This window comes from Eupeodes corollae, chromosome 2, assembly GCF_945859685.1.
Source record: "Eupeodes corollae chromosome 2, idEupCoro1.1, whole genome shotgun sequence".
Classification (NCBI taxonomy): Eukaryota; Metazoa; Arthropoda; class Insecta; order Diptera; family Syrphidae; genus Eupeodes; species Eupeodes corollae.
Window position 1 is genome coordinate 82,775,404 of NC_079148.1, and position 144,179 is coordinate 82,919,582.

General features: G+C 36.7%; 5 protein-coding genes, 6 long non-coding RNA genes and 1 pseudogene across 30 annotated transcripts; 6 read left to right on the forward strand and 6 right to left on the reverse strand.

Moving 5' to 3' along the window:
- Positions 1 to 3,176: 3,176 nt before the first annotated feature.
- On the forward strand, positions 3,177 to 19,936 carry LOC129945083 (putative mediator of RNA polymerase II transcription subunit 17). The gene is made up of 3 exons (XM_056054744.1): positions 3,177 to 3,494; positions 7,667 to 7,902; positions 19,714 to 19,936. Exons 1-3 carry the CDS (start codon positions 3,177 to 3,179, stop codon positions 19,934 to 19,936), a joined length of 777 nt encoding a protein of 258 aa, XP_055910719.1.
- A 23,067-nt stretch (positions 19,937 to 43,003) lies between these two features.
- On the forward strand, positions 43,004 to 51,646 carry LOC129946442 (uncharacterized). Its single transcript, XR_008781600.1, has 3 exons — positions 43,004 to 43,729; positions 43,806 to 43,905; positions 51,314 to 51,646. It is a non-coding gene; the product is annotated as an uncharacterized LOC129946442 (long non-coding RNA).
- On the reverse strand, positions 49,666 to 51,106 carry LOC129946440 (uncharacterized). Of its 4 annotated transcripts, none has more exons than XR_008781597.1 (5): positions 51,052 to 51,106; positions 50,662 to 50,968; positions 50,362 to 50,609; positions 50,185 to 50,292; positions 49,666 to 50,132 (listed from the first exon to the last, which is right to left on the reverse strand). It is a non-coding gene; the product is annotated as an uncharacterized LOC129946440 (long non-coding RNA). The 4 variants fall into 4 exon arrangements; XR_008781596.1 differs by having other exon boundaries at positions 50,662 to 50,743; positions 50,806 to 51,100; XR_008781595.1 differs by having other exon boundaries at positions 50,362 to 50,432; positions 50,512 to 50,609; positions 50,662 to 51,100.
- Positions 51,647 to 55,362: 3,716 nt separating the features above from the next.
- LOC129946434 (vacuolar protein sorting-associated protein 37A) lies at positions 55,363 to 57,353 on the reverse strand. Of its 4 annotated transcripts, none has more exons than XM_056056620.1 (5): positions 57,023 to 57,353; positions 56,746 to 56,983; positions 55,908 to 56,232; positions 55,696 to 55,847; positions 55,363 to 55,636 (listed from the first exon to the last, which is right to left on the reverse strand). In XM_056056620.1, exons 1-5 carry the CDS (start codon positions 57,100 to 57,102, stop codon positions 55,442 to 55,444), a joined length of 990 nt encoding a protein of 329 aa, XP_055912595.1. In that variant the 5' UTR covers positions 57,103 to 57,353; the 3' UTR covers positions 55,363 to 55,441. The 4 variants fall into 4 exon arrangements, with proteins under 4 accessions (XP_055912595.1, XP_055912596.1, XP_055912598.1 ...); XM_056056621.1 differs by having other exon boundaries at positions 56,746 to 56,971; positions 57,023 to 57,352; XM_056056623.1 differs by having other exon boundaries at positions 56,746 to 56,888; positions 57,023 to 57,349.
- A 154-nt stretch (positions 57,354 to 57,507) lies between these two features.
- LOC129946436 (viral IAP-associated factor homolog) lies at positions 57,508 to 69,847 on the forward strand (annotated as a pseudogene).
- An 834-nt stretch (positions 69,848 to 70,681) lies between these two features.
- Positions 70,682 to 72,801, forward strand: LOC129946443 (uncharacterized). Its single transcript, XR_008781601.1, has 2 exons — positions 70,682 to 70,962; positions 71,019 to 72,801. It is a non-coding gene; the product is annotated as an uncharacterized LOC129946443 (long non-coding RNA).
- A 1,271-nt stretch (positions 72,802 to 74,072) lies between these two features.
- LOC129946437 (uncharacterized) lies at positions 74,073 to 78,605 on the forward strand. 2 transcript variants are annotated; one of them, XM_056056626.1, is made up of 4 exons: positions 74,073 to 74,109; positions 78,119 to 78,212; positions 78,269 to 78,353; positions 78,420 to 78,605. In XM_056056626.1, exons 2-4 carry the CDS (start codon positions 78,172 to 78,174, stop codon positions 78,603 to 78,605), a joined length of 312 nt encoding a protein of 103 aa, XP_055912601.1. In that variant the 5' UTR covers positions 74,073 to 74,109; positions 78,119 to 78,171. The 2 variants fall into 2 exon arrangements, with proteins under 2 accessions (XP_055912601.1, XP_055912600.1); XM_056056625.1 differs by lacking the exon at positions 74,073 to 74,109 and having other exon boundaries at positions 76,709 to 78,212.
- Positions 78,606 to 78,958: 353 nt separating this feature from the next.
- Positions 78,959 to 80,777, reverse strand: LOC129946435 (uncharacterized). Of its 2 annotated transcripts, XR_008781587.1 has the most exons (4): positions 80,664 to 80,777; positions 79,450 to 80,601; positions 79,147 to 79,392; positions 78,959 to 79,076 (listed from the first exon to the last, which is right to left on the reverse strand). XR_008781587.1 is itself a non-coding variant. In XM_056056624.1 (2 exons), the coding sequence occupies exons 1-2, from the start codon at positions 79,879 to 79,881 to the stop codon at positions 79,147 to 79,149; spliced, it is 678 nt and encodes a 225-aa protein (XP_055912599.1). In that variant the 5' UTR covers positions 79,882 to 80,433; the 3' UTR covers positions 79,029 to 79,146. The 2 variants fall into 2 exon arrangements, 1 of the variants encoding a protein (XP_055912599.1); XM_056056624.1 differs by lacking the exon at positions 80,664 to 80,777 and having other exon boundaries at positions 79,029 to 79,392; positions 79,450 to 80,433.
- Positions 80,675 to 81,511, forward strand: LOC129946441 (uncharacterized). 2 transcript variants are annotated; one of them, XR_008781599.1, is made up of 4 exons: positions 80,675 to 80,810; positions 80,871 to 81,032; positions 81,087 to 81,255; positions 81,375 to 81,511. It is a non-coding gene; the product is annotated as an uncharacterized LOC129946441 (long non-coding RNA). The 2 variants fall into 2 exon arrangements; XR_008781598.1 differs by having other exon boundaries at positions 81,087 to 81,471.
- Positions 81,512 to 81,693: 182 nt separating this feature from the next.
- LOC129946439 (uncharacterized) lies at positions 81,694 to 83,598 on the reverse strand. The gene is made up of 3 exons (XR_008781593.1): positions 82,720 to 83,598; positions 82,439 to 82,652; positions 81,694 to 82,376 (listed from the first exon to the last, which is right to left on the reverse strand). It is a non-coding gene; the product is annotated as an uncharacterized LOC129946439 (long non-coding RNA).
- Positions 83,599 to 85,093: 1,495 nt separating this feature from the next.
- On the reverse strand, positions 85,094 to 87,926 carry LOC129946438 (uncharacterized). 5 transcript variants are annotated; one of them, XR_008781591.1, is made up of 5 exons: positions 86,799 to 87,926; positions 86,147 to 86,731; positions 85,837 to 86,076; positions 85,609 to 85,780; positions 85,094 to 85,547 (listed from the first exon to the last, which is right to left on the reverse strand). It is a non-coding gene; the product is annotated as an uncharacterized LOC129946438 (long non-coding RNA). The 5 variants fall into 5 exon arrangements; XR_008781592.1 differs by having other exon boundaries at positions 85,106 to 85,547; positions 85,837 to 86,094; positions 86,147 to 86,202; positions 86,254 to 87,926; XR_008781590.1 differs by having other exon boundaries at positions 85,112 to 85,547; positions 86,147 to 86,202; positions 86,254 to 87,926.
- A 1,616-nt stretch (positions 87,927 to 89,542) lies between these two features.
- Positions 89,543 to 99,501, reverse strand: LOC129946433 (uncharacterized). 7 transcript variants are annotated; one of them, XM_056056616.1, is made up of 7 exons: positions 99,196 to 99,499; positions 99,030 to 99,131; positions 98,572 to 98,972; positions 93,224 to 94,754; positions 93,070 to 93,163; positions 89,997 to 90,202; positions 89,543 to 89,936 (listed from the first exon to the last, which is right to left on the reverse strand). In XM_056056616.1, the coding sequence occupies exons 1-7, from the start codon at positions 99,295 to 99,297 to the stop codon at positions 89,874 to 89,876; spliced, it is 2,499 nt and encodes an 832-aa protein (XP_055912591.1). In that variant the 5' UTR covers positions 99,298 to 99,499; the 3' UTR covers positions 89,543 to 89,873. The 7 variants fall into 7 exon arrangements, 4 of the variants coding, with proteins under 4 accessions (XP_055912591.1, XP_055912592.1, XP_055912593.1 ...); XM_056056617.1 differs by having other exon boundaries at positions 93,070 to 93,144; positions 93,220 to 94,754; positions 99,196 to 99,497; XM_056056618.1 differs by having other exon boundaries at positions 89,997 to 90,181; positions 99,196 to 99,496.
- Positions 99,502 to 144,179: the final 44,678 nt, after the last annotated feature.

Consider the following 144,179-nt stretch of genomic DNA (forward strand, 5'->3'; position numbering starts at 1 on the left):
AATTGACGCACTACGCAGGCACAAGAGTGGCTTACTGACAAGACTCAAAAACTTGCACAGACGACTTACAGACCCACGCGACTTGGAGGTAAGGACACTGAAATCGTCAATAAAAAATGTCAATCTGTTGATTAAGGAGAACTACAGGCTATCAATTAACAAGTACTGGGACCGCAAGATCCGGTCAGTTAATTCGAGTGACCCTAGTATGTTCCCCAAAATCAACAAGATATTCAGGAAAAAAAACGATAATGGCCTTCCGTGTCTTAAACTCCAAAGAACTGAAGAGAACAGAGACGTACTCAGGACAGCGCAAATAGATCCAGAGGAAGCCATCTTTGACGATGACTTTTACATAATTGAAGATCCGAAGGAAAAAGTGGAGGCGGTGGGAGCTGCTTTCCAGCAAGTGTACTAGGTGAATGTTAGCATTCGCCCCAACCACGACCTGGAAAACAGAGCCCTACTTAATCACTTCCGTAATGATATCACACATTGGCGATCTGAGAACCGTGGTTTCATGCGGTTCAATGACGATTCCTTGGCAAATGCCATAATCGCCGAGCAAACGGGACCAAGTCCCTTGTTAGTGACGAAGGTTGAGCTTCAGCTCATCTTCAACTCAATAAAAAACAAAAAGTCAGCAGGTGTCGATGGTATATCCAACGTTGTACTAAGACATTTACCGACGGAAGCAATTGACATTTACACCACACTCTTCAACAATGCACTGAATAATGCATATTATCCAGTGCATTGGAAGACTGCTGTGGTTCATCCTCTCCCGAAAAACGGAAAGGACAACTCCAACCCGTCAAATCTTCGGTCGATAAGTCTTCTTCCGAGCATCAGCAAAGTTTTCGAAAAGATCATTAATAGGGCTCTGACTAAGTGGGCTGCGGACAACAAAATAATTCCGGATAAACAGTTCGGGTTCAAGGCGGGTCATGACACAATTCATGCTGCGTCTAAACTCGTTTCTGATATCCAATGGAATAAATCAAAACAACAATGCAATGGTGCTGTTCTGGTTGATTTAGAAAAGGCCTATGACACCGTATGGTTAGAGGGTCTTTACCTAAAACTGAGCAGGCTTGGCATAAGCAAGCCATTGTTGTATATACTTTATGATATGCTTAACGGTAGAAAGTTTGTTGTCAAAAGTGGCAATGTAACTTCTACCACAACATTCTCAATTAAAAATGGTCTTCAACAGGAAGCGGTGAATTCGCCGATTCTCTTCAGCATTTACACCAGCGATCTGATAGGTAGTTTTACAAAGGCAACGATCTAATTGCGTACAGAACGGCCCGAAAGGTTGAGGTTATTAGAATTCTCTTGCAGCGTGATTTCGACAAGATTCAGCGATATTGCGACGACTGGAAACTGAAAATAAATGTCCAGAAGTCAGAGACAATTTTGTTCCGGACTCCGTTGGCTAGGGCCACGAGGGATACGTGCAAGAATTGGCGCAAGATTGTCATCGTTGATCTTCATGGGCAGCCATTAGCGAGCAAAAGTGTAGTGAAGTACCTCGGTATCTGGTTAGATCAGTATTTATATTTCGACAGACATATAAATGCTGCTCTGACCAGGGCCAGAGGAGCCTTCGCTCTGACGAAACGGCTGTTTTTTAGCAGTCGGCTTGACCCCAGAGTGAAGGTAATTTGCTACATGGCCCTCATACGGCCAATGATCGTTTATGGTTGTCCTGTGTGGTTCAACGTTGCCCCTTCCCAGATGGAGAAAATTCGGGTGTTCGAGCGGCAGTGTTTAAGACGCTGTACCGGCTTATATCGAACAGCCGAGTCTTCCTATGTGCATTATTTTTCCAACGAGGTCCTATACAGCGAGGCTCGAATCAACAGAATTGACAATTTCGTGATAAAACTCGTTCGAGGTCACATTGCAAGAGCTATGTGTTCGACCAACAATTTAATTTTCGGGGCGTTCTATCCGAACGACGAGTATTTTGAAAGTGCACGCTTGAGCGGGTTCATTCCACCAGAGGCATTCCTCTTTTTAGACAAATGCGGTCTGATACAGGATAGATTGGCAGTTCCGTTAATCTACCACGTCAGACGAAGAACCGTGGATAGGCGACTCCCGTACAGTCGGGACGTCATGGCACAAGGCGGAGCAGAGCTCCTTCGGTTCAGTAGGGCTGTGTCCGAACGGGACCGAACTGATAGGGTGAAGCAGGAGAACCAGTTTTGGTGGCTTCAATCGGCACTTGATATTGGGTAGTCGGGATGGGGTTTTAAGCCTTGGCCGGCTTACATAGTTGTTTTATAGTTTTAGGGTTTAGTTTTAAGTAGAATAGGCATTGTGGCACAAAAAGAAATAGAAAATAAAAATTAAAAAAATACAAAAAAAAAAAAAAATTAAAAAAAAGAACATTAAAATAAAAAAAAAGAAACATGGAATATAAAAAAAAAAAGACAACAAAATATAAAAATAATGTTAGATAGTTAGATTTGCTGCTGTGGTTGTTCTAGATTTAAGTAGTTTATAGGTAGAATAGGTAGTTTAAGTTAGTTTTAAGTTTTATTTTAGGAGTTATTTTAAGTAGTTTGTAAGTAAAAATAAAAAAGGATATTGACATTAGTTTTTTTTTCAACTTTTCTAATAAATACAAAAATAAATAAAATTTAAATGAAGTAAAATAGATCTTAGGGCCGAAAGGCATTAGTTTTAAGTGTTATAGTTTAACTTAGAGTGTCCGTATGGGACCATTAAGTTAGTTGTAAGTTATGGATAATTAGGCTAGTTTTATGAATTTTTGTCTAGCTTTAAGATAGGTTTAAGAATGAATTAATAAAAAATGAATTATAAAAAAAAAAAAAACTGGCATCCGAACACAACTCCAAGGGTCGTGGGTTTGAATCCCGTGCGGAGTTCACTAGAAATCTTGAAGCATTTTTTTCACAATCGTTAAATCGTAGATTTTATAGATTGGGAAAAAAAGCAAATGGAGAAGGAGAGGAAAGCAGGGGTATCGAAAGATACCTCTGCCAATACATCAGGCCACATTACTGTGGTGGAAGCGGTACAAAAAATCACCGAAACAACATCTGACCATTCAACGGACCAGTGGGCCATTGTTAAGAGAAAAAGGAAATCTCCAAATTTGGTAAAGCGAACAAATCCAGCCAAGCGGAACGCTAATAAAAAAAATGGAAGAAAAGACGAAAGGTGTGACGTCAGAGCTCGAAACATCGGAGAGTGACGACTCTGGGAGCCCAGATTACGTCTCAGACTATGAAGAAGGGCAGTTTAGGTCTCCGAAATATAGGAACAAGATCCTATCGGAGCCAGAACAGCCAACAAATAAATCGTTGGAAGGGGAGGTGGACCAAATCCTCCAAGAAGAGAAGCAACTGATGGAGGCACTGCAAACTAAACAGGCCGCCATCAATAAATTTGAAGACAGCCTGAAAAAACTAAAGGAGGAAATAGAGCCACTCCTCAGTCAACTCAAGCTTAAGCAGAAAGTGCGCCGGCAGCAAGTGGCAGCGCAACGCCAACTGCAACAAAAACAACTTCAGCAAAAACAACAACCACAGCAGCAAAAACAACCACAACCCAAGCCCGCTCCCAAAAACACAAGAGCGGAGCAAAATAAAAAGAAGCCAGCAGCAGTGACAGGCCCAATTGCTGATGGCCCATCGACCTCGGCTAAGGCCAAGCCGCAGCAACAACAACAGCAGCAGAAACAGCAGCAGCAGCAACCGAAACAGCAGCAGCCGAAACAGCAGCAGCGAAAACAGCAGCAGCAACATCAGAATCAACCACAGCCCAAGGAGAAGGTGCCACCAATTAGAACCTATCAGGTTGACCTGCAGGACTTGAAACAGGTATGTAAGTCGGATACTAAGGGGAATTTTTTACTTAATATTTTGAACGAAAAAGAAAAGCGGTATTCGGTGCAGCGCTTCTCACTGGCCGAATACAAGCTAGTGAAAGAATTATTAAAAGAGGCCACAGCTGAGTTCTTCAGCTACACGCCCAAATGTGAGAAATTTAAGACGGTCCTTCTGAAGGGCATAAGTTCCTGCACGGAACCGGAGGAGCTCTTAGCTGAGCTCCGCCAAAAAGCTATTGACGATCTCAATTTTATCGGGGTCAAGCCTTTCACTACTATAGGCTGCCAATGTTTCTCGTAACATTATCGCCCCAAAGCAGTTTTAATAGTGTCAAGGGCATCAAATCTCTCGACAATCAAGCTGTACGCTGGGCGACATTAAAAAGGCACGACGACATTCTACAATGTACGAAGTGCCAGAGGTTTGGCCATGCCCATGCCAACTGCAATATGCAGTTGCGTTATGTCAGGTGCGGAGAAACCCACAAAGAAGGAGAATGTAAGCTGGGGAATGAGCGGGTTGAGGATTTGACCCTGCTCAAGTGTGTCCTTTGTGGAAACCAAGGGTAAACGGCTAGTTATAGGGGTTGCCCTAAGGTCCAAGAAATTAAACAAAAACAGGCCAGTCAAAAAGCCGAAAGAAGTCGAACAGTTCGACAGGCTCCAATACAAAAATTCGTGGATCCCAAATTCTCTTACGCCCAAATGGTGTCAGGGAGTGGGAACACGAGACAGGCTCCACCAACGGTTGCTCCAAAGGCCCCTGTACCTAAGGCACCAGAGGTGCAGCCTGACATTGAAGCCTTGTTGTTGAGCATTCAAGGTCAACTAACAGGACTGCAAAGTCAGATAAAGGAGCAAGGCAAAAGGGTAGATCATCTCTACTCTTTGTTGCCTGGCCTGGTGCAATTTAGACAATAATGGGCGCGCTGCCGGAGACGCGCCTTAAAGTCCTTGCTGTGAATGTAAATGTACTGATTATGATTGAACGAAGAGCCAATATGTTCCAATTGTTGACAGACTACAGTCCCGATGTGTTTATGGCTAGCGAAACTAAGCTAAACCACAAACACAAATTGACTCAAAAAAATTACAATATCGTAAGAAGAGACCGGCCCGACTCCACTCAAGGGGGCGGTGTCGCTCTCTTTATACGAAAAGGCATTAATTATAAAGTCATATACAACAATGAATTGCGAAAGCTCAAGACGCTAGAAGTTTGCGTTGTATGCATCTCTCTCACTCAAGGGAAGCGGATGTATATGATTGCGGCTGGAGTTCCGCAGGTTACTTACTGTGCGTCAGAACTCGAGATTCTTTTTAGGGAACTGAAACTGAGCTTGGAAGAAAACTATTTCATCTTGGCCGGTGATTTGAACGCAAAACATGAAGATTGGGGAAATCAACATAGTAATCCCAGAGGTAATCATCTTTTTAATTTGATGAATCTTTACAGCGTTGAATATGGCGTCGACATGCTGGCTACCGAAAAGCCATCGTATCCAAGAAGCGGCTCCTTTCTGGATCTTTTGCTGTACGATACTAGACTGACAGTAACAGACAGAGTGGGTAATCACCCGCGAAACTGCTTACAGACAGTCGAGTACGACAGTGATCACTGCGGACTGGCTGCTGTAATGCAGATTCCGAACGAACGCGTGGAGATGGAGGAATACGTTGCAACGCACTCTTACAATTACAGTAAGATGCGTTGGCCTCGTTTCACCAACGCCTTAGCGAGAGAACTTCGTTCGAGTGACATAGCCCCAGCAAACAACAGAAACCTGACAAACACAGAAATTGACCAACACTTACAACAGATGGACGAAACAATAAAACGAACGATGGAACGGACAATCCCAAAGTACAAAGAACGGGACCAAATGGACGCTTACAGAAACGCGACAATTGACGCACTACGCAGGCACAAGAGTGGCTTACTGACAAGACTCAAAAACTTGCACAGACGACTTACAGATCCACGCGACTTGGAGGTTAGGACACTGAAATCGTCAATAAAAAATGTCAATCTGTTGATTAAGGAGAACTACAGGTTATCAATTAACAAGTACTGGGACCGCAAGATCCGGTCAGTTAATTCGAGTGACCCTAGTATGTTTCCAAAAATCAACAAAAAACGATAATGACCTTCCGTGTCTTAAACTCCAAAGAACTGAAGAGAACAGAGACGTACTCATGACTGCGCAAATAGATCCAGAGTAATTTGAGATCAAACCCACATCCTGAAAAAAAATCACCTACCAATTGATAACTTATCTACAAAAAAACTTTAAAGGTCAAACAAATCTAATCTTCAAATATTGCAGAAAAACTTAATGCCAAATAAAAGCAAAATACCTACCAGCCAAAATATACATACGTCACTCTCAAAATTGAGCGTACACTTACAAGAAATCGAGTTATATGGTTTTTTAAGTGATTAAAATGCAACATTTTTGGTAACTTTTTTTAAATTTCTTTTATTTAATATATTTACTTACATAAACAAAAGAAAAATTATGAAAAACAATAAACAAAACATAATAACAATTCTAAAACTTAAAAATGGTTAAAATTCATGACACAAAATTGAGCGTACATTTGAAGACATATGTGGAAAAAAAAGTTATAAGGTGGTAAAAATAAAAAATTAATATTTTGTAGGACCACCTTTAGCCTCTATCACAGCTTGTAGGCGCCGCTGCATCGATTCCACAAGTTTTGTTGTGAAAGAAGAGGGGATATTCTCCCAAATTTTTGTAATCTTCGCCTTCAATTCGTTTTTGTTGCTTGGATTGAAATTCTTGAGCCTTCGCTTGATTTCTTCCCACAAGTGCTCAATCGGATTGAGGTCCGGTGACTGAGGTGGGGTCTTCAGCTGGTTTCTGGCATTATACAGCAACCATTCCTTCACAACAAACGACGTGTGTTTCGGGTCGTTATCCTTTTGGAAGTAAAATTCAGCTGATAAATTTAGTTTTTCCGCATGTTTCTTTTGAGAATATCCAGAAATTTAAACTTGTCCATAATTGTGTCAATGAACTCACTACATTAAATTTGATTGTAGTTACTGTCGAGATTTCAAGAGTCGCAAAAATTCACTCCTTTTAAAGTTTTTTTGTAAAATGGCAGATAAAAGAAAAGAAACCGACATTTCTACAAGGCAGCTAATTTTAAAATTACATTTAAAAGGAAAATCTTTGCGGGAAATTGGTGATATTGTCGGGCGAACTCATTCCACGGTGCAAAAAATTATAAACAAATTTCGTTACGAAGGTACGATCTTTAACAAAGCTGGAAGGGGACGAAAAAAATGTTGTCTCAACAAGATGAGAGAGTAATTTTGCGATAAGTTAAAGAAAAACCAAAAATAAGTCTACCCAAGCTGGCAGCGAAGATGGCGGCTGTTATTCAGAGACCAGTATCTACCGAAACTGTTCGTCGTGTCCTTCGGAGGAACAATGTTAATGGGAGAGTTGCTAGGAAAAAACCCTTCACTTCGAAGATGAATAGGCGAAAGCGCCTTGAGTTCGCTAGGGAGCACCTCAACAAGCCTCAAAGTTTCTGGGACAACGTTTTGTTCTCAGACGAAACTAAGGTCAACTTATTTGGTTCTGACGGAAGACAAATCGTTTGGAGAAAGCCAAATACTGAGTTTAAAAAAGAGAATTCGAGTCCCACTGTGAAACATGGTGGAGGTAGTGTCATGTTATGGGGGTCTATGGCTGCAAGTGGAACGGGAAGATTTGAGTTCATTGACACAATTATGGACAAGTTTAAATTTCTGGATATTCTCAAAAGAAACATGCGGAAAAACTAAATTTATCAGCTGAATTTTACTTCCAACAGGATAACGACCCGAAACACACGTCGTTTGTTGTGAAGGAATGGTTGCTGTATAATGCCAGAAACCAGCTGAAGACCCCACCTCAGTCACCGGACCTCAATCCGATTGAGCACTTGTGGGAAGAAATCAAGCGAAGGCTCAAGAATTTCAATCCAAGCAACAAAAACGAATTGAAGGCGAAGATTACAAAGTTTGGGAGAATATCCCCTCTTCTTTCACAACAAAACTTGTGGAATCGATGCAGCGGCGCCTACAAGCTGTGATAGAGGCTAAAGGTGGTCCTACAAAATATTAATTTTTTATTTTTACCACCTTATAACTTTTTTTTCCACATATTTCTTCAAATGTACGCTCAATTTTGTGTCATGAATTTTAACCATTTTTAAGTTTTAGAATTGTTATTCTGTTTTGTTTATTGTTTTTCATAATTTTTCTTTTGTTTATGTAAGTAAATATATTAAATAAAAGAAATTTAAAAAAAGTTACCAAAAATGTTGCATTTTAATCACTTAAAAAACCATATAACTCGATTTCTTGTAAGTGTACGCTCAATTTTGAGAGTGACTGTAACTATATACAAACGTATAACTACCCCCATATTCTTCTTCTTTACAAAGATCTGCAATACAAAAATCGAATCGTAGCTTTGCATTCATAATACAAACCTTTGTGCATAGATATATGTATAAAGATCGTACACAAAGAGAAGCAGCCTTATGAATGTAAATAAAAACAAAAATCGGTAAAAGATCCTTAACAGGTGATGTAAGCATTCAAAATTTCATTCATTCCCTTATTGGACACAATGTTCAGCCATTTTTTTTTTTCATATAAAAGTGCATTCATATAAAGAAAAAACAAAAACAAATTTATTGGCCTTCATATGGTAGCTTTGTATATGAAAACATTTACAAGGATAGACTAAAATAGAATGAAGGAAATTGTGTAGATATTTTGGGTGGATAAATAATTATCTCCCTTATTCTGCTGGCTGCTTATGGAAAAAGAAATAATATTTTTCTCTCGCTTCTACTAGCGCCAATAGCTCGGCAATCTGTTGCCCTAAAAAATTTTGCTCATGAGAGTACTATAGTTTTAATATACAAAGCCACCATAATATTTCCTTTATCCTATATCCACACCAAAATATTTCCTTTCATTTTATATCCCCACCAAATTATTTCCTATAATTTTATATCTACCCCAAATTATTTCATATAATTTTTTTTTCTCGAATTACTTCCCACTTTTTCCCTTTCCTCTTTTATTTTCTAACCACACTTTCACCACACAACACAAGCACTATTTATTTCTTCCGTTATATTTATCCTTTTGGTTTGTTTTAATTCACTCACCTTTTTTATCCGCCATTCCTGTTTTGTTTTTTCCTTGTAATCACCAATTGTTTATAGCTTTAATCTTCAATTATTTTCCTGTTTTGATTTTTCACTTTTAATTTTTGATTATTTTTCCTTTAAATTATTTGTTCTTTAAATTATTTTCCTTTATTTTACTACTTGTTTAATTCTTAGCTCACTTCTCGACTTCTCGTATGCAACTGACTACCTAGAGGAAAAATTTGCACCGAGCGACGCCGTCGCTGCTGCCGTTCTCGTTTGACGTGATATTTTTCTCTCCCTCTCTCTAGTGCGATGGATGGCTGATTCGATGGTGGTGGTTTGTGTTAGTATTTTATATACTAAGTCGAAGCATTGACGCTCGACAGGTTTTGTGTTGTTGGTGGTGGTGATCTGGTAGTTGAAATTTGTTTTCCCCCACCTATTTCTGTGATGTGTCGTTGAGTTTCTTGTTTAATGCAAGCTACCGACGCAGCCCAAACAAGTCTGACCACGCACACAAAGAAACGTGGGTATTTCCCCGTGATGTATGTTATACATACTTCGTCACCCATGCCAGATGCACAAAGGCAATAATTCAAAATAAAATAATATTTAGCGCAAATAACGCAAGAACGCAAAAAAGATATTATTTCGACCAATCTGTGTGGTTGTAAGGCACACAGACGGACAAAATAGCCGCAAATAACGCAAAAATTATATTTTGACAAATCTGCGTGGTTGTAAGGCACACAGACTGACAAAATAGACGCAAATAAACGCAATGAAAGTAGTACTTTGACCAATCTGTGTGGTTGTAAGGCACACAGAGGGACAAAATAGCCGAAAAACGCAAAAAAAAAATATATTTTGACAAATCTGTGTGGTTGTAAGGCACACAGACTGACAAAATAAACGCAATAAAAGTAATATTTTGCCCAATCTGTGTGGTTGTAAGGCACACAGACGGACAAAATAGACGCAAATAACTCCAAAACATAACTGAATTTCCCAATTCATGCGTTATGTATGATATATAGATTCATATTTTCTTCATGATCAAACTGTACATTTTCCAGTTGTACAGCCGACCATGTTACCTTAAATTTACACGCTCCTGCTTCCTCCTTGCTCCTCCTGGGCTGCTTTTTCCTTGACTTTATGTTCTCCTAGACGGATCCCTTCTGCTAGATCCTCTTGTTCCTGGTCTGTCTCCTTTTTTTTTACTACCGCGTTCCTCGCACTGTTTTTTTTTTTTCATTTTTTCACTCCCGTGTATTGAATCCATACGTCGCTTTTCTTTTTTTTTTTTAATCGTGGCTCGATTGACCATAATGTTCGCACCATTATAAAGTCCGAACGAAAAAAAAACTCGGTAACTTTTTCTGTGGGAAAAAGTATATAAAAAAACCACTTTTATTCTCCTGAATTGGTGTAGAACTTATTATTCGTGTATAAATATATTGGTAACAAAGACTATACGTATGGCCAGAGTTGCCATACGTAACAATATTTATAAAACCGAAACGTATTTTAACCGAAGTGTCCGAAATTTTGGACGAATTTTTGACGAACGACATCCAGTGCTTCAATAATAACTGTTCAAATTTGAGAAATGATGGATGATTTAGACATGCGCCCATTAAAACTAGGCAATGCAAACTATCTCGACAAAAATTACGTTACGTTTTGTTTATTTTTTTTACACATACCATCAATGTCATTTCAATATGCTACAATTTTGACAGTAAATGTATTAGATATTGTAATAGAAGGCTAATAAGTAGCAGACTTTTTTTATTTTGGTTATTAGCATAAATGTACTTACCAAGAGAACCGACCGGTACCCGCCTTGTCAGAAAAAACACCCTCAAATTCCATTTTAGGTCACCTGTCTCAAATTCCGTATTGGTGAATACATGTGAATACAATCAATGGCTACATTCCATTTTATGAAGTAAACGATATACGAGAAACCAGCAGTGTGATGTATGCATTTGGCAACACCATACATCTTCCATTATTAAATACATTCCACAATGAGTTTTGGATATCAGCTCTTTTGTTACAATGAATTATCCACTTCTCATCTAGACGTCAAAAAAAACTTCTTCTTCTAAGAGTTAAAATTATATATTTTAAACTTAAAATATCTTATAATATTGTTGTAATTGAGCCAGAAATACTGGTTACGGTAACCCAATCGTTGGAAGAGATTTTCTCAAAGTTTTTCAAATTAAACAAATACAAATAAATAGATGACGAAATTTTAAAAACGATTTTAAAAAATACAATTCACTTTTTTCTGACGTTTATGGTAAATTAAAAAATTGCAAAGTTAGCCTTGAAGTTGAGAGTAACGTGGAACCAATTTTCGTTAAAGTCGAAAGTCAAATACATGATTAAGTCAACCGCAGAGTTACTTAAACTTCTTTATAGATAATCTACCTTTGGTATAAAGCAAAAGTTTTACGTGGTATCGAGGGAGTAGATGATAGAATTAAGATTAAAAGATTAGACAATTCGGTACTGAAATTAAATAAAACTAAATGAGTGTTCGTGAAAGAAGAAATTTATTATTTGGTGTATCTAATTTCGAGTAAAGGTCTGATAAAAGTCAATCGATTGATGTTCAAATGGTAGACATGTGCATTCAAGAGGACATAAGCGTCCACAGGTTTTTCTTCAAACCAACCTCTGTTTATCAACTCCTAATCTCACCTCCCCGTGGTGAACATCGGGTGCCTAGTACCTTAACTGAAGATTGGGTTCCAACAACAGTGGAAAGTTGTTGGGGGCAGCAAACGAGAGAGGTTGGGGGAGGTGTTTCCACTAAGGCACCTCTCCTTATCCAGACGGCAGCGGAGAAATTCCCGAGATGGAATCAAAAGTGGCGTCTACAGTTCCAGTAAGGTTGAACTACTTAGTGAACACCTTATAGGAGCGGTTTTATTCGGCTCCCCATCCTTGGAGTTATACTTAGGATCTGGCCTTCCAGGTTGGGGGTTGTGCGTCGGGGTGACTTCCTGGCCACGTAAAAGCTTTCATAGTTGCGAAGCACCAACAAGCCTAGGATACGGACGGATTTACTGTTGACAACCAACGCAAACGAATAAAGGACAACGAACTTCGGATATGCACATGGAATGTTAGGTCCCTTAACAGACCACGTGCGGCCGAAGAATTAGCGGAGGCCCTAGACCGCTATAAAGCAGATATCATCGCCATCCAGGAAATACGATGGGATAGGCCGGGCAAAAAGAGGATGAAAAACTGCCATATTTACTATGGTGACTGCTACCACGAAAACCAACAGTGCTTATTTGGATGCGACTTCGTCATTGGAGCCAGACTTAGTCAAGAAGTCTTGAGCTATAGGTGCATCAATGAGCGCCTCATGACCATACGCATTAAGGCTAAATTCGGCAACATTAGCGTGACATGCGCGCACGCCCCCACAGAAGAGAAAGACGACAACACCAAAGATATGTTCTTTGAGCCAAAGATGACAACACCAAAGATATGTTCTTTGAGCTCCTAGACAAAACGTATGAGCAGTGCCCTAGCTACGATATTAAAATAGTCCTGGGCGATTTTAATGCCAAGCTAGGAAGGGAAGGCATCTTTGGTGGAATAATCGGGAAAACAGCCTACACGACAACACTTCCGACAATGGATTCAGGTTATAGATTTTGCTGCGGGGCGAAACGTCATGGTAGCTAGTACGCGTTTACCACATCTCAACATCCACAAAGGAACTTGGACTTCTCCAGATCAATCTACCGTCAACCAGATTGACTATATTGCGATCGACGCCAGACACGCTTCCAGCTTCCAGAGAAGATACAACGTCGAACGGCTACAATCGCCAGAGATCGCCAAATCCTTTTCCGACCAAGTTACAAGTAACCTCTCTTGAAGTTCTCTGCCGCCAACACAATGTATCGAAAACCAGTTTCAAACAGCCACCAACAAGGAATCCCTGGTTTGATGAGGAATGTCGGCAGGCAAATGCAGCCAAACAACAGGCACGCAAAGTGAGCTCTATGAGCAGAAGAGGCGAGAGGAACGCCGACTTCTCAGAAAGAAAAGGAGAGGGCATGAGGAGCGTGCGGTGAAAGATGTTGAGAGGTATAAAAGCAGGAATGAGGTTCGAATGTGTTATGAACAGGTGAAACAAAATTCACAGGTACATAAACCTAGAACCGAAGGCTGCAAAGACGAAAGTGGAAACATCATAGTGGAACCTCAGTCAATGCTGAGGATATGGAAAGACCACTTCTGCAGACTGTATAACGGCGACGAAGAACTGAATTCCGCTATCAGGCAGGATGATCCATTCAATATAGACGACGAAAGCCAACAATCCTATCCTCCCGACTTAGACGAAGTAAAGATTGCCATATCTAAGTTGAAGTCTAATAAAGCCGCTGCGCTGGAGCGGAAGGCTTGAATGCCGAGCTCTTTAAAGCAGCTGGAGATAAGTTGGTTAGGAGCATGCACCAACTTATCTGTTAGATATGATCGGAAGAAAGCCCGATGAATTGAACCTCAGTATTTTTTGCCCGATTCTGAAAAAAGGAGACCCTCTAAACTGCACCAACTATAGAGGAATCAGTCTACTTAACATCGCCTATAAAATCTTCTCTGCCGTAATATGTGAACGTCTAAAGCCCATCGTCAACAACCTGATAGGTCCTTATCAGTGTGGTTTTAGACCAGGAAAGTCCACAGTTGATCAAATATTCACATTACGGCAGATCCTGGAAAAAACTCAAGAACACCCAATCGACACCCACCATCTTTTCATCGATTTCAAGGCCGCATATGACAGCATCTACAGGGACGAGCTGTATAGAGCCATGTCTAGTTTTGGCATCCCTGCCAAACTCGTCCGTTTGTGCAGGATGACCATGGAGAATTCACGCTGCTCCATAAAGGTTGGAAACAACTCAACAGAATCTTTCGATGTTAAAAAAGGTTTAAGACAAGGTGATGCGCTGTCATGCGATTTTTTTAACATCGTGCTTGAAAGAATAGTACAGAGCTCACACGTGAACACTAGAGGCACTATCTTTCAAAAGTCTGTCCAATAACTGGCATGTGCTGATCACATTGACATAATCGGAAGAACTCAGCGTGATGTCTATGGGGCTTTTGTGAGTATTGAGGCAGAGGCGGCAAAAATGGGTTTAACGGTTAATGAGGGCAAAACAAAGTACATGCTGTCGTCTAGAAAGGACATACAACACCGACGTTTTGGTCAAAACGTCACAATCGACAGACAAAACTTTGAGGTAGTCAAGGACTTCGTCTACCTAGGCTCCGCTGTAAACGCAGAAAACAACACCAGCGCTGAGATAAAACGCAGAATAACTCTTGCTAACCGCTGTTTCTTTGGACTAAGAAAGCAAGTGAGTGTTAAATTCCTCTCTCGAGGGACCAAAGTGTTGCTATATAAGACCCTTATCATCCCCGTCCTGCTATACGGTGCAGAAGCATGGACCATGACAAAAGCCGATAAAAGCACCTTGAGTCGCTTCGAGAGAAAAGTTCTTCGTGTGATGTACGGTCCCATATGCATCGAAGGGGAGTGGAGGAGAAGATGGAACGACGAACTGTACGGGCTGTACACCGACGCAGACTTAGAAGAAGTGTAAAAGTCAAACGACAAAGTCTTTGAATCCGCACCCACAGGACAGCGCAGTAGAGGAAGACCGCGGATCAGGTGGCGCGCACAAGTGGAAGATGACCTCACCCAACATCTAGCGCGAAACTGGAGACATCTGGCTAGGGACCGAGCTAGATGGAGAAGTTTGTTGGGTGAGGCCCTAGTTCACACAGGACTGTAGCGCCACCTTAAGTAAGTGAGTAAGTAAAAGTCAATCGCGATAAAACTATAACGAATTTTCCTGTTCCAAATCTTTTTGTAGCTTCGAGCAGAATTACTAGCCATTGTTAATGCTACAAGAAAATTCTTTCAGTATTTCATCGGAAGGTTTTTTGATTAAGTAACGGATCACAAACCTCTTATCGCAATTTTTGGGAATAAGAAAGGTATTACACAAATGTCCGCCAGTAGATGGGATTTTCGTCTTTCAGCTTTTCAGTGTTAAATACGATACTTTAAATCGGAGGAAAATGTGGCCGATGCAATATCTCGCTTTTCTAATCGTACGAATAACGACGACGATTTCAAAGGTGGCGAAAAAAACACCGTAACGTATTTAAACCGTATTTAAAAGAATCGAGTAGTTTAATTTTCATTTTATTTCATTTTGTTTTTATTCATTCATATAAATTACTTAAAGCTAGATACAATTATACTAATTAAATTAAATTGAATGAAGTAAAAAATAGTAATCATTCTTTAACTTATTAAGTTAGTGTTGAATGACACGTTTCAATAAATAATTTCAATAAAGGTCTGATGTGGGGTGACAATCAGTACAAAGTAAATTCGTTATTATAATTATAATAAATGAACACAATATTTTAATCATTATACAATTATTTAATTTAAGATACAAAAGTAGAATTAAAAGATAAAAATGAAGAAGAAAGATAAAAATGAAGAAAAAATCAAAAAACGTAGGAAGAAATAGTAAAAAATTAACTTAACAATTTCAAAATGTAAATTAATTATTGTTATTTTGTGCTGATAATTAATTTGGGGTAGTACCCGTGGCATGATGGTTAGTGCGTTGGGCTGTCATGCTAGAGGTCTAGGGTTCGATCCCTGCCTATGCCATCTAAAGTCTTTTCACGGGTACTGCCTCTTGCGAGGAATTGACAAATTCTCCAAGAGTAACTCTTGTCATGAAAAAGTGCTTTCTCAAATTAGCCGTTCGGATTCGGCATATAAACTGTAGGTCCCCTCCATTCCTGACAACATTACTCACACACAGGAATGGTTGAGAGTTGTAAGTCACTAGGCCCTAGTTCTTCATGGACTGTTGCGCCACCCAATTTATTTTTTTTTTTAATTATTTTGGGGTTCTTAAAATGGATTTAATATGCTCAGTTTCAACAGTGAATAGCCAGTCCTTGACTTTTTTCAAAAAAGAACTCAACCGGGTAGTGTTTCTGATAAAAACAGGCAGTTTATTGAAAAATTTAGGTGCTGTAGCGATGTAAAAAAGTGAAAAATGTGTTCTACGAGTGAAAGGTTCATTCATAAGGTGCAAGCTGTTTGTGCGTAGATCATAAATTTCTGAGTTTCTACTGGGGATGTTGCCACTTTGTTTAAAAAATTCTTTGAGTACTTTAAAAACATAGAGATGTCTCATTGGTAGAATTTGCAATTCCTTGTATAGGGGCCAACTTGAAGCTAATCGATTTTTGTTAGAAATAATTCTTATCAAGTGTTTTTGTGCTATCAATAGAGGTCTAAAATTATTAGCATAGCACCCACCCCAACTGGTTATACCATATTGAAGTTTTGACTGTGCAAGACCGTTATAAATACATTTTAATACTTTTTTTGAGCAAAATGGTTTTATAAGATAAATTTTCCGAGAAACCAACATCAAATGCGATTTTAAAGTGGGAGTATGTTCCTTCCAGTTCAAATTTGAATCAATTAAAACCCCTAAATATTTAAAATGCAATACTGATTCGATTTTAAAACAACTATTGGAGCATTGAAATCTAGGATTAAAATTGCTCCTACCACACTTGTGAATAGGTAGACAAATTTTTTTGCAGTTATGGGCATGAAAGTATAGGTTGTAATCAGGAAGACTATTTCCAGATACTTTGAAGGTCACCAGTTTTGTTTTTTCGCTGATGATAAGCTTATGAGCAGTAAACCATGTCCTTAGTGTTTCTAGATCTTCTTCAATTTTTGTTATACAATCAAATAACGTGCTAAATTGATAAGTGAAGGCTATATCATCTGCAAAAGCAGAAGATGATCCATTAAGTTTTAACTCGAATATTGAGTTTATATAAAATAGGAAAAATAACGGACCAAGGACAGATCCTTGTGGAACACCATTTTTTAAATAACGGGAATCGCTATAGGTCCCATTTACAACAACTTTTTGTTCCCTTTCTATCAAATAGGATTGAAGCCATTCAAAAGTTTTTCCTCTAAAACCTGCACTGTAAAGTTTATCGAGAAGAATGCTGTGTTCAACCATATCTAATGCTTTTGTCATGTCAACAAAAAGTGCAATGGTGGACTTATTTGCATTAAGGCTGCCATATAATTCACTACATAATCGTAGAATAGCATCTTCTGTAGACATGTTTTGTCTAAAACCAAATTGGTTTTTACTAAAAAAGTTATTTTTATCCAAAAACGACATGATTCGCACCTTCATAAGTTTTTCGAAAACTTTGGAGATAGTTGGAAGCAAAGAAATCGGTCTATAGTTTGATATATTATTTTTTTTACCTTTTTTAAACAGCGGAATAACTTCGGCTCTTTTTAAATTTTTAGGAAAACAACCGCTTTCAACACTTGCATTAAATAAGTACATCAAAACATCCACAACATAAAATGCAATTTTTTTAAGAAGAGTACTAGAAATTCCATCAGAAGTACTTGAATTTTAGTTTTTAAGCGATAGAATAACTTTTAATATTTCTTGTGATGTTATAGAATTATAGACAAAACTATTACATTGTATACCAGACATTAAAATTGAACTCATCGAGCAATCACAACTACAGTAAGAATCAACTCTAGGCTTAATTTTATCAGATATTTCAGTGAAGTATTCATTAATTTAATTAGAAATTGAACTTGGATCAGTAAAGGAAACACCATCAACTTCTAAATTTTTTATTTCAATTGGTTGCCTTTCTTTACCTAAAATGTTATCAACAACTCTCCATACCTCTTTGACATTTCCTCTAGCTTTTAAAAACGCATCCGTATAGAAATTATTCCGAGCTACCTCAATATGTTTCTTAACAGTTTTACAGAGAGAAATATAGTGATTTCTAAGACTTTCATTAAGCGGATGTTTTTTACATTTTTTACTAAAAGCTTCTTCCTATTTATGAGTTTGAGGAGCCCTTTATTCATCCAAGGCTTTAAATGCTTCAACCTTGAACTTTTGGTTGACGAAGATGTACAAGATTTGATATGCTTTTCTAAGATTGAAAAGAATACATCAAAAGCTTCAGAAGGGTCACTTTCTAAAAACACTGGATCCCAGAATTCATATTTTAAGCACTGATTTAGTAAAAAGTAATCAATATAATTAATGGTTTTTTTGACATTTTTTTGACGTGCCGTTAAGTTCGAATTCAAAAAATTAGTCATCGCTATCATTCTGTGGTCTGTTATCATTAGATCATACACTTTTCCATTTGAAGATTTCTTGTAATTATTAAACCTATCAAATATGTGGTCTATACAAGTACTAGAAGAGTCTGTCACACGAGTTACTTCGTTTATGTAACTTTTAAGACCATTAGCTGCCATAAGTAGTAAATAATTTTCAGAATCTTTATCCGTTTCATTTAAAATGTCAATATTTATGTCACCTAATAAGATTAAGTTCTTGGCCTTAGTTATACTCAAGACATTGCTCAATTCATCAATGAAAATACTTTTACAAAAACTATGCAGCCTATATATACAATACATGACATAGCTATCATTTTTATAACAAAATGATAACTTCAATACATCCGCACTTGTAATTTCAACTTTTGAGCTTTCACAAAAAATATCATCTCTTACATAAGCAGCTATACCACCTGAGGCATATACTTCATTGCAATTAGCAAACATTGAATAACCTTGAATATTATATAAACTTAATTCATTTTCGTAGATCGAAATCTCACTCAAAACAACAACAACAGGTAAGCAATTAAACGTTTCAATATGCGCTAAAAAAGATGAAATTTTTTTTCTTAAACTACGAATATTTTGATGTAAACAAAAACAATTATCAACAAAATTAGATGCAATGACTGGATAAACACATATTTCAGGGACTGAAGGAGGGACAGAAATAGAACTATTAATATTCATATTTTATCAAAATCAGCAGCACAAAATATTCTTACTGGTTTGTCACCCTCACTCCTACGCATATAAACTCTCCCATTCTTAGTCCAAACATATTTAAATCCCATCACAGTTTTCAGTGATAATGCCTTGTTAAGCAATTGGCGAGTCTCATATGTTAAGCAATCGTTCACAAAAATATTTTCTGATTTTCTTTTCGCATCAAACAGATTAGTTGTAAGCAGATCTCTTCTTTCTCTTTTTGTTTTCATGATCTTTTCCTTCATCAGTTGTGAAACCAATTTTACACGAAGAATGTTGGTGTTGGTGCTCTTTACATTTTTGTTAGAAGCATTAGCATTAGAAGATGGTTTTGTTGTTATTTTTTTCATATAACATTGATCAATGTCTGCTTTGTTTATGTTTACGTTTAAACCATCGCACAAGACTTTGAGAGCGATATCAACGTTCGTTAAGGTGTTGTTGTTATTTGGAACGTTATAAATTTCAATGCAGTTCGCAAGAAGCTGTTGCTCTAGGTTGTTGACCTTTTCTTCTAGTGCAAGTATTTTTTTATCACTTTCAATGTTTTTGGCGACAAGTGCATCGATTTGTGTCTTGTGATATTGTTTCATCAAGACAACTTCAGAATAAATCATTTCTAAGGTCACAGCTTTTATTTCTTCTTCAGGCAATGGTGTGGTGATGAACTAGGTATTGGCGGGGGTTGCGGTGTTGGCTGTGTTGGCGGGGTTGGCGGTCTTGGTGATGTTGGTGATGTTGGCGGTGTTGGCGGTGTTGGCGGGGTTGGCGGTGTTGGGGGGGTTGGCGGTGTTGGTGGTGTTGGCGGGGTTGGCGGTGTTATTGGTGTTAGTAGTGGTGCTGGTAGCAGTAGCTGTGGTAGTAATGGTTGATGATGAACCAGATTGTTGTGTTGAAGCAGAATTTGCAATAACAGTGGTAGACAAGGTGGAAGGTGGAGAGTGCTGAGTACATGGCAGAGGTGACTCACATGACATAGAAGCTCGACGCTGTTTGCAGCAGGAAGGGCACCTATATGCTATTTTTTCTTTTGTCAGAAAGTCAATTTCGTTGGCTGTTAATTTAACGCATTTTGCATGAAAAAACTTTTGACATTCGGTGCACTCCACTTTCACTTCAGAACCACTGGTTTTTTTGCGGCAAATTCGGCACGACATTTTTGTTTAATTAAGGTTTAGTTTTTTCTTCTACTCTGAACGTCGAACTTGTCGAGTTGTAGAAGCTGAGTAAGGTCAATGATTCTCGAGAATTTTCTCAAGATAAGTCCTGAAACTAAAGGACGTTCTTATCCCTCTACCTTCCCAAAATCTTCATCCATTCCCACATAAACAAGGCATACCGGCCTACGCTTATGTCACCAACTCTTATCCCACCTCCCACGTTTGTAATGGCGAAAAAGCTAGCAACGGTCCTATCTCCTATACTCCTTCTCACTCTAGGAAACCTAGTTGAATTGCTGTTACCGAATCCCAATCTTTTCCTTACAAGTCAGAATGATGAATTAACGTCAACTGACTCCTCACCCTTTCTCTTCCTCCCCACCACCTCTCATCATTATTGGGCTGGATCTAAGGTGTTAAACGACCCGTGCCGATGATCAGCCTGGCTGGGGGCCCAATTCAAAAATAGCCCAGTCTCTAACGGAGTATCCGGATACCTGGCGACCTCCGGATTAACTAGCCTTATCTGTACATGCGAATCTCTGTGCAGATGGACCTTTTTTCTTCGCGTCTCGTGGGACCAAAATGTACAAAACAAACAACAAAAACAAAAACACATGTGAGACCGGTATCACTTCAGGACCGGGCGGCAGCTTGGTGTCAAAGCCTGCTGTCGTATCTCTTGCGGCCAACACAGAGAAGGGAGTAGTGGCTAACCACGGACCCTCCTCTGCTGTTGTAGCAACGAGAATAAAAAGGTAGCGATACCTATTTTCAGTAGTGGCAGGGTTGTGAAAAATGGCCCTACCACTACTACTGAGAACACTTCCAGAAATGGAAAAATCTCTAAAGGTCTTTATCGACAAAGGCGGCATGCGGCGAGAATCTTGAAGGCCTCTGGTGCATCATCGGGGGCTGAAAAGACACCGCAGCAAACCGCTAGCGTCGAATGGGCCAAAAGCATAATTGCTACAACTAGATCCAATAAGGACTCTACGTCCAAAAGAGAAAGATCTCTTGAGGGGCCCGCACCGACACCAAAACGGCCTCGGGTGCATAACACGAGCAACCCCCTAAATCCCATCAGGAAACAATCTAGTTTCAGTGACGTCGCGAAGGGCAAAGTCGTGGTTGCGGTCATTGACAGGAGCGATGATGATGGCACAATATCGGCTGATCGTTGGCAGTTGGTCAAGGTTAAGCTCTCGGGTGGCTTTTTGAGCATTTTGAGAGAGCTTCCAGGACCACTTCCTTCCATAAGCGATGGGAGTTGGCATCAAGGCCATGTCAAACTCATGGTTTGTGGCGACCAGAGATCTTGTGACCTTTACAAGCTTGCTGTAAGCCGGTTAGGTGAAGTTTGGCCAGGTGCGAAGCTCGAGGTTGTCGCTGTGGAAGACATTCCCAGCAGACCTAGAGCCCGTATCTGGATACCGATTGAACCTGCTGGTATCGAGGACATTTTCGAGATGGTCAAAGTGTGTAACCCGTCCCTTCCGACGCATAACTGGAAAATAGCCAAGCTAGAGGAGGTGAAGGGTCTTTATAGGAGCGCCATTGTGGTACTCAATAAAGAATCCTTGGCTCCTCTAGCCCTAAACGAGGGCTCCATAAACTATGGTTTCGAAACCATTAAAATTCGAATATATAAAAAAGATGAGGTTAACGCGGAAAGCGGGCCTCCAAAAACTACCGAAGGTGAACTAGCGGTTGGTGAACTGGGACGTCGTCTTCTCTCCTAACAGAGGGTGACGATGCACCCTTGTCCTCTTCAATCGCGAATGCACCCTCTACAAAAGTCGTGGACAGTCCATCCTTAATAGAGACTGAGGACGACCTTAACATGATCCTTCTGAATGAGGACGAACTCTTGGGTTCATCCTCAGACACAGAGGATCAAAACAAAACCGTGGTGGAGGTTGATCTGCCTAATTGTAGCCAACCTTCATAACTAAAACTCGACAAGAAGTCTTAGACATAACTCTTGTCTCAGATAGTATACACCATATGATCTTGGACTGGAAAGTATCCAAAGAACACTCGTTCTCTGATCATAGATATATCCAGTTCAATATAAATGTGGATGATAACCCGAGTCCATTGACTTTTCGAAACTATCGGAAAACTGACTGGGCTTTATACAGGAACTTATTACAGAGTTTACTAGAACCTGGACTATCTAGTCCTTCCTCTAACGCTAACGAACTTGACAACAAAGTCAATGACCTTACCTCAGCTATGAACAGATCGCTAGAAATTTCTTGTCCACTTATACACATAAGAGGAAAGAGGAAACCACAATGGTGGGCCTCAGAGCTTGACTCGCTCAGGAAGGAATGCAGGAAACTTTTCAACCGGGCCAAAGCTGCAAGACTAGCCTCTCATTGGGACTCCTACAAAGAATCCCTAAGAATCTACAAGAAGGCACTAAGGAAATCCAAGCGATCTTCTTGGCGATCCTTCTGTGGCATGATAGAAGAAACTTCTGAAGCCTCTAGGTTACGGAAAATTCTTTCAACTAATCCAGCTATGCCAAGCTGCTTGAAAAATGCAGGGGGCTCCTTGACTAATTCAAGTAATGAATCACTGAATCTACTATTGGACACTCACTTTCCTGGCAGTTCTCTTACCGAAACTTGCAACAGCTTTGCACGTTCAAGTTCAAATACAACATATCCACAAGGTCCGATCACAAAGGATAAGTTACAATGGGCTCTCAACAGCTTCAAACCATTTAAAGCTGCAGGACCAGATGGAATAATACCAGCAGAATTACAAAAAGCCTCTGATATAATTGCACCAATCCTTGAAGCAATTTTTACCAGCTGTCTTTACCTGGTCCATGTTCCCTCGGCATGGAGAGAAGTTAAAGTTGTCTTTATACCTAAAGCAGGTAAATGCTCCCAAGTTAATCCTAAAGATTTACGACCTATAAGTCTATCATCATTCCTTCTTAAGACCCTGGAAAGATTGATTGATATCCATTTAAGGGCACGTATCGATACAAGACTTCTGTCTTCGTCTCAACATGCCTACTGTAAGGGTAAATCGGTGGAAACAGCGTTACACACTTTAGTACGCACCATCGAATATTCCCTCCATCATAAAGAGTTCACTATGGTTGCTTTCCTTGACATCGAAGGTGCCTTTAACAACGTGGACACATCTGCAATCACTTCTGCACTGACATCTGTAAATGTAGAGAGTTCGCTTCGGGAGTTAATTCATTTAATGCTTACTAGCAGAATAATTAATTCAAAACTGGGCAACTCTTCTAGCAGACGATTCGTTAGTAGAGGGACACCGCAAGGTGGTGTTCTATCCCCTCTCCTCTGGAACCTAGTGGTGAATGAAATCCTAACTAGTCTGGATGCGGAGGGTTTCAGAGTGATAGCCTATGCGGATGACGTTGCTATAGCAGTTTCAGGAAAGCATCTTAATATCCTAAAAGAACTCTTACAAAATGCCTTGGACAGACTAATACTCTGGGCTGATCGGTGTGGACTGGGTGTTAACCCACACAAAACCGATCTGGTCTTATTTTCGAGGAGATACAAAATTCCATTTGTCAACCCTCCTTACATTAAAGGACTGATTTTAACGTACGGTGTAGCAGTATGGTGGACGGCTTTAGAGAAAGGTATAAACAGGGATAAGTTAAATAAAGTTCAACGTTCAGCCTGCCTATGTATAAGCGGATCGCTTCGCACGACCCCGTCTGCGGCACTGGACACCTTGCTCTACCTTACACCTCTTGACATATTTAGTAAACAAATAGCTGCAAGCTCTGCTATCCGCCTCAATGCTTCGTCGCAGTGGACTAACAACAACATTGGCCACTCCGTAATTCTAAGGTACTTAGAATCAATTCCAAAGCACACAGACTACAATATCCCCCAACTACAATTCGATAGGAATTTCCAGATTTCTATACCTACCAGATCTTTTTGGGAGGAAAGGACATTCTTAGAGGATGAGTCAATCCACTTTTACACAGATGGGTCAAAGACCAAAGAAGGGGTTGGTGGTGGTACTCTGAACGACTGAAATTAAGTCTCTCATTCCGCCTTCCCAATCATTGTAGCGTGTTCCAGGCGGAACTTTTGGCGATTAAGGAAGTCTTGTCTTGGCTCAAAGAAAGCGTGATATCAACATTTGATATCCGTATTTTCTCCGACAGCCAGGCCGCTATCAAATCTCTGGACTCAGTCTCTACAAACTCTATAACAGTCCATAACTGTCGATCATCTCTAATGGAGATGGCGCAACAGTTTAATATTCACCTTTGCTGGGTGCCGGGCCATAGAGACATTCCAGGTAACTGTAAGGCAGATGAACTCGCCAGGAACGGTACAGTACAACCCATCCTACCACGTTTAGCAAGTACTGGCATACCAATCGCTACTTGTAAACTGCTACTAATGCAAGACGCTGTGAGGAGGGCAGGCACCAGGTGGACCAACATCACCACGTGTCAAGCCACAAAAAACATCTGGCCAACACTGGATTTAAAACGTTCAAGGTGCTTGCTCTCTCTTAGCAGATCGCATATAAGCTCGATAATAGGTGTCATAACCGGACACTGTCTAATAGGAAAGCACGCCATGAGACTAGGCATATTCTCAAATGACTTTTGCAGAAGCTGTATGGACGAGGAAGAGGAAGAAACGGTTCTTCATCTTCTCTGCACATGCCCTGCTCTAGCTCGAAAACGCAAGAATTACCTAGGAGAATTCTTCTTTAACGATCTAAACGATCTAAATCATATCGGTATAATCAGCCTCTCACGTTTCGTAAGGGACTCAAGCTGGTTCCATTGAGCTTAGGAGGAAGCCTCAAGATTCATGTGGTATAACAATGGTTCATTAAACTGGCCTAAGTGTGTCCGTTCCATCTTGGACAGCCACTATAACCTAACCTAACCTAAGGTTTAGTTTATTTTTATAATTATAGTTGCTTAGATAAAGAATAATTACAAAGTACTAATGAAAAGCTCTCGACATGAGTGTACCCCACAACGTCACGTTTCAAACTTGACACTGAATTAATAATAAAAGAAACAATAGCGGAAGAAATCAACCATCAACAAATGCACTTAAAACAGTATATTATTCAAAACTTCAAGGTATGGAAGCATTTGCACCTTTTTTAAAACAAACTTTTAGTGAAAAATGATGTATTGATGTGGGGTCATAAAGTGGTAATTCTATGTTGCTTACGAAAACGAAACGGGGAACTATTGAAGTCCAGTGGCCTTTGTGGGAAATACCTTCAACCCTCTTGTGCTGGCTTGGCCAGAAAGACGAGTGTATACTTTAGAGACTATCTAAGTAATTTTGCGTTTTATTGCGATGTATGCAATAAAATTTCCGTGTCGGATATTATGATTGCAATTCAATGTCTTAAGGAATCCTTGTCTAATGAACAATCCGTTTGCCAAGATCAAATTCCTAATCTCTCCAAGAAATTTGATCACGTTTGCAATAGTGTTGAGGACTTGAACATCCAATCTCAACAAACGTCCAAACAGTGCCTTTCCACGATACGTTCGTGTTACAAACGTTAGATTCATTACCGAATTTGAAAACATTAATTGTATTCTTTCTCGGGTTTCAAGCGCACTCATGCCTATTGTTTACGATGTAAGTACTCAAGAACAAAAATATGCGAGTGTTCATCGCGAACTTGAAAGTAAGTGTTAAATCGCAGAAAAATGAATCGCTTCTCTATGAAGTCATTAAACAACCCGGCATACCGTCGTGTGATATCGCGAGCGTATCCATTCGTAATGAAATTCATGCGGCAAACCCGGCTACTGACCCTCTGCAACAAACCACATCAGTAAATAAGATTGCGGAAGATGAAGTATTAAAAAAATGTGGCCATTCCTGTAAGTTATCCGATTGGAATTTAAGAATTAGCAGGCTTGAATCTGCTAACAACACATGGTTCGTGCTGAATAATTGTCCCGGATATGCTGAAGCTGTGGTAAGTTCATTACTCCGTGGAATAGTGGTTAGTGCGTTGGACTGTCATGCCAGAGGACTTGGGTTTGATCCCCTGCCTATGCCATCTAGCCTTTTTCACGTGTACTGCCCCTTGCGAGGAATTGACTAAAAAAACTTCGGATTTGGCTTAAAAAACTGTATGGCCCCTCCATTTCTGACAACAGTACTCGCACAAAGGAATGGTTGAGAGTTGTAAGTCACTAGGCCCTAGTTCTCAACGGACTATTGCGCCTCCAAATTTATTTTGTATGCTGATTCGAATACGGCGTTCCAGAATGAGGGGCAATGATGATATCATTAAGAATAACAAACAAAAACCTTATCGCAAGAACAATATTGATGGTTAATCCTCCTGTCAAAACATCCACGTATCCAAATTTTATCTATTCTCTCACCCTTAACCTTAAATTACTTTAATGATTTTCGTAGGGCTGATTTCTCCAAACTCAATAATCTTCTTACCTCAGCCGACTTTGAATTAAGTTCCCTTCACTTAACAGTAGAATCCTTTACAAATTGGTTTTATTTGATTCTCTCGTATTGTATTGAAGAATCAGTACCATTCATCAGAAACAAACAACAGAGAGCTCCGTAGCCTAAGAAATACCCGTAACAAGCTTTAAAAAAAAACAAAAACTATCTTCTCGGCTATAATTCTTTCTCTTAATTAAGGGAATGCCTTTATAACTAATACTTAAACAAAATGAAAAATAAATTTCTTTCTGATCCAAGAGAATTTTTCAAGTTTATAAACGATAATCGAATGGGTTTCGACTTTGAATGAGTTTCTCCAACATAATCTCCTCAGATCCAAAAACTATAACAAATCTAATTAACAATAATAAAAAAACTCAAAATTTCATCAACGTTATAATAACTTCAATTTATTGTACTTTAACAAAACTATTTCTATTATAGATCGAGACAAAATTTACTTTCAATAGCTAATACATATGAATTACAAAATGTGTGTGAAGAAGATGAGCTGTTAACTCGCGAAACAAGTGCACTCGATGCATCACAGATTTTTCCAACTATACAAAATTCTATGTATAAAAAATTAACCTTGGAAATATAGCCAGTGTAAGAAGTCTATACATACAAAATATTACATGCAATCATAAGAGGTGTGAAGATTAAAAGATTAAGTTGTTTGTTTTGTTGCGAACGCCTGGACATCCTCAGGTCCTTAGAGTTGTAATTTCTGAAAAAAAGGAAAGGAAAATAAACAAAATATGAAATAAAAACAAGAATACAAAAAAAGGGAAAAGTAAACATGAACTTACTATAGGAAACCACACTGCGCAGCCGTATTTTGCTTGCTCAGAATGGTGTCGGTGACTGACAGCTCTCCAATCTCTACACGGATGCGAAGTAATAGGTGTGTTTCAAGGGCGAGTTGGGTTGCGTGTTAGATTAGTTAAGTTGCGTGTGACCTGAATTCTTACGATACTAGTTTTGTCTTATGTTCGTATTCAGACTTCGAGAACAACCATTTTTTTGTATGTTATTGTTTGTTATGGATTATATGTTTTGGTTATTATTCAATATTTATGTTTTGTGATGTTTGTAATGTTCTGGTCTCATGTGGTTCTGTGTTACAGGTCTCCCGAATTTTTGACTTACGAACACACCTCGGGGATAATAATACCCCTATTTCGTTAGAGGAGTACTAACACCAGCATGGCCTCCCACTATTTGGGTTTGATGATGTGAGTGGAGCAATACACTAGGTGAAGGTGGGTATGCGATCGGATGATATTCCTGTTAGAGACACATCGTCTGAATATGCTTTTGCCGGTGTGGGTTGTTATTTTAGCATACCCTCATTAAGCCGACTATCGCACAGAGGCGTGTAAAGGTGTAAAGACAGTGATTATTCGAATTCAAATTCAAATATTATAAACAAAATATAAGCAACAGTTGAACCAGCAAAAGACAATTTCTGGTATTTTTTCTTAAATTTAAAAGGTGTTGAATAATAAAAAATGATTTTTTTGATATAGTGGAAAGATAGTTTAATTTGTGGTTCAGCCAATAACTCTTTGAGAAAAATAAAGAAGGGAAGTGAAGAACAAAAGAAAGGTGGTGAGTCCAGTGAATTTTCATAGTATAGGAAGTTAATTATAGTTATTTTTTTTATACAGTTTTATTTTCGGCGGCCCGAACTCATTTGCGGAAAGCTGGGCCGCCGCCGCCAAAATAAAAAAAGGAAACTTTTTATTGATAAGAAGAAAATTCAAAGAAGAAAACAAAGGTTGAATTCAAAGAAGAAAATTAAACAAATACGAAAGAGGATAGCTTAAAAATCCCTATGTCCATAAAAAGAAAGGAATTCATAAATTTAAAAAACGTGAAAATTCCATCGATATAGCGATCAATAATAGATACGCGCAATCAGTTAGATTCAGCTATATACTATATACCTACGTATACTTACCCCATGGATTTTTATGTGTTGTGATTGTCCTATAATTAAGTTGTTTTGCTATGTTTAAAGATTTGTACGTGTACAAAAATATTTATACTTGTACAATTAGTAGCGGCGTGGAAGTTACTTTTTTTAGTTCTCAATTTATTTAATTTTTCTGGTTTCTTGTTATTTATTTTACAAATATATTCTTGTGAGGTACCGAAAATCGGTGAGCGGTTGGATCGCGTCCCGTCACTGGGTTGTTTTTCTTTTAGTCTTAGCCGACACCTCCACAGAGCTCTATAGTGGTAGGGAACTAGGGCATCATCGTTACTTCTTTCCTAGAAAAAAAGAGGATCGAAAGATACTACAAAGGGTATCAAAATTTAATATTGAAACACGGCTTTTCAGTACCAATTTCTTTTTTTCTCATTTGTTTAAAAGTTTAATGATTGTAAGCAATAATTGTAATTAAACATAATTATGCGAATAAACTTCCAAAACGCCTACTAAAGGGATGAAAATAGTTTTTTTGTTGTTGCTGTTTCGCCAAAGCGAAGCAATGTTGTGCTGAGTTCTTTTTTCTCAGGGGTGTCGAGGGTAGCGGAGTGGACATGGACCTAAGATGCCCTAAACCCGATCATCGACCACTACTTTGGGGGTATCCAAAACTGGCCGCGGATACCTAAAGGCAGGGTATGTAATAGCCTCACTGAACAACATCCGCAGTGCCCTGATGTGCCAATAGTCTGTCCGTTTATGTTTCCTCCCTTTTCCTCATTCCTTGGCCTGATTTATGTTTTTGTCTGCAGGCGAGGTTGGGTTTTGGGGGCAAGATTTCCCCCCCGTCTGACGAGCTGCCGCCGTGCATCGCAAGCAGGTCGCGTCCCCCGGATCTTAACAATCCCACCTAACCTATTCCAAATCTTCCTATCTCTTTTTCCTAACTCATCCTTATCCTACCCTTCCACTTCACCCACCTCCACACCTTCTCTTGCCTCGCAACAAAATGGCGCCCAACGTCATTAAAGGGTGTTCCAACCTAGTTGGAACATTTTTTTGGCGAATTAGTTTATGTTGTACAAGTTTCAGTTTTTTTATGTTGTATTGTCTTAACCAAACTTACTGTGGATTTTTAGACCTCGTATGTCTGCGTCAGAAAGGCCACAGGCATACCTAGTCATATCGCGACGAGCGTTTGAAAATTCACAGTGACTGCGGTTAATGAATGTAATGTTTTTTTTTTTGAAATTACTGAAGTTTTTGCATAGGACGTATGTCTGCACCAGGAAGGCCACAGGCGAACCTAGGTGTATCGCGACGTTCCTTTGCGAAAGCTTGAGTGAGGTCAGTCAGTACATTTTTCGTTTTGTCTTTTACCTATTCCCATCCTATCTTTTTTTCTTTTCTTTCTTTCTAATTTTTCAATTTTCTATTCCTAGTCTTGTTTTCTACTTGGACGATTAAGTGTGCGAGACGTGAAGTCCGACATCATCGTTCCAATCTGTTTTTGTAAGTTTTACCCTGCCGTTTCATGTCTTCAAGCAAAGTCCCTTGAGACTGTCTAGGATCGCGGGAACGGTAGGGGAAAACTTTGTAATGTAAATCGTTTGTGTTTCTAGTAGTTTTCCTATCCCATTATAGTCACATCAGAGGAAGTTTAATCTGTCCGTCTGATGTCTTTTTTTTGCAGAGATATCGTTAGTAGGGTCGTACCATGTCGCTCATAAGCTACCTAAAGCACCCCGTATGTTTATGGAAACCGAGAAATTAACTTTTCATTTGTGAGTAACGAAATCGCTTACATATATTCTTTTGTTTTAATTACTAGCTTTATTACTTATTTTTCTTTGATATATTTTTTTTTGGTACATTGGTGAGTTATTTTTCAAAGTTATTCTGATATTTTTTTGATTTGATTTTTCGTAAATATTTTTTGTGTGTTATTTATTACAAAATTATTGAAATTTTACATTTTTCTTAATTTTTTTCTTTTGTTTTCTTAGTTTGTTAAGTTTATTTTTGATAATTTTTCTTACTTTATAGAGTTAATTTGTTTTCATAATAGAAGACTAATTTAATTTTGGTAAAATAATTATTTTATTTATAATTTTGTTATTTATATGTATATCTTTTTGTTCCAGTTTTAAGTTTTGTTTAGTTCAAGTTTACAGTTTACAGTTTTTCTATCTTATTTATTTATTTTTTGTGTACAGTTTTTGATAAATTTACATTTTGTTTTTTTTTTTTTTTTGATTACTTTATATTTTTTTTAATTAAGTTTTTTCAATTTATCTTTTTTCATTTTTTTCTTATTCAGTTACGTTGAGTTTACATTTTGTTTCATCGTTATATTTTTTTTTTACATGTTTTTTGTTTTGGTAAGGTTAGTTGTTTACATTTTTGTTATACATAGGTGTTTTTGTAAATAGCTGAATTTTTTGGTACTAGTGAGGAAATAAGGTTTATAAGCTAAAATAATAATATATATTTTTGACAAACTCACCACTTTTTTTTGTTGTTTCCATTTTTCTATATTCTTTGTTGATTGTTGAACAAACAAACGATGGCTTATTCCAGTAAAGAAGAGGAAGATCGCATAAATCGCCTTATAAGAAATGCTGAAATAAATCAACCAAGATTAACCAGGTCGGCAAGTCAAGGGTTAGACCATACCTCTAGACAGCAGATGATGTATTCTCCTCTTATTTCTGATAGGCAAATCCGAGCTGAATCCAACCAACCAGCTAGAGCTAGTATTCCTCTCAATGACCGTGAACCTATAGCACTGTGGATTCCGTATGTCCTCCCCCGTTTAGTCAACTTAGTGGGATGAGAGAATAGAATGTGCACGATAGGAGAGCATCGGATCGATGAACGATACTGTGCGAGCAGCGACAGGTTTTGTGCCTAGTAATAGACCAATATCAGTGAAGGCAGTTGGCTCAGGTAGTTCCAGGGACATCTTAGAGAGCCTAGCTCAAAGACCACCTCCTTCTGTAATAAAACCAAAAGAAAAAAGAGTACTACCAGAAGACATAAAAGCGTACATTAACTTGGCAATGGAAGAAGGTTTGTCTACTACCTGCCAAGTAATGCAAAGGGAAATGACCAATACCTTAAAGAGTGAAATCCAAAATCAACTTGGTGAATTCCTTAGGAATTTAAATATAGGGCTAAACAATCATTCGTCTACCGATCAGATGCATAGACCATTGCCGGCGACCCAGCCACCAATGCAGCAGTATCCTCCAATTGATCCAGGTGGAAGCGCTTTTGTACCGGTTAATCAACCGAGTCGCCGAATACATGACCCGGCGAGAAGACCTCAAGATAGAGGTAATCTTCCCGCTGGGTATGAGGAAATCCCGTCAGATCCTTATGTCAACTTTTAGATGGGGCTTGAAGTTCGATGGCCAACCAACGACTATGGCCTCTGAGGATTTTGTTCTTTGGGTTGAGATCCAGCGGAACAAGCATAGATGTGCATGGGCAGAGGTGTTAAGGGATTTTCATCTACTTCTCTCAGGAAATGCTACCGAGTGGTACTGGCAGTTTCAGCGAACAAATTACCGTCATGACTGGCCAGCTTTGAAGGATGCCTTGCTGCGTCAGTATAGGAATACTCGCTCGGACTTCGAGATAATCCGAGACATCATGGATTCCAAGCAGCATTCCTTGATTTAATTTTTTTATTTTATTCTTTATTTAGCTTCTGCTATTAATTTACAAAATTTAGTTTTTTTTTTAAATTAATAAAAAGAAAAAACTTAATAAAAAGTTAGCAGCTTTTATTTGATCAACATATTTCTTTAATTGGAATATAATATTCATTTTTATCATTAACAGTGATATACCTCTATTTTGGTTTCAATTAATAAAAGTTATTTTAGAATAAGGGTATTTAAATTAATAATATCACATTATTTTCTGATTTTAAATCGTTTGGTAAATTATTGAATAATCTGAAACCTTTGTGGAACAATATATTTTGAGATCTATTTGTTGATAAAAAAGGTAGTCTAAAATCACCCCTGTTTCTTAACGGATATGGTTGTACATCTGATACATATACTATTTGATTAAATAAATAATTAGGTAACATATTTTTTTTTAATTTTAAATATAAAAATAAGCACATTCATAATTGTTCTTTGATTTATAGTAAGCCATTTTAAAATATTTAGCATTATATGAATAGGAGTTAACATATTGCACATTAAAATACACCTCATACCTCTATTTTGCAATTTCTGTAATCGTGTAGTCGTTTGATTAGTTCCTAAAAAAAGTATTGTTGAACAGTATTCGAAGTGAAAGATTTTTATTGCACAGCTTTTTTAAATCCGTATTTAGACGATTGATGCACTCCTCCGCAGAACTTCCAGTCACATATATTAAAGTATCATCTGCAAACAGTCTAGCCTTAGCATAATATAGGACGTTCTCCAGATCATTTATGTAAACAATGAAGAGGAGTGTTCCCAATACCGCTCCCTGTGGAACACCTAGACCCACCTCCATAACATCAAATAATACATTCGACACTTTTGTTCGCTAAGTTCGTTTTGTTAGATAACTTCTAAACCATTCGAGTTCTACTCCTTCTACACCATATTTGTTTAGCTTCTGTAATAGTATATCACGATCGATGGTCTCAAATGCTCTTTGTAGATCCAAAAACACTCCAACTATAACTATTTTTTCGTGAACTTCCGTTTTCCATTGTGTAACGACCAAATTTAAAAGTGATTCACATCTGGGTTGTTGTCGGAAACCTGATTGGTAGTCACCTAAATAGGAGTTAGTTTCCATATAACTTTGAAGTTGCTTATGTACAACCTTTTCCAGAATTTTGCTCTCCGTCATAAGCATATTTACGGGGCGGAACTCTGCTATGTTTACCGTCTTCTTAACTTTTTCAATTGGGACTACCATAGATTCCTTCCAGTGATCAGAAAAAATGCCCGTATTTAATGAATTATGTATAATGCTTAAAAAACAAGGTCCTATAATGTCAAAAGCACACAATAACATTTTAGTTGACACCCCGTTGAAGTCTTTTTTACAGTTCATGCTTTCCATTGTAGATTTCAATTCACTGATGCCTTTTAATGCAAATTTAAAAGTATTTTCACTATTTATATTCACTGAATTTACATACTGCTCAAATGGAATTTTATCATTCAGCTCCTCGACACTTTTCACAAAAAACCTATTTAATTTATCCGCTATCTCTTTCTTATTTGTTATGGTTCTATTTTCACATTCAATTTGTTCTATTTCACTTTTGTCTTCTTTAAGATTTAGATATTTTATCGTTCTCCACATTGTTTTTTGGTCCGTAGATTGGTCAATTTTTTTTGCGATGTAATTATTTTTGCCAACTGTAGATCTTTTACATACCTATTTCTACATAACCTATACCTATTCCAGTCAGAATTGCTTTTTGTCCAAACCACTCTTTGATGTAGTTGAATTTTTGTTAATTTCAAATTAAATAAGTACTGATTAAACCACCCAATATTACTACCATTTGTTCCACTAATTGTTCTAGAGATTATCATTTTATTCATAGTTTCGTTTAACTTTACACTGAATGCCTTTGATGATTCATTTACACTATTTACATCTATATTTGTTAGCTCATTATTTATCAGTTCACGTCGAAAAACTTCCTCATTAAATGATAATGTTTTAATAGTTTGTTTAGTGCATCTTTTATTCACAGGATTCGTTTCAATATTTATTTCTAAAGTTTCGTGATCACTGATTTTAAATTCCTTTATTACTTTGGGTTTTATATTGGTATAGTTTGTTATCAGGTAATCTATTAATGTAGACGAACTTTCATTTATTCTTGTAGGTTCTATCACTATTTGTTTAAAAGATATATCAGAAATGCTTTCACTTATTCGTCTTTTAAAAGTACTGTTTGAAAACCAATCTATATTAAAATCACCCATTATGATCACATCATCCGCATAATTACAACAAAGATCTTCAATTCGATCTCTAAAAAAATCACAAAAAATTTGCCCTGGTGAATTTATTCTGTGTGGCGATCTATAAACAGCAACTAAATTTATACTAATATTGTTTTTACACACTTTTATTACTAACCACCAAATCATTTTACCCATGTCTATTTTTGCGATTTCTTCAACACGCCATTCTGGTTTAATAAAAAAAAAGTACTCCTCCAGTATGAGAGGATATACTGTCACATCTTAACACTTTATAGTTTTTTAGTTTTACTTCAGAGTCCTCAATGTTCGATGTTAAATGAGTTTCAGTAGCACAAATAAAATCGAAATCATTTTTTGAAACTATGACTTCTAATTGCGCTAAATTTTTTCTAAAACCCCCAATATTTAAGCAAATGCACTTTATCGTTGATGTTAATTGCTAATATATTATTTTTTCATTTTCAAGTTTTAGTTTACGTTGAAGTGTACGACAGCAATTATCTCTGCAATCGTGATTTATATAAATATCATCTAAGTTAAGTCTTTCTTTAGCTTTCTTACAATTAACACATTTAATACTTGCGTTGGTACAATCTTTGTATGTATGCCCTTCTTCTCCACATTTTGCACATACCTGGCAACTCTGCTTACAATGAGTAGAAGTATGGTTGAATCCCCGACATTTAAAACATCTTAATACATTTAAACTTTCATATACCGGACATCTATCCCATTCAATGTTTAATTTCTTTAAATTCATGACACTCTCCAAACCTTTTCCATCTATTTCAACCAATGCATTATAAACACTTTGATTTTTGTATGATTTATACACCCAAATACACTTAATTTCATCGCACTGAATATTGTTTTGTTTTTTTATTGCCTGGATAATTATATCCCCTTTTAAAGCTTCACTCAAACCAGTAATTAAAATTTTAGGGCAACGCATCTTCGGCAAATGCACATCGTATTTTTCACTCATTTTCTCTTTGATTTCATTAGCCAATTTTGATCTGGCTTCATATTGTTCTCACATCTAATAGCAACCGCGCCGTCTTGCATTTTTTTTTCTTTAAATTCATTTTTATTAATTCATTCTTAACCTATCTTAAAGCTAGACAAAAATTCATAAAACTAGCCTAATTATCCATAACTTACAACTAACTTAATGGTCCCATACGGACACTCTAAGTTAAACTATAACACTAACTACTAATGCCTTTCGGCCCTAAGATCTATTTTAACTTCAATTCAATTTTATTTATTATTGTATTAATTAGAAAATTTACTAAAAACTAATATCAATATCCTTTTTATTTTTGCTTAAAAATTGCTTAAATAAAGTCCCTAATATAAAACTTAAAACTAACTTAAGCTTCTTATTCTACCTATAAACTACTTAAAACTAGAACAACCACAGCAGCAAATCTAACGTTTTTTGTTTTTTATATTTTACTGTCTTTTTTTGTATGTTTTTCTTCTTTTTTTTTATATTCCATATATTTTTTTTTCAATTTTTTTTTGTTTTTTTTTTAATTTTTTAATTTTTTTTGTATTTTTTTTTGCCACCATGCCTATTCTACTTAAAACTAAACCCTTAAACTATAAAACAAGTATGTAAGCCGGCCAAGGCTTAAAACCCCATCCCGACTACCCAATATCAAGTGCCGATTGAAGCCACCAAAACTGGTTCTCCTGCTTCACCCTATCAGTTCGGTCCCACTCGGACACAGCCCTACTGAACCGAAGGAGCTCTGCTCCACCTTGTGCCATGACGTCCCGATTGTACAGGAGGCGAATATCCACGGTTCTTCGTCTGACGTGGTAGATTAACGGAACTGCCAATCTATCCTGTATCAGACCGCATTTGTCTAAAAAGAGGAATGCCTCTGGTGGAATAAAGCCGCTCAAGCGTGCACTTTCAAAATACTCGTCGTTCGGATAGAACGCCCCGAAAATTAAATTGTTGGTCGAAGACATAGCTCTTGCAATGTGACCTCGTACGAGTTTTATCACGAAATTGTCAATTCTATTGATTCGAGCCCAGTTGTATAGGACCTCGTTGGAAAAATAATGCACATAAGAAGACTCGGCTGTTCGATATAAGCCGGTACAGCGTCGTAAACACTGCCGCTCGAACACCCGAAACTTCTCCATCTGGGAAGGAGCAACGCTGAACCACACAGGACAACCATAAACGATCATTGGCCGTATGAGGGCCATGTAGCAAATTACCTTCACTCTGGGGTCAAGTCGAAATATAAATACTGATCTAACCAGATACCGAGGTACTTCACTACACTTTTGCTCGCTAATGGCTGACCGTGAAGATCAACGATGACCATCTTGCGCCAATTCTTACACGTATCCCTCGTGGCCCTAGCCAACGGAGTCCGGAACAGAATTGTCTCTGACTTCTGATTGAACAACTTGGTTGTCCTATTACACCCTTCAGTTCAGGAGTTAGGACCGCTGACGGAAAAAGACAATCAATTGTTACACATAAGGATAAAGAAGAGATGGTGACTTTCTTCCTCGTTCCCAGCTTGGACCAGGAGATCTATCTTGGAGTTGACTTTTGGAGAGTGTTCCAGTTAGCTCCGGGAATTATAAGTAGTATCTCGGTTGACAAACAATCGGATTCTCCAAATGCTCACCAGTTAACCTCGGATCAACAGGCCAGGCTGGATGCTGTCAAAGATAAATTTTTAAGTTTCGAGCGCGATGGTCTTGGAAAGACTACCATGATGGAGCATGTCATCGATACAGGAGATGCTCTCCTTGTGAAACAGCGTCACTACCCTGTCTCTCCAGCGATACAAACACTGTTGTACGATGAGTTGGATCGGATGCTGGAACTCGGTGTGATTGAGAAGAGTGAAAGTCCGTGGTGTTCGCCAGTGGTTCTCTTACGGAAACCCGACAAAAACCGACTCTGTTTGGATTCCCGTAAGGTGAACGCACTGACGAAGAAAAATGACAACCCACTTCCTCACATTGAAGAACTCACCAGCCGATTTCCCGAAGCGATTTATATGAGTATCATCGAGAAACAGAGTAGAGAGAAGACTGCCTTTGCGGTACCGGGAAGACCCTTGTACCAGTTCACAGTGATGCCGTTTGGGTTGTGCAATGCAGCTTAACGGTTGAGCCAGTTGATGGACAAGGTGATTCCTGCACGACTTAGGGAGCGCGTTTTTGTGTACCTCGATGACTTGCTTATCATGGCACCGGATTTTGATACCCATATCAGCCTGCTAAGCGAAGTAGCCGAATGCTTACGTAAAGCCAATCTCACCATCAACATGAAGAAATCAAGGTTTTGCTTCAAAGAGTTAAAATACTTGGGCTTCATAGTTGGTGGCGGGAAATTTAAAACGGATCCGGCGAAAGTAGAGGTGATCGTAGATTTCCCGGTCCCGAAAACCCCTAGGCAGATCCGTAGGCTGCCGTGTAGTTGAACGAATAGGAAATCAAATGTATGAGTTAGAAAATTTAACCGGAAAAAGACTTGGAATATATCACGCAAAAGATTTAAAACAATAAGTATAATGCCTAAAAAACACGTTTGTTTGTTTGTTTTAAATACAAGCCGTTTTTCATAGTTATCATTGTTGCTATTCGTATCGTTTCTGTTTGTTATTTGTTAATTTATTAAATTATTCGTGAGTATAACTTATTATATTTATTAAGCAACAGTTCGAAAAAGAAAAAACCGAAACACTCTATAACAAAAACCAGAACTACCTGGAAATGTGTATAAACACGGATATTTTAAGTATGTACTCGTATATATATTTATTAAATTCATTGCATGCTTTATGTTCTAAATGTCACTTCATGTTAAATGTTCTTATTTATTTATTTATTAATATCATAACTTATTTTTCTTTATCTGTGGTAAAATGGTTTAACCATCCCATCTGTGATACTTTTACTTACTTTATTAATCCTACTAAAACTGATATCTTTAAATTTATTATCTGAGATATTTATATTTTCTTATAATTTAGCTTAAGTTACTTAAATGTCTTATGTGTTACAGGTCATCCCAATTTTTGACCTACGAACACACCTCGGGGATAATAATACCCCTATTTCGTTAGAGGAGTACTAACAATAGCATGGCATCCCACTATTTGGGTTTGATGATGTGAGTGGAGCAATACACTAGGTGAAGGTGGGTATGCATTCGGATGATATTCCAGTTAGAGATACATCGTCTGAATATACTTTTGCCGGTGTGGGTTGTTATTTTAGCATACCCTCATTAAGCCGACTATCACACAGAGGCGTGTAAAGGTGTAAAGACAGTGATTATTCGAATTCAAATTCAAATATTATAAACAAAATATAAGCAACAGTTGAACCAGCAAACGACGATTTCTGGTATTTTTTTTTTAATTTAAAAGGTGTTGAATAATAAAAAATGATTTTTGAATTAATTCTTTATAGTAAAGTGTCAATTGTCGATTGTCTATAGTGGAAAGATAGTTTAATTTGTGGTTCAGCCAATAACTCTGGGAGAAAAATTAGGAAGGGAAGTGAAGAACAAAAGAAAAGTGGTGAGTCCAGTGAATTTTCATAGTATAGGAAGTTAATTATAGTTATTTTTTTTATATACCAGTTTTATTTTCGGCGGCCCGAACTCATTTGCGGAAAGCTGGGCCGCCGCCGCCAAAATAAAAAAAGGAAACTTTTTATTGATAAGAAGAAAATTCAAAGAAGAAAACAAAGGTTGAATTCAAAGAAGAAAATTAAACAAATACGAAAGAGGATAGCTTAAAAATCCCTATGTCCATAAAAAGAAAGGAATTCATAAATTTAAAAAAAGTGAAAATTCCATCGATATAGCGATCAATAATAGATACGCGCAATCAGTTAGATTCAGCTATATACTATATACCTACCTATACTTACTCCGTGGATTTTTATGTGTTGTGATTGTCCTATAATTAAGTTGTTTTGCTATGTTTAAAGATTTGTACGTGTACAAAAATATTTATACTTGTACAATTAGTAGCGGCGTGGAAGTTACTTTTTTTTAGTTCTCAATTTATTTAATTTTTCTGGTTTCTTGTTATTTATTTTACAAATATATTCTTGTGAGGTACCGAAAATCGGTGAGCGGTTGGATCGCGTTCCGTCGCTGGGTTGTTTTTTTTTTAGTCTTAGCCGACACCTCCACAGAGCTCTATAGTGGTAGGGAGCTAGGGCATCGTCGTTACTTCTTTCCTAGAAAAAAAGAGGATCGAAAGATACTACAAAGGGTATCAAAATTTAATATTGAAACACGGCTTTTCAGTACCAATTTCTTTTTTTCTCATTTGTTTAAAAGTTTAATGATTGTGAGCAATAATTGTAATTAAACATAATTATGCGAATAAACTTCCAAAACGCCTACTAAAGGGATGAAAATAGTTTTTTTGTTGTTGCTGTTTCGCCAAAGCGAAGCAATGTTGTGCTGAGTTCTTTTTTCTCAGGGGTGTCGAGGGTAGCGGAGTGGACATGGACCTAAGATGCCCTAAACCCGATCATCGACCACTACTTTGGGGGTATCCAAAACTGGCCGCGGATACCTAAAGGCAGGGTATGTAATAGCCTCACTGAACAACATCCGCAGTGCCCTGATGTGCCAATAGTCTGTCCGTTTATGTTTCCTCCCTTTTCCTCATTCCTTGGCCTGATTTATGTTTTTGTCTGCAGGCGAGGTTGGGTTTTGGGGGCAAGATTTCCCCCCCGTCTGACGAGCTGCCGCCGTGCATCGCAAGCAGGTCGCGTCCCCCGGATCTTAACAATCCCACCTAACCTATTCCAAATCTTCCTATCTCTTTTTCCTAACTCATCCTTATCCTACCCTTCCACTTCACCCACCTCCACACCTTCTCTTGCCTCGCAACAAAATGGCGCCCAACGTCATTAAAGGGTGTTCCAACCTAGTTGGAACATTTTTTTGGCGAATTAGTTTATGTTGTACAAGTTTCAGTTTTTTTATGTTGTATTGTCTTAACCAAACTTACTGTGGATTTTTAGACCTCGTATGTCTGCGTCAGGAAGGCCACAGGCGTACCTAGTCGTATCGTGACTAGCGTTTGAAAATTCACAGTGACTGCGGTTAATGAATGTAATGTTTTTTTTTTGAAATTACTGAAGTTTTTGCATAGGACGTATGTCTGCACCAGGAAGGCCACAGGCGAACCTAGGTGTATCGCGACGTTCCTTTGCGAAAGCTTGAGTGAGGTCAGTCAGTACATTTTTCGTTTTGTCTTTTACCTATTCCCATCCTATCTTTTTTTCTTTTCTTTCTTTCTAATTTTTCAATTTTCTATTCCTAGTCTTGTTTTCTACTTGGACGATTAAGTGTGCGAGACGTGAAGTCCGACATCATCGTTCCAATCTGTTTTTGTAAGTTTTACCCTGCCGTTTCATGTCTTCAAGCAAAGTCCCTTGAGACTGTCTAGGATCGCGGGAACGGTAGGGGAAAACTTTGTAATGTAAATCGTTTGTGTTTCTAGTAGTTTTCCTATCCCATTATAGTCACATCAGAGGAAGTTTAATCTGTCCGTCTGATGTCTTTTTTTTGCAGCGATATCGTTAGTAGGGTCGTACCATGTCGCTCATAAGCTACCTAAAGCACCCCGTATGTTTATGGAAACCGAGAAATTAACTTTTCATTTGTGAGTAACGAAATCGCTTACATATATTCTTTTGTTTTAATTACTAGCTTTATTACTTATTTTTCTTTGATATATTTTTTTTTGGTACATTGGTGAGTTATTTTTCAAAGTTATTCTGATATTTTTTTGATTTGATTTTTCGTAAATATTTTTTGTGTGTTATTTATTACAAAATTATTGAAATTTTACATTTTTCTTAATTTTTTTTCTTTTGTTTTCTTAGTTTGTTAAGTTTATTTTTGATAATTTTTCTTACTTTATAGAGTTAATTTGTTTAGAAGACTAATTTAATTTTGGTAAAATAATAAAATTTAAAGATACCATTACAAAGTTTTTCTAAAATAGTTTTTTTTTAGAATTACATTTGTTAAAAGGTTATCTATTGTTTTTCGTTATTTATTTTTCTATTAGTATTATTAGTTTTTCTAATCGTTTCTTAGTATTTTTCGTGAGAAATTTAATTAACAAGTTTTTATTGAGTTTCTTATTTATTTACAGTTATATAGTTATAGTTTTTTTTGTAAGTTTAAGTACAGGTTTTGAAAAATTAGTTATTCATTAACAATATTTTTCTTAAAATTTAGTTTACATTATTTATTTACTAGTTTTCGTTATGTATTAAAAATTTCTTTAGTTATTTATTATTTTTGTGTGGTTATTTATTAAACTTTTTGTTATTTACACTGCATCAAAAAATTGCACGTACATCAATCGAATTGAAATAAATGTATTATATTTAATGTACTTATAACCTAATCCACGTACCGTTTGACTTTTTTTGAACAAAAAATGATACATAGATGTAAGTACAGTATTAACAGGTAATACAAATTTCGACCTTTCTTCTTATAACTTTTTTTTCATAGACATATGTTTCTATGAGTATAAAAAAATTGCACGTACACCAAACAAATGTACGTACACGGTTGTTTTTTTGTACAAAAATGAAATAACGGTTCTTTTCCAAGCCAAAAACTCGTACGATCATGAGATTAAATCTCTTACTCAGTCTGTTATGTTAAATTGATCTGACTAAAAGTGTTTTTTTTTTGCGATTACAAAAATTTTTTTAATTATGGAATCATCACATAAAAAAGTTCCTATTGAAATAAAAAAACAAATTGTGGATCTCAAAAAGGATGGAAAAAGTTATTCTGAAATATCATCCATTGTTAAGAGATCAAAATCAACTATTCAATGCGTGATAAAAAATTATGAAAAAAACAAAAGCTTCGAAATGGCCCCTCACTATCACTATCACTATCACTATCACTATCACTATCACTATCACTATCACTATCACTATCACTATCACTATCACTATCACTATCACTATCACTATCACTATCACTATCACTATGAATCACTTATGAATCCCTTTTTTTGTTATGGACATAGGGATTTTTACACTATCCTCTTTTGTATTTGTTTAACTTTGTGCTTTGAATTCCACTTTTTTTTTTTCATTAAGAGATTTCCTTTTTTTTTGGCGGCGGCGGCCCAGCTTTCCGCAAATGAGTTCGGGCCGCCGAAAATAAAACTGGTATATAAAAATAATAACTTTAATTAACTTCCTAAACTATGAAAATTCACTGGACTCACCACCTTTCTTTTGTTCTTCGCTTCTCTTCTTTTTTCAGAGTTATTGGCTGAATCACAAATTAAATTATATTTCCACTTTAGGCAATCGGCAATTAACACTTTCTTTGCTCTAAGGAATCAAATCAAAAAAAAAAACATTTTTTTTTTTTATTATTGAACGCCGTTTAACTTTAAGAAAAAAATACCAGAAATCGTCGTTTTTATTTTTACAATATTTGAATTTGAATTCGAATTCACTTTCTTTACACGCCTCTGTGTGCTAGTCGGCTAAATGAAGGTATGCTAAAATAACAACCCACACCGGCAAAGGTATATTCAGACGATGTATCACTAACAGCAATATCATCCGATCGCATACCCACCTTCACATATTGTATTCCTCCACTCACATCATCAAACCCAAAATAGTGGGAGGCCATGCTGGTGTTAGTACTCCTCTAACAAAATAGGGGTATTATTATCCCCGAGGTGTGTTCGTAGGTCAAAAATTGGGGAGACCTGTAACACAGATTCACCTGAGACCAGAACACTACAAACATCACATTACATAATAACGAAATAATAACATTAATAATAATAAAACATTTAATCCATAACAAACAATAACATGCAAAAAATGGTTGTTTACGAAGTCTAAATACGAACCTAAAACAAAACTAGTATCGTAAGAATTCAGGTCACACGCAACTTAACTAATCTAACACGCAACCCAACTCGCCCTTGGAACACACCTATTATTTTGCATCCGTGTAGAGATTGGAGAACTGTCAGTCACCGATACCATTATTACTTATGAGCAAGCAGAACACGGCTGCGCAGTGTGCTTTCCTCTGGTAAGTTCATGTTTACTTTTCCCTTTTTTTCTTTTTATTTTATATTTTGTTTATTTTCATTTCTTTTTTTTTTCAGAAATTACAACCCTAAGGACCTGAGGATGTTCAGGCGCCCGCAACAAACATGGTCAAGGCTCGTACCAGAACAAGGCCTAGTCACTTCGTTTACGAAAGATGTAAGTCCATTTTCGGCTATGAGAACTTTATAAAGATCAGAAACAGAACTACTTACTAGATCATCTATGTATAAATCACCTATAATAATAAGATTCTTCGATCGTTTAAGACTAAAAAAATTTCACATTTCATTTATAAAATAGAGGGCAGATGAAGCGTGTAATCTATAAATGCAAACAAAAGTAAATAATTCGTCATATATGTTACAACACACTTCGATAATATCTGCACTTTTTAGATTAAAAACTTTTATTTCATATTCATACACTGCGCGTACAAAAACTCCTACGCCACCACCAGAATAAGTATCATTTGCACTTGCGTGAAAATTATAACCAGATATGTTATAATTTTCTGTTTCATCAGAATAAATCCAAATCTCTGATACAAAAATTAATTCAGGTAAATAGAAAAAAGCTTCAAGATTTCCGACCAATAAATCGAAATTTCGACGCAAGCTGCGAATATTTTGATTAATAATAAAAAATTATTTGTTTCCCGAATTACATTTTAAAATATTATCATAAATACATCTAATGGTTCTAGTAGTGAGGTAGTGAGGTTATCATGCATAAGATCAAGATAGCCAGTCATAATACTGCTTGTTAAGGACTTTTAAATAATGTGAAATTTAATGTGGATATAATCTAAACAAATTGTTTTTATTCATATACTCATCCTTGCCAACAAAAGGAGACATTTTACATTTTTAACGGATCGATTTCAAGTCGATATGTACATATGCTTTACACCAGGCATTCGGATACTCTGAACAAAAGAAAAAATAAGAAATTAGTAACTATAAAATCATAATAGTTACTTCTAAGCCCAAAGTTAAGCTATTATGTATTTCTTCTTAGCTACATGTTCTCAAAATGAGAAATAAAAATAAATATATTATAAGAACTTGGTGTTATAATCTTAAGACTACAAATTCATAACAGGAAATAATAAACATTTGTAAACGGAATATTGAAAAAAGATATTGTAGATTTGGAACATCATCACATTTTTTGAAAAAAAAAATAATTTATAAATTTAGAGAGCCACTAAAGCGTTATATGTACACTGCATCAAAAAATTGCACGTACATCAATCGAATTGAAATAAATTTATTATATTTAATGTACTTATAACCTAATCCACGTACCGTTTAACTTTTTTTGAACAAAAAATGATACATAGATGTAAGTACAGTATTAACAGGTAATACAAATTTCGACCTTTCTTCTTATAACTTTTTTTTCATAGACATACAGCTACGAGCAACTAATTAGAAACGATAGTAATCCTCTACAAATTTTATATTTTTCGTAATTTTGTATTTACTTTAACAATTTGTATATATTTATTTTTGTATGTTGACTATTATTCTTTACAAATATTTAAGGTCGAAATCAAAAAACAAAAAAAAATCGAAGTTATAATTTTATTTTTAAATTAAAGACACAATTTCAGGAGAGCAACAAATTAGAAACGACAATGAAAGTAAACAAATAATAATAATAAAAAAAAAAAACAAAACTTAAAATTCTTAAAAAAATGGAGTTTGGTTAGTACTTTGTTGGAAAACCTTTTTGCATCAAAACTGCCTTGCAGCGATTTGGCATGGACGATATTAACGCCCTACACCTTTCAACTGGTATAGAGAACCACGATTTTTTTACTTCTTCAAATAACGCATCCATATATGAAATTTTAAGTGCACTTATTGAGTTCTTGACATCCCCCCATAGGTGTTCTATGGGATTGAGGTCAGCACTGGAGGATGCCCAGTCTAGAACATTGATGGAATTATCTTCAAAGAACTTCTTGGTATACTTGGCACTGTGTTTTGGATCATTATCCTGCTGAAACTTCCAAATCACAGGTAAATTTTCCTCTGCCCATGGTAACATCACATCCCGCAATATGTCCACGTATTTTTCTTTTGTGAGGATGCCATCAATTCGATGGATTGGCCCAACGCCATTCCATGAGAAGCATCCCCATACTTTGATAGATCCTCCACCATGTTTCACAACCGCGGATGTGTACTTTGGATCGAATTCTCTTCGTTTTGGCCGCCGCACAAATCTTCTGCCATCGGGACCGATTCTATTTATTTTGGTTTCGTCGGACCAGAGGATGAATTTCCATTGTTCTTTTGGATACCATAAGTGATATCGAGCAAACTCAAGCCGCTTTTGCCTTTGCCTTTTGGTAACCATTGGTTTCTTGCGTGCAACTCGACCATGCAAGCCAGCTTCGACCAATCGCCTTCTTATGGTCCAGACTGAAACTGGTGAATCTATTTCATCACAAACTTCGCGCTGGATAACTCTTGCACTTTTTTTGGGGTCAGCTTTTGAAAGTCTGATGATTTTTTTATCATCACGAACTGAAGTTTTTCGTGGTCTTGTCTTTCGTGGCACATTTTCGCAGGTGTTATGCATTTCAAAATGTTTCAAGGCATTAAAAACTTTCTTTTTGGAACAGTTCAATCTATCAGAAATTTGTTTGTATGACAAATTTAACTTTCTTAGCTCCAAAATAGCTTTCCGAGTCGCTGTTTTTCCCATTTCTAACGGTGAATTTAAAGTTCTATTTTCGATTACATATTATTTATTAATTGATACCTACCAAAATTTGATGTTTATATATTAAAACAAATACCAATTTCTAAGAATAAAGCTTTGCTGCAAGATGTTTCTAATTAGCTACTCTCTGCAATTTAGGAAAAAAATTACAATTTTGTTGTTTTCTTTCGTATAAGTACCAATATCGCACAACCTATCACTCTAGAAGTCAACAGCTAAGTATACAAGAAACTAACATTGAAATAATTTAAAGAAAAAAAAACAGTTAGATTTTACAGGTGCATTTTCATTCATTGGGATTTCGTTTCTAATTAGTTGCTCGTAGCTGTATGTTTCTATGAGTATAAAAAAATTGCACGTACACCAAACAAATGTACGTACACGGTTGTTTTTTTCTACAAAAATGAAATAACGGATCTTTTCCAAGCCAAAAACTCGTACGATCATGAGATTAAATCTCTTACTCAGTCTATGTTAAATTGATCTGGCTAAAAGTGTTTTTTTTTTGCGATTAAATTTTTTTTTTTAATTATGGAATCATCACATAAAAAAGTTCCTATTGAAATAAAAAAACAAATTGTGGATCTCAAAAAGGATGGAAAAAGTTATTCTGAAATATCATCCATTGTTAAGAGATCAAAATCAACTATTCAATGCGTGATAAAAAATTATGAAAAAAAACAAAAGCTTCGAAATGGCCCCAGGAAGAGGTCGGAAAAAAAAATTTTAAATGACAAAATGGAACGCAAAATCGTAAGAATGGTGAAGGTTGACCCAAAAATACGTGCTCCTTAGATAGCTGCAGAAATCACAGTAAGTCATGGAATATCACTAAACCCACAAACAGTCCGGAACGTATTACATTCAAATGGTTATCAAGGACGTGCAATAAGAAAAAAGCCTTATATTTCGAAGACAAACGTGCAAAAGCGTTTGGACTATGCAAATGCGTATGTTTCGAAGCCAGATGATTTCTGGAAGAACGTGATATTCCTTGACGAGAGTAAGTTCAAAATTTTTGGGTCGGATGGAAGAAGGTTTGTGTGGCGGCAACCAAACACGGCCTTGGAGACAAGAAATATGCAGCCAACAGTGAAGCATGGAGGCGGAAATGTCATGGTCTGGGGAGTGATGGGGGCTAGCAGGGTGCGAAATTTAGTATTTGTTGAGTCGACGATGGATAAAATGGTTTATCTGCAAATACTAAAAGACAACTTAAAAGCCAGCGCCAATTAAATGGGCTTAAGCGAGGACTTTGCATTAGTGCAAGACAACGACCCTTAGCATTCCTCAAGGCTTGTGAAAGAATGGCTGTTGTATAATGTGAAATCGCAGTTGCCTCATCCTCCTTAATCCCCAGATCTAAATCCCATCGAACATCTTTGGGATTATTTGGAAAAGAAAATCCGAGAATCGGAAATAAGAAACAAAAATCAACTGAAAGCCGTTTTAATTGAAGAATGGAACAAAATTCCACCGGAAGTGACTTCAAAACTAGTCCTGTCCATGCAAACCCCTTTAAAGAATGTTATTAAGGCAAAAGGTTACCATACTAGGTACTAAACGAAGCAATTAACTATTAAACTTTAAAGTGTATGTGCAATTTTGTATGTTAATTTTAGTTTCATCCCTTTTTGTTATTGTTTTTTTATTCCTATGAAGTCTATGTAACAGAATTTTATTTTGTTTTTACTTCTATCATTATAAAGAAAATAATTAATGAAAAAATAAATATATAATAAGTATTTTTGATAAAGTATGTGCATTTTCAATCTAAACAGTCAAATGTACGTGCAATTTTTTGATGCAGTGTATATGTATATCTTTTTGTTCCAATTTTAAGTTTTGTTTAGTTCAAGTTTACAGATTACAGTTTTTCTATCTTATTTATTTATTTTTTGTGTACAGTTTTTGATAAATTTACATTTTGTTTTTTTTTTGATTACTTTATATTTTTTTAATTAATGGAAATGTGTATAAACTCGGATATTTTAAGTATATACTCGTATATATATTTATTATATTCATTGCATGCTTTATGTTCTAAATGTTACTTAATGTTAAATGTTCTTATTTATTTATTTATTAATATCATAACTTATTTTATTAAACATCTATGATAAAATGGTTTAACCATCCCATCTGTGATATTTTTACTTACTTTATTAATTTTACTAAGCCTAATAGCGTTTAAATTTTTCTTTATCTGTGATAAAATGGTTTAACCATCCCATCTGTGATACTTTTACTAACTTTATTAATCCTACTAAGACTGATAGCTTTAAATTTATTATCTGTGATATTTATATTTTCTTATAATTTAGCTTAAGTTACTTAACTTGTGATACTTAATTTACTAATTTTACCAACTTAAATACTATCCACAATGATTGAAAACTACGATCTGTGATATTTACAAAAGTTACTGATTTTAATAATTGATCTACTATTTATTTATTTATTAACTTATTTATTAATTTATTAACTTCCTATAGGAAGTTATTGTAATGGGTCCGATTTGTTAAATTGAAAATTTTGACATTTCTCGACGTTTCAAGGTCCCTAGAGTCGAAATAAAAGATTTTTAGAAAGATGTCTTTGCGTGCGTGTGTACGTACGTTTGTACGTCCGTACGTCCGTACGCCCGTACGTCCGTACGTTCGCGACGTTTTTTTCGTCGTCCATAGCTCAAGAACCAGAAGAGATATCGACTTCAAATAAATTTTGTTATACAGATAATAAGGCAGAAAGATGCAGAAAGGGCTCTCAAGAAAATTGCGTGGGTGGTTTTTTTACCATAGCAGTTTGAAAAAAAGGTGGAAATTTTGGTTAACCCTAAATATCTTACGAACCAAAAACGCTAGAGACTTGAATTAAATTTTATATAATATATTGTAACGTGACACAAAACAGTTATATTTTTTGAAAAAAATCAATATAACGGTTTTTTTATAAATCAATAAAAGTGAAAAAAAAAATTGTCACCTCCAAAATTGTACGACTAAAATATGATTTCATCTTTAAAACAATTTTGTGCAACGAAAAATAATGTTTTTGATATCTGATAAAATTTTGAGAAAAATCTAATCGACAGTTTTCAACAGTTTGTTTTCAACATAAGGCAAATTTTGAGAAAAATCGAATTGACAGTTTTTTTACAAAAAATAAAAACCTGAAAAAAATGTATAAAAGTTGGTAAAAATTGATTTTCGACTCAAATATCTCTTCAAAAATTTTAAATATTGGCTTCAAACTAATTTTATCTTATAAGAAATATTGTTTTCGACAGTTGGTACAATTTTTAAAAAATTCGAATTGACAGTTTTTTTACAAAAAATAAAACTCTAAAAAAAAATACTAAAACTTGGTAAAAATTTACTTTCGGCTCAAATAGCTTTTCAAAAATTAAAAATATTGGCTTCAAACATATTTTATTTCGGAGAAAATATTGTTTTCAATATTCAGTAATTTGTATATAAAAATCCAACAGTCCGTTTTTTCATAAAAAATAAAATCTACAAAAAATAGTGCGGAAATTTGGTAAAAATACATAAAGACAAACTTTTAAGCAAGACAAATCGATAGACGGGATGGGAAGTTATCAGTGTGGGTCGCATCCCAGCCTCTTTTTAATTTTTTTTGTTTAACTATAATTTAATCAATCAAAATAAGGTTATATATAAAAAAAAGATCACTCACCAACAATCACTTGAATGGTGTATGGGTGCTGTAACGTAGAAGTTCGTAGTGGTGGCAGATAGAGATGAAGCGAAAGTACAAATCGTTAACTGGTTGATTTTACAATTTCTGAAAGAAAAAATGCAAACAAATTAGTGGATATTAGGTACAAAGTAAATACAGTTTTAAAATTGGTACCTCCCAGCATCCCAAACTTTGGTCACCATGTCTCTCCAGCAGGTAGGGTCCCAACAGTCAAAAAAAAATACCTGGAAATGCATGTTGATGGTTAGATGTATAGATATTTATGTATGTATACGTAATTTCACTTGTCTAATGGATAATTACCATTTATATTGAAAACAAATCGCACCTAAAATCACTAAGGTTGATATAGGTCGGAAATCAAGATGTAGTTTTCTTTTGGTCCAGGTCTAGAGGTACAGCTGAGAAAAAAAAAATTGTTAGGTGAGGCATAATCATTTTGAAAAGGTCTACCTTAAATTAAACGTTGCACCAAAGGGATTGCCCGGCTTTTAACGTGGGTTTTTCCCCACAGTCAGTTAATCGGCCAAGATATCTAAAATGAAAAGGGATAAATAAGTTGTACCTATAAAGTAAAATAAATAGAAATTAATAAACTTATTTCAGCGTCCATTGAGTGTCCCGTTATCGTCTTCGCTTGGATTCTTTTCACAGGCGGCCGAAAATGTCTGTTTTTGCTACTTATTGAGAATATATCTCAATAAGCAACAAATTTTGTTGCGGACGCCTGGACATATTCAGGTATTTAAAGTTGTAATTTCTGAAAAAAAAGAAATGAAAATAAACAAAATATGAAATAAAAACAAGAATACAAAAAAAAGGGAAAAGTAAACATGAACTTACTAGAGGAAAGCACACTGCGCAGCCGTGTTTTGCTTGCTCACAATGGTGCCGGATGAGTTGGGTTGCGTGTTAGATTAGTTAAGTTGCGTGTGACCTGAATTCTTACGATACTAGTTTTGTCTTATGTTCGTATTCAGACTTCGTGAACAACCATTTTTTTGCATGTTATTGTTTGTTATGGATTATATGTTTTGGTTATTATTTCATAATTATGTGATGTGATGTTTGTAGTGTTCTGGTCTCATGTGGTTCTGTGTTACAGGTCTCCCCAATTTTTGACCTACGAACACACCTCGGGGATAATAATACCCCTATATCTTTAGAGGAGTACTAACACCAGCATGGCCTCCCACTATTTGGGTTTGATGATGTGAGTGGAGCAATACACTAGGTGAAGGTGGGTATGCGATCGGATGATATTCCAGTTAGAGATACATCGTCTGAATATACTTTTGCCGGTGTGGGTTCTTATTTAAGCATACCCTCATTTAGCCGACTATCACACAGAGGCGTGAAAAAGGTGTAAAGACAGTGATTATTCGAATTCAAATATTATAAACAAAATATAAGCAACAGTTGAACCAGTAAACGACGATTTCTGGTGTTTTTTTTTAAATTTAAAAGGTGTTTAATAATAAAAAATGATTTTTGAATTAATTCATTATAGTAAAGTGTCAATTGTAGATTGTCTATAGTGGAAAGATAGTTTAATTTGTGGTTCAGCCAATAACTCTGGGAGAAAAATTAGGAAGGGAAGTGAAGAACAAAAGAAAAGTGGTGAGTCCAGTGAATTTTCATAGTATAGGAAGTTAATTATAGTTATTTTTTTTATATACCAGTTTTATTTTCGGCGGCCCGAACTCATTTGCGGAAAGCTGGGCCGCCGCCGCCAAAATAAAAAAAGGAAACTTTTTATTGATAAGAAGAAAATTCAAAGAAGAAAACAAAGGTTGAATTCAAAGAAGAAAATTAAACAAATACGAAAGAGGATAGCTTAAAAATCCCTATGTCCATAAAAAGAAAGGAATTCATAAATTTAAAAAAGTGAAAATTCCATCCATATAGCGATCAATAATAGATACGCGCAATCAGTTAGATTCAGCTATATACTATATACCTACCTATACTTACCTCGTGGATTTTTTGTGTTGTGATTGTCCTATAATTAAGTTGTTTTGCTATGTTTAAAGATTTGTACGTGTACAAAAATATTTATACTTGTACAATTAGTAGCGGCGTGGAAGTTACTTTTTTTTAGTTCTCAATTTATTTAATTTTTCTGGTTTCTTGTTATTTATTTTACAAATACATTCTTGTGAGGTACCGAAAATCGCGTGAGCGATTGGATCGCGTCCCGTCACTGGGTTGTTTTTTTTTAGTCTTAGCCGACACCTCCACACAGCTCTATAGGGGTAGAGAGCTAGGGCATCGTCGTTACTTCTTTCCTAGAAAAAAATAGGATCGAAAGATACTACAAAGGGTATCAAAATTTAATATTGAAACACGGCTTTTCAGTACCAATTTCTTTTTTTCTCATTTCTCATTTCACTTTGGGGGTATCCAAAACCGTGGATACCTAAAGGTAGGGTGGGTAATGGCCTCACTGCACAACATCCACAGTGCCCTGATGTGCCAATAGTCTGTCCGTTTATGTTTCCTCCCTTTTCCTCATTCCTTGGCTTGATTTATGTTTTTGTCTGCAGGCGAGGTTGAGTTTCGGGGGCAAGATCCCCCCTCTCCGTCCGACGAACTGCCGCCGTGCATCGCAAGCAGGCCGCGTCCCCCGGATCTCACCTAACCTATTCCAAATCTTCCTATCTCTTTTTCCTACCTCATCCTTATCCTACCCTTCCACTTCACCCACCTCCACACCTCCTCTTGCCCCGCAACAGTTTAGTTAGATTAAGAGATTAGCTTTAGAAAGTAAATACATAGGGTATAATATTCTATGTTTGGCAATTGAATAATTTTAAGTTTTAAGTTAAGTTATAAAGCAAAATAAAAATTAACGAATTGATCAAACTGAATATTAATTATATAACAATAGTTAATGATGATTATTTATGTGAACATTAATATTTATAATAGATCAAAAAATAATACATATCATTTCTGAACAGAATCTATTTGCTAAAAAATTTAGCAAATCTTATACTGAACGTCTATATGATCATATGGGAAATATATTATCTAGAGTACGGGTTAAATGGGTTTGCTCTCTTTCGGCCTATAAGCTCAATTGCGAGGTTTTTGTCCATAAGAATAAGCATGTGTTAGTTGTCTCGTGCATTTCTTATGGGACCAAGCCATTGTGAATGTAGTTGTTATTGAATTTGTGGTCATATTGCTCAACCACGGGGGAAAAAACTATCAGGTGAACTCAGCCGTTCAGAAAAGAGACCCGTTGAATTCAAAAATTAATAATATATATATATTAATAATAATAAAAATAATGCAATATTTTAAGAAAAATTAATTTTGCAACTCCTTTAGTGAAAACTGTGATAAAAATAATATTTGACTGCTTTTGGCAAACAAATTCTATAAGTTTTATGAAAAGTTTCCCTAAAAACAGAAAAAATTATACTGAAAGTATAGGCACACCCTAGAACTGCAATGCGAACGTAGCCCAATTTGAGTTGTACCCAGTTTTGACAGATCAACAGCAAGGTGAGTATTTTGACAACGAAAATTAAACGGAAAACAAAATACAATTTCTGCGAATTAAATTTTAAATCATCAGGATGTACTTTGGGACACTAGTAAAAACAAGTGATCTATCTCCTATTAGGTAAGTATAATAGAAACCTAATGCGCTTTAAAAACTCAAACGTTTTGATAATCTTTCTTTCAGAGTCGTCAACAATGAATCATGGTACGAAAATCTGAATGTAGTGGACTGTGTTGCCAATATGGGAAGACACTTTCGAATGAAATCAAAGCTCTTAATATATTTCCTCTATGTCCATGATCCTGGTCTTCACTACTTTAGTTACTTAGATGGTTGCGCTAAGACCTCTCTCTTATCTTTCGCAATGACTAAAGAAATGGTACTTTCCAAAATGGTAAGCCTCAAACAAATATTTGATCCTGGTCCTAATAGCGTCCCATTAGTTGTTCTAAAAGAATGTATGCATTCCCTGTCAAAGCCTCTAACTGGACTCTTTGAATTCTCTTTTTCCCAAGGTATTTCCTCATATATGGAAAGATTCATTTATATTTCCCATTCATAAACCAGGCAATAAAACTGAAATTAACAATTATAGACCTATTGCGAAACTTTCATGCATCCCAAAACTTTTTTTAATGCCTAGTTTATGATTCCGTTTATTCCCATTGCAAGCCCTTATTCTTCCCATCTCAACATGGTTTTCTTTAAGGAAGATCCACTACGACTAACTTCATTGTTTTTATATCAAAAGTTTTGTCAGCCCTTAAGAATGGTAATGAAAGAACTCGTCCTAAAAAATATGTATTACCAGCTAATCAACTTATCGATAGACATGGCTTGTACATTTCATTAGTTCGTTCGAATACGCAAGCCATTTCTGGAAATGTATCTTGAAAATCGGTCATCATATTTTACGAAATTTAAATGTAAAACGTATTTTTTTTATTTTGAAAAAATAAGAAAATCGATTGCGTAATTGTGTCGTGAGATATTTGGGGTCAACATTGGTCAGGTTCAGACAACACAAGTGAATTCATTTTAAATCAACTGCATTCTTATGAACGTACAATTTTACCAAGGCAACTCCTTAGCTTTCAAGTGTCATACATTTCCAACTTGGAACTATACTTCACTAATTTCTACTGTCAGATCATCGTACAAAAACTACTAAGAATAATATTATTTAGAAAACATTTCTCAGGCAAGCCCATCGCTATTTGTACTTTGTAATGTAAAGAACTATTACTTATTTCTTTTTTAATTTGATTACACTCAACATTAAATGGAATTGTGCAGAAAATAAATTAATCTTTGCTATTTACCTCTTATAAAAATTATATTGTATCTTCTTAGAATTATTATACGCTTTTAACTATAAAATAATGAGGTCTTTAAATTTGTATTTTGTTGTGTTTTGGCCAACTTGTAAAAATATTCCTTATTTAGCAATCAGTAAAAAAATTGAAAAATGTCTAAAATTGGTAGCAAACAAAAATAATTGGTTTTGCTCTCTTTACATTGAGCCACAAAATTGTTTTCCATTGAAATAAATTTCTTATTTAATTTTCTTTTAAGGAATCAATTTTCCTTCAACGTACATACACTTTAATTTCAAAATTACAAAAAAAAACAATTAAGCGTAACATATTATGTATTATCTATATTATTATGCATTATTTCACACTTGAAACGGTTTAATTTAGTGAATTGGCTTGCCTTTTAGATTCCAGCTCTTTCGAGTGCACTGAGTTGATGTCCCAGACGTTCTTCTTTTGCTTTACGCTCAGAGCTAATCTTTTTCGAGCATGTGTAACTATTAAGGAATGTTTGGACGTCAATTTTTCCATTTAAAAACTGTTCTACATTTTTTTCACAATCAGTATCTGAATTGGAAGCAGCTACCTGAAGAACTTCCTTTAAAATTAAAATACGAAACTAAATTATTTAAAATAAAGATTTTCGAGTTAAATTACTCTTATATATTGCGGAGCAAATTCTTCAGATTTCTTTAAATACTTAAGGTTTAGTTGATCACATTTTTGACCGAGACTTTTCAAGGCTGTAACATCATCATTAAGCTTGAGTTTAAGTTCACTTAAGTGAGATTCCTTTGTTTTGTTTTCTCCTTAAAAGAATAATATATATTATATAAGTTAGCACTCCGTCAACTTGTGTTTAATAATACTCGATATGTTTTCAACTTGGTTGATCATTGAATCCAATTCTTCGTTAAGATGTTGAACAACTGACATCTCTTCTATAAAGTCGTCAAAGAATTCTGGATCACCGTCTAACTTTTTAAGTTCATCCAAGGACATGTTAGATAAGTTTGGGAGATCAAATTCCTTTTTTATGCTTCTTTGGAAATTATGTGAAGGTGAACCATCTTTGCTGCTAACTACGCACGCATTTGGACTAACTTCATTTATTGATAAAAATGGAGGAGGATGCTTTTCAAATTCTCTTATAGTGGCCTGGACAACGCGTCCTAAATCGGAGTGCTGAGAGTACTGTTGAAAAAATATAGTAGAATTTAAAACATGTTTCCTTACTTTAAAATATACTGACTTAAGCTTAATATACCGTGCAAGCTTCAACAATTATACATGCACATATAAATGTACATCATTTCAAGAGTTATTTGAAAGTTTTAATTGATCAATAGTAATAACTGAAGTTATTAGTCAGATTAGTCAATAATGAATAATTCTATCTTAGGTCTTAGTTTTTTGTTTGCGATAAATACAGCTTGTGAGAAATGGTTAGAATATCAGTAACTTTTTCTAAACTTTTTTTCCGAAGTAGGCGTTTGGATGAGTACAAAATTGTAAATATCTTCCGTTTCTTCCATTCTTCACACACAGAGATATTGCTGTTTAAATTTATTCCATATATTTAATTAAAATTACATTTTTGATTTAGTTAAGTGTATAGATAACAATCCTAAAGACAGACCTTAAACTTAACTTAAGTTATTAGTTTCCTTGATATCTTTACTTACTGTATATTATAGCAATACCTACGTTTATCAATCCAGGAGCAGTTTCAACGTCAGATCCATTCGAACTAACCCAATGATGTTGAACTGGTGGAGATATTTCTATTTTAGGTTTTTCGGTAGGAAAGTTCGGGCTCAGTTGAACTTTTAGGTGGAAAATACGACCTCCTGATTCAAATTTGATGAGATATTCTTTGTTTTCGATTATTTCCAGTACACTTGTTAACATAGCAATGAAAATGTGATTGTATCTTACAATTAAGCTGAGCCAAGAATTAAATATAGTCCTACAAGATACTCACTTGTCATTAAAAATCTTCAGCGTGTCGATTTGCCTTTTGCGAAAATCTAAATCATAGCTATTAAACGGCTTGGGAAGCATCTCATTGCATTTGACTTTTATGTGCTATGTAAATTAGTTTTCAGTCTTAACCAACCAATTAAGTCGAAAGAAATATTTTAAAATTCTTATAAGCAAAATTTCATATACAAAATACAAGAGTTCGAGGAAAATTGTTATGAATTTTTTGAACTGAGCGATATTTTAAACTTTAAGGTAAACAATAAAAAATCAAATTGGTTTCAAGCTTGCGAAATTAAATTATATCGTGAAATAACTTGCAAAATTCCTTGACACTTGTCTATTTTTGTACCTGTTATTATTGTACCTTCTGCCAAAGAGAAAAAACTAATCGAGAGAGTCAAATTCCCCCGTCATCGTCCCTTCAAAACCTTTTACACCAATTTTGTATAGTGTGTTGAATTCGTATCGGTGAATATATGTTTACTGTACTGAGTTTTTGACCATAGACACACCATGTAAAGACCGGAATCTTTCGTATGTTGTACCCTCCAACACCCATTTGTTTACATTGTTGTATTTGATATTTTGACATTACATTCATTTTTAAATGTGAAATCCAACAATTCGATGCGGTGCATTAACTTGTTTTGACAGAAGTTTTTTTTTTATTAAATTGCTGTGGTGAGAATTTTAGATTTGATTGTAAGCATTATTCACATGAGCACGACCAACGAATGAACGAATATTCGTCGATTTTGACATTTCTTTCACATGAGAGTTTTTAATTCGTTGCGAATAAAGTTTGACTTTGACCACCGAAACCAAAACAAGATTGATTTTTTAGGTTAAGTACGAGCGATTATTTTATTCGTTGAAAGTGTGGATAATAAGGAACGCGAATAAGGTTTGACAGTTCGTATCAACTTCAATTTTTTTCGTGACGAATAAATTTGTTTTCTTAAATTTATTAATATATCATATTGAAAAGTAAAAGTATGCATCATAAATCAAAAAGAAACTATATTGCTATCGTTTTGTTAAGGATTTGTGTGGAAATATGTCTTCAAACGTATATAAACTCACATTGTGTAAGTCATTCGTCGTTCGTTGGTCGCGCTCATGTGAATGCTGCTTTAGCTGTTAAATGAAATATTTTTTGTTTTGTTAATTTGTTTAAAAATGCAAGATCCAAATGAAGATACCGAATGGAATGATGTCTTCCGCGCAAAAGGTATCCTTCCGCCCATGCTCGAGAATGCCACTGAGAATCGAATTATTGGGGAGAAGCAGAAAAATATCGAAGACATGAACATGGACGAATTGGACAATCTGAAGACTCCGAAGACGAAGTAATCGCGAGGAAAATCGTCACAAACGAATGGCATAGATGCCAGTATTCCCAGACAAGGCTCTCTTTGGTTCAGTGTGGGAAATTTTCGGACAAATTTACGTCAACGAAGTGAAGTGGGTTGTGCTGCAATTGTACACAAATGGTGTGCCGCTCTGTTCGCTCATACACCACCATAGGCAACAGTTGGCCATAAAATTCCCACAAATTAAGTTTCTGCGGTCGATAGCCACCACCTGCATCCCAAATTTCCTAGAGAAGCATCTGCCAACAGTGTTTATCTATTTTGAAGGCCAAATGAGAAAGCAATTCATTGGTACCTTGGAGCATCGTGGTTAAAAATTGACCACCGATGAATTGGAATTCATGTTGGGTCAGTGTGGTGTAATTCCAACGGAAATCAAGAAAGATTCCAAGCAACAAATTCGTGGAAAAATGCTCAGCTACCTGGAATCCGATCATTTCTATTGATTTCGCAATTAGGAAGAAATATTTTTAGATTTTTAATATTTACTTTTGTGTTCGAATGGATTTTTATATATTCAAATAATAATAAAAAGAAAATGGAACCATAGGTTCCATAGACAATTAAAAGCCGGATGCAAATTTGAATAGTGTTTTATTAATTCAAAGACAGCCGATCAAAAATTAATGAAAAAATGCTTAAACATTTTTAATAGAAAAAAGGAAGGTACAAACCACTCCTATAAGTACATTATTGTTAAAAGGACATGACCAAGTGATTTCCTATGTTTGCATTTTTAAACATTTTTGATAGGAAACTACGAACATTGGAATGCAATTGGACGTGGTCTTTTAAGTTGTTTTGATTTTTACTAAAAAGTGTGAATGCAATGTTCTTACACACTTCAAGGATTCCAGGAAGGTATAAACCAATCCTGTAGGTTAACTGGCAAAATTATATTTAATGTACTACAATTTTTCAATTTTCTTGCTGTTTTTAAAATGTATAAATGTATATTTTAAATATAATAGGCCGACGGCTTTAAGCCCATGCTCGTAAACTTTTATATTAAAACATTTGTACTTTATATGTTGAAAAAATAAAGATAATAATAACAATAATAAAACTTTGAAGTCGAATTTTTCGGAAACTAAGTGTTGAAAAATGTAGTACCATTGGCATGATGGTTAGTGCGTTGGACAGTCTATCTTTGACTTCCAAAGTGTGAAGAAGTGTTTACAGATTTATCTTAAAGTTAAAATAGTGCAAGTGATAAGTAAAAAGCAAAGTTGGTAGTTTGCCACCATTAAAATTAACAATCGATAGCCCAGTGGAGGTGGCGCGGCGTCGTAAGGATTCAGCGATATTGCGACGACTGGAAACTGAAAATAAATGTCCTGAAGTCGGAGACAATTCTGTTCCGGACTCCGTTGGCTAGGGCCACGAGGGATACGTGCAAGAATTGGCGCAAGATGGTCATCGTTGATCTTCATGGGCAGCCATTAGCGAACAAAAGTGTAGTGAAGTACCTCGGTATCTGGTTAGATCAGTATTTATATTTCGACAGACATGTAAATGCTGCTCTGACCAGGGCCAGAGGAGCCTTCGCTCTGACGAAACGGCTGTTTTTTAGCAGTCGGCTTGACCCCAGAGTGAAGGTAATTTGCTACATGGCCCACATACGGCCAATGATCGTTTATGGTTGTCCTGTGTATTTCAGAGTTGGCCCTTCCCAGATGGAGAAGTTTCGGGTGTTCGAGCGGCAGTGTTTACGACGCTGTACCGGCTTATATCGAACAGCCGAATCTTCTTATGTGCATTACTATTCCAACGAGGTCCTATACAACGGGGCTCGAATCAACAGAATTGACAATTTCGTGATAAAACTCGTTCGAGGTCACATTGCAAGAGCTATGTCTTCGACCAACAATTTAATTTCCGGGGCGTTCTATTCGAACGACGAGTATTTTGAGAATGCACGCTTGAGCGGCTTCATTCCACCAGAGGCATTCCTCTTTTTAGACAAATGCGGTCTGATACAGGATAGATTGGCAGTTCCGTTAATCTACCACGTCAGACGAAGAACCGTGGATAGGAGACTCCTGTACAATCGGGACGTCATGGCACAAGGCGGAGCGGAGCTCCTTCGGTTCAGTAGAGCTGTGTCCGAACGGGACCGAATTGATAGGGTGAAGCAGGAGAACCAGTTTTGGTGGCTTCAATCGGCATTTGATATTGGATAGTCGGGATGTGGTTTTAAGCCTTGGCCGGCTTACACACTTGTTTAATAGTATTAGGGTTTAGTTTTAAGTAGAATAGGCATGGTGGCACGAAAAAAAAAAAGAATACGAAAAAAAAAACAAAAAATAAAAATAAATAAAAAATAAAAAAAAACAAAAATTAAAAAAAAAAACATTTAAAAAAATAACTAAAAATTAAAAAAAAGGCAACAAAATATGAAAAACAAAAATGTTAGATAGTTAGATTTGCTGCTGTGGTTGTTCTAGTTTTAAATAGTTTATAGGTAGAATAGTTAGTTTAAGTTAGTTTTAAGTTTTATTTAAGGACCTTATTTTAAGTAGTTTGTAAGTAAAAATAAAAAAGGATATTGATATTAGTTTTTAGTAAATTTTCTAATAAATACAAAATAAATAAAATTTAAATGAAGTAAAATAGATCTTAGGGCCGAAAGACATTAGTTTTAAGTGTTATAGTTTAACTTAGAGTGTCCGTATGGGACCATTAAGTTAGTTGTAAGTTATGGATAATTAGGCTAGTTTTATGAATTTTTGTCTAGCTTTAAGATAGGTTTAAGAATGAATTAAAAAAAAAAAAAAGTGTCGTCCGAAGGCAGATCGAAGGGTCGTTGGTTCGGGTCCCAGTCGGAGTCTACCAAAAAATTGATAGCTTTTTTTCACAACCGAGAAATTGTGGATTTTATTAGTTGGGAAGAGAAACAAATGGTGAAGAAGAATAGAGCAGGGGTATAGAAAGATACCTCTGCTGACACATCGGGTGATGCCAGAACAGTTCCAGCAGCGGTATCAAAAATGCCTGTAATATCAGGTTACACATCGGATCCGCAATCATCTGTTAAAAGGAAAAGACAGACGCCTAACCTAATAAAGCGACCCAACGCAGCTAAGCGAGCAGCCTTGAAAGGAAAGCTGCCGCTGACGTTGCCACTAAATAATTAAATAATACAGGGATGACTTCAGAGAGTGAAGTATCTGAGGGTGACGATTCGGAGACCCCAGTGCACGTCTCTGATGGAGGAGAAGGGCGGTATAAGTCACCGAAAAACAGACCTGAGAGCTTAACAAAGCCAGAGCCGTCGACAAAAAAAGCATTGGAGGTGGATGTTGACCAAATCCGCCAAGAATAAAATACACTGATGCAGGCCCTGCAATCTGCAGGCATAAGTGAATTTGAAGAAAGTCTGAAGAAACTGAAGGAGGAAATAAAAATTTTAAACAAAAAAGAAAGTGCTTCTCACTGGCCGAATAAAAGCTAGTAAAAGAGTTGCTAAAAGAGGCCACAGCTGAGTTCTTCAGCTACTCACCTAAAAGTGAAAAGTTTAAGACGGTCCATCTGAAGGGCACAAGTTTCTGCACGGAACCGGAGGAGCTCTTAGCTGAGCTCCGCCAAAAAGCCACGGACTATCTCGATTTTATCGGGGTCAAGCCTTTAACTACGGTGAAGTCCAAACGAGAGGGTTATAGGCTGCCAATGTTCCTCGTAACATTATCGCCCGAAAGCAGTTTTGATAGTGTGAAGAAAATCACATCTCTCGACTATCAAGCCGTACAATGGGAGACATTAAAAAGGTACGACGACATTCGACAATGTAAGAAGTGCCAGAGGTTTGGCCATGCCAATGCCAATTGCAATATGCAGTTGCGTTGTGTCTGGTGCGGAGAAACCCACAAAGAAGGAGAATGCAAGCTGGGGCATGAGCGGGTTGAGGATTTGACCCTGCTCAAGTGTGTCCTTTGTGGAAACCAAGGGCACCCGGCTAGCTATAGGAGTTGCCCTAAGGTAAAAGAAATGAAACAGAAACAGGCCAGTCAAAAAGCAGAAAGAAGTCGAACAGTTCAACAGGCTCCAACACAAAACTTCGTAGATCCCAAATTTTTCTACGCCCAAATGGTGTCAAGGAATGGGAACACGAGACAGGCTCCACCAACAACGGTTGCCCCAAAGTCCCCTGTGCCTAAGGCACCAGAGGTGCAGCCTGACATTGTAGCCTTGTTGCTGAGCATTCAAGGTCAACTAACCGGACTGCAAAGTCAGATAAATGAGCAAGGCAAAAGGGTAGATCATCTCTACTCTTTGATGACTGGCCTGGCACAATTTGAACCATAATGGGCGCGCTGCCGGAGACGGATTGCGAGGAATTGACAATTCCTCCAAGAGTAATTCTTGTCATGAAAAAGTGTAGGTTCCTTCCATTCCTGACAACAGTACTCGCACACAGGAATGGTTGCGAGTTGTAAGTCACTAGGCCCTGGTTCATAACGGACTGTTGCGCCACCCAATTTAATTTTAAAGTGTTGAAAATATCAAATTCTTGATCTCGAGATAATATACATTTAAATTTTGAAATCGATTATCATCGAAAATAGCAAACTCGTGATCTAGGGATCAATAACTTTCCAACGATATATCAAAATAAACAATTTGAAGTCGATTATCTCGGAAACTATTAAATCCGTGATCTCGGGATCAACGATATATCATAATATGCATTCTGGAATTTTGTATTTCAAAACTTCGATGTCGATTATCTCGGAAACTATCAACTAACTACATTAATTTCGTTATCAAGGGACCAGTACCTTTGCAACGATAAATCACAATATACATTTTGTGGATTTTTTTTTTCAAAACATTAAAGTTGATTATATGTCCTAGAGCATTAAAAATATCAAATTCTTTATCTAGGGATCAGTACCTTTTCAATGATATATCACAATATACATTTTGTGGAATTTTTTTTTTCAAAACTTTGAAGTTGACTATCGCGGAAACTAAGTCCTAGAGCATTGAAAATAGCAAATTTATTGTGTGGAGATAAGTAGCTTTCCAGCGATGTATCATAACACACATTTTGAAGTCGATTATCTCGGAAACAAAGCGTGCTACAGCATTGAAAATATCAATTTCGTTATCAAGGGATCAGTACCTTTCCAACGAAATTACAAAAACTATGAATTAAAAAATCTGAACAAATTCGGGATTTTCGCATCTACGATTTTGAATGAAACAAATATAATATTTCAGGTGTTGTTACTTGTAGTTCTGTATATAGGGATTTAAATATCAAATTCGATCATTTGTTTTTGAAAAATGAATTACTTTGTTTTGGAAAACGACGTTTTTCACACAAAGCTAAATTTCTTGGTAGTTTGAGCGACACGCAGATATCCTATAATTCCTGTTCCGTCTATTTTGGTTGGATACTGTATAATCACATACAAATGGAAAAATATGAAATGCATAAACTGTTTTAGAATTTCTGCGCTAATTTACACAGCTGTCTATATATTTCTAATTCATTATAATTAATTATTTTTATGTTATGGAATAATAGGTATTAAGAACTTCGTATTACATTTCTTAGGGCATATTTTCGTTTATTGCATGCGAATACAATTATTTGGCTTTTTTGGTACCGATGTATTCAATGCAGTTTTTTTTTTTAATGCCAAAAAGCACTTATCTATTCATCCAAAAGACCTACCTCACAACTTTCATATAATGTTTCAAAAAATAAATCAAACAAAAACAGATCTAATGAATTTATTTTCAGTCATGCATGAGGCTTATTCTAGCAACGTTGCTTTCATAAAAATTTAAAATTTAAATCTAAACATTCGTGTTTTTTTTCTAAGGAAAATACATGCATGTTCATACTTCTTAAATTGGCACAAAAAATCAGACTTTACCTTTAATCAAAAACATTTTCTCTCCATTTTGTAATTTTCGTTTTGACAGCGCATAGTAGTTATTGTTACACTCCTTAATCGTTTCAGATTTATGTTTTCATGTCATTCTTCTGTCAGCCAGTGCCACCAGTGGATTCTGTCATCTTAACAAAAAATCTTGTTTCATAAAAGTACTATAAAACGAGAAAAAAAAACTATAAACTATAAACACCAAGCTTTCAAATGTTGGTAAATTATTCTGCTTTGTATAGTGTGGCCATACCTTAGTTGTTAAATAAGGTGATACTAGTGTTGTCCATATTTAAACTTTTCGCACTTTTTGTGCATCTTTTAATTATGTTTTTTTCTTTTTTAATATAAAATACTAAATAAATCCTCAGAAGAAGCTGGAAAACAACTAGCGGAAGGTAGGATAAAACCAAGATTTATTAGTTTTATTTTATTATTAGTCGCATCCAACTGATTGATCTTCCAGTTATTGAGAAAATTGCCAACAAAAAACATATTAATTAAATTATTTTTTTCTTGCTTGAGTATTTACGTAGCCTTATTTCGATAATAATAATTGAATATGGATTAAGGTATACCCGGTATAAATTATTTTTTTCTTAAATCCAGCTTATTTAAATGCAAAAGAAACTTTGGCTAGATTAGGACTTTGTGATTGAAAGTTGCAAGAAATTGTTAATTTTTAACTTCACTATATTCAAAAGGGTTCAATTCAATAAAAATCTATAATTGTCTGAACAAGGCATTTGTTATATTATGTTAAGAAAACTCGATATATATATATTACCAAAAATTTACAAAACTGTTGTTTTTTTTTTTATTTAAATTTAATAAAAAGAGTTCCGATTAAGGTAAAAGTATACGTTCCAAATATTATCTTTTTTGAATGTTATATTAATTCTTTTTTTCTCGAATTTAAAAACGATGACAATTTCCTAAAAGTATTTTGATAATTACAAAACAGTGACTAAGTTTTAACAATTTAACTATAAGTTAAGTTTTTCAAATAAAAAAAAATGATAAAAGTTTGACATCACCTCAACATCACACATAATGCATTTGCATTTTTAAACTTTTCGATAGGAAAACAAAATTCATACAAATCTTCTCGCCCAAGAGTAAAATCAATTTGTCACATTTTACATCGTTGGATGCTTCAATATTTTGCATGGATAACAGCGGTATTGTCCAATACCGAGGGATTCGTAAGGGGTTTGTGATTCACAACACTTTGTTGCAAGTTCATTTGGGTAAAAGATATTTTATCGTTTTAGGAACAACACCATCGTAATTCTCAATCCAGAAAATAACCTTCATGCAGTACAGTTGCTGCTTCATCTTCCACTTCAGGTGGTCACAGCAATACAAGTCCAACATGATTTAAGTCAATTTGCGTAAGGATGCCGCTTGCGAAACAACCACCGACAAACACCTCATGCTGCAAGGTGGATTCTTTGAGTTCGTTTCGTCGCTCATACGTTCTTTGAAGTTGTTATGTACGTGGCTATCTTTGGAGTAATTCCAGGCAATTAAACTTGGGCTTTGCCCATCAGGTAAAGTTGCAGAGAAATCATCGCTTGATTTTTGTTAGCTTTGTTTTTATCGTTTGCAGACTGAAAACGCTTGGCTTACGCACAAATGGTACAGAGAGAATTTAAAGAACTATCCAAAGAGACGTAATGCCATATATCCATACATTCTTGAGACGTTACAAATTGGGTATGGAACTTTTAAAAATGGTACATTCCATAATCTAATAATAATTAAGTGTAATAGTTTTAAGCTTATACATTTTTGATATGAAAATACAAACATTGTAACTCACTTGGACGTGTTCTTACAAGTAAATACACTATTGTTCCAAGGACTCTACCAAATAAATTTCAATGTTTGCATTTTTAAACATTTTCGATAGGAAAATACGAACATTGGAAAACGTCTGTCAAAACAAGTAAAACACCGCACCAAATTGTTGTTGGATTTCACATTTTTATGTGTCTATGAATAGATGTATCCAAATATACTTCATTTACCAAGATCGGAATCTTTCGTACGTTTCACTCTCCCAAACCCGTTTGTTTACATTGTTGTATTTGTAGTTTTGACAATTAGTCCATGAATAGATGTGAAAACAAACAAAAAAAAACCATGCCGTGAGCTAGTGGCACTTTGAAAAGCGAAAACAAAATGGGGAGGTAAGTTATCAAAATCTGCATTAATTTAACTTATCCAAGTATATTTATAGTTTTTTTTAAATGATTTAAGCTTGCAATTCATTGCAACTATTCTTCAATTTCATTTTGATTAATAAATATTAAGTTTAAAAAAGGAGTTATAATCGAAAAATACTATAAGAAAAAACTTTGCATCAAAGGAACACCAATGTTTTAAAAAACTAATCAGAACGATTATAGCGAACCTGTGGAATAAAAGCAGAACAAATAAAATAAAAATTTTGACATGTATCACAAAATGAAAACGTGAAAAAATCGTTCTAAAGATCAAAGAATCGACATTAATGTTTATTGTTGACGTAAAGAAGTGAAGTTTGTTTTAGTTAATTCCCACAGTTTAAAGCAAAATATTATTTTCATTCATTTCGTAAAAATGTTTAGTTATCAAAGCTTAAGTTAACTTATTATTGTTTAAAGGGTATGTTTAATAAAAGTGCTGCTAATAATAACAAAGTTAATGAGTTACGTATATATTAAAAATGCTTTACACAAAGCAACTTATTTTTAAAACATGGTTACCTCAAATTTGTATTTCAAAATCTAACTACACACGAAATTCTAACTCTAACATAGTCCCTCAAAAAGAAATTTTCAGGAATATTCCTGCAACAAACAAAATTAAAATTTGGTCTTGCAATTATCGAACTGCTTAAATGATGAAAATACTAATTTAATTGAGGAATCTAAACGAAGCTAAAGTTGGCAATGAAACTTCACAAGTAGGCTTCTCGTAGCATTGTCTGTACAAAGAAATACTGAGCCATCCGCCTATTGTTTCCAGCTGAACTTCTAACGTCGCCAAAAAATGCTCTAAGCAAACTACAGCTGAAAAAATTGTCTGTTTTGTCGTTTTGCAAAGTATTACACTTGTGTCCATTTCCAATTATACTTAACCAGTTGCAGCACATATTGCGTTCGTAAATAATTTAAGTAAATAAAAACCAGCACTAATAAATCATTAAATATGTATTTGATCAATCTTATTTTATATACATTTACAGCATTTATTTGGAATGAAATTAAAAAGGTATACAAATCTTCCAATTTAAGACCATGTCAGCACGTCAGATTCTGTTGGTTAGAATTGTTTAGTTTTTGAACGAGGCCATAAAACATTGAAAATAAAGCATTTAGATGTGGCTGCAGAATATAATGAAGCATTTTGATGGTCCGGAACACTAAATGTGAGAATGGGTTTGGTTTTAGTTTCTATGAATTTAAAAAAAATAGTTCTCCTTGACAGATAGAGAGTAGCTATATATAGAGTTTTATTGTTAAAAAAGTTAGATTGTACTAAGCGAGTGGTACGGATACCTGTGCATCTAGTCATCTACTAAGGTCAGACAGAAAAAACTAATCGAGAAAATCAAATTTCCTCGTCTACGTCCCTTCGAAACCTCTTACTCTAATTTTTTATAGCGCGTTGAATTCGTATCGGTGTTTTAACCTCGGAGAGCAGAGAGAAAAAACTTCAGTTGAGAGATTGATATTTCTTTCTCTGGTTTTCACAAATTAATTCTAGCAAAAAAAATTCGTTTGTCAATGAATTACGGTAAACGTTATAACCATAGACACACCATATAAAGACCGGAAACAAATCTGTCATTCTGGTTTGCTACAAGCTGAAACGTCAACTTACACGCACCCTTAGGTGTAACATCAATTCAACACTGCTAACATCAATTCACCACCCTCTAAAGTCAATTCACCACGAAAATAAGGAATAGTGATGAGAATTTCCTTAAGGGTGGCACCTAGTGGCTACGGTGACATTAGATATTGCATTTTTTGTGAAGAGTACTATAACTCAGGCGACAAAGTTTGATGACGGATTTGTATAGAACAGTTAAAAACAAGCATATTTTACTTTGGGAGGGGAACTGTTTCACCCCATTTAGGAGGTAGGGACATTTTAAAAAAATATGTAAGTTCAATGAAAAAAAATAATGGTAATACTTACAACTAAGTTTTATAAATTTTTCATAGCCAACACTTTTGTCTATTAAGCTTAGTGTACACGATTGCCAGGTCTGACAATCATTGTCAGATCTGCAAACGTCTGACAATGAGATGACAATGAGCTGAAAATTTCAATTTGTGTGTACACGGTTTGCATATATCTACAAACATCTGCAAATCTGTTGCCAAATATTTGTCTGACAATCTCGACAAACTAATTTGGCCAAATAGCTAGCAATAGATTTGCAAACATTTGTAGATTTTCTGCCAACCGTGTACACACCAAATCAAATTTTGGATCTGCAAATTTATTTTCAGCTCATTGTCAGTGACAATTTGTCACACATCGCATCAGTCAGAAAATTTTAAAGCTACTGAAACAAAGTGAAACATAAAAAAATATGATAAATATAAAAAAACGTAGCAGTTGCGACTATTTGAATAAATGTTAACGTTTTTATACATTTTCTTTGAAATGAAAAAAAAAAACAACTTAAAATTTACCTAGTAGTTTTCTCCAAATTTGTCTGAAAATGAATAAATTTGCAAATGTTCCTCAAACGGCATCTGCAAATTTACTCATTGTCAGACGTTTGAAGAAACGTCAGAAAATGAAAAAAATTTGGTGAATTTTGTGTACACACGATTGCCACATCTGCAAATTCATTTGTCTTCAAAATGATTGATGAACAAATTTTTCTGCAAATCAATTTGGTGTGTACACGGTTGTCAGCTTGCGTGTACACGATTGCCAGAAATCTACAAATTAATTGGCAGATATTTTTCTGCAAATTAGGAGCCAAACCATTTGTCTGCAAATTAATTTGGTGTGTACACGATTGTCAGCCATTCGAGACAAATTTTTCAGTGGCAGATCTGGCAATATTTGCAGATCTGGCAATCGTGTACACTAAGCTTTAGCTTTTTTATATATCAAGTCAAAACTATGCAAATAGTTCGTTCAGATATTACATTTTTAAATAAATACTTATGTATTAATCCAAACATCTTAGATGCTAACTTAAGACTAAAATCAAAAACCATTTTTGCTGTTAACTGTCATTAAATATCGAAGCAGGACAGTTCACCTCCGCCGGTTTACCTCTGCCAGTTTACCACCGCCGGTTTACCTCTGCCAGTTTACCTCTGGACAGTTTACCACCGCCGGTTTACCTCTGGACGGTTTACCTCCAGAGCAGGTAAGGTAGTTTATTATTTATTATTATTATTATTTATTATACCTTCTAATAGAAAACTTTTAACATAGTTTCGTGTTGTTTTTAATTTTCTTTCATTCTTTATTAAATGAATTATGACACTTCCACAGTGCAATTTTTCAAAGCAAAATATGATATTTAAGTAAGTTTTTGTATTTTTTTTGTTTTGTTTGAATATTTAACAGAATTCAATCATTTTCAGGACAAAAATGTTCATAGGAAATGCAGCGTATCCTCTAAAAAAGTAAGTTCCAAGCTTTTAATTTTGCAAAATAAAACAATTCGTTTGGGATTTTAAGAGTAAGTTTTTTTAAATTGTTTCGATATTTAATATAATTTGATATTTTTTAGAACAAAAACCTGTATAATGAAGTAATTCAAGTCCATTTTAAGGAATAAACAATAAATTAAGTAATATTGCAGGTGTAACAATTATTGATTGTTTGTATAGTCAGCGGTTTCATTTAGATGATGTTTCATAGCATAATGCAGAAACCAACAATAAATTCTAAACAATTTGTATGGATTGTCCCCAATTGCTGTTGAACCATGATCGGCAACATCTGCCCCTAGAAACTACTCTTGCAGCAGCAACAAAAGCAACATCTTCTGATTCCACAGAGTGCAACAGCGCGCGGCGATTAGTTGTGAAAGTAAAAGAATAGAATTGAAATATTTATATCGTTATCAACTCACTTAATCCACATCTTCTTCAAGGTCCAGGCTTGTAGCTCCAAATGTCACGCTGATGCTAAATGACTACAACTTGCACACTTAGCTGGCTGAGACAGGGACTACTGCTGCCGCTGAGGCTTATACAAACGACGCATGGAGATGAGGTACGTAACTAGGCAGAAGGTCGATTTCGAAGCAACCTGTTCAGAGAATATAGCACATAAATGACGGGAGTTGGATATCATTGGCATGTCTTCTTTAAAAATATATTATAATTAATTTAAATAATGTCCTACTTTAGAATTCCAGGCAATTTTAGTAAACTTAAAGACTGGCAAAATAGAAGCTGAATTCCATGAATTCATAATGTCAACTTCTATGGCTGCGCAATCCGGAAACCTTTACCTACGCAATTGAGATTTTGGAATTTGGCTCCAAAAAGAATATCAAAGTAAATGACCTTAGAAGCCAAGATTTTGTATTCATGACCGACTTACGAGCTCTATTTCAGTAATTCTATAATTATAATAGAATCAATAATTGACCAGAAGACTCATGATGGCAGGCGCAGGACTACTTCAAAGTAAGTTTTACATAAACCACATACTTATGAAACACTAATTGATGTGTCCTTTTCAGCAACAAATCAAAAGGAAACTTCGAAGTCGATTTGACTCTGCCGTTCAGTTGATTCCACGACATAGTTGTTTTTCAAATTTGTATGTAATTTAGCATAGTTAGTTTTTAAAATTCAATGGCATTAATTAAAGATTATAGACGTTAAAATTTATTTGAGTTATTGAGTAATTAGAACAAATAAAAATAAAAGTAATTTTTTCACGAAAAACATTTCTTTTTTGTTTTCAAAAATTTGATAAGCCCTGGTCAATTATGAAATTAGTGGATAACAGCTTTTCAATTGAATTACAAAAAAAAACTGAATTAAGTGGTGTTTTGTTTTATTTGCCTTAAATTTCCTTTTTGTATGTGGACTTTTCTTTCACCTTTCAGCAACCTACAAAATCACTGCCGGGTGAACCTTTGACAGAGAAATTCAAATGGATAAAACTTCACAAAAATTTTGGACGATGATGTCGGACTACACGTCTCGCACACTCAATCGCCCAAGTAGAAAATGACGAAACTAGGAAAAGAAAATTGAAAAATTAGAAAGAAAGAAAAGAAAAAAAAGTTAGGATGGGAATAGGTAAAGGACAAAACAAAAAATGCACTGACTGACCTTACTCAAGCTTTCGCAAAGGAACGTCGCGATACACCTAGGTTCGCCTGTGGCCTTCCTGGTGCAGACATACGCCCTTTGCAAAAACTCCAGTAATTTCAGAAAAAACATTACATTCATTAACCGCGGTCGCTGTGAATTTTCAAACACTCGTCGCGATACGACTAGGTACGCCTGTGGCCGTCCTGACGCAGACATACGAGGTTTAAAAATCCACACCAAGTTTGGTTAGGACAATACAACATAAAAAAACTGAAACTAGTACAACATTAACTTATTCGCCAAAAAAAATGTTCCAACTGGGTTGGAACACCCTTTAATAACGTTGGGCGCCATTTTGTTGCGGCACCCTTTAATTACGTTGGGCGCCATTTTGTTGCGTGGCAAGAGGAGGTGTGGAGGTGGTTGAAGTGGAAGGGTAGAATAAGGATGAGGTAGGAAAAAGAGATAGGAAGATTTGGAATAGGTTAGGTGGGATTGTTGAGATCCGGGGGACGCGGCCTGCTTGCGGTGCACGGCGTCAGCTCGTCGGACGGGGGGGGATCTTGCCCCCGAAACTCAACCTCGCCTGCAGACAAAAACATATATCAGGCCAAGGAACGAGGAAAAGGAAGGAAACATAAACGGACAGACTATTGGCACATCAGGGCACTGCGGATGTTAGTGCAGTGAGGCCATTACCCACCCTACCTTTAGGTATCCGTGGCCAGTTTTGGATACCCCCAAGATTGTGGTCGATGATCGGCTTCAGGTCATCTTAGGTCCATGTCCACTCCGCTACCCTCGACACCCCTGAAAAAAAAGACTTAGCACAACATTGCTTCGCTGGGGCGAAACAGCAATAACAAAAAAACTATTTTCGTTCCTTCAGTAGGCGTTTTGGAAGTTTATTCACATAATTATTTTAAATTACAATTTTTGCTTACAGTCATTAAACTTTTACACAAATGAGAAAAAATAGAAATTGGTACTGAAAAGCCGCGTTTCAATATTCAATTTTGATACCCTTTGTAGTATCTTTCAATCAATCAACGACGATGCCCTAGCTCCCTACCCCTATAGAGCTCTGTGGAGGTGTCGGCTAAGACTAAAACAAACAACCCAGTGACTGGACGCGATTCAACCGCTCACCAATTTTCGGTACCTCACAAGAATATGTTTTAAAACAAGAAACCAGAAAAATTAAATAAATTGAGAACAAAAAATCAACTTCCACGCCTCGACTAATTGTACAAATATAAATATTTTTGTATACGTACAAATTTTTTAAACAAAGCAGAACAACTTAATTATAGGGCAATCACTACACATAAAAAGCCACGGGGTAAGTATATAGGTAGGTATATAGTATATAGCTGGATCTAACTGATTGCACGTATCTATTGTTGATCGCTAAATAGATGGAATTTTCACTTTTTTTTTATATTTTATGAATCCCTTTTTTTGTTATGGACATAGGGATTTTTACACTATCCTCTTTTGTATTTGTTTAACTTTGTGCTTTGAATTCCACTTTTTTTTTCATTAAAAGATTTCCTTTTTTTTGGCGGCGGCGGCCCAGCTTTCCGCAAATGAGTTCGGGCCGCCGAAAATAAAACTGGTATATAAAAATAATAACTTTAATTAACTTCCTAAACTATGAAAATTCACTGGACTCACCACCTTTCTTTTGTTCTTCGCTTCTCTTCTTTTTTCAGAGTTATTGGCTGAATCACAAATTAAATTATATTTCCACTTTAGGCAATCGGCAATTAACACTTTCTTTGCTCTAAGGAATCAAATAAAAAAAAAAACATTTTTTTTTTTATTATTGAACGCCGTTTAACTTTAAGAAAAAAATACCAGAAATCGTCGTTTTTATTTTTACAATATTTGAATTTGAATTCGAATTCACTTTCTTTACACGCCTCTGTGTGCTAGTCGGCTAAATGAAGGTATGCTAAAATAACAACCCACACCGGCAAAGGTATATTCAGACGATGTATCACTAACAGCAATATCATCCGATCGCATACCCACCTTCACATATTGTATTCCTCCACTCACATCATCAAACCCAAAATAGTGGGAGGCCATGCTGGTGTTAGTACTCCTCTAACAAAATAGGGGTATTATTATCCCCGAGGTGTGTTCGTAGGTCAAAAATTGGGGAGACCTGTAACACAGATTCACCTGAGACCAGAACACTACAAACATCACATTACATAATAACGAAATTATAACATTAATAATAATAAAACATTTAATCCATAACAAACAATAACATGCAAAAAATGGTTGTTTACGAAGTCTAAATACGAACCTAAAACAAAACTAGTATCGTAAGAATTCAGGTCACACGCAACTTAACTAATCTAACACGCAACCCAACTCGCCATTGGAACACACCTATTATTTTGCATCCGTGTAGAGATTGGAGAACTGTCAGTCACCGATACCATTATGACTTATGAGCAAGCAGAACACGGCTGCGCAGTGTGCTTTCCTCTGGTAAGTTCATGTTTACTTTTCCCTTTTTTTCTTTTTATTTTATATTTTGTTTATTTTCATTTAATACAATTTTGAGAAAAATAGAACTGAAAGATTAAAAAAACTTAAAACCTAACAAAAAAAAAAACAATTCCAAAACTTCGTAAAAATTTACTTTCGACTCAAATAGCTTTTCGAAATTAAAAATATTGTCCAACTCTTTTTTATTTCACAGAAAATATTGTTTTCGATAATTAGCTGTTTTTTATTAAAATCTAACAGTCCGTTTTTCATAAAAAAATAAAATCTGCAAGAAATAGTACGCAAATTTGGTAAAAATTGGTGTTCGTTTCTTGATATCTCTCAAATTAATTTCATTCATCCAATTTGTAAAAATTTAAGAAATGCTTCTAAAATTGATAAAAATTTGTTGTCGACTAAAAATCTATTTAACAAAACTAGATTTTCAAACTAAACTAGTTCCTTATATTAAGTATTGTTGGTTGTTTTAAAATTTGTAAAAATAATTAAACTAACGGGATGGGAAGTAATTAGTGTGGGCCGCATCCGAGCATTTTTTTTTTAAATCAGACAGACAATAATGGTAGATTATAATGTTGGGTTGCATCACAGTCTGATTCAAGAATGTCAAGACTAAGATACTTGAAAAAAAAACTTTGAAAAAACTGGACGAAAAGCAAAACAATTGAAATGCACGACTGGATCGCTCGAACCTGCTCATGTATCCAAAGAGTCTGTTTAAATATAAAAAGTAATGAATTTGTTGATTATTAAATATTATTAATGGCTTGTGCAGAAAAAAAAATCGGTTCATTAGTTCTAGAGAAAACTTAAAAACAAAATAACGGTTCTTTTCTGGAGCAATACAAAAATATGACAAATCAAAAATCTAAAATAAACATGTTACAGAAAATTAGTCGACTTAAAAGGAGTAAAAAAAGGCTTCGGTCTGATGAAAAGAATTCTCTCGAAGGAGAAATCGTTTTAATGGAAGGTATAAATCAAAACAGCAAGATTTTTGCGAAACTTATTTTATTGCAAACGTTCGTCCTGCGGTTTCAATTTTCTCAGAGATCAACTTGGATTACACTTGCCCCATCCATCTTCCTTACATAGGCGTTACAATATATAACACCTATACAATTTAATTGAAGCCTCTAGCTTTATTGGTTCGTGAGATATTAAGGGTTAACCAAAATTTTCACCTTTTGTTTTAACTGCTATTGTAAAAAAACCACCCACACAACTTCTTGAGAGAAAGTTATCTTTTTGAATAAAAAAAAATAAGATCAGTTCTTTTCAAACTAGAAAAAAATATTATTTTAATTTATTTTATGTACAATGAGGTACATACATGTACATTGGACATATGTACATAGGTACCTCATCATCCAATTGACACCAGTCAACAACACTTCATTACGTTTAAAAACATATAAAACAGAAAAATGTATTTGGGGAGATTTTACAAAATTGAAGAAAAAGATGAATTTATAAAAGAAATCCACATGAATACACGCAACTAGGATTTACATATCCGATTGTAAGAACTCGATCTATAAAGACAACCTTGTCCTAGCTTTGTTTTTGTTTCTATTTCCAAAGACAACTGTAAATATTCTTTTTTTCTCGTCGTCAACAAGGACGACAAGTGATCAACTCTCCTGCAAAAAAATCAAAATTAAACGAGTTTTGTTTTCATTTGTGAAGAATGATCTTGGTGTATTATGTGTTACTGTGCATTAGGATTATGAGAGGAAAAGAACATACAAAAATGATTTCAGATTTTTCTTTGCCTTAGTTTTCATTCATAGGAAAGAAGACGAGCAACATAGCTTTCGTGTATTCATTTAGTGAATGTGTTGAACTTTTTGAAAAAGCTCTTTCTTTGGTTGATTTCAGTTTCATATATCATTTCTCGCCCAGTAGCAGTACCCGTAGCATGATGGTTAGTGCGTTGGACTGTCATGCAAAGGGTCTGGGTTCAATCCCTGCCTGTGCCACCTTAATTAAAAAAAATAATTTTCGCGGGTACTGCCTCTTGCGAGGAATTGACAAATCCTTCAAGAGTAATTCTTGTCATGAAAAAGTGCTTTCTCAAAACTAGCCGTTCGGATTCGGCCCAAAATTGTAGGTCCCTTCCATTCCTGACAACAGTACTCGCACACAGGAATGGTTGAGAGATGTAAGTCACTAGGCCCTGGTTCACAACGGACTGTTGCGCCACCCCATTTGATTTGATTTTGATATCATTTCTCGCCATAAGGGTGAGACATCTGTATATTTATTATCTGTGATAAAAGTATTACAATTCAAAACTTTAGGTAGATTCAAATGAAGACACATGAGTCTGTTAACCACATGAAATCGCGAAAGAATACACACGGACGTGATGAACCAAAACTTAAGAAGAAAAAGGATTACAAATATAAAATTTTTAATGCCTCAATAAAGAAAAAATACTTTACTTATTTTAATTATTTGCCAAAAATTTGATACGATTAAGAAGTTATAATTCAGTAATTTAATATTTGACTTGAGTAGATACAATTTAGGAAAACCAAAAAAAAGTGTTATTCTTGGGTAAATTTAATATTCTTTTAATTACTCAAAAACTAAGATACATTTAAACATCTAATTTTCTGTTTTTTTCTTATTCAAAGTAAATAATAGCATTGAATTTCAAAAAAAAAAAATATACTAAATTACATACAGTTTAGAAAAAAAATTCAAATTTATTTCAAAGCTAGCTGCGCCACATCAAAAGTAGATTATCAATGGATGGGATTCCAAGCAAGTCGTCGAATCAAATTGTATGACTTGCAATACAACTTCGTTTTATTTGGTTGCTAAAAAAGTATTAATTAGTTCTTTCAAAGTTTGTGGTTTAAGCCTAGTACATACTTCCTCGTGAAGTGAACGTTCGCCAGCGGAGAAAGTGAACTTTTGACATTGCTCACTGGTACACACTTGTGAGTACACGTTGTGAACATGAACAATCCAAATGTCAAAGCTTCACCAACAGTTCCCGTACATTTTGCACGTGCATTGCCCGTGAACGAAAACTCTCCACTTTGTTCTCCACTCAGCTTCACGAGCAAGTTCACGGGTGAACCAAAAACTGAAATTTGTATAGGTTCACGAGATGGTTCACAAGTATGTACTAGGCTTTATGTAAAACTTACTTTGGAGTAGTATCGACATCATAAACCTTCTGGACATAGAGGAAATATATTATCTAGAATCCCGACTTAATGGGTTTGCTCTCTTTCGGCCTACAAGCTAAATTGATAGGATTTTGTCCATAAGGATAAGCATGTGTTAGTTGTCCCGTGCATTTCTAATGGGACCAAGCCATTATGAATGTAGTTGTTATCGAATTTGTGCCAATATTGCTCGACCGCGGGGAAAGAAACTATGAGGTGAACTCAGCCGTTCAAAAAAGAGATCCGTTGAATTCAAAAATTGAAAAATGAATGCAATATTTTAAGAAAAATGAATTTTGCAACTTATTTTTAGTGAAAACTGTGCTAAAAATAATATTTGACTGCGTTTGGCAAACAAATTCTATGATTTTTATAAAAAGTTTCGATAAAAACAAAAAAAAAAAAAATCATGTAGAAAGTATAGACGTACCATAGAACTGCAATGCAAACGTGGACTAATTTGTGTTTAGCCCAGTTTTGACAGATTTACAACGAGGTGAGAATTTTGACAACTCAACAAAATGTAAACAAAACAAAATTCATTCCCAGTAATGCAAAAGAAGGTAAGGCCGTAATTGAATTGAATAAAATGGGTTAACATTTATTGAGCTGTGGAACAGGTTAAAGTGTGTTAAAATTTGACGTTTCTATTGATAGAGAAATTTGCTCTTGCTTTTGCAACTTTGCGTTCAAACCAAACGGAAATGGAGCAAGAAAAAAAACGAAGGCAGGCTGGAAAACCATACAATAAATTTAAGTTTGAAATTAATTAATTTATATAAATTCAATGCTTTTGTTTTCTAGGTCTCACGAAGAAAAAATAAAACTCATTCAAACTAGGATAAGTTTGGATGATATGTTTACATCGAAAAATGCAAACATTAATGATGGATGGAGGTTTGTAAAACAGTAACAAATTTCTGTTAAATAACGGTTGTTTTTTTCAATTGAAGGTGTATAGCGGAGCGCTTTGGAGACCCCACAAAGGATTTTAAGGCATGCAGGCAGCTATGGAAAAATATGTCACAAAAATACAAGGTACATTGTTGTGTATGTTCTGCCATACCTTACACACACTTTTTCATAATATTTTTTCGATCACAGTCGTTCTTTGAGCAGCATACTGGTGATGGTGCCGGTGATGATGCAGCCACAAATAAGGAAATGGAATCCTGGCCCTATTTCCAACTATTTCACCAATATGCTTCCAAAAAGCACAACTACCACCCGCCTTTCCTCTTAGAAAGTTCATCGGGAGTAGTTTCGCTGGAACCTCTGCCACCAACTTGAGATATTGGTTCGGAGCTGATGTCATCGCCGAGATTATCTTCCTCTCTGAAGTTTACTTTCACTGAGATTGATTCGCCAACATCGCCCATTGCATCAACCTCACGTCCATCAACATCAGCTTCCGTTGCAACACCAAAGTTTAGTGCATACGAAAAACACTGCATTAAACGTGACAAAAAGCTGTCCAAACAAATGGGTACACTCATGGCCGTTTTTGGGCAAATGGTTGCAAAAGATTACGCAGATATTAACGTAAACAATCTGGTTGTCTGTTCCTCATCAGAAGATGAATAAAAAGTGATTTTTTTGATTTTGGTATTTATGTTTTTTAATTATTTGGAATATTTTGCATCAATCTTTGAAGCAACGAATTGCGAAAAAGTAATGCTTCAGCTGTGTCACTTTCATCAACTCCTAGATTTTCCCCAGTGTTGTCATTGGAATGAAATAATTCTTCTGGATCACCTCTACCTTAAAAACGATAAAACAAAAGTGACTTAAAATTATAATTATTTCGATCATTGTTTTTAAGAATACTAACCTAAATCACCAACCCTTTATTAAAAATATTTCTCCATCTGCTTTTCATTATTCCGAAAGCACATTCAACAACGTTTCTGGCTTTACTATGTGTGGTGTTGAACTTTTTTTCATTCGAATTGGATGTTTTGTAAGGTGTTATGATGGGTATTGGATGTAAACGACACGCATATCCACTATCTCCCAGCAAGTAATAGGGTTGCTTTGGATAATTGCCACTTTTGTATAGTTGACTGTTTTTCAAAACCTAAGAAAAAATGTGTTATGAATATTTACTTGACAAGAAATATGTTGTTGAACTTACACGAGTGTCATGTACTGATCCAGGGAATCCAACAAAAGCGTCATTAAACATCAATTTGCTGTCAACAACAGATTGACATTGGATCGAATAAAAACGTTTATAGTTTAAATATTCGTCATGTTTTCTTACAGGACAAAGTATCCTGATATGAGTGCCGTCTATAGCTCCTATCACATTTTGAAATATATTAGGTTTGGAACGTCTGCAAAATTTATAGCCAATGTCCTCATAGTTATTAGGTTGAACATGTTTAATGAGATGACACATGGATCCGCAAAAGAAATTAAGCATTTTGTGCGCAATGCTCTTCACTGTATATCTGCTCATTCCAATAAAGCCACCAGCAAGTTGATAGCTACAACCAGATGCCATCCAGTAAAGGAATACAACGAGTTCATACTCATTTGTCCGACCACTCCGTTTCCCTGGCATGAGGCCCACAATCGTTCTAAAAGTGGAACTTTTCAACCGCAAATGTTCACGACATTTGATCTTATCGTTGTTGAGAATTGCATCGATGTCTTCTGAAAACACTCGAAGTCTTCCATAGCTTACACGGGTAATCTGCCAATAGGATTTATTATTGGAAAACTTTTAACTTGAACGTCAACTAATAACTTACCCTATTACGCTTTGATATTTTAAAAGATATAAAAGAATCACAGCAAAATACTTTAAATTTGTCATTTTTCTGAACCAAATACGAATTAATTGTTTTGTTTCTTTTGAAATGTATGAAAGATATCAACAATTATTCAGTGTTACCACACCGAATAAATCAATTAATCAAAATGGGAATTTTGTTTGAATATTTTTAACTGTTGTTTTAAAATATGGCATTAGAATCGAGAACAATAAATAAAAAAGATTTTTTTTTAGTTTCAGAGACTTTTTATTAACCCTGTTTTCTTAAAAATATGTTTTGTAAGCGAAATTATTTTTCCGCGAACAAGAATCCCAATTTTTGTTCAGGGAAATTTCTTAAATTATCGAGGGAAATTTGTTTAACCTGCGCAGAAATCTTGGTTAAAATAATTGTTTTAACGCAATTCACACAGCAAATGGCTAAATTTGATCCCACCTCAAAGAAGACGTCAAATTTTAATCGTGGTAGAAGTTTTAACGCAAATTTTAGCGCAATTCACACACGGCCTAAAACAATTAAAATGGAAAATATCAACTTATTTAAATAAAAATATATAGTGAATTTGTACTTAATTTAATCCTCAGATAAAGAAGAAACCATGGAGAATGTTGCAACAGAAGAAGTGGAATTATCTGAAGGAAGCCACCAAAGCTAAAATTGTATCTATTCTGGAACGAAAAATCATCGGCCACGAAGAGGTACAAATGCAAGATAAGTGCGTTCGTCCCATTCATTTAAAACACAAATTATATGAATATTGTTGTTTTTTTTTTAGTTGATAGTCATAGGTTCTTTTGTCCCCAATTTTTAACCCAACTGAAGGAATGAGAAGAACCGATTAGAGCGAAGAGGTAGATATTGCAGAAGACTGAAAAGCTTCGCGATGAAACCGGACTGACATGCTTTATTCGTTGAGAAGGATATACATGTCAAAAATGTGAGTATAAAGTTATGGGATCGCTGGATCAATTAAATTATTTGATACCAATAGCGCAGGCACGTCATGTGTCACCATCTGTGCAATGCAAAGTACTTCTTAAAGCCAGCGACCGACAGGCGAAGGATTGCAGTCTACACAAGCCCTTCGTCATGATGATGATTTAATCGTTAATTCACTATAATCAAGAGTATGATGAAGTGAAGCTTAAGGGAAGTATCCGGTAAGAATATTTTTATAAATAATAAAATAGGAACTATCTTAATTTTTTCTCTCTTTTTATTGTACGTCTTCGAACTTAACTTAAATGCCTTCCAATTCATCTATGATATATTGCTGTAGATGCCGTCAACATATTCAATTCATTTCAAACCTAACTCCAAGAATTACTTCATCAATTTAGTTTTTTTAAATATTACTTTTTTTTTAAATAGAAGGCACTCATATACATACACTGCAACAAAAAATTGCACGTACATCTGAATGTTTAGATTGAAAATGCACATACTTTATCAAAAATACTTATTATATATTTATTTTTTCATTAATTATTTTCTTTATTATGATAGAAGTAAAAACAAAATAAAATTCTGTTACATAGACTTCATAGGAATAAAAAAACAATAACAAAAAGGGAAGAAACTAAAATTAACATACAAAATTGCACATACACTTTAAAGTTTAATAGTTAATTGCTTCGTTTAGTACCTAGTATGGTAACCTTTTGCCTTAATAACATTCTTTAAAGGGTTTTGCATGGACAGGACTAGTTTTGAAGTCACTTCCGGTGGAATTTTGTTCCATTCTTCAATTAAAACGGCTTTCAGTTGATTTTTGTTTCTTATTTCCGATTCTCGGATTTTCTTTTCCAAATAATCCCCCTTGAGGAATGCTAAGGGTCGTTGTCTTGCACTAATGCAAAGTCCTCGCTTAAGCCCATTTAATTGGCGCTGGCTTTTAAGTTGTCTTTTAGTATTTGCAGATAAACCATTTTATCCATCGTCGACTCAACAAATACTAAATTTCGCACCCTGCTAGCCCCCATCACTCCCCAGACCATGACATTTCCGCCTCCATGCTTCACTGTTGGCTGCATATTTCTTGTCTCCAAGGCCGTGTTTGGTTGCCGCCACACAAACCTTCTTCCATCCGACCCAAAAATGTTGAACTTACTCTCGTCAAGGAATATCACGTTCTTCCAGAAATCATCCGGCTTCGAAACATACGCATTTGCATAGTCCAAACGCTTTTGCACGTTATTATTAACGGATGAGATTTAAAGCATGTCGTCGACTAAAATCATCTTCACTTCAGGATTTGTTTCAATACCGCTTCGATTTGTTGCTGAAAAAAAAACACATCAATTAGGTAGTGCTTTCAAAGTTTGTGGTTTATGTGAAGCTTACTTTGAATTAGTCTTGTCATTATAAACCTTTTGGTCAATGGACGCACAATTAAATTGTAGCAAGTTCATTGGTTTATAATTATAAAACTTATGCTGGTAATTCGAACCGTTGATTAAAAATTGTGGCAGTTCCTGATGATCTTCTAAGTGATTCCAGTTAGTTCTTGATTCAATAAGCATTGCGTATTTAGGAATTCGGCTTCTATTTTTTCTTTCTATATAGGAAAATTCTAAATTGGTGCATACGAAAATGATTTGATTTTCATTATTCAAAAGGCTAACCAAAGGTTTTTAATTCCCGTCATTTAGGAGGTGTCCTCCCAGCAGGTTGCTTCAATGTCGACTTTCATTTCACCATCTGGTGGTCTGCGTCGTCCTAAAGTGCCCGCAGTAGCCGATGACTCGGTCAGCAGTGTCCTTGCCGTTCTTTAGCGAGATATTTGGCGTTACAAGCATCGATTTATATCTAGAAGGTGAAGATTTAGTTGCTTTAGTTGCTTGAATCATACTTCTTGGCAGCTGATGAATGGGCAAAGGACGTTGAAAATCCTAAAGAACCATAGAACTTAAAATATCCGTGTTAAGATTACTCGTAAGTAAATGAATGAAATTGGTTTCTAATCGGCAGCACACGAAATGAAAACACGAAGGAGATGCTTATAAAGTCGATTTTTATTATTATGTACTACATCTTCTTGAATTGGTAGTAAAGTATATTATTGGAGTAATCAATAGCTGCAACAAAGCAACTTAAATATTTTTTTGTTTACGAGATACTTTTTTTTGAAAGTACTTACGTACTTAAGCTCCGAGTAGAGTAAGTCTCATTTTTTTCTTCTGGTACCTGGCCTATTGTTTTTTCAATTAAATGCACTTGTAGCACTTAACCGTTAAGGTTTTTGATCTGAAAAGAAATAAATTCTGTTAAATGTTCAGATAAAACAAAATAATTTACAAAAACTTACTTGTAGAATCTCAAATTGAATGTTTTGTTTTTGAAATCGAAATTGTGGAACTGTCATTTTTGACAAGAATTCAATCTGACATTTTGCCTTTTTTCCACCACTCACATGTATTCACCTATACAGAATTGGAGAGAGTTCACCTCGAATCAAATTTGAGGGTTTTTCAGGTAGGACGGGTACCGGTCGGGACTCTAGATAATATGGCAGACATCATAGAGGAAATATATTATCTAGAGTCCCGACTTAATGGGTTTGCTCTCTTTCGGTCTACAAGCATGTGTTAGTTGTCCCGTGCATTTCTAATGGGACCAAGCCATTATGAATGTAGTGGTTATGGAATTTGTGTCGCGGGGGAAAAAGGTGAACTCAGCCGTTCAAAAAAAAAAGAGATACGTTGAATTGAAAAATGAATGTAATATTTAAAAAAAAATTAATTTTCAACTTATTTTTAGTGAAACTGTGCTAAAAATAATATTGTACTGCTTTCGGCAAAAAAATTCAATGATTTTTATGAAAAGTTTAGCTAAAAACAGAAAAAACATGCCGAAAGTATAGGTGCACCCTAGAACTGCAATGCGAACGTGGCCCAATTTGAGTTGTACCCTGTTTTGACAGATCAACAGCGAGGTGAGTATTTTGACAACGAAAATTAAAACAAAAAACAATTTCGGCGATTTAAATTTTAAATAAATCAAAACAAAAGTCAAAATTAATAAAAACAAAGTTGTTAATAGTACTCCTGATTAACTGTTCTATGTATATTTTATAAACAATTTCATGAATTATATTCTGTTCTTCTTAAAACGGTAGTCCGGAAATGACGAAACTTTTCACAAGTAACAACAAAAGATCTATGCCGGCTTTGATCCAACTGCCGATATTCTACACGTTGGCAATCTCCTAGTAATAATTGGACTTCTGCATTGCTACCGAGAAGGACACAGTCCAATTGCGTTAGTTGGAAGAGCTACGGGTCTTATCGGTGATCCTAGCAGCAAAAAAAAAAAAAACAGAACGAAACCAACTAGGGTCGTCGGTCATTGAGACAAATTAATTGCTATACGAGGAAGAAATTGCATTTCTCATTGAAGAACACAAAAAATTAAAAGAGAAGAGAAAAGCACAAACGATTCTAGCTGAAGATTTGACGCTTCTAGTCCATGGAGGTGATTTTTAATTTATAAAGGAAATGTTGAAGGACTAGGTGAACTGAATTGCAACGAAATCCGATCATTGAGATTTTTCCAGAGCCTGGACTATCCATTCTTGATCTGGCAGATTTCAAATGGTGTGTTGAAGGTTAAATACATTTGTTTTGTTGTTTTCGAATTGTTTGAGTTTTTTTATCTAACAAACATGCCAAATATCCATATACAATGATATGGATTCTTAAAGAAGCATTTTTTGAGAAAGGCCATTCGACGTTTTTTTTAGTCTTAAGCTAATTGAAAATAGTCCATTTTAAAAGCAAATGTAGTATATGTGTTTCGTTCCCATTTTCATATTTTTTTAATTTTATTTATTTATTACATCAATTAGAGTTAACAGTATACTTAAATAGACTAATGAATATGACAAGTTTTATTTAAAATTTTATATTATAAACTAAGAATGTAAAGTTAAAAAAATAAACTAAGCATATATTTGAACGTATTTCTATTAATATGAAAATTAAATTCAATATAATTTGATAAGTATAATATTGTATTCTTTTTATGTGATAAGGAATTATTTAAACCATTAAACATGTAGACTTTTTGATTTGTTAATCATGATTATTTGTTTTTAAAATAAAGTGAAATTGATAAAAATATGTTTTTAAATTCTATTCGGCACCCAACCTTATAATACATTAAGGCTTTTGCGAGGATATCTAAATTCATGAAATAGCCTTTTTCAACAAAAAAAATGTGTCATGTTTTTCCAAACCTACAATATCTTTCTTCAGTATTCCGTTTAAATTTGTTTCGTACTTTTTATTAAGAATTTGCAGTCTTAGGTTAAAACATCAAGTTCAAATTTTTGTTATTTGCCAAAAATTCAAAACAACTAAGTGGCTTATTAAGTCATTTGCAATATGCATAACGAATTCAGGGAATTCTTCTATATTGCCAGTCCTTAAGTTTACCAGAACTGCAGGGAATTCTAAAATAGTACATACAAAAATGATGACATTATTTTTTAAATTTCCATTCGGAAGACTTACCAATGATTTCCGACTGCCGTGATTTAGAAAGTGCTTTATTATTTCAGCAGGTTGCTTCAAAATCGAAATTCTGTTCAGCTACGTCATCTGTATCAGCCAGCTTCGTATCCTTGTCGTCCTTCAATGGCAACAAGATATTGAGACATTTGTTGCTACAAGCTTGGATTTATATCTAGAAGATTAAGATTAAGGAAGTCGACCAATATAAATGCTTCGATTCGTACTTACAAAACTGATCTCCGCGCCCTGTTGCGTCAATAATTTGAGCGGCTTGCATTATATTTCTTGGCAGCTGATGAATAGGTTGAGTTGGCACTGTTAGCTATGCCGTTGAAATGTACATACAATCACAATGGGCAGTATCTGTCGTTAAAAACTTGCCTGCAAAAATCTGCGCCTTGTTTGCATTGTCTTCCTGATTTCTTCAGGGAAATTGCTTCCTGCATTATGGTATGTTATTGGCAGTATCTAAAATGAAAACACAGACTATAAAATAAATCGATTATTTTTGCACCTCCTTCGCTGCAATTTGACTTACTTTTTATTCGATGAAGTGAACTTATATATACCCTTTTCACTATAAAGGTTTTTAGTCTGAAAAATAACAAATTATATTAAATATCAAAATAATTAACAAAAACTTACTTTAAACATCCGAAACCCATTGTTTTGTTTTGCAAAATTGATTGTCATTTTTGACAGATCACAAAAATTCCATAAGTTTCTTTTTAGCCCAATCCCCTATTTTGCTTTTTTTCCCACTCACATGTATTCACCGATAGCGAATTTGAAAGAGTCCACCTCGAATAAAATTTGAGGGTGTTTCAGGTAGGACGGGTACCGGTCGGGACTCTAGATAATAGATTTCCTCTATGATGTCTGCAGTAAACAAATTTTTTTGACTTAGTCCGATTTGTGCAGAGTATATCTAATAATTATTAGATATACTCTCTATTTGTGTGTAAACAGAGTTCATAAACGTCAGAGAAAAATGGCGTCCTCCACAATGTAATTTTTTTCTTCTTTCCAGCATTGAATTCCATTTCCATGCTTATTCGCTTTGTAATTAAAAGTTTAATGTGGTTAGTTGTCCACACATTACCTACAGTACTTTCATCATCCCCTTTAAAACAATAATTTAAATTATTTTTATCAAAAAATAAACCAAATAGGTATTTGCCATTACATACATTCTTTACGAGTCAGTGCCGCTTCGTCCTGCTTGTTGTTGTAAACATTATTTTAATAATTCCCGCTCTTTCTGCAGCCAAACAAATTCAGCTGCACAATCTGCCCGACGCTGACAACAGTCTGACGTTTATGAACTGTAGGTACTGCAGTTCGACTAGGTTAGTTCGATCGATAATCTGACTTTATGAATGCAGATAACGCAGTTCTTAGTTGGGCTGACGTTTATGAATACACCCATTCTTTCTTTAGTCGCACTACACGAATGTGGAATGCTTTACTAGACTCAATATTTCAAACTCATTACAACGGACAGACATTCAAAACCAATGTGCATCGATATCTCCTTTCTAATCATATCTTACTTTCCTAATTGCTCGCATTGTGTTTAATTATTATAAGGGTATTCATATCTCCTTGAGTTCGCGCACATTATAACAAAAAAAAACACTATCATGGATTATTGTACAAGAAAAAAAAGAGATTTTCTCAAATAAGCTTTGAGCACAGATAATAATTGTATGCATATGTCTCATCCCTGCAGGAAAAAATGAAACATTTTTTTCTCTTAACAGACAAGCCTTAACAGACAAGAGCTTTTAAAAATAAAGCTGAGAAAGCTCTTTTTGCCTTGCATATTTTTTTTTTCTTTCTAAAAACTTTTCTCATTTGTCATTTTGTTTGCCAATTAATAAAAAAACAAAGTTTGATCCGTTGCAAACAAATTTATCTTTTTTTATGCCCGTTTTGGGCGTAAAAGAAGAAAGGGGTGATAATGTTGGATCTTTTTTTTGTTTTTTTTTTTTTTTTTTGTGAATGTTAGATTTGTTAGGTGTCCGGAAAGGAGAATAGAAGAAGTTGCTTGTGTATTGATATATGAAAATATTGTGTGGGCAAGTAGGGGCAAGTGAATGTTTAGATGATTTGGTTTCTGTGTTTTCTAATTTTAACTTCCCATAGGAAGTTATTGTAATGTGTCCAATTTGTTAAATTCATCATTTTGACATTTCTCGACGTTTCAAGGTCCCTAGAGTCGAAATAAAAAATTTTTAGAAAGATGTTTGTACGTTCGTACGATCGTACGTTCGCGACGTTTTTCTCTTCGTGCATAGCTCAAAACCAGAAGAGATATCGACTTGAAATAAATTTTGTATACAGATAAAAAGGCAGAAAGCAAACAAATATATTTTTGAAAAAAATCCAATTAAAGGTTTTTTTTATAAAAAACTGAAAAAAATTTGTCACCTCGAACATTTTACGAATACAAAATTATTTTATCTCCAAACAAATTAAATAAATATCAGACAGACAACAATGGTAGATTATAAGGTTGGCTTGCATCACAGTCTGATTTAAGAATGTCAAGACTAAGATACTTGAAAAAAAAAAACTGAAAAAACTGGACGAACTTGCTCATGTATCCAAAGAGTCTGTTTAAATATAGTATATCCTGTAAGATCTAAAAATATACCTGCAAAATAAGTTTTTCTTCAAAAATGAAAATTCCATTTAGCTAACAAAAAATAATGAATTGGTTGATCATCAAATATTATTAAGACAGTATAATGGCTTGTGCAGAAAAGAAAATCGGTTCATTAGTTCTAGAGAAAATAAATCGGACCCATTACAATAATCAAAAAGAAACACGTTTTTTCATACAGTTATGTCAAGGAAACATACAAATCAGGGCAATACAAATCTACAAAAGACCCTTATTTGAACAGAAAACAGAACATATTTTATTTTTGCTGCACAAAATGTACTTGTCCATTTTTGAGGAAGTTATCTTTTTGAATAAAAAAAAATAAGATCAGTTCTTTTCAAACTAGAAAAAAATATTATTTTAATTGTTGACACATTATGTACAATGAGGAACATACATGTACATTGGACATCCATATGTAGGTACCTCATCATCCCATTGACACCAGTCAACAACACCTCATTACGTTTAAAAAGATATAAAACAGAAAAATATATTTGTGGAGATTTTACAAAATTGAAGAAAAAGATGAATTTATAAAACAAATCCACATGAATGCACGCAACTAGCATTTACATATCCGATTATAAGAACTCGATCTATAAAGACAACCTTGTCCTAGCTTTGTTTCTATTTCCAAATAAATATTTTTTTTTTCTCGTCGTCGACAAGCGATCAACTCTCCTGCACCTATTTTCAACGCATCACCACCAGCCACAACATACCACAAAAAATCAAAATAAAACGATTTTGTTTTCATTTGTGAAGAATGATGTGTTACTGTGCATTAGGATTATGAGAGGAAAAGAACATACAAAATTATTTCAGATTTTTCTCTGCCTTAAGGCCCAACTATAATAGGCATAAGCAAACATAAGCTTATGTCAAAAACACAACGAAAATTCACTTAAGTGTGCGAAATTAATGCATAGCCATAATGCAATTTTGCTCACGTATCTACATGTCTGATTTAACTTATTCGGCGAGCGACTGGATTCTTTGGATTCTCTGGATATTCTTTGTATTATTATTATTATAGTTGGACCTTTAGTTTTCATTCATAGGAAAGAAGACGAGCAACATAGCTTTCGTGTATACATTTAGTAAATCTGTTAACTTTTTAAAAAAGATCTTTTTTGGTTGATTTCAGTTTCATCATTTCTCGCCATAAGGGTGATACATCTGTGTAAATTTATTATCTGTGCTTTGAGTGTATCGGAATAATATAAGTTCTCTATAGTTCAAGCAGAACAAACAAACGTGTAGATAGTAGTATTTAACATGTTTGTATTTATTTAAGCTTTTAAATTAATTTATAAGCACACATGGCAAAAACGGTATAAAATAAAACTATAAAACATAAATGATGAAGCTTGAATGAATAAAATTGTGACATACTTTGTTACATACTTTACACATAAAAGCGAATTAAAATTATAATCTAGATAAAAAATCAATCGATGTCATAAATTAAACAAATTTAACCTTCCTTGTCGCCAACATATCATAATTAAATTTTATTGATTTTTTGAAAACTGTGAATAAAAGTATTCTTATAAAGTTTTGTTCGCTTGATGTATAAAAAGGCAGCTTTTCAAATTCTCTTAAAGAATGATTCAATTTTTGTCTGATTACTTGGTAGAATAAATATTCCTTTCTAAAATGGATACAAAAGTGTTTTTAAAAAATTGTTTTTATCTAAGCTTGAATATTTTACCGTAGATTTTTGAGAAGCAGTGCGTTTCATCTTAATTTTTTGTTGTTTCCATTTATCGGTTGCAACAAAAATTTCAAAGATATTACAATCTGTGTCTGTGGTTGTTATGCTTTTATTAGTGATTATACTATCTTTTGTAGTGTTTTCTTTAACTTTCAGTGTAGACTGTGGAATGTTTGGTTTGTCTGTAAAAAGAATACAATTTTCTATGAAGAAGTTAAAAGTCATATAAGTTCATAATTTTTTTTTAAAGAAGGATTAAACTAAAAATTAAACCAAGGTAGAACTAATGAGATGTGTATCTTTTGAATGACAAGAAAGAGGCATATGCTGTAAGGCTCATTGGAGACATTGTTAATCTTTACTTGCAGCTATCAAGAACCGTAAGCAATGAGAGAATATAAAAACAAGTAGTAGATTACCAAAATATGGGTTATTTAAGGGGTGAATTTTCTACCTTAAACGCCGTCTAAAGTTATAAAAGCGTATGCAATTGTTTGTCATATTTGACTGGACATCAAATAGTCATGCTTATTTTGAGATTCGAACGAAACGTTGATTCGAGTGACTAGATTTATTCGTTCGAATGAATTTTGTTTATTTTGAGATTCGAATGAAAAATATTCATTGCAGAAAATGAACCGAAATGAACAGTATTTTGGAGGTCAGCTGTTCTAAATGATTTGACATTTTGATTTGATTTAGTGTGACCACACTAAATTTTTATTTTCGAAGTCTTATTTTTAATTCAGAGTTTGTCACAGATTAACAGTTTCTGAATTGAAAAATAATGAAGTGATTAAGAAAAACATTCAAGACATGAAATTAAACATTTTTTTAACTAACGTAACCATTTTGGTTTGAATTTTCATGTTGTGTTTATACCGTTTAATATGTTATGTATATTCATAACACATGGTCACACTTTCAATTGAAATGAAAACAATCAAAGTTTATAAACTTTAAATCGATGTAGATTTTTTTATTTTGGAGAAAGTAAACAATGGCAATAGTTTTGTTTCTTAATTCTAATGGCGAAGAACGAGAACATGTTCTTAGAAGAAGGATTATGGACGCGTCAAATCCGTTTGAGTTTGACGATTTAAAGTAAGTACCTATAAAATTGATGTGAAATTTTTCTTTTGCATCCTGTTGACTAAATTGATTTTGTTTTGTAGATTTGTAAGGAACTTTCGCCTCAATAAACGGGCATTTAAATATGTCTTGGATGAGCTTTCCATCGAGATACAGGGGGGAACTTCTTTGTCCATACCGTAGCACCATCTTTAGCCCATGGCTATTGAACTTCACGGCAGCATCTCTCCAAAACCGGTCAACATCTACACGGTTTACAGAAAAACCCTTCGCTACCTCCGGATTCTCCTCCATCAACCGTATCAGGATTTCTTTTTGTTCCCTATTTGTCCAATTTGAATGTGACTGTGCCCTTATGAAATAACAAAAAAAAATTCGTCAATATAACCAATTTCGTTTAATTATCGTATAAAACTTGTTAAAACTTACATCTTTCTTCAGCTATTCACCAGAAAATATGACATTTGGTTCGAATCACTCAAAAGTCAAAATTTACTTAGTTTTTTTTAAAAAAATTAATTTTCGATTGAATCAGCAAACTTTCGAATCGATCGAATCTCAAAATAAAATCTTCTCGAATTCGAATAACCTTCGATCGAAAACGAATCTCAAAATAAGGGTGAGTATGAAAAAAAACAATTTTGCTTAGTTGCCATCGTTTAAAAATAGTAGGAATGATGGTGGTAAATATTACCGGTAAAAAGCATCCCAAGGGTACCAGTCGCGAAACGAAAGAAATCTTGTACAGATGACCAAGAGAAAATCGTAGTGGAGCCATAGAATAAGAAATGATCTCTACTCCAGATTGTATAACGGGGATGACAAATCAAATACTGGTGCAAGGAGATATTACCATTCAATTTAGCCGAAGGAAACCAACAATTGCGCTTAACCAAACTCGACGAAGTAAAGATAGCTATATCGAATATGAAGTCAAACAAAGCTGCTGGAGCTGACGGCCTCGTTGCCGAATTATTCAAAGAAGCTTCTAAATCATCTGAAAAATTTGGTCAGAAGAAAGCATGCCGTATGAATGCAATCTCAGTATAGTATGCTCACACTTCAAGAAAGGAGACCCTCTGCGTCAGCTTAAGATGAATCATTCTCCTGAACATCGCTATATTGATAGGTTCACATCAATTTGGCTTCATACCAGGAATGACCATCATTAACAAAACATTCTCTTTGCGGCAGATCCTGGACAAAACCCAGAAACTTAAAATCCATACCTACCATCCCTTTATCAATTTCAAGGAGGCAGCGTATGAAAGGTTTTATAGGGAAGAACTTTACATAGCAATGTCACGTCTACTTTTAACATCCTTCCCAAACTTGTGCGTTTGTGCAGAATGACAATGGAGACTGCATGCTTTCTCTGTCAAGGTAGGACAAGATCTCACCGATGCTGTCGACGTCAAAAAACGTCAAGCTACTTCCTTAACATTGTTCTTGAAAGAATTGTGCAAAACTCAATCGTCAAAACTTGTGGCACAGTCTCTCCTTCAGATACGCCGATGAAATCAAGATAATTGGAAGATTAAAGTGTGATATCAGTGGCGTGTTTTTGAACATTGCAATGCAACCTGAGAAGATAGGATTATCGGTTAATAAGGGCAAGACCAAGTAATTGCTGTATTGGTTGGAGGCAGCAGTTTATTGACCTAGGCACCGGTGTAGTAGTCGTTGAGGAAGACCGCGGCTTAGGTTGCGCACGAAGGTGAGAGAGAACATTAACTAATTTAGTTGCGAAACTGGAGACAGCTAGTGACCGAGCTAGAGACGCATGTTGGTTAAGGCCCATGTCCGTCTTGGAGTGTAGCGTATTTTTTCAACAAAATTATATATTTAATGCTTTGAATAGATATGTTAAGAAGCCCAAAAAGTCATAATAAATATATAAGCCCAATTCAAATAAACAATAATTATTTAATATAATAATATAAAATATAATTTTGATAAGAACATTAAAATTACTCACTTTTGCTAAAAATTTGTTCAACATCAGACAAATTTTGTTCCATGCCATCGGAATTTTCACTTACAACAGTTTTATCTGTAATTAAAAATACCAACTATCACCAAAATGGAAATGAAATTATTTGATTAAGTACACTAGGAAAAAACATACCAACATTTTGTGATGTGATCTTTTTGACGAAAGGTAGGGTACTGTAAGCGTATACATCGCAGAGGTTTACACCTAGAGGTGATCTTCCTCTAGATCTGCGCCTCATAAGGCCGGTTGATTGCAAACGATCAAGTTTGTTTTCGTCCTCATAATTTACGTTAATATTAATTGAATGCTCTTGATTGAGCGTACAACCTTCTTTATTTGTGTCGGAGTTCAGACGACTGCGTTTTATAGATGTTGATTCTAGTGTCTCAGTCGGCCTTTTAAAACTTTTAATTTGCGTGACCTGCTGGACAGGTGTCGAAGAACTAAAACCTTGAAGAACGCTTCTTCTACGCTCAACAATACGTGTAGATCTTTTTGAAGTATCTTCTGAAAGACTTCTTAAACGTAAAGGGGATATTTGCGATGTTCTATTAATAAAATTGGGGTCAGAAATAATTATTCTTGTTTCAGAGCTTGACTTCGAGGAGGTGTTATTTGTGTCCTTTGAACAAGAAGTATTACCTGGAAACATTGAAAGAGAATATTTTTTCTCTTCATCAAATATTTCGGTATTCAACTCCTCTTTTTTATTTTCTACGTCTTCTTTTTCTGTCAAATCAGAAAATGTTTCCATTTGTTGTGAAAGACTTCTTTTGGACCTGACCATACTTGTTTCTTTTTTATCATTACTCAAGGATATGAATCTGCGGTTTACTCTTTTTTCAATATCGAGACTAATTAGTTTTTTTACATGAACAAGGACTCTAAGCTCCGCTTTTCCCCAACTTTCACTTATTGTAGAATCGAAAGAACTACTGCTATTGCATTTATGGACACTACTTTCAAAATTTTCTCCAACGTCGAAAAAACTTTCCTTATATGTACTTTTATATCCATTGAAAGTAGAAGAACCAGTTTTCTTGTTTGAAAGCTCTTTAGAAAACATTTTTCGACTTGAAGCAATATCATCATCTGACTCGTTAAAAAAAGAATCATTGTCGACAATTTTGTACTTATTGCTTTTAAATATCTCTAAGGGCTTAATACCTATGCTATCACTATCAAAATCTGCATCCTTAACATTTGAGTCACTATCGGATTCAGTTTCAGAGGGTAAATACCTCTTTTTGGCTATGCAAAGAGACTTAACACATTTATCTGCACTTTCTTCCTCGCAGTAAATTTGATTCAAAGAATTATTCTCAGAACTAACATCGAAGTCGTTGCCAACATCAATATTATCGTCTTCTTCTTCTTCATCTTTGTTCTCATTATTATTTAATTTAGTGGGGGTTATGTTCACTACAGATGAGCTTTCTATTGCCGCTGTAATCGATACACATTCGTCGCAGTAAAAATTCTCCAGTCGAATTGTCATACACCGACGATGAATTGCAACAGAACCACACGTGGAACAAAAAAGAAATTCATTTCGTTTGGTTTGTGATTTTCGTCCACCTTCTGCATAGCAATTTACAGCGACGCATGAACTTGGTCTTTCGAGGAGTTCAGCAAAGGCATTTGGTACTAACTCCCATGCTGCATCCCTAAAATGATGTGTAAAATTTTATTAAGTATTTTTTAAGGGTTGAACAATTTGAACCTAACAAGTCACATTTAGAAAAAGTCAACCTTTAAATTTTCAAAAAAAAAACTTTTTTATTTTAAAGGGCCATACAAATGTTGTCCTAACAAATAATGGCTGGAAAAACCCTTTAAGAACACGGTTTTCAAATTTTAGTATTAACGGTATTTATTATTTGTTTGCAACGCAAAACTTCAAACGCGTGTTTTACGTTTAATGCAAGCTATTTACAACAAAAAAAAAGACTTACAGCTAGGTTCCCGAAAACGAGTGAAAAGAAATCGACATCTAAGTTGAAAAAAAAATGTGAAATAGTTTTCAGGGTTCTATCAATTGATCGATCAAGTAAAATTATGGCAGCTTACATACATACATTACGCATCCGCCAATAAAGAATTTTGTAACTGTCATAATATGTACAATTCTTGATTTTTTAATTACTTTGTACTTATAAAGAACAATAAAATATTAGTTTCTCTTTGCATTGTGTTGAGGTGCATTACAGTCAGCTGCAAATTTACGTTTCTATGCGGAAGGTAGTTTTAAGTAGCCCAGTAAAAAAGTTGTCTGGAAAGTCTTTAAAGAACATTGTTTTACTCTGCTGCTTTTAATTTAAACTAATTTCTTCTTCTCGAATTCAAATCACACCAAAAAAGAGTTGTAGAGATTGGGCAGGTTCAGACGACATAAGGGACTTGAAAGTTTCTAGTACCTAAAAATTACCTTCCAATTAAGGCGACTTTAATGTTTTTTTTTTCATTCAACTGAAAATTGATCTTTGTTACTCTATGATCTATTTTTTTTTTGTACAACTTCATTTACTGCTTTCCATAAAAGGGTTCCATTTCAATTTGGAAAATAAATAGCTAATATTTCTTTACAATACAAAATAGAAATCGTGATGGACTTGTAGGGTGCCTGATGAGTGTTTTTGTAGACAATACTGTTTTTGGTAGTTTTTGAACTATGAACTTAAAGTAGAGGTTTGTGAAGTAAAATTCTGAAGTTGAAATTCATGTCACTTAAAAAACTAACTAGTTGCCTTGCTCAAAATGTACGTTCAAAGAATGAAGTTGACTTCAAATGAAGTCCCTTAAGTTGTCTGAACCTGCCAATTGTTTCTTAGGGAAGAACGACTTTAAAAAAAAAATGTGACATGTGTTATCAGCTATGCGCAGCTTTCTTGAAATAGGTTCAAAAAGGACGTAATTTGTATGGTGATAAGGTAGGGGAAAATGAGGGACATGTGTGAGGTTCCGTGAATTAGCATAAATGGAAATCTTTTCAAGATGAAATTGTGAGTCTATGTACCTGTTGGTGTAGAAAGAGAATATCAGCGACATCACGGTATTTTTGGAGGCTTTGAATGTAATTAAATTAGTTCATTGAACATAATTGAAAACTTTTCACTAGTGTTTAATACAATAAGCATATCATCTTACACCTCCTGATATTTTAAATTCTGGTCCGACAGATTCCGTTTTAATTGTAGGTGTGCTAATAAGTGCATTCTACATAAAAATCTGTTCGACCGTATCGAAAGCTTTGGAAAAATCGATAAAAGCAAAGGTAATAGTTATATTGTACTAGTTGCATTTTTCTGTTATATGATTAACGTGTTGTAAATAATCCATTGTTTAAAAGCCTGATCAGAATCTAGCTTGTTCCTTTTAAATTGGAAATGTTATGCTTACATGTCTGCTGTTATCATTATCGTCTTTTTTAATTTTTTTTTGTATGGGCATTATATCAGATTTTGACCACTGGGTGGGACTTTCCGTGTGTCCAAACATGGTTAAAAATTTCCTTCAACCAGTTAGGCAATACATATTTTCCTATCATAGAGATCCCATCATTTTCTACGCATTTATATTTTTTCAAACTATGTATCGCTTTTAAAATTTCACTTTTAAGAAATGGTTGAAATATTTCTTCATTGTTATGTTGTTGAATATTTAATTTATCTTTCCTATCAAGTGATTGTTATTATGTCATACAAATTGCTGTAAATGTTTGCACCCTTGTCTTTTTTATGATGTGTTTTCGAAGCATTATTTTATTAGATTTAGAATATCTGATAATATTCATTTAGGTTTTTGACACATCTATCTCCTGAGTCCTTGATTGTTCTTTCCATTAATATTATTATTATCAATCTTTAGACTTTAGTAGTGCGTAGGACAATCATGTCAGAGGTCTTGTTTGTGTCATCTAAGTTTTTTCACGGGTAGTGCATCTGGCGAGGAATTGGCAAATATTCAAAGAGTATTTTTTGTAATGAAAAGTGTACTATCCCTAAGTTGGTTGATGCTTTCATGTGCAGTACTTATGTTTCGATGGCTTTTTTGAGTAGGAACACGTTAAATGAGTTTATGGGTTTTATCAGAACTCTAAATTTTGGATTATTTAAAGATAAGGTTAAGGAATATTGAAATTGGATACGTTTTTAACTACATTAGTTTCCTTTTGTGTTTTGATTTGGCAGGTTTATCTACATCAAAAATATTAAACCAACCACTCTTGGAACACTGGGCCCAGCGTCCATTTGAAATTCTTTGCGAATAACTCTTGTTTTTTTTTTTTTTTTTACACTCACTTGAGATAAAGAACAAACAGAAAACAAAATGTTATGAAAATAGCGGGATACCATTAAATTGTCCGGTATGAACACATATAAGCTCTTAAAAGATTATGACGGTTCGAAAAATAGTCGATGACTATGTAGGTTTATGTAGGTAGAAAACACATTTTTAATTATATTGCCGCTTCACTACCAGATCAGGAGAGAAATCATCATTGAATACATTTTTTTTTAATTTAACTTATTTCAAGGGAAGTATTAAGTAATGAATCAAAATTATAGTCAAGTTGTTGAAGATGATTACTATAGGACTGGCTAAACAATTGTGTAATAATTTTAGTACATATCTGCAGATATCATAATTTTAATGTTGAGGGAAATTAATCCTATTTACGTTTAATGTTTATTAATTCATAGCACCATTTTCCAGATATGTATGTATATTGTATATACGTTTACTAAAAGACGAATATGTGCATTGAACTTGCTGATATGATAGCTTGAAAAGTTAAAATCAGATTTCTATTTAAAATGTTTTCCACTACATTTTTCTGATATATCGTAGGGTTTTAGTGTTTTGAAATATGGAAGGAACTGATTGAACGAGAAATGAAGATGAAGAGAAATATAGAAAAGAAAAAACCGAACAATTTCATTTAGATGTTGCTGTTGAAGAATGAACTAAAATCAATATTTTAACAATGTTACATTTTTAAGTTTGCTGCACTCACAATTTAGACAATGACATGTGATTTAAAATTTTGAATATATATGTTGAGAATAAGTTTTTATATTTTTTTATTTGTTCCAGCTTATTGCTAAAATACTAACATAACATTTTAAATGTGATTGTTTCTTTAATAGAAGTAGTTTAAGTTATTTTCTCTTTCTTAATATAGGTTGAATAAATCATTTTAGACAAAAATTATTACATCAAGTTGAATATATGTAAGTATTATATGAACTATAAATTAAATTTTGAGGTTTAAGTTGTGAATTTCTTTTGCAAAAGAAAACATTATTTGTATCTATTTTATCTTTCTTGAAAAATTACAAAAATGAATGTATTTATTAAAAGAAATTTTCAGCTGCAAACAATAGGATTAAAGTAAATTAAAAAAAGAAATGTTTTATGCCAGCAGCTACTTTACCCAAAGGAAAATGTGTTAATAACGATATGTTTAAAACATGAACTTACCTGTCTGGAATAAATATACTTTTGTAAGCCAAGCGTTGTCGAAACACTTTAGAGTCGTTGCAAAGCGGACATTTAAAGAAGTATCCAGCAGTCTTAGCAAAGGATGCCAAACAATATTTATGGAACCAGCCATTTTTACAGCAAGGGGCTCTGATCATATTAACAGTGTCGAATCTTGTGCCAGGAGTTAAGATATTATCATAGCAAATACAGCATTTTTCGTCCGGCAATGGTGGAGTGACCTTCTTTCCCTTCACATGACGGTGACAAAATGACTTGAACGTCCCAACAAAATTATGCTCTGTACTGTTTTTGTCTCCACACGTTAGGTGAAAAGATTTGTAGCATTTACTGGCACAACAAGAAATATTAGCACTAGGTTTCCGGCAGTAGCAACATATCTATCAATCAAACGATATTAAGACCAATGCAAACATTTTTTATGTTCAATGACATACCAATGGTTTGACTCTATGTGCTTCCTCTTGAATGTCTTTCGGAAGAAATCCCAACAAACCTTCGTTGTCTTCACCATTTTGCATAAGATTTGAACTCAATAGCTGCTTTGTTTAAATATATTCCTAGTTATAAAAATTGATTTGGAAATACAATCAACAGCCATACCAAACAAAAATAATGTACGGAAATTTTGCCACAGGTCATAAATTCACCAAATTTGACTTCATCTTTTTCTTTAGATTTGCACAAAAAACACTCTTTATCCATTTTTTTACAATAATTGTATTAAGTTTTTATAATTTAGCTCTTAGTTTTGTATCGTTGTGCGTTCTATGAAAGTTTAAACTGTTGAACAAAAATCTGGTCAGAAGATTGTATTTTGAGTATTTTGGCGGCACTATAGTACAGTCCGAAATCCTATATGTCATAATGGTATGCCTACAAGCTGAAATGTCGATTTACACGCACACGTCTATAACTAAAGTCAATATATCGCACACTTTTACAGATAATATTAATTTCCTGTGGATTGATGATAGATTGATGACAGTGTTCAAAAAGAATGAAAATAAGAACAACGAATTTCAAAGTGCTTAACTTACCTTAAATAGAGAAGTTTTGTGCAAAAATGAGTTTATAAGGGAAAATGTAATTAATCTGATTCAAAATGTGGGGATTATAAACTAATACCCAGTTTAGAAGGAGAATTGAATCAGGGTTTAACGATCTTATAAAACGAGGGGAATTTAATCGAAAATTGTTTTCCAAACCTGACTCGAGGAATCGAGTCATGTTTTATCTTAAAAAAAAATTAGAAATTAAATACAAAAATATTTAAAAAATCCAATAGCAATAACAACTCCTCTTGTTTGTTCTATAATTTAAACGAAATTAGTTTTGTTAATGGTTTTTGAGATGTTTGCACTCAAAGTTTTCAAAGTTGTGAAATGAAATTGTAACTTATATACAGCATGTAATTATCGATTGTGCATCACATATATATATATATATATATATATATATATATATGTATATATATATACCCTTCTCTAAAATACCGTTATCATATATTAGCGCCCAAGTTATCGTAATTATTGTAAAAGCTATTTGTATATTCCATTGATGAACATAAGTAAAATCCTTTGTCTGAACGGATTTTAAATGTCAAAATCATGTCAACTCTTGGTAAGGAATATAACAATTTCAGATACTTGTGGGATACAATTCCTGCTGAAAAATAAACCCTGAACTTATTGATCGAGAAGTTATGCACAATTGCATAGAGGAAATATATTATCTAGAGTCCCGACCGGTACCCGTCCTACCTGAAACACCCTCAAATTTTATTCGAGGTGAACTTTCCCAAAATTGGGCAAAAAAGAAACTTATGGAATTTTTGTGATCTGTCAAAAATGACAATCAATTTTGCAAAACAAAACAATGGGTTTCGGATTTTAAGAGTAAGTTTTTGTTAATTGTTTCGATTTTTAATATAATTTGATATTTTTCAGACCAAAATTCTTTATAATGAAGGGGGTGTATACAAGTTCACTTCATTGAATAAAAAGTAAGTCAAACTGCAGTGAAGGAGGTGCAACAATAATCGATTTATTTTATAGTCTGTTTTTTCATTTTAGATAGTGCCATAATGAAGGAAGCAATTTCCCTTGAGTAACCGGGAAGGCAAACCAAACAAGGCGCTGATTTGCGGGTAAGTTTTTTGTATATTATATTTCTCTTAACAAAATAATATCAATGTTTTTAACTACAGATACTGCCCATTGTTTTTGTATGTACTTCTCAACGGAATTGGTGCCGCAGGCGTTGACGGTGGAGGTGTCACCATCAAAACCATTAGAAACAACACCACCAAGTCAATGATGCAAGTGGATGTTTTGCCATGTAATAGTCGACCGCTGACGCCTTCTTCATCAATTGTGAAAGTACGTATCGAAACATTCATATCGTAGTCAACTAGCTTCATCTTCATCTTCTACGTGTAAAGAGTAATACCAGTCTGCAGTTCTGCAAGAGACGCAAACAAAACAAGAATACAATCGCAGAAAGAATCCAAAAAATGTCCAACCTTGACTGTAAGTGAGTTCAAATTTTAAATCTACAACGAATCCATTCCTTTTTGCTCCTAAGGATCGCACTGGCTTAACGGTGGCAATCATTCGGAGGCAAATGAACTGGTCCGACAAGAATCCCCAAGAAGCCAAACAGATTCAGATCAGGCTCTCGGCAGCTACTGACGATGTCGGCGAGTTGAATCCATCGATTTTCACACAGAAAATCAACATCAAAAAAAGTAAGTCAACTTCTATTTCAGATTTCCTTATATAATAAAAATTAATTTCTTTATAGTCACCACAATTCAGCATTGTCATGGTCAACCTGCCGATCAACCATTCACAGTGAAAAACCTCTATTCGTAGCGGAAGCGATCTCTGTGTTGTCGACAATGCGAACACAATGTCATCAAGCCGGAGTACCTCGAGGAATCGAGTCATGTTTTATCTTAAAAAAAAATGAGAAATTAAATACAAAAATATTTAAAAAATCCAATAGCAATAACAACTCCTCTTGTTTGTTCTATAATTTAAACGAAATTAGTTTTGTTAATGGTTTTTGAGATGTTTGCATTCAAAGTCAAAATTTTAATAAAAAAACGTGAACAAAAAGTTTGGACTCACTATTTTCAAAGTTGTGAAATGAAATTGTAACTTATATACAGCATGTAATTATCGATTGTGCATCATATATATATTTATATATATATATATATATATATATATATATACCCTTATGTAAACCACCGTTATCATATATTAGCGCCCAAGTTATCGTAATTATTGTAAAAGCTATTTGTATATTCCATTGATGAACATAAGTAAAATCCTTTGTCTGAACGGATTTTAAATGTCAAAATCATGTCAACTCTTGGTAAGGAATATAACAATTTCAGATACTTGTGGGATACAATTCCTGCTGAAAAATAAACCCTGAACTTATTGATCGAGAAGTTATGCACAATTGCATAGAGGAAATATATTATCTAGAGTCCCGACCGATACCCGTCCTACCTGAAACCCTCAAATTTTATTCGAGGTGAACTCTCCCAAATTCGAGGTAAACTCTCTAAAATTCGCTATCGGTGAATACATGTGAGTGGAGAAAAAAAAGCAAAATTGGGCAAAAAAGAAACTTATGGAATTTTTGTGATCTGTCAAAAATGACAATCAATTTTGCAAAACAAAACAATGGGTTTCGGATTTTAAGAGTAAGTTTTTGTTAATTGTTTTGATTTTTAATATAATTTGATATTTTTCAGACCAAAATTCTTTATAATGAAGGGGGTGTATACAAGTTCACTTCATTGAATAAAAAGTAAGTCAAATTGCAGTGAAGGAGGTGCAACAATAATCGATTTATTTTATAGTCTGTTTTTTCATTTTAGATAGTGCCATAATGAGGGAAGCAATTTCCCTTGAGTAACCGGGAAGGCAAACCAAACAAGGCGCTGATTTGCGGGTAAGTTTTTTGTATATTATATTTCTCTTAACAAAATAATATCAATGGTTTTAACTACAGATACTGCCCATTGTTTTTGTATGTACTTCTCAACGGAATTGGTGCCGCAGGCGTTGACGGTGGAGGTGTCACCATCAAAACCATTAGAAACAACACCACCAAGTCAATGATGCAAGTGGATGTTTTGCCATGTAATAGTCGACCGCTGACGCCTTCTTCATCAATTGTGAAAGTACGTATCGAAACATTCATATCGTAGTCAACTAGCTTCATCTTCATCTTCTACGTGTAAAGAGTAATACCAGTCTGCAGTTCTGCAAGAGACGCAAACAAAACAAGAATACAATCGCAGGAAGACTCCAAAAAATGTCCAACCTTGAGGTCAAATTTTAAATCTACAACGAATCCATTCCTTTTTGCTCCTAAGGATCGCACTGGCTTAACGGTGGCAATCATTCGTCGCAGTCGTTCTTTGACTTCCAGCGAGTGAAGAAGTGTGCATTAATCTTTTTTTCAATTTGCAATTTAAATTTAAAAAGTGTTGAGCATTTGCTAAGTTGGCATTGTGCCGCAGCTTTTATTAACTAATCGGTAGCCTAGTGGAGGTGGCGTCCGCAGAGTCGACGACTTACAGACCCACACGACTTGGAGGTTAGGACACTGAAGTCGTCAATAAAAAATGTCAATCTGTTGATTAAGGAGAACTACAGGCTGTCAATTAACAAGTACTGGGACCGCAAGATCCGGTCAGTTAATTCTAGTGACCCTAGTATGTTCCCTAAAATCAACAAGATATTCAGAAAAAAGAACGACAATGACCTTCCGAGTCTGAAACTCCAAAGAACCGAAGAAAACAGAGACGTACTCATGACAGCGCAAATAGATCCAGAAGAAGCCATCTTTGACGATGACTTTTACATAATTGAAGATCCGAAGGAAAAAGTGGAGGCGGTGGGAGCTGCCTTCCAGCAAGTGTACAAGGTGAATGTTAGCATTCGCCCCAACCACGACCTGGAAAACAGAGCCCTACTTAATCACTTTTACCTTCGAAATGATATGACACAATGGCGATCTGAGAACCGCGGTTTCATGCGGTTCAATGACGATTCCTTGGCAAATGCCATAATCGCCGAGCAAACGGGACCAAGTCCCTTGTTAGTGACGAAGGTTGAGCTTCAGCTCATCTTCAATTCAATAAAAAACAAAAAGTCAGCAGGTGTCGATGGTATATCCAACGTTGTACTGAGACATTTACCGACGGAAGCAATTGACATTTACACCACACTCTTCAACAATGCACTGAATAATGCATATTATCCAGTGCATTGGAAGACCGCTGTGGTTCATCCTCTCCCGAAAAAGGGAAAGGACAACTCCAACCCGTCAAATCTTCGGTCGATAAGTCTTCTTCCGAGCATCAGCAAAGTTTTCGAAAAGATCATTAATAGGGCTCTGACTAAGTGGGCTGCGGACAACAAAATAATTCCGGATAAACAGTTCGGGTTCAAGGCGGGTCATGACACAATTCATGCTGCGTCTAAACTCGTTTCTGATATCCAATGGAATAAATCAAAACAACAATGCACAGGTGCTGTTCTGGTTGATTTGGAAAAGGCCTTTGACACCGTATGGTTAGAGGGCCTTTACCTAAAACTGAGCAGGCTTGGCATAAGCAAGCCATTGTTGTATATACTTTATGATATGCTTAACGGTAGAAAGTTTGTTGTCAAAAGTGGCAATGTAACTTCTACCACAACATTCTCAATTAAAAATGGTCTTCAACAGGGAGCGGTAAATTCACCGATTCTCTTCAGCATTTACACCAGCGATCTGATAGGTAGTCTTACAAAGGCAATTGCGTACGCCGACGATCTAATTGCGTACAGAACGGCCCAAAAGGTTGAGGTTATTAGAATTCTCTTGCAGCGTGATTTCGACAAGATTCAGCGATATTGCGACGACTGGAAACTGAAAATAAATGTCCAGAAGTCAGAGACAATTCTGTTCCGGACTCCGTTGGCTAGGGCCACGAGGGATACGTGTAAGAATTGGCGCAAGATGGTCATCGTTGATCTTCACGGGCAGCCATTAGCGAGCAAAAGTGTAGTGAAGTACCTCGGTATCTGGTTAGATCAGTATTTATATTTCGACAGACATATAAATGCTGCTCTGACCAGGGCCAGAGGAGCCTTTGCTCTGACGAAACGGCTGTTTTTTAGCAGTCGGCTTGACCCCAGAGTGAAGGTAATTTGCTACATGGCCCTCATACGGCCAATGATCGTTTATGGTTGTCCTGTGTGGTTCAACGTTGCCCCTTCCCAGATGGAGAAGTTTCGGGTGTTCGAGCGGCAGTATTTACGACGCTGTACCGGCTTATATCGAACAGCCGAATCTTCTTATGTGCATTACTATTCCAACGAGGTCCTATACAACGGGGCTCGAATCAACAGAATTGACAATTTCGTGATAAAACTCGTTCGAGGTCACATTGCAAGAGCTATGTCTTCGACCAACAATTTAATTTTCGGGGCGTTCTATCCGAACGACGAGTATTTAGAGAGTGCACGCTTGAGCGGCTTCATTCCACCAGAGGCATTCCTCTTTTTAGACAAATGCGGTCTGATACAGGATAGATTGGCGGTCCCGTTAATCTACCACGTCAGACGAAGAACCGTGGATAGGCGACTCCTGTACAATCGGGACGTCATGGCACAAGGCGGAGCAGAGCTCCTTCGGTTCAGTAGGGCTGTGTCCGAACGGGACCGAACTGATAGGGTGAAGCAGGAGAACCAGTTTTGGTGGCTTCAATCGGCACTTGATATTGGGTAGTCGGGATGGGGTTTTAAGCCTTGGCCGGCTTACATACTTGTTTTATGTTTAGGGTTTAGTTTTAAGTATAATAGGCATGGTGGCACGAAAAAAAAAATTAAACAAAAAAATAAAAAAAACAAAAAAACAAATTAAAAAAAAAATAAAAAAAAAAATAAATAAAAATTAAAAAAAAAAAAAAGACAACGAAATATGAAAAACAAAAATGTGAGATAGTTAGATTTGCTGCTGTGGTTGTTCTAGTTTTAAGTAGTTTATAGGTAGAATAGGTAGTTTAAGTGAGTTTTTAAGTTTTATTTAAGGACCTTATTTTAAGTAGTTTGTAAGTAAAAATAAATAAAAAAAAGGTTATTGATATTAGTTTTTTCAAAATTTTCTAATAAAAACAAAACAAATAAGATTTAAGTTGAAGTAAAATAGATCATAAGGCCGAAAGGCATTAGTAATTAGTGTTATAGTTTAGCTTAGAGTGTCCGTATGGGACCATTAAGTTAGTTGTAAGTTATGGATAATTAGGCTAGTTTTATGAATTTTTGTCTAGCTTTAAGATAGGTTTAAGATTGAATAATAAAAATGAATTTGAAAAAAAAAAAAAAAAGTGGCGTCCGCAGACAAGCCCAGGGGTCGTGGGTTCGAGTCCCAGAGCGAGTCAGTGAAAAATTTGGAAGCTTTTTTTCATAATCGGGAAATTGCCGATTTTATAAATTGGGAAAAAAGGCAAATGATGAAAGAGAAAAGAGCAGAGGTATCGAAAGATACCTCTGCCAATACATCAGGCGATGTTGCGGTGGTGCCAGCAGCGGTACCGCAAAAAACCGCAACAACATCAGGTCAGGCATCTGACCAGTCAAAGACCTACAAAAGAAAGCTGACGAAACAAAGTCCAAATAAGGTAAAGAGGACCAATTCGGCTAAACGGCAGGCCAACAAAAAAAAAAATGGAGAAGAGGGAAGGAATCACCACGGACAGTGAATTCTCAGACTACGCCGAGTCTGAGAAAACTGAATACATGTCAGAAGGTGGAGAGGGGCTCTTCAGGTCTCCGAATAAGGATTTAATCCTATCGGAGCCAGAGCCAGTCCCGCAGACAAACAAGGCTTTGGAGGTAGTGGCGGACCTCCAAGATGAAAGAGAACTGGTGCAGGCCCTGCAAGACAAACAGGCAGCCATCAGCCAGTTCGAGCAAAGCCTAAATAAGCTCAAGGAGGAAATTGAGCCATTCCTCAGTCAGCTAAAGCTGAAACAAGAGGCGCGCCGAAAGCAAGAGGCAGCCCAAAAACAACAGCAGCAAATAATGCAACAGCAGCAAAAACAACAGCAACAACAACTACAGCAGCAAAAACAGCCACAACCCAAGCCCGCTCCCAAAAACACAGGAGCGGAGCAAACTAAAAAAATGTCATCTGCAGTGACAGGTCCAATGTCCGAGGGCCCATCGACTTCGGCTAAGGCCAGACAACAGCTACAAACAAGGCAACAAGAACAGCAGAAGCAGCAGCAGCAACATCAACAGCAGCAAAGTCAACAACAGCAACAGAAGCAGCAACAGAAACAGCAACAGCAGCAGCAACACCAGAAACAACCACAGGCCAAGTAAGAAAAAATACCACCAATTAGGACCCATAGAGTTGACCTGGACGACATAAAACAGGTATGTAAGTCTGCCACTAAGGGCAATTTTTTAATTAAACTCTTAAGCGAAAAAGATAAGAATTATTCGGTCCAGTGCTTCTCACTGGCCGAATACAAGTTAGTAAAAGGGTTGCTAAAAGAGGCCACAGCTGAGTTCTTCAGCTACACGCCAAAAAGTGAAAAGTTTAAGACGGTCCTTCTGAAGGGCATAAGTTCCTGCACGGAACCGGAGGAGCTCTTAGCTGAGCTCCGCCAAAAAGCCAGTGACGATCTCGATTTTATCGGGGTCAAGCCTTTCACTACGGTGAAGTCAAGACGAGGGGGTTATAGGCTGCCAATGTTCCTCGTAACATTATCGCCCCAAAGCAGTTTGAATAGTGTCGAGAGAATCACAACTCTCGACAATCAAGCTGTACGCTGGGAGACATTAAAAAGGCACGACGACATTCTACAATGTACGAAGTGCCAGAGGTTTGGCCATGCCAATGCCAACTGCAATATGCAGTTGCGTTGTGTGAGGTGCGGAGAAACCCACAAAGAAGGAGAGTGCAAGCTGGGGAATGAGCGGGTTGAGGATTTGACCCTGCTCAAGTGTGTCCTTTGTGGAAACCAAGGGCACCCGGCTAACTATAGGGGTTGCCCTAAGGTCCAGGAAATGAAGCAAAAACAGGCCAGTCAAAAAGCCGAAAAAAGTCGAACAGTTCGACAGGCTCCAACACAAAAATTCGTGGATCCCAAATTCTCTTACGCCCAAATGGTGTCAGGGAATGGGAATACGAGACAGGCTCCACCAACGGTTGCCCCCAAGGCCTCTGTGCCTAAGGCACCAGAGGTGCAGCCTGACATTGTAGCCTTGTTGTTGAGCATTCAAGGTCAACTAACAGGACTGCAAAGTCAGATAAAGGAGCAAGGCAAAAGGGTAGATCATCTCTACTCTTTGTTGCCTGGCCTGGCCCAATTTAGACCATAATGGGCGCGCTGCCGGAGACGCGCCTTAAAGTCCTAGCTGTGAATGTAAATGCACTGATAAGGATTGAACGAAGAGCCAATATGTTCCAATTGTTGAAAGACTACAGTCCCGATGTGTTTATGGCTAGCGAAACTAAGCTAAACCACAAACACAAATTGACTCATAAAAATTACAATATCGTAAGAAGAGACCGGCCCGACTCCACTCAAGGGGGCGGTGTCGCTCTCTTTATACGAAAAGGCATTAATTATAAAGTCGTATATAACAATGAATTGCGAAAGCTCAAGACGCTAGAAGTTTGCGTTGTATGCATCTCGCTCTCTCAAGGGAAGCGGATGTATTTGATTGCGGCTTATGCGGCTGGAGCTCCGCAGGTTACTTACTTTGCATCAGAACTCGAGATTGTTTTTAGGGAACATAAACTGAACTTGGAAGAAAACTATTTCATCTTGGCCGGTGATTTGAACGCAAAACATGAAGATTGGGGAAATCAACATAATAATCCCAGAGGTAACCATCTTTTTAATTTGATGAATCTTTACAGCGTTGAATATGGTGTCGACCTGCTGGCTACTGAAAAGCCATCGTATCCAAGAAGTGGCTCCTTTCTGGATCTTTTGCTGTACAACACCAGACTGACAGTTACAGACAAAGTGGGTAATCACCCGCGAAACTGCTTACAGACAGTCGAGTACGACAGTGATCACTGCGGACTGGCTGCTGTAGTGCAGATTCCGAACGAACGCGTGGAGTTGGAGGAATACGTTGCAACGCACTCTTACAATTACAGTAAGATGCGTTGGCCTCGTTTCACCAACGCCTTAGCGAGAGAACTTCGTTCGAGTGAAATAGCCCCACCAAACAACAGAAACCTGACAAATACAGAAATTGACCAACATTTACAACAGATGGACGAAACAATAAAACGAACGATGGAACGGACAATCCCAAAGTACAAAGAACGGGACCAAATGGACGCTTACAGAAACGCGACTATTGACGCACTACGTAGGCACAAGAGTGGCTTACTGACAAGACTCAAAAACTTGTACAGACGACTTACAGACCCACACGACTTGGAGGTTAGGGCACTGAAGTCGTCAATAAAAAATATCAATCTGTTGATTAAGGAGAACTACAGGCTGTCAATTAACAAGTACTGGGACCGCAAGATCCGGTCAGTTAATTCTAGTGACCCAAGTATGTTCCCTAAAATCAACAAGATATTCAGGAAAAAGAACGACAATGACCTTCCGAGTCTGAAACTCCAAAGAACCGAAGAAAACAGAGACGTACTCATGACAGCGCAAATAGATCCAGAAGAAGCCATCTTTGACGATGACTTTTACATAATTGAAGATCCGAAGGAAAAAGTGGAGGCGGTGGGAGCTGCCTTCCAGCAAGTGTACAAGGTGAATGTAAGCATTCGCCCCAACCACGACCTGGAAAACAGAGCCCTACTTAATCACTTTTACCTTCGAAATGATATGACACAATGGCGATCTGAGAACAGCGGTTTTATGCGGTTCAATGACGATTCCTTGGCATATGCCATAATCGCCGAGCAAACGGGACCAAGTCCCTTGTTAGTGACGAAGGTTGAGCTTCAGCTCATCTTTAATTCAATAAAAAATAAAAAGTCAGCAGGTGTCGACGGTATATCCAACGTTGTACTAAGACATTTACCGATGGAAGCAATTGACATATACACCACGCTCTTCAATAATGCACTGAATAATGCATATTATCCAGTGCATTGGAAGACCCCTATGGTTCATCCCCTCCCGAAAAAGGGAAAGGACAACTCCAACAATGCACAGGTGCTGTCCTGGTTGATTTGGAAAAGGCCTTTGACACCGTATGGTTAGAGGGTCTTTACCTAAAACTGAGCAGGCTTGGCATAAGCAAGCCATTGTTGTATATACTTTATGATATGCTTAACGGTAGAAAGTTTGTTGTCAAAAGTGGCAATGTAACTTCTACCACAACATTCTCAGTTAAAAATGGTCTTCAACAGGGAGCGGTGAATTCGCCGATTCTTTTCAGCATTTACACCAGCGATCTGATAGGTAGTCTTACAAAGGCAATTGCGTACGCCGACGATCTAATTGCGTACAGAACGGCCCGAAAGGTTGAGGTTATTAGAATTCTCTTGCAGCGTGATTTCGACAAGATTCAGCGATATTGCGACGACTGGAAACTGAAAATAAATGTCCAGAAGTCAGAGACAATTCTGTTCCGGACTCCGTTGGCTAGGGCCACGAGGGATACGTGTAAGAATTGGCGCAAGATGGTCATCGTTGATCTTCACGGGCAGCCATTGGCGAGCAAAAGTGTAGTGAAGTACCTCGGTATCTGGTTAGATCAGTATTTATATTTCGACAGACATATAAATGCTGCTCTGACCAGGGCCAGAGGAGCCTTCGCTCTGACGAAACGGCTGTTTTTTAGCAGTCGGCTTGACCCCAGAGTGAAGGTAATTTGCTACATGGCCCTCATAAGGCCAATGATCGTTTATGGTTGTCCTGTCTGGTTCAACGTTGCCCCTTCCCAGATGGAGAAGTTTCGGGTGTTCGAGCGGCAGTGTTTACGACGCTGTACCGGCTTATATCGAACAGCCGAATCTTCTTTTGTGCATTATTATTCCAACGAGGTCCTATACAACGGGGCTCGAATCAACAGAATTGACAATTTCGTGATAAAACTCGTTCGAGGTCACATTGCAAGAGCTATGTCTTCGACCAACAATTTAATTTTCGGGGCGTTCTATCCGAACGACGAGTATTTAGAGAGTGCACGCTTGAGCGGCTTCATTCCCCCAGAGGCATTCCTCTTTTTAGATAGATGCGGTCTGATACAGGATAGATTGGCAGTTCCGTTAATCTACCACGTCAGACGAAGAACCGTGGATAGGCGACTCCTGTACAGTCGGGACGTCATGGTACAAGGCGGAGCAGAGCTCCTTCGGTTCAGTAGGGCTGTGTCCGAACGGGACCGAACTGATAGGGTGAAGCAGGAGAACCAGTTTTGGTGGCTTCAATCGGCACTTGATAGTGGGTAGTCGGGATGGGGTTTTAAGCCTTGGCCGGCTTACATACTTGTTTTATGTTTAGGGTTTAGTTTTAAGTAGAATAGGCATGGTGGCACGAAAAAAAAATTAAAAGAAAAAAAAAAAAAAAACAAACAAAAACAAAAAAAATAAAAAAAAAAAAACATTAAAAAACATTAAAAAAAAAAAAAAATAAAAATATAAAAAAAAAAAAAGATAACGAAATATGAAAAACAAAAATGTTAGATAGTTAGATTTGCTGCTGTGGTTGTTCTAGTTTTAAGTAGTTTATAGGTAGAATAGGTAGTTTAAGTTAGTTTTTAAGTTTTATTTAAGGACCTTATTTTAAGTAGTTTGTAAGTAAAAATAAAAAAAAGGTTATTGATATTAGTTTTTTTCAAAATTTTCTAATAAAAATAAAACAAATAAAATTTAAATTGAAGTAAAATAGATCTTAAGGCCGAAAGGCATTAGTAATTAGTGTTATAGTTTAGCTTAGAGTGTCCGTATGGGACCATTAAGTTAGTTGTAAGTTATGGATAATTAGGCTAGTTTTATGAATTTTTGTCTAGCTTTAAGATAGGTTTAAGATTGAATAAATAAAAATTAATTTAAAAAAAAAAAAAAAGGGGCAATCATTCGGAGGCAAATGAACTGGTCCGACAAGAATCCCCAAGAAGCCAAACAGATTTAGATCAGGCTCTCGGCAGCTACTGACGATGTCGGCGAGTTGAATCCATCGATTTTCACACAGAAAATCAACATCAAAAAATGTAAGTCAACTTCCATTTCAGATTTCCTTATATAATAAAAATTAATTTCTTTATAGTCACCACAATTCAGCATTGTCATGGTCAACCTGTCGATCAACCATTCACAGTGAAAAAATTCTATTCGTAGCGGAAGCGATCTCTGTGTTGTCGACAATGCGAACACAATGTCATCAAGCCGGAGTACCATCCAGGATCGATCAAGTATCGCATTTAATTGTTTGCTAACTACCATGTGCCCGACGTTCTGCTTGTGCGTTGTGAAAAGCCACTGAAGCCTGGCACGTCCACTGAATTGATCCTCAAGCTAACTAACCCAACGATGTACCATATGACCACAACCATTATGAAACTGCCAACCAGAACGGTGAATGATCGACTTCAAATAAAAGTTCAACGAAAGTAACCAACGTAAATAACAAAAAATTCGATTTGGAAATTCTTATGTTGTTTCTCTTATTTTTTTTATAGATTCACCACTTGGAGAAAGTCCAATAAAGTAACAATCACACCTGAAGAAGGACTAAAACCAGGCGATTATGTTACCCTTAGTTTCTTGATGAAATATACTTTTGTGAATACATACACACGCCCGAAAAGAAAGGACGTCAAAAACACGAAGTTTTTGCAAAAGTTGGTCAATTTGAAGCCTAGATTTATTTCTATGTATATCTAGAAAATAATCTTTTTTGCAAACAACTTGTTTATTTATTTTGAGATATAGTGTAATTTGGTATATATTGTATTATCTACTGTTTCTTTTCTGACTAGGATTATTTTTATTCAAAATTTATTATTTATTATTTGCTTCAGGGGTTGAATTCGGTTGAATCAAGTGAATTTTGAAGAATATACAAATGGTAATGTACAAATTGATCGGATTAGCCAATATAAAACATCACATTTTCGGTTGTTTGGGGGCAGCACAACTCGAACCTTGAACAAAATAAGACCTACATAACTAAAATGTTCGTTGGAATTTTTACCCGCCCATTTAAACGATATAAATTTGATTAGATGAAAAGTACGAAACAAATTTAAGAAAAAATATTGTAGATTCGGAAATCATCGCATTTTTTTTGTTGAAAAAAAACTGCTTCGTGAATTTAGTGAGCCTAAAAAATCCTTAAATGTAAGTATGTATATTATGTCACCAATTATAACGATGAGTGTCGAATGGAATTTAAAAACATATTTGAATTAATTTCATTGTATTTAAAAAAATATATAAACATGATTAACAAACCAGGGAGTCTACATGTTTAATGATTCAAATTATTTATTTTTATTACAAAAAAGAATACAATATTATTATTAATGACTTTTAATTAATGTAAAACTGAATATGGATATAAGCTAAACAAATTGTTTTTATTCATATGCTCATCCTTGTCAACAAAAAGGAGTGTTACCGAAATATTCATTTGAATATTTTTATTATTATTCTTATAAGAAAAGGCGTCGCACGGCACTGACAACTTGATCAGATAGACGTATGTTTATGTTTGGTAATTTTGTTGGTTAGGATGACTAAATTATTCCTATATACCATGAATGAATGAGATAGTGGTATGACTGGATTGAGAAGAAAAATGTATAAGAAATACTATCTAATATTGTAGTAGATTTTTCATTCCTAAGCTTAAGAGTGCGTTCCGAGCAGCAACTCAAAGAGAGGGTAGGGTGTAGAATTCGTGACTGGCCAAATTAAGCAGAAACTTGAGTTAGGTGGTTTTTGAAAAGCTTAAGCTCAAATATAAAATATCAATATCAATAGAGTTCAATGATCCTGGAAAGAGGGGTTTTGCAGGATTATCTGCCATTGGATAGCTGCAAAGCTTTTTTTTTAAAAAAAAAAAAGAGAAATTAAGAACAAAGGCGTAGGTAGATAATTTATTAACTTCTGAGCAGTGAAAGCCATTAAACGTTCGGTTACCGGAATAGTTATTGTCTAAACGACCATTTCAGTCGAGACAAAGAAATTAGCGATTTTCTTTGTCGTTAAAAATTTCCTTGGTAAAAAGACCCGAAACAAAGAAGGAGTTGCAATTCAAAACTTACATAAAAGTAATTTTATATTTCTTGGTAAGAATATTTTGATATTTTTTTTTTTTTGAAAGTGATAGTAACCTTCTTTGTTTAATAGAATTTAAATTGGCAGTCGGAAATAACGGCTGCCCGATATATTCATCCCGGTTCCCGGAATAATTATTAAATACACCCCAAAGAAAAAGCCAACCTATAAAAACTACCAGGGTAACAAGGAAAAAGCAGGCAGCCGAAGTATAGTTTGAGCAGTGCAGGAACTTCGCTCCATATCCACCTTCAATACAACACACATAGGAATTTGGAAGGTCACATAATTATACAGCCGCCGTAGTTGAGAGGTTTCAGTCGTTATTTGACCTCCAACGAGAGTAGAAGTGTTTTCATTTATAATTATTTCCAAGTTAAACAGTGCAAGTTAAGTTTTAAGTAAAGTTGGCAGTTTGCCACCAGCAAAAATAACAATTCGATAGCCCAGTGGAAGTGGCGTCCGGAAGTCGTTCTTTGACTTCCAGCGAGTGAAGAAGTGTGCATTAATCTTTTTTCAATTTGCAATTTAAATTTAAAAAGTGTTGAGCATTTGCTAAGTTGGCATTGTGCCGCAGTTTTTATTAACTAATCGGTAGCCAAGTGGAGGTGGCGTCCGAACACGACGACTGGAAACTGAAAATAAATGTCCAGAAGTCAGAGACAATTCTGTTCCGGACTCCGTTGGCTAGGGCCACGAGGGATATTTGTAAGAATTGGCGCAAGATGGTCATCGTTGATCTTCACGGGCAGCCATTGGCGAGCAAAAATGTAGTGAAGTACCTCGGTATCTGGTTAGATCAGTATTTATATTTCGACAGACATATAAATGCTGCTCTGACCAGGGCCAGAGGAGCCTTCGCTCTGACGAAACGACTGTTTTTTAGCAGTCGGCTTGACCCCAGAGTGAAGGTAATTTGCTACATGGCCCTCATACGGCCAATGATCGTTTATGGTTGTCCTGTGTGGTTCAACGTTGCCCCTTCCCAGATGGAGAAGTTTCGGGTGTTCGAGCGGCAGTATTTACGACGCTGTACCGGCTTATATCGAACAGCCGAATCTTCTTATGTGCATTACTATTCCAACGAGGTCCTATACAACGGGGCTCGAATCAACAGAATTGACAATTTCGTGATAAAACTCGTTCGAGGTCACATTGCAAGAGCTATGTCTTCGACCAACAATTTAATTTTCGGGGCGTTCTATCCGAACGACGAGTATTTTGAGAGTGCACGCTTGAGCGGCTTCATTCCCCCAGAGGCATTCCTCTTTTTAGATAGATGCGGTCTGATACAGGATAGATTGGCAGTTCCGTTAATCTACCACGTCAGGCGAAGAACCGTGGATAGGCGACTCCTGTACAATCGGGACGTCATGGCACAAGGCGGAGCAGAGCTCCTTCGGTTCAGTAGGGCTGTGTCCGAACGGGACCGAACTGATAGGGTGAAGCAGGAGAACCAGTTTTGGTGGCTTCAATCGGCACTTGATAGTGGGTAGTCGGGATGGGGTTTTAAGCCTTGGCCGGCTTACATACTTGTTTTATGTTTAGGGTTTAGTTTTAAGTAGAATAGGCATGGTGGCACGAAAAAAAAAAAAATAAAAAAAAAAAATAAAAAAAAACAAAAAATAAAAAAAAAAAAAACCATTCAAAATCATTAAAAAAAAAATAAATAAAAATTAAAAAAAAAAAAAAAAAAAAAGTCAACGAAATATGAAAAACAAAAATGTTAGATAGTTAGATTTGCTGCTGTGGTTGTTCTAGTTTTAAGTAGTTTATAGGTAGAATAGGTAGTTTAAGTTAGTTTTTAAGTTTTATTTAAGGACCTTATTTTAAGTAGTTTGTAAGTAAAAATAAATAAAAAAAAGGTTATTGATATTAGTTTTTTCAAAATTTTCTAATAAAAACAAAACAAATAAAATTTAAATAGAAGTAAAATAGATCTTAAGGCCGAAAGGCATTAGTAATTAGTGTTATAGTTTAGCTTAGAGTGTCCGTATGGGACCATTAAGTTAGTTGTAAGTTATGGATAATTAGGCTTGTTTTATGAATTTTTGTCTAGCTTTAAGATAGGTTTAAGATTGAATAAATAAAAATGAATTTGGAAAAAAAAAGTGGCGTCCGAACACAATACCAAGGGTCGTGGGTTCGAATCCCGGGCGGAGCGCACCAAAAATATAGAAGCTTTTTTTCACAATCGAGAAATCGTAGATTTTATTGATTGGGAAAAAAAGCAAATGGAGAAGGAGCGGAAAGCAGGGGTATCGAAAGATACCTCTGCCAATTCATCAGGTGATGCCAATGTGGTGCCATCAGCGGTACACAAATTCACCGCAACATCATCAGGCCACCAGTCTGATAGTCAATTAAATGTTAAGAGAAAACTCAAGCCTAACCTTGTGGAAAGGAACAATGCTGCTAAGCGCGGAGCGATGCGACAAGGCGTGCAGCAAAAAAAACAACATGAGATGACGTCACAAAGCGAGTCGTCAGACGGTGACATCGACTACGTCTCCGAAGGTGGAGAGGGGCACTATAGGTCGCCTACAAATAAAAATAAAAATAGGTTCTCAAGCCTAGCGCCGCCAGAGCAGCCTAAGGAAAGGGAGATGGAGGTGACTGAAGCCCCCAACGACAACGAAGCCGATGAGGTGGAGCTGGCACAAGTGCTGCAGGCAAAAAAGCAGCAAATAGATGCCTACGAGGACGAGCTAAAAAAGCTGAAGGAGGAGATGGAGCCCCTTCTCAGTGCACTAAGAAACAAAATTGAAGCGCGCCGACAAAAAGAGGCAGCTGAGAAGGAGGACAAACAAGCACAACGGCTATTACAACAACAACAGCAGCAACAGGCGAAGCAAAAAAAGCCTGAAACAAGACAGCAACAACAACCACAGCAGCAACAACCAAAGCCCGCTACCAAAATCACTGGAGCGGAGCAAAAAATAAAGACTTTACCAGCAGTGACAGGCCCAATGCCTGAGGGCCCATCTACCTCGAGTAAGGCCAAGCAGCAGCAACAACAAGAGCTACAAGCAAGGCAGCAGCAGCAGAAACAGCAACAAAAGCCGCAGAAGCAGCAACAGCAGCAGCAGCAGCAATACCAGAATCAACCACAGCCTAACAAAGAAAAAATACCACCAATAAGGACCCATAAGGTTGACATACAGGACATTAAACAGGTATGTAAGTCGGCCACTAAGGGCAAATTTCTCATTAAAATTCTGAACGAAAAAGAAAAGAATTATTCGGTCCAGTGCTTCTCACTGCCCGAATACAAGTTAGTTAAAGAGTTGCTAAAAGAGGCCACAGCTGAGTTCTTCAGCTACACGCCTAAGAGCGAAAAATTCAAGACGGTCCTTCTGAAGGGCATAAGCTCCTGCACGGAACCGGAGGAGCTCTTAGCTGAGCTCCGCCAAAAAGCCAGTGACGATCTCGATTTTATCGGGGTCAAGCCTTTCACTACGGTGAAGTCCAGACGAGGGGGTTATAGGCTGCCAATGTTCCTCGTAACATTATCGCCCCAAGGCAGCTTTAATAGTGTCGAGAGAATCGAATCTCTCGACAATCAAGCTGTGCGCTGGGAGACATTAAAAAGGCACGACGACATTCTACAATGTACGAAGTGCCAGAGGTTTGGCCATGCCAATGCCAACTGCAATATGCAGTTGCGTTGTGTGAGGTGCGGAGAAACCCACAAAGTAGGAGAATGTAAGCTGGGGAATGAGCGGGTTGAGGATTTGACCCTGCTCAAGTGTGTCCTTTGTGGAAACCAAGGGCACCCGGCTAGCTATAGGGGTTGCCCTAAGGTCCAGGAAATGAAACAGAAACAGGCCAGTCAAAAAGCCGAAATAAGTCGAACAGTTCGACAGGCTCCAACACAAAAATTCGTAGATCCCAAATTTTCCTACGCCCAAATGGTGTCAGGGAATGGGAACACGAGACAGGCTCCACCAACGGTTGCCCCAAAGGCCCCTGTGCCTAAGGCACCAGAGGTGCAGCCTGAAATTGTAGCCTTGTTGTTGAGCATTCAAGGTCAACTAACAGGACTGCAAAGTCAGATAAAGGAGCAAGGCAAAAGGGTAGATCATCTCTACTCTTTGTTGCCTGGCCTGGCGCAATTTAGATCATAATGGGCGCGCTGCCGGAGACGCGCCTTAAAGTCCTAGCTGTGAATGTAAATTCACTGATTAGGATTGAACGAAGAGCCAATATGTTCCAATTGTTGACAGACTACAGTCCCGATGTGTTTATGGCTAGCGAAACTAAGCTAAACCACAAACACAAATTGACTCATAAAAATTACAATATCGTAAGAAGAGACCGGCCCGACTCCACTCAAGGGGGTGGTGTCGCTCTCTTTATACGAAAAGGCATTAATTATAAAGTCATATACAACAATGAATTGCGAAAGCTCAAGACGCTAGAAGTTTGCGTTGTATGCATCTCTCTCACTCAAGGGAAGCGGATGTATATGATTGCGGCTTATGCAGCTGGAGCTCCGCAGGTTACTTACTTTGCTTCAGAGCTCGAGATTCTTTTTAGGGAACTGAAACTGAGCTTGGAAGAAAACTATTTCATCTTGGCCGGTGATTTGAATGCAAAACATGAAGATTGGGGAAATCAACATAGTAATCATAGAGGTAATCATCTTTTTAATTTGATGAATCTTTACAGCGTTGAATATGGCGTCGACCTGCTGGCTACCGAAAAGCCATCGTATCCAAGAAGCGGTTCCTTTCTGGATCTTTTGCTGTACGACACTAGACTGACAGTAACAGACAAAGTGGGTAATCATTCTCGAAACTGCTTACAGACAGTCGAGTACGACAGTGATCACTGCGGACTGGCTGCTGTAATGCAGATTCCGAACGAACGCGTGGAGTTGGAGGAATACGTTGCAACGCACTCTTACAATTACAGTAAGATGCGTTGGCCTCGTTTCACCAACGCCTTAGCGAGAGAACTTCGTTCGAGTGACATAGCCCCACCAAACAACAGAAACCTGACAAATACAGAAATTGACCAACATTTACAACAGATGGACGAAACAATAAAACGAACGATGGAACGGACAATCCCAAAGTACAGAGAACGGGACCAAATGGACGCTTACAGAAACGCGACAATCGACGCACTGCGAAAGCACAAGAGTGGCTTACTGACAAGACTCAAAAACTTGTACAGACGACTTACAGACCCACGCGACTTGGAGGTTAGGACACTGAAGTCGTCAATAAAAAATGTCAATCTGTTGATTAAGGAGAACTACAGGCTATCAATTAACAAGTACTGGGACCGCAAGATCCGGTCAGTTAATTCGAGCGACCCTAGTATGTTCCCTAAAATCAACAAGATATTCAGAAAAAAGAACGACAATGACCTTCCGAGTCTGAAACTCCAAAGAACCGAAGAAAACAGAGACGTACTCATGACAGCGCAAATAGATCCAGAAGAAGCCATCTTTGACGATGACTTTTATATAATTGAAGATCCGAAGGAAAAAGTGGAGGCGGTGGGAGCTGCTTTCCAGCAAGTGTACAAGGTGAATGTTAGCATTCGCCCCAACCACGACCTGGAAAACAGAGCCCTACTTAATCACTTTTACCTTCGAAATGATATGACATAATGGCGATCTGAGAACCGTGGTTTCATGCGGTTCAATGACGATTCCTTGGCAAATGCCATAATCGCCGAGCAAACGGGACCAAGTCCCTTATAAGTGACGAAGGTTGAGCTTCAGCTCATCTTCAATTCAATAAAAAACAAAAAGTCAGCAGGTGTCGATGGTATATCCAACGTTGTACTAAGACATTTACCGATGGAAGCAATTGACATATACACCACGCTCTTCAATAATGCACTGAATAATGCATATTATCCAGCGCATTGGAAGAATGCTGTGGTTCATCCTCTCCCGAAAAAGGGAAAGGACAACTCCAACCCGTCAAATCTTCGGTCGATAAGTCTTCTTCCGAGCATCAGCAAAGTTTTCGAAAAGATCATTAATAGGGCTCTGACTAAGTGGGCTGCGGACAACAAAATAATTCCGGATAAACAGTTCGGGTTCAAGGCGGGTCATGACACAATTCATGCTGCGTCTAAACTCGTTTCTGATATCCAATGGAATAAATCAAAACAACAATGCACAGGTGCTGTTCTGGTTGATTTGGAAAAGGCCTTTGACACCGTATGGTTAGAGGGTCTTTACCTAAAACTGAGCAGGTTTGGCATAAGCAAGCCATTGTTGTATATACTTTATGATATGCTTAACGGTAGAAAGTTTGTTGTCAAAAGTGGCAATGTAACTTCTACCACAACATTCTCAATTAAAAATGGTCTTCAACAGGGAGCGGTGAATTCGCCGATTCTCTTCAGCATTTACACCAGCGATCTGATAGGTAGTCTTACAAAGGCAATTGCGTACGCCGACGATCTAATTGCGTACAGAACGGCCCGAAAGGTTGAGGTTATTAGAATTCTCTTGCAGCGTGATTTCGACAAGATTCAGCGATATTGCGACGACTGGAAACTGAAAATAAATGTCCAGAAGTCGGAGACAATTCTGTTCCGGACTCCGTTGGCTGGGGCCACGAGGGATACGTGCAAGAATTGGCGCAAGATGGTCATCGTTGATCTTCATGGGCAACCATTAGCGAGCAAAAGTGTAGTGAAGTACCTCGGTATCTGGTTAGATCAGTATTTATATTTCGACAGACATATAAATGCTGCTCTGAACAGGGCCAGAGGAGCCTTTGCTCTGACGAAACGACTGTTTTTTAGCAGTCGGCTTGACCCCAGAGTGAAGGTAATTTGCTACATGGCCCTCATACGGCCAATGATCGCTTATGGTTGTCCGGTGTGGTTCAACGTTGCCCCTTCCCAGATGGAGAAGTTTCGGGTGTTCGAGCGGCAGTGTTTACGACGCTGTACCGGCTTATATCGAACAGCCGAGTCGTCTTATGTGCATTACTATTCCAACGAGGTCCTATACAACGGGGCTCGAATCAACAGAATTGACAATTTCGTGATAAAACTCGTTCGAGGTCACATTGCAAGAGCTATGTCTTCGACCAACAATTTAATTTTCGGGGCGTTCTATCCGAACGACGAGTATTTTGAAAGTGCACGCTTGAGCGGGTTCATTCCACCAGAGGCATTCCTCTTTTTAGACAAATGCGGTCTGATACAGGATAGATTGGCAGTTCCGTTAATCTACCACGTCAGACGAAGAACCGTGGATAGGCGACTCCTGTACAATCGGGACGTCATGGCACAAGGTGGAGCAGAGCTCCTTCGGTTCAGTAGGGCTGTGTCCAAACGGGACCGAACTGATAGGGTGAAGCAGGAGAACCAGTTTTGGTGGCTTCAATCGGCACTTGATAGTGGGTAGTCGGGATGGGGTTTTAAGCCTTGGCCGGCTTACATACTTGTTTAATAGTATTAGGGTTTAGTTTTAAGTAGAATAGGCATGGTGGCACGAAAAGAAATAGAAAAAATACAAAAAATACAAAAAAAAAAAAAAAAAAAAAAAAAAAAGAACATAAAAAAAAAAAAAAAAAAACATGGATAAAAAAAAAAATAAAAAAATAGACAACAAAATATGAAAAACAAAATGTTAGATAGTTAGATTTGCTGCTGTGGTTGTTCTAGTTTTAAGTAGTTTATAGGTAGAATAGGTAGTTTAAGTTAGTTTTAAGTTTTATTTAAGGACCTTATTTTAAGTAGTTTGTAAGTAAAAATAAATAAAAAAGGTTATTGATATTAGTTTTTTCAAAATTTTCTAATAAAAACAAAACAAATAAAATTTAAATTGAAGTAAAATAGATCTTAAGGCCGAAAGGCATTAGTAATTAGTGTTATAGTTTAGCTTAGAGTGTCCGTATGGGACCATTAAGTTAGTTGTAAGTTATGGATAATTAGGCTAGTTTTATGAATTTTTGTCTAGCTTTAAGATAGGTTTAAGATGGAATAAATAAAAATGAATTTAAAAAAAAAAAAAAAAAAGTGGCGTCCGGAAGCAGATCCAAGGGTCGTGGGTTCGATTCCCAGCCGGAGTCAACGAAAAATTTAATTGCTTTTTTTCACAACAGAGAAATTGTTGATTTTATCTGTTGGGAAGAAAAGGAGATGGAGAAGGAGAAAAGAGCAGGGGTATCGAAAGATACCTCTGCCAACATATCAGGCGATGTTGCGGTGGTGCCAGCAGCGGTACTAAAATCAACCGCAACAACAGCAGGTCAGGCTTCTGACCAGTCAACGTCAAGAATTCAAAAAATTAAATTAAAAAAACAAAGCCCAAACAAGGTGAAAAGAACGAATTCGGCTAAGCGGCAGGCCAATAAAAAAAAATGGAAGGGAGTGGTAAAGGGGGCTTTACCACTGAAAGTGACTTCTCAGACTATGCTGAGTCTGAGAAAACGGAATTCATTTCCGAAGGTGGAGAGGGCCACTACAGGTCTCCGAATAATAGGTATTCAATCCTATCGGAGCCAGAGCCAGTGCCGTCAACAAAGAAGGTATTGGAGGGTGAGGGGGCCCTCCAAGAAGAAACAAAACTGGTGGAGGCCCTGCAAGCCAAACAGGCTGCCATCAGCCAGTTTGAGCAAAACCTCAAAAAGCTTTAGGAGGAAATAGAGCCCCTCCTTAGACAGTTAAAGCTGAAGCAAGAGGCGTGCCGCCAAGAAGAGGCGGCTCAACGGCAACAGCAACAAAAACAACAGGAAAACAAAAAAAGCACCAACAACAACAGCAGAAACAACCACAGCAGCAACAACCACAAAACAAGCCCGCTTCCAAAATCTCAGGAGCGGAGCAGTTTAAAAAGACACCGCCAGCAACAGCAGGCATAAGTGTTGAGGGCCCAACAACCTCAACAAAAGCCAAACAACGGCTTCAAGAAGAGCCAAAACAGCCGCAGCAACAACAAATCCGGCAGCAGCAGCAACAGCAACAGCAGCAGAAACAGCAGCAGCAGAAACAGCAGCAGCAGCAACACCAGAAACAACCACAGCCCAAAAAAGAGAAGGTGCCACCAATAAGGACCTACCGGGTTGACCTGCAGGACCTGAAACAGGTATGTAAGTCGGCCACTAAGGGCAAATTTGTAATAAAAATTTTGAATGACAACGAAAAGCGTTATTCGGTACAGTGCTTCTCACTGGCCGAATACAATTTACTTAAAGGCGTGCTCAAACAGGCCACCGCTGAGTTCTTCAGCTACACGCCTAAGAGCGAAAAATTCCAGACGGTCCTTCTGAAGGGCATAAGTTCCTGCACGGAACCAGAGGAGCTCTTAGCTGAGCTCCGTCAAAAAGCCACGGACGATCTCGATTTTATCGGGGTCAAGCCGTTCACTACGGTGAAGTCCAGGCGAGAGGGTTATAGGCTGCCAATGTTCCTGGTAACATTATCGCCCCAAAGCAGTTTCGATAGTGTGAAGAAAATCACATCTCTCGACTATCAAACTGCACGCTGGGATATATTAAAAAGGCACGACGGCATTTTACAATGTACTAACTGCCAGAGGTTTGGCCATGCCAATGCCAACTGCAATATGCAGTTGCGTTGTGTCAGGTGCGGAGAAACCCACAAAGAAGGAGAATGTAAGCTGGGGAATGAGCGGGTTGAGGATTTGACCCTGCTCAAGTGTGTCCTTTGTGGAAACCAAGGGCACCCGGCTAACTATAGGGGTTGCCCTAAGGTCCAACAAATGAAGCAAAAACAGGCCAGTCAAAAAGCCGAAAAAAGTCGAACAGTTCGACAGGCTCCAACACAAAAATTCGTGGATCCCAAATTCTCTTACGCCCAAATGGTGTCAGGGAATGGGAATACGAGACAGGCTCCACCAACGGTTGCCCCCAAGGCCCCTGTGCCTAAGGCACCAGAGGTGCAGCCTGACATTGTAGCCTTGTTGTTGAGCATTCAAGGTCAACTAACAGGACTGCAAAGTCAGATAAAGGAGCAAGGCAAAAGGGTAGATCATCTCTACTCTTTGTTGCCTGGCCTGGCGCAATTTAGACCATAATGGGCGCGCTGCCGGAGACGCGCCTAAAAGTCCTAGCTGTGAATGTTAATTCACTGATTAGGATTGAACGAAGAGCCAATATGTTCCAATTATTGAAAGACTACAGTCCCGATGTGTTTATGGCTAGCGAAACTAAGCTAAACCACAAACACAAATTGACTCATAAAAATTACAATATCGTAAGAAGAGACCGGCCCGACTCCACTCAAGGGGGCGGTGTCGCTCTCTTTATACGAAAAGGCATTAATTATAAAGTCATATACAACAATGAATTGCGAAAGCTCAAGACGCTAGAAGTTTGCGTTGTATGCATCTCTCTCTCTCAAGGGAAGTGGATGTATATGATTGCGGCTTATGCGGCTGGAGCTCCGCAAGTCACTTACTTTGCATCAGAACTCGGGATTGTTTTTAGAGAACTTAAACTGAGCTTGGAAGAAAACTATTTCATCTTGGCCGGTGATTTGAACGCAAAACATGAAGATTGGGGAAATCAACATAGTAATCCCAGAGGTAATCATCTTTTTAATTTGATGAATCTTTACAGCGTTGAATATGGCGTCGACCTGCTGGCTACCGAAAAGCCATCGTATCCAAGAAGCGGCTCCTTTCTGGATCTTTTGCTGTACGACACTAGACTGACAGTAACAGACAAAGTGGGTAATCATTCTCGAAACTGCTTACAGACAGTCGAGTACGACAGTGATCACTGCGGACTGGCTGCTGTAATGCAGATTCCGAACGAACGCGTGGAGTTGGAGGAATACGTTGCAACGCACTCTTACAATTACAGTAAGATGCGTTGGCCTCGTTTCACCAACGCCTTAGCGAGAGAACTTCGTTCGAGTGACATAGCCCCACCAAACAACAGAAACCTGACAAATACAGAAATTGACCAACATTTACAACAGATGGACGAAACAATAAAACGAACGATGGAACGGACAATCCCAAAGTACAGAGAACGGGACCAAATGGACGCTTACAGAAACGCGACAATTGACGCACTGCGTCTGGGACTGCAAGATCCGGTCAGTTAATTCGAGCGACCCTAGTATGTTCCCTAAAATCAACAAGATATTCAGAAAAAAGAACGACAATGACCTTCCGAGTCTGAAACTCCAAAGAACCGAAGAAAACAGAGACGTACTCATGACAGCGCAAATAGATCCAGAAGAAGCCATCCTTGACGATGACTTTTATATAATTGAAGATCCGAAGGAAAAAGTGGAGGCGGTGGGAGCTGCTTTTCAGCTGAATGTTAGCATTCGCCCCAACCACGACCTGGAAAACAGAGCCCTACTTAATCACTTTTACCTCCGTAATGATATCACACATTGGCGATCTGAGAACCGCGGTTTCATGTGGTTCAATGACGATTCTTTGGCAAATGCCATAGTCGCCGAGCAAATGGGACCAAGTCCCTTGTTAGTGACGAAGGTTGAGCTTCAGCTCATCTTCAACTCAATAAAAAACAAAAAGTCAGCAGGTGTCGATGGTATATCCAACGTTGTACTAAGACATTTACCGATGGAAGCAATTGACATTTACACCACACTCTTCAACAATGCACTGAATAATGCATATTATCCAGTGCATTGGAAGAATGCTGTGGTTCATCCTCTCCCGAAAAAGGGAAAGGACAACTCCAACCCGTCAAATCTTCGGTCGATAAGTCTTCTTCCGAGCATCAGCAAAGTTTTCGAAAAGATCATTAATAGGGCTCTGACTAAGTGGGCTGCGGACAACAAAATAATTCCGGATAAACAGTTCGGGTTCAAGGCGGGTCATGACACAATTCATGCTGCGTCTAAACTCGTTTCTGATATCCAATGGAATAAATCAAAACAACAATGCACAGGTGCTGTTCTGGTTGATTTGGAAAAGGCCTTTGACACCGTATGGTTAGAGGGTCTTTACCTAAAAGTTAATGCAGGTTTGGCATTAGCAAGCCATTGTTGTATATACTTTATGATATGCTTAACGGTAGAAAGTTTGTTGTCAAAAGTGGCAATGTAACTTCTACCACAACATTCTCAATTAAAAATGGTCTTCAACAGGGAGCGGTGAATTCGCCGATTCTCTTCAACATTTACACCAGCGATCTGATAGGTAGTCTTACAAAGGCAATTGCGTACGCCGACGATCTAATTGCGTACAGAACGGCCCGAAAGGTTGAGGTTATTAGAATTCTCTTGCAGCGTGATTTCGACAAGATTCAGCGATATTGCGACGACTGGAAACTGAAAATAAATGTCCAGAAGTCAGAAACAATTCTGTTCCGGACTCCGTTGGCTAGGGCCACGAGGGATACGTGCAAGAATTGGCGCAAGATGGTCATCGTTGATCTTCACGGGCAGCCATTAGCGAGCAAAAGTGTAGTGAAGTACCTCGGTATCTGGTTAGATCAGTATTTATATTTCGACAGACATATAAATGCTACTCTGACCAGGGCCAGAGGAGCCTTCGCTCTGACGAAACGGCTGTTTTTTAGCAGTCGGCTTGACCCCAGAGTGAAGGTAATTTGCTACATGGCCCTTATACGGCCAATGATCGTTTATGGTTGTCCTGTCTGGTTCAACGTTGCCCCTTCCCAGAGGGAGAAGTTTCGGGTGTTCGAGCGGCAGTGTTTACGACGCTGTACCGGCTTATATCGAACAGCCGAATCTTCTTATGTGCATTATTATTCCAACGAGGTCCTGTACAACGGGGCTCGAATCAACAGAATTGACAATTTCGTGATAAAACTCGTTCGAGGTCACATTGCAAGAGCTATGTCTTCGACCAACAATTTAATTTTCGGGGGGTTCTATCCGAACGACGAGTATTTTGAGAGTGCACGCTTGAGCGGCTTCATTCCCCCAGAGGCATTCCTCTTTTTAGATAGATGCGGTCTGATACAGGATAGATTGGCAGTTCCGTTAATCTACCACGTCAGACGAAGAACCGTGGATAGGCGACTCCCGTACAGTCGGGACGTCATGGCACAAGGCGGAGCGGAGCTCCTTCGGTTCAGTAGGGCTGTGTCCGAACGGGACCGAACTGATAGGGTGAAGCAGGAGAACCAGTTTTGGTGGCTTCAATCGGCACTTAATATTGGGGGGTTTTAAGCCTTGGCTTTAAGGGTTTAGTTTTAAGTAGAATAGGCATGGTGGCACAAAAAAAAATACAAAAAAAAATTAAAATTTAAAAAAACGAAAAAAAAAAAAAAAAAAAAACATGGAATATAAAAAAAATATAAAAAAAAAAATAAAAACAAAATTTAAAAAAAAAAACAAAAAAGACAATAAAATATAAAATTAAAAAACGTTAGATTTGCTGGTGTGGTTGTTCTAGTTTTAAGTAGTTTATAGGTAGAATAGGAAGTTTAAGTTAGCTTTAAGTTTTATATTAAGGACCTTATTTTAAGTAGTTTTTAAGTAAAAATAAAAAAGGACCTTGATATTAGTTTTTTCTCACAATTTTCTAATAAACACAAAAATAAATGAAATGAAATTTAAATGAAGTAAAATAGTTCTTAGGGCCGAAAGGCATTAGTAGTTAGAGTTATAGTTTAACTTAGAGTGTCCGTATGGGACCATTAAGTTAGTTGTAAGTTATAGATAATTAGGCTAGTTTTATGAATTTTTGTCTAGCTTTAAGATAGGTTTAAGAATGAATTAATAAAAATGAATTATAAAAAAAAAGCCGTTGATAGTTTCAAGGGCTCAAAGCAGAGGTCCATGGTTCAAGTCCCCGTCAAAACCATAAATTAATTTTTTTTTACATTCAAATTGTCTGTATTAACATAAATTAATTTTTTTATATTCAAATTTTTTTATCAACGTAAATTCATTTTTTTTAACATCAATTTAATATTCTAAAAACGTCTCTAACTTAGTTTCGGAGTAAAAAAAATAAGGTGTTAATTCGAAGTATCACCACGCGAACCGAGTTAAAAGTAAAAGCTAATCGCGGAAGTGAAATATATACATGAATATAAGTGAACAAATATCTACAAAAAAAAAAGGAAACAACATCAAGTGCATCGAAAGATTGCTCAGGGTACAACAAACCTTCTATTCAACAGCAGTGGCCACTTCTCGAGAAATAAAGGGGTTAGTTTGTACATATCTTTTTGATTAACTTGATAATTATTTATTCTGCACTTATACCTATATGTATATATAATAAAAAATATATTCTTTTAACACTTGCGCGAATTAGTGGGGTGGGTTTGAAAAGGGGATTTTTGACTTAAAGTGAAATAATCAAAAAGAAAACAAAAAAAAAAAAGGAATTCAAATCCAAAAAAATTGTAATAAGCCGAAGACGCGGTTATACTTTTGAATTCAAATCTTAAGATTTTGTGCTTTGCGTTGCCAATATAGATTGAATTATTTTTCTTTATTAGTGCACTTACCTAATTGAATCAATTTAATGAAAGTAGTATTTGTAACTTAAATTTAAATAGATTAGTTTAAATATGATATATGTAGCTTTATAAAATAACAAATTTCTAATTAAAAATATATTTAAATGTCTGAAATTAAGACGTACATATCTTTTTATTTCTGAATGATAAGTACATAATCATGGAGTAATTTTTTTTTGTATAAAGGATGAGAGGATGAAGATGAGAAGGGTAATGGCTTGAGGGAGGAAGAAGCCATTCAAAGGGGTTACTCTAGCGAGGGAGTTAACCAAGGTAGGGAGGGTAGAGGCGATGTCTCGCGCATCATCAACACCAGGATGCAGAGTCTGGCAATATTTTTTTTTGTATCGACATTGAAGGGTCCAAGAATCACACCCACCACTGATTTAAGGGTTCAATAAATTGCCAGCAAGGATTAAAAGAAGGCAAATAGGTCATTACAAAATGGCGCCCAACGTGGAGCCCACTATCGCAAGATGGTGAGGCAACAGATTTTAATTGAGCCAATTCATTTTTGTTTACAAAATTTTAAATACTTTTACTTAAATTTTATTTTCTTTTTTTTCAATATTTTTTTTTAAATTCATTTTCGACATCCGTTGGTTGATGTGTTTGCACGTTCCTTGTGAGTCGCGGTGACTGAGTGTATAGCATTTGGTACCGCGTTGGGAAATGCAATCTTACATTTAATCAATAGATGAAGTGGATGCTAGATAGTCCGAGTCTTTGGGTAATTGCATAGCAAGTATCCAAATAGCAGGGCAAAGTAGCACACACTTCAATTATAAAACAATGTACGAAAGAGACTCGTAGGTGCAAGATGAGCATTCGGAAGTCCGTTCAACAAATTTTCATTTCATTTCTCCGAGGTTTTCAGAGGTCTTCGTTGATGAAGGATTGTCAATTGATGTCCTGAAAGCTGAGGAGAAAACTTTACATAGAAATAGACTACAATAAGTTCAATAGCAAATTATATAAGAATATTTTAAATTTTTTTGCTCATTTTTCGGCTCACAGAACTACGGCTTTTTCCTCAAGATCAGGAATCATTCTTCTTAAATCTTATCTTCTCATCCTTGTACATTACATGATATACATATATAAATATAACATATTAGAAAAAGTTTTCATTATTTTTTGGAAAACTTTGAAAAATTATATTTTTTCTTCTTTATTTTTAAACAACAATTTTTAACATTATTGTTATATTTTTGAATTTATTTATTTTTATTTTCAATACTTGTTTATAATTTTTATTACAAGTGGTATTGGTGGAATTTGAACCAGAAAGGTAATCGAAATTGGAGTTTTGTTTTGAGTTCTTTTTGAAATCAAATTGAAGCTGGCAATTTCAAATTGGGATTTTGTTTTTTTTTATTTTATGGTTTGCAGCCAACTGCACATTTAGAGTTCAGAGAAATTTTCGATATATTTTTTTTTAAGGTTTAAATTTTCAACGGATTTTTTTTGTGATATCTGAAGAAACCAAGATTGTCAGAAGTTGTCTTTGAGAACGGCATGAGTAGAGGTCGTCGAGTTTCAATTCACGACGATTTGAATGTGATTTTGGCGCACTCTGAAGCTAGGTTTGAAGAATTTTACCGACGATTTCGAAATAGTATCGATCGTTTTGATTTAGATAATTCATTTTCTTTTTCTGAAAATTTAAACTCAATCGTTTCAAACTCAACCTCAAACATGTCCAATGATAATTCCGCTGTCATTGACGAAGTTCAAGACAACGAGGCGGGTAATAATAGTTTAAATCCCGTAGTTAATCAAAGGGCAGACCCAACGGAACAGTTAGCGAAGAGAATAGAGAAAGGTATGCTCGAAAATCAAGTCAGGTTGTTTCAGCAAATGGATGTTTTCATGGTGAACGTAATACAAAAATTGGAGACCTTGAACTTTTCCACTCAAGGACAAAACACCCCTGCTACACATAACCCCTTAGGTACATCTAATGAGGAAGCAAACAATAATCCGTTCCAGCCTTCACCTGCACCCCGAGATTCCGCTAGTCCATCAAATTTTAGTGCAACGGAATCTTGTAGGCTTGATCGGTGGAACATAAAGTATGATGGAACTGATAGTGTTTCAGATTTTCTTTTTAAAGTCGAACTGATGCATTCATCGTCATCGTATTCCGATGAACAGGTTACAGCAAATTTTCATATTTTGTTGAGCGGAAGAGCGAATAATTGGTTGTGGAGATATTTGCGGAAAAACCCAACAGCTAAGTTATCCGATCTAAAGATGGCGATAAAGAAAGAATTTGGGCGTTTAGAGGACGATGTAGAAATTTATATGAAATTGTTGATTCGTAAGCAGGGTTTGAAAGAGTCGTTTGATGATTTTTACAACTCTGTTATAGGTCTTAACGACCGTTTAAAAGAGCCGTTCGACGAACGAAAACTTATGCATGTAATCCGAAATAATTCGAGAGACAAATTAGGGGAAATTCTGTTGTCGTCAAATGTAAAGAATATTGAGGAGCTCAGGAACAAAGCAAGAGAGGCCGAGAGGTTCCTAGCGAAGCGAACTTCTTTTCAAAAGAGCGTTCACGAAATCGCAGTCGATGTTGAAAAGGAAGAAGTCGCTGAAGATGGTGAGGAAATAGCAGCTATCTCTTCAGCTCGAAAACTAACTTCGGTGGCTAATTATGTGTGCTGGAACTGCGATTAAAAAGGTCACGCTTATCATTTTTGCCCTTCTCGGGTAAGGAATTTATTCTGTTTCTTATGTGGTGCAAAGGGGGTCTCCACTATTGAATGCGGTAAGCATACGGGAAACTTTTCGAGGGACGAAAAACGGAAAGGGGAAATTCGTTCCTCGAAAAATATCCCCGAACACCTTCAGAAGTAAATACCCCTAATAATGTCATTGCCTGTTCGAAAGTTTCTCAAGAAAGTATTCCTGTTAAGATCTTGGAACGAACAGAACCTTTCATTCCTCAAGTTACTCAGTCTCATCCCTGTGAGACACTTAATCTAAAATCTCTTCATGAGCGCAAGCTAAACTATTACAAAGTTCGTTCTCGAATTTTCGGGAAAAATAATAGTTTAGCCAGCGTTCACATTCAAAAGTGTCGGCGTAGGTTTCGCAATCGAAAGAAATTTCGAAAACATATTGTAGAAACTATCATTTCCTCAAATGCAGACGGCAGGATGTATGCGAATGTCTTGCTAAACAATGAGTCAATTTTTGGCTTATTGGATAGTGGAGCATCCATATCTGCGCTAGGCAGGGAGTGTTGGGAGTTGGCAAAAAGAATAAGAGTCGTCGTGAAACCATATACAAATATCGTACGAACTGCAGATGGTAAGTCGCATGATATAATTGGTCACTGCGAAATTCAGACTACGTACAATGGTATCACGAAACCCCTTTCTTTCTACTTGATTCCCAACCTTGCTCAAAAACTGTATTTGGGGATGAACTTTTGGAGAGATTTCAATTTGACGCCTCAAATAAGCGAAATACAGGCCAACGTCGATGCTAGCGAAAGAGAAGGTAACTTCAAGGATGGGGCTGAACTGATAGAACTTTCACCCGCACAAAACCTAAAGCTTGAAAATGTCAAGAGGCTTTTTCCTAACTTTGTCGTGCTAGGGCTAGGTAAGACAACTTTGGGTTGTCATGTCATCGATACACGAAATGCTGTCCCTATCAAATCCCGGCGTTATCCATTGTCTCCGGTCCGTCAGGAAGAGGTTTATAAGGAGTTGGACCGTATGTTAGAACTGGGGGTTATCGAGGTTAGTAATTCACCTTGGAGTTGCCCGGTAGTGTTAGTAAGAAAGCCAGGTAAGGTTCGCCTATGTCTCGATTTCCGAAAAGTTAATGCAGTCACCGTTAAGGATGCTTACCCTTTGCCTCATATAGAGGGATTACTAAGCCGGATCAAGGACACACATTATATCACAGAAATCGACTTGAAAGATGCATATTGGCAAATACCTCTAGATGAGAGATCGAGAGAGAAAACTGCTTTTGCCGTGCTTGGTAGACCGCTTTACCAGTTTAAGGTAATGCCATTTGGCTTAAGCAATGCTGGCCAAACTATGAGCAGAGTCATCGACCAAGTAGTGCCAAGTTCGATTCGTGAGAATGTGTTTGTTTATCTAGATGATTTACTTATTTGTACGGCTGATTTTGAGTCGCACATTAAAATCCTTAACGAAGTGGCTGCTTGTCTTCGGAAGGCAAACCTTACGATTAACCTCGATAAAAGCAAGTTTTGCATGCGGGAAATTAAGTATCTCGGGTACATTGTCGGCCAAGGTACTTTGAAAACCGACCCTGACAAAATCGAGGCAATGGTTAATTTTCCCGTTCCTACGACCATAAGACAAGTTAGGAGATTTCTAGGATTAACTGGCTGGTATCGGAGGTTTATTCGAAACTATTCAGATTTAGCCGCACCTCTTACCGATTGTCTTAAAAAGTCAAAAAAATTTGAGTTGACACCTGAAGCTTTGGTCGGGTTTAATAGGTTGAAGACTGCGCTTTCCTCGGCGCCTGTATTGACACAGCCTGATTTCAACAAGCAGTTTATTATCCAATGTAATGCCTCTTCGGAAGGAGTGGGAGGTGTTCTTTTTCGGTTTGATGAGAACAACTACGAGAGACCAATAGCGTATATGTCAAAGAAACTAAATAAATCTCAGAAAAACTACACGGTTACTGAGCAGGAATGTCTGGCCGCAGTTCTGAGTATACGAAAATTTAGGCCCTACGTTGACGGATTACCTTTCAAGGTAATAACTGATCATTCAAGCCTTAAATGGTTGATGTCGATGAAGGAGTTGAGTGGCAGACTCGCTCGCTGGAGTTTAGAACTCCAAGGATTTGATTTTTCCATTGAGCATCGGAAGGGATCCCTCAACGTAGTGCCTGATACTCTATCTCGTATGGACATGGAAGAGATTTCTGCTAAAGTTATAGTGAGAGAAAATGGGCTTGATAAGGTTTCTTCTACAGTTGTATGTGGTGAGATCGATATCGACTCCGTTGAATTTGATTGAGAGCAATATACCCAATTAAGAAAGAACATCGATTCTAATCAATCTGCGCTTTCTGACCTAGTTGTATCGGACAAATTTATTTACAAAAGGGTTAGGTTCAGGAATGGTGATGTGAACGAGGAAGACTCGTTGTGGCGTCTTTGGTTACCAGATGGACTCACTCGCAAGTGCATCGAGTTATCTCATAATACTAAGCTAAGCTGTCATAGTGGCTTTGCAAAGACATATGCTCGTATAAAAGAGAAGTATTATTGGCCTAAAATGGTAAAAGACATCAAGGCATTTGTGAGTGATTGCGAAATCTGTAAAATGGTGAAGGCCCCTAACGCGATTCTTCGTCCACCTATCACCAAGCAGATTGTGACGGAAAGGCCTATTCAACGACTTTATGCCGACTTCTTGGGACCATGTCCGCGTACAAAGCGTGGAAACGCGTATGTTTTCATTGTAGTAGACCACTTCACTAAATTCACCTTTTTAAAGGCAATGCCTAAGGCTACTGCTTCTAGAGTAGTGCAGTTCTTAGAAGGAGAAATATTTCATACTTTCGGGACCCCGGAGTTTATTCATTCCGACAACGGACGTCAGTTCGTTTCAAATGAGTTTAAGAACTTATTGGCGGACTATGGCATAAAGCATGTGCGTACGGCGTTGTATTCTCCACAGGCCAACATTTCCGAAAGGGTCAACCGAAGCGTTTTAAGTAAACTAAGAGTGTTCATATCCAAAGAGCAAAATTATTGGGGTGTCCATTTATCAAGCATCGCTTGTGCCATACGTTCCGATACACACGATTCGTTGGGTTGCCAACCGTATTTTGCACTTTTTGGTCAAAACATGATTTCACATGGTTCTGCTTATAGGATATTACGAAACTTGAACGCCTTACAAGATTCGGAAATTTTAGTTTCGCCTGTCGAGCTGAAAACCGTGCTTGCCAGACAGAAGTTGTCGGAAAATTTACAAAGGGCGTACGTTAAGTCCAAAAATACTTACAATTCTCGGTCAAAACCGGTGGTGTATCGTGAAGGCCAAGAAGTGTTCCATCGAAATTTTTCCCAAAGCAGTTTCGGCCAGGGAATGCTAAACTGCTGCCAAAGTTCGTTAAATCCCGCGTACGAAGAATAGTTGGCAACAGCATGTACGAATTAGAAACGCGCGCAGGGAAATCCATAGGCATTTTCCATGCTAAAGACATACGGCAGTAATTACCCTGCAAAAATAAAACACAACAAACCACAAAGCAACGATTTCAAATTGCATTCATTTTGTTTAACTTATCTGATGTAACTGGTATGCCGCCCGGCTAGTTAAATGGGTTCGCGACCCACGTTCATTAAGGCCAACGACCATTTGCTTAAAATCATTTCATATTTCCACCGGCGATGATTAAGGATTAATGTCACATCTTTCTATACAATAGATTATATTTATTTCATAATTCACTACCTAAGAGAATTTCAAAAACAAAACATGAAAACCGCACAATATACTTAGTTATAAATCACTTCGAGCTACACGAATAGCATCAATGTTTTGCCGACGGCAAAACAATTCGTTTACCCGACTGTAAAATACCTGTTTTTATTGGTAAACAAACTTTTTTTGTTTACATATTTTTTTTTAGTTGGCCTGCTGTAGTCGAGGGATATTTTTCTTATATACAACGGATCAAACGGAACCTTAAATTAAAACTTGCACTTGCACTAGATGCCTCGAGCCTCGCACTATCTCAATGATGGTTATAAGGTGCATCTATATAATCGTCTTATTCACTACCGACAGAGGCGAAAGTCCGTCGTGCCTATTCCAGATATCGTTATACCTGGAAAAGGCAAAGCCCTGTTACCGAAATATTCATTTAAATATTTTTATTATTATTCTTATAAGAAAAGGCGGCGCACGGCACTGACAACTTGATCAGATAGACGTATGTTTATGTTTGGTAATTTTGTTGGTTAGGATGACTAAATTATTCCTATATACCATGAATGAATGAGATAGTGGTATGACTGGATTGAGAAGAAAAATGTATAAGAAATACTATCTAATATTGTAGTAGATTTTTCATTCCTAAGCTTAAGAGTGCGTTCCGAGCAGCAACTCAAAGAGAGGGTAGGGTGTAGAATTCGTGACTGGCCAAATTAAGCAGAAACTTGAGTTAGGTGGTTTTTGAAAAGATTAAGCTCAAATATAAAATATCAATATCAATAGAGTTCAATGATCCTGGAAAAAGGGGTTTTGCAGGATTATCTGCCGTTGGATAGCTGCAAAGCTTTTTTTTTAAAAAAAAAGAGAAATTAAGAACAAAGGCGTAGGTAGATAATTTATTAACTTCTGAGCAGTGAAAGCCATAAAACGTTCGGTTACCGGAATAGTTATTGTCTAAACGACCATTTCAGTCGAGACAAAGAAATTAGCGATTTTCTTTGTCGTTAAAAATTTCCTTGGTAAAAAGACCCGAAACAAAGAAGGAGTTGCAATTCAAAACTTACATAAAAGTAATTTTATATTTCTTGGTAAGAATATTTTGATATATTTTTTTTTTTTTGAAAGTGATAGTAACCTTCTTTGTTTAGTAGAATTTAAATTGGCAGTCGGAAATAACGGCTGCCCGATATATTCATACCGGTTCCCGGAATAATTATTAAATACACCCCAAAGAAAAAGCCAACCTATAAAAACTACCAGGGTAACAAGGAAAAGCAGGCAGCCGAAGTATAGTTTGAGCAGTGCAGGAACTTCGCTCCATATCCACCTTCAATACAACACACATAGGAATGAGTCGTTCTTTGACTTTCAAAGAGTTAACAAGTGGTTAAAAGTGGAAAGTAGATAATTTCAAAAAAAATTGCATTTGTAAGGTTTTTCATTTAAGGAGGCAGTAAGCCACAACTTTTATTAATTAATCGGTAACCGAGTTGAGGTGGCGTCTGAAGACAGTCGTTATTTGACTTCCAGCGAGTGAAGAAGTGTGCATTAATATTTTTGTTTAGTTTGCAATTTAAATTTAAAAGTGTTGTGCATTTGCTAAGTTGGCATTGTGCCACAGTTTTCAATAACTAATCGATAGCCTAGTGGAGGTGTGTGGCGGCCGTTATTTGACCTCCAACGAGAATAGAAGTGTTTCATTTATAGTTATTTTCAAGTTAAATAGTGCAAATAATAGTGTAAGTAAACTTGGCAGTTTGCCACTAACAAAAACAACAAATCGATAGCCTAGTGGAGCTGGCGTCCGAAAACAGCTCCAAGGGTCGTGGGTTCGAATCCCGTGCGGAGTGCACTAAAAATCTGGAAGCTTTTTTTCACAATCGTGAAATCGTAGATTTTATAGATTGGGAAAAAAAGCAAATGGAGAAGGAGAGGAAAGCAGGGGTGTCGAAAGATACCTCTGCCAATTCATCAGGTGATGCCAATGTGGTGCCATCAGCGGTACACAAATTCACCGCAACATCATCAGGCCATCAGTCTGATAGTCAATTTACAACAACAAATGTTAAGAGGAAGCTCAAGCCTAACCTTGTGGAAAGGAACAATGCTGCTAAGCGCGGAGCGATGCGACAAGGCGTGCAGCAAAAAAAACAACAAGAGGTGACGTCACAAAGCGAGTCGTCAGACGGTGACATCGACTACGTCTCCGAAGGTGGAGAGGGGCACTATAGGTCACCTAAAAATAAAAATAAAAATAGGTTCTCAAGCCTAGCGCCGCCAGAGCAGCCTAAAGAAAGGGAGATGGAGGTGACTGAAGCCCCCAACGACAACGAAGCCGATGAAGCGGAGCTGGCACAAGTGCTGCAGGCAAAAAAGCAGCAAATAGATGCCTATGAGGACCAGCTAAAAAAACTGAAGGAAGAAATGGAGCCCCTTCTCAGTGCACTGAAAGCCAAAATAGAAGCGCGCCGACAAAAAGAGGCAGCTGAGAAGGAGGAAAAAGCAACACAACGGCTGCAACAACAACAACAGCAGCAACAGGCGAAACAAAAAAAGCCAGAAACAAAGCAACAAAAACAACAACCACAGCAGCAGCAACAAAAGCCCGCTACCAAAATCACTGGGGCGGAGCAAAAAATGAAGGCTTTACCAGCAGGGACAGGCCCAATGCCTGAGGGCCCATCCACCTCGAGTAAGGCCAAGCAGCAGCAACAACAAGAGCTACAAGCAAGGCAGCAGCAGCAGCAGAAACAGCAACAGAAGCAGCAGCAACACCAGAAACAACCACAGGCTGGAAAAGAAAAAATACCACCTATTAGGACCCATAAGGTTGACATACAGGACATTAAACAGGTATGTAAGTCGGCCACTAAGGGCAAATTTTTAATTAAAATTCTTAACGAAAAAGAAAAGAATTATTCGGTCCAGTGCTTCTCACTGGCCGAATACAAGCTAGTGAAAGAATTGTTAAAAGAGGCCACAGCTGATTTCTTCAGTTACACGCCAAAATGTGAAAAGTTTAAGACGGTCCTTCTGAAGGGCATAAGTTCCTGCACGGAACCGGAGGAGCTCTTAGCTGAGCTCCGCCAAAAAGCCAGTGACGATCTCGATTTTATCGGGGTCAAGCCTTTCACTACGGTGAAGTCAAGACGAGGGGGTTATAGGCTGCCAATGTTCCTCGTAACATTATCGCCCCAAAGCAGTTTGAATAGTGTCGAGAGAATCGTATCTCTCGACAATCAAGCTGTACGCTGGGAGACATTAAAAAGGCACGACGACATTCTACAATGTACGAAGTGCCAGAGGTTTGGCCATGCCAATGCTAACTGCAATATGCAGTTGCGTTGTGTGAGGTGCGGAGAAACCCACAAAGAAGGAGAGTGCAAGCTGGGGAATGAGCGGGTTGAGGATTTGACCCTGCTCAAGTGTGTCCTTTGCGGAAACCAAGGGCACCCGGCTAGTTATAGGGGTTGCCCTAAGGTCCAAGAAATTAAACAAAAACAGGCCAGTCAAAAAGCCGAAAGAAGTCGAACAGTTCGACAGGCTCCAACACAAAAATTCGTGAATCCCAAATTCTCTTACGCCCAAATGGTGTCAGGGAGTGGAAACACGAGACAGGCTCCACCAACGGTTGCCCCAAAGGCCCCTGTGCCTAAGGCACCAGAGGTGCAGCCTGACATTGTAGCCTTGTTGTTGAGCATTCAAGGTCAACTAACAGGACTGCAAAGTCAGATAAAGGAGCAAGGCAAAAGGGTAGATCATCTCTACTCTTTGTTGCCTGGCCTGGCGCAATTTAGATCATAATGGGCGCGCTGCCGGAGACGCGCCTTAAAGTCCTAGCTGTGAATGTAAATTCACTGATTAGGATTGAACGAAGAGCCAATATGTTCCAATTGTTGACAGACTACAGTCCCGATGTGTTTATGGCTAGCGAAACTAAGCTAAACCACAAACACAAATTGACTCATAAAAATTACAATATCGTAAGAAGAGACCGGCCCGACTCCACTCAAGGGGGTGGTGTCGCTCTCTTTATACGAAAAGGCATTAATTATAAAGTCATATACAACAATGAATTGCGAAAGCTCAAGACGCTAGAAGTTTGCGTTGTATGCATCTCTCTCACTCAAGGGAAGCGGATGTATATGATTGCGGCTTATGCGGCTGGAGCTCCGCAGGTTACTTACTTTGCTTCAGAACTCGAGATTCTTTTTAGGGAACTGAAACTGAGCTTGGAAGAAAACTATTTCATCTTGGCCGGTGATTTGAACGCAAAACATGAAGATTGGGGAAATCAACATAGTAATCCCAGAGGTAATCATCTTTTTAATTTGATGAATCTTTACAGCGTTGAATATGGCGTCGACCTGCTGGCTACCGAAAAGCCATCGTATCCAAGAAGCGGCTCCTTTCTGGATCTTTTGCTGTACGACACTAGACTGACAGTAACAGACAAAGTGGGTAATCACCCTCGAAACTGCTTACGGACAGTCGAGTACGACAGTGATCACTGCGGACTGGCTGCTGTAATGCAGATTCCGAACGAACGCGTAGAGTTGGAGGAATACGTTGCAACGCACTCTTACAATTACAGTAAGATGCGTTGGCCTCGTTTCACCAACGCCTTAGCGAGAGAACTTCGTTCGAGTGACATAGCCCCACCAAACAACAGAAACCTGACAAATACAGAGATTGACCAACATTTACAACAGATGGACGAAACAATAAAACGAACGATGGAACGGACAATTCCAAAGTACAGAGAACGGGACCAAATGGACGCTTACAGAAACGCTACAATCGACGCACTGCGAAAGCACAAGAGTGGCTTACTGACAAGACTCAAAAACTTGTACAGACGACTTACAGACCCACACGACTTGGAGGTTAGGACACTGAAGTCGTCAATAAAAAATGTCAATCTGTTGATTAAGGAGAACTACAGGCTATCAATTAACAAGTACTGGGACCGCAAGATCCGGTCAGTTAATTCGAGCGACCCTAGTATGTTCCCTAAAATCAACAAGATATTCAGAAAAAAGAACGACAATGACCTTCCGAGTCTGAAACTCCAAAGAACCGAAGAAAACAGAGACGTACTCATGACAGCGCAAATAGATCCAGAAGAAGCCATCTTTGACGATGACTTTTATATAATTGAAGATCCGAAGGAAAAAGTGGAGGCGGTGGGAGCTGCTTTCCAGCAAGTGTACAAGGTGAATGTTAGCATTCGCCCCAACCACGACCTGGAAAACAGAGCCCTACTTAATCACTTTTACCTTCGAAATGATATGACACAATGGCGATCTGAGAACCGCGGTTTCATGCGGTTCAATGACGATTCCTTGGCAAATGCCATAATCGCCGAGCAAACGGGACCAAGTCCCTTGTTAGTGACGAAGGTTGAGCTTCAGCTCATCTTTAACTCAATAAAAAACAAAAAGTCAGCAGGTGTCGATGGTATATCCAACGTTGTACTAAGACATTTACCGATGGAAGCAATTGACATATACACCACGCTCTTCAATAATGCACTGAATAATGCATATTATCCAGTGCATTGGAAGACCGCTGTGGTTCATCCTCTCCCGAAAAAGGGAAAGGACAACTCCAACCCGTCAAATCTTCGGTCGATAAGTCTTCTTCCGAGCATCAGCAAAGTTTTCGAAAAGATCATTAATAGGGCTCTGACTAAGTGGGCTGCGGACAACAAAATAATTCCGGATAAACAGTTCGGGTTCAAGGCGGGTCATGACACAATTCATGCTGCGTCTAAACTCGTTTCTGATATCCAATGGAATAAATCAAAACAACAATGCACAGGTGCTGTTCTGGTTGATTTGGAAAAGGCCTTTGACACCGTATGGTTAGAGGGTCTTTACCTAAAACTGAGCAGGCTTGGCATAAGCAAGCCATTGTTGTATATACTTTATGATATGCTTAACGGTAGAAAGTTTGTTGTCAAAAGTGGCAATGTAACTTCTACCACAACATTCTCAATTAAAAATGGTCTTCAACAGGGAGCGGTGAATTCGCCGATTCTCTTCAGCATTTACACCAGCGATCTGATAGGTAGTCTTACAAAGGCAATTGCGTACGCCGACGATCTAATTGCGTACAGAACGGCCCGAAAGGTTGAGGTTATTAGAATTCTCTTGCAGCGTGATTTCGACAAGATTCAGCGATATTGCGACGACTGGAAACTGAAAATAAATGTCCAGAAGTCAGAGACAATTCTGTTCCGGACTCCGTTGGCTAGGGCCACGAGGGATACGTGTAAGAATTGGCGCAAGATGGTCATCGTTGATCTTCACGGGCAGCCATTGGCGAGCAGAAGTGTAGTGAAGTACCTCGGTATCTGGTTAGATCAGTATTTATATTTCGACAGACATATAAATGCTGCTCTGACCAGGGCCAGAGGAGCCTTCGCTCTGACGAAACGACTGTTTTTTAGCAGTCGGCTTGACCCCAGAGTGAAGGTAATTTGCTACATGGCCCTCATACGGCCAATGATCGTTTATGGTTGTCCTGTGTGGTTCAACGTTGCCCCTTCCCAGATGGAGAAGTTTCGGGTGTTCGAGCGGCAGTGTTTACGACGCTGTACCGGCTTATATCGAACAGCCGAATCTTCTTATGTGCATTACTATTCAAACGAGGTCCTATACAACGGGGCTCGAATCAACAGAATTGACAATTTCGTGATAAAACTCGTTCGAGGTCACATTGCAAGAGCTATGTCTTCGACCAACAATTTAATTTTCGGGGCGTTCTATCCGAACGACGAGTATTTTGAAAGTGCACGCTTGAGCGGGTTCATTCCACCAGAGGCATTCCTCTTTTTAGACAAATGCGGTCTGATACAGGATAGATTGGCAGTTCCGTTAATCTACCACGTCAGACGAAGAACCGTGGATAGGCGACTCCTGTACAATCGGGACGTCATGGCACAAGGTGGAGCAGAGCTCCTTCGGTTCAGTAGGGCTGTGTCCAAACGGGACCGAACTGATAGGGTGAAGCAGGAGAACCAGTTTTGGTGGCTTCAATCGGCACTTGATAGTGGGTAGTCGGGATGGGGTTTTAAGCCTTGGCCGGCTTACATACTTGTTTAATAGTATTAGGGTTTAGTTTTAAGTAGAATAGGCATGGTGGCACGAAAAGAAATAGAAAAAAAAAAAATACAAAAAATACAAAAAAAAAAAAAAAAAAAAAATTAAAAAAAGAACATTAAAAAAAAAAAAAAAAAAAAACATGGATTAAAAAAAAAAAAAATAATAAAAAAAATAGACAACAAAATATGAAAAACAAAAATGTTAGATAGTTAGATTTGCTGCTGTGGTTGTTCTAGTTTTAAGTAGTTTATAGGTAGAATAGGTAGTTTAAGTTAGTTTTTAAGTTTTATTTAGGGACCTTATGTTAAGTAGTTTGTAAGTAAAAATAAATAAAAAAAGGTTATTGATATTAGTTTTTTCAAAATTTTCTAATAAAAACAAAACAAATAAAATTTTAATTGAAGTAAAATAGATCTTAAGGCCGAAAGGCATTAGTAATTAGTGTTATAGTTTAGCTTAGAGTGTCCGTATGGGACCATTAAGTTAGTTGTAAGTTATGGATAATTAGGCTAGTTTTATGAATTTTTGTCTAGCTTTAAGATAGGTTTAAGATTGAATTAAATAAAAATGAATTTGAAAAAAAAAAAAAAAAAAAAAAAAGTGTGTGGCGGCCGAACACAACTCCAAGGGTCGTGGGTTCGAATCCCAGGCGGAGCGCACCAAAAACATTGAAGCTTTTTTTCACAATCGTAGATTGGGAAAAAAAGCAAATGGAGAAGGAGAGGAAAGCAGGGGTATCGAAAGATACCTCTGCCAATACATCAGGTGATGTAACTGTGGTGCAAGCAGCGGTACAAAAAATCACCGAAACAACATCTGACCATTCAAAGGACCAGTGGGCCATTGTTAAGAGAAAGAGGCAATCTCCAAATCTGGTAAAGCGTACAAATCCAGCCAAGCGGAACGCTAATAAAAAAAATGGAAGAAAAGACGAAAGGTGTGACGTCAGAGCACGAAACATCAGAGAGTGACGACTCTGGGAGCCCAGATTACGTCTCAGAGGGTGGAGAAGGGCAGTTTCGGTCTCCGAAATATAGGAACAAGATCCTATCGGAGCCAGAACCGCCAACAAATAAAGCGTTGGAGGGGGAGGTGGACCAAATCCTCCAAGAAGAGAATCAACTGATGAAGGCACTGCAAACTAAACAGGCCGCCATCAGTAAATTTGAAGACAGCCTGAAAAAACTAAAGGAGGAAATAGAGCCACTCCTCAGTCAAGCGCGCCGGCAGCAAGTGGCAGCGCAACGCCAACTGCAACAAAAACAACAACCACAGCAGCAAAAACAACCACCACCCAAGCCCGCTCCCAAAAACACAGGAGCGGAGCAAAATAAAAAGAAGCCAGCAGCAGTTACAGGCCCAATTGCTGAGGGCCCATCGACGTCGGCTAAGGCCAAACAGCAGCAACAACAACAGCTAAAACAACAGCAGCAGAAACAGCAGCAGCAGCAACCGAACCAGCAGCAGCCGAAACAGGAGCAGCATAAACAGCAGCAGCAACACCAGAAACAACCACAGCCCAAGGAAAAGGTGCCACCAATTAGAACCTATCAGGTTGACCTGCAGGACTTGAAACAGGTATGTAAGTCGGCCACTAAGGGGAATTTTTTAATAAATATTTTGAACGAAAAAGAAAAGCGGTATTCGGTGCAGTGCTTCTCACTGGCCGAACACAAGCTAGTGAAAGAGCTATTAAAAGATGCCACAGCTGAGTTCTTCAGCTTCACGCCCAAATGTGAGAAATTTAAGACGGTCCTTCTGAAGGGCATAAGTTCCTGCACGGGACCGGAGGAGCTCTTAGCTAAGCTCCGCCAAAAAGCTAGTGACGATCTCGATTTTATCGGGGTCAAGCCTTTCACTACAGTGAAGTCCAGACGAGGGGGTTATAGACTGCCAATGTTCCTCGTAACATTATCGCCCCAAAGCAGTGTTAATAGTGTCAAGGGAATCAAATCTCTCGACAATCAAACTGTACACTGGGAGACATTAAAAAGGCACGACGACATTCTACAATGTACGAAGTGCCAGAGGTTTGGCCATGCCAATGCCAACTGCAATATGCAGTTGCGTTGTGTCAGGTGCGGAGAAACCCACAAAGAAGGAGAATGTAAGCTGGGGAATGAGCGGGTTGAGGATTTGACCCTGCTCAAGTGTGTCCTTTGTGGAAACCAAGGGCACCCGGCTAGTTATAGGGGTTGCCCTAAGGTCCAAGAAATTAAACAAAAACAGGCCAGTCAAAAAGCCGAAAGAAGTCAAACAGTTCGACAGGCTACAACACAAAAATTCGTGGA

Coding starts and splice junctions, on each gene's coding strand:
- LOC129945083 (XM_056054744.1), top strand. CDS start 3,177: ATGGAAGAAAAGACGAAAGGTGTGACGTCAGAGCTCGAAACATCGGAG. Junction 3,495..7,666: donor AACTCAAGCTTAAGCAGAAA/GTGCGCCGGCAG, acceptor TATTCTCAAAAG/AAACATGCGGAAAAACTAAA. Junction 7,903..19,713: donor TTGAAGGCGAAGATTACAAA/GTTTGGGAGAAT, acceptor TTTCTTCTTCAG/GCAATGGTGTGGTGATGAAC.
- LOC129946434 (XM_056056620.1), bottom strand. CDS start 57,102: ATGCTTCCCAAGCCGTTTAATAGCTATGATTTAGATTTTCGCAAAAGG. Junction 55,848..55,907: donor CCAAGTTGAAAACATATCGA/GTATTATTAAAC, acceptor TATTCTTTTAAG/GAGAAAACAAAACAAAGGAA. Junction 55,637..55,695: donor TTGCTCCGCAATATATAAGA/GTAATTTAACTC, acceptor TTAATTTTAAAG/GAAGTTCTTCAGGTAGCTGC.
- LOC129946437 (XM_056056625.1), top strand. CDS start 78,103: ATGCTTTTGTTTTCTAGGTCTCACGAAGAAAAAATAAAACTCATTCAA. Junction 78,213..78,268: donor AACATTAATGATGGATGGAG/GTTTGTAAAACA, acceptor TTTCAATTGAAG/GTGTATAGCGGAGCGCTTTG. Junction 78,354..78,419: donor ATATGTCACAAAAATACAAG/GTACATTGTTGT, acceptor TTTCGATCACAG/TCGTTCTTTGAGCAGCATAC.
- LOC129946435 (XM_056056624.1), bottom strand. CDS start 79,881: ATGCCAGGGAAACGGAGTGGTCGGACAAATGAGTATGAACTCGTTGTA. Junction 79,393..79,449: donor GATCAGTACATGACACTCGT/GTAAGTTCAACA, acceptor ATTTTTTCTTAG/GTTTTGAAAAACAGTCAACT.
- LOC129946433 (XM_056056616.1), bottom strand. CDS start 99,297: ATGGATAAAGAGTGTTTTTTGTGCAAATCTAAAGAAAAAGATGAAGTC. Junction 93,164..93,223: donor AAAAGATCACATCACAAAAT/GTTGGTATGTTT, acceptor TTTTGGTGATAG/TTGGTATTTTTAATTACAGA. Junction 89,937..89,996: donor CTGCTTCTCAAAAATCTACG/GTAAAATATTCA, acceptor TATCCATTTTAG/AAAGGAATATTTATTCTACC.